This window comes from Corylus avellana, chromosome ca2, assembly GCF_901000735.1.
Source record: "Corylus avellana chromosome ca2, CavTom2PMs-1.0".
In the NCBI taxonomy this organism is placed as follows: domain Eukaryota; kingdom Viridiplantae; phylum Streptophyta; class Magnoliopsida; order Fagales; family Betulaceae; genus Corylus; species Corylus avellana.
In genome coordinates, this window is record NC_081542.1 from 1,723,823 (window position 1) to 1,835,879 (window position 112,057).

At 36.6% G+C, this 112,057-nt stretch overlaps 8 protein-coding genes and 1 pseudogene across 14 annotated transcripts; 1 reads left to right on the top strand and 8 right to left on the bottom strand.

The window, feature by feature from the left end:
• Positions 1–16,590: 16,590 nt before the first annotated feature.
• LOC132170891 (chaperone protein dnaJ 11, chloroplastic) lies at positions 16,591–17,281 on the bottom strand. Its single transcript, XM_059582035.1, has one exon. The coding sequence runs from the start codon at positions 17,236–17,238 to the stop codon at positions 16,756–16,758; it is 483 nt and encodes a 160-aa protein (XP_059438018.1). The 5' UTR covers positions 17,239–17,281; the 3' UTR covers positions 16,591–16,755.
• Positions 17,282–22,727: 5,446 nt separating this feature from the next.
• Positions 22,728–23,562, bottom strand: LOC132170890 (RING-H2 finger protein ATL74-like). Its single transcript, XM_059582034.1, has one exon. It carries the CDS (start codon positions 23,549–23,551, stop codon positions 22,928–22,930), a length of 624 nt encoding a protein of 207 aa, XP_059438017.1. The 5' UTR covers positions 23,552–23,562; the 3' UTR covers positions 22,728–22,927.
• Positions 23,563–24,384: 822 nt separating this feature from the next.
• Positions 24,385–29,007, bottom strand: LOC132170889 (DNA-(apurinic or apyrimidinic site) endonuclease 2). Of its 5 annotated transcripts, none has more exons than XM_059582031.1 (11): positions 28,798–29,007; positions 28,602–28,713; positions 28,288–28,509; positions 28,061–28,146; positions 27,368–27,483; positions 27,127–27,207; positions 26,664–26,864; positions 26,211–26,362; positions 25,553–25,690; positions 24,972–25,429; positions 24,385–24,689 (listed from the first exon to the last, which is right to left on the bottom strand). In XM_059582031.1, the coding sequence occupies exons 1-11, from the start codon at positions 28,921–28,923 to the stop codon at positions 24,615–24,617; spliced, it is 1,767 nt and encodes a 588-aa protein (XP_059438014.1). In that variant the 5' UTR covers positions 28,924–29,007; the 3' UTR covers positions 24,385–24,614. The 5 variants fall into 5 exon arrangements, with proteins under 5 accessions (XP_059438014.1, XP_059438013.1, XP_059438012.1 ...); XM_059582030.1 differs by having other exon boundaries at positions 24,972–25,486; positions 28,798–29,006; XM_059582029.1 differs by having other exon boundaries at positions 24,972–25,690; positions 28,798–29,006.
• A 1,486-nt stretch (positions 29,008–30,493) lies between these two features.
• LOC132170733 (transcription factor bHLH121) lies at positions 30,494–34,600 on the bottom strand. Of its 3 annotated transcripts, none has more exons than XM_059581820.1 (6): positions 34,304–34,600; positions 33,696–33,817; positions 31,924–32,051; positions 31,376–31,843; positions 31,212–31,291; positions 30,494–31,107 (listed from the first exon to the last, which is right to left on the bottom strand). In XM_059581820.1, the coding sequence occupies exons 1-6, from the start codon at positions 34,417–34,419 to the stop codon at positions 31,086–31,088; spliced, it is 936 nt and encodes a 311-aa protein (XP_059437803.1). In that variant the 5' UTR covers positions 34,420–34,600; the 3' UTR covers positions 30,494–31,085. The 3 variants fall into 3 exon arrangements, with proteins under 3 accessions (XP_059437803.1, XP_059437802.1, XP_059437801.1); XM_059581819.1 differs by adding an exon at positions 34,087–34,181 and having other exon boundaries at positions 30,494–31,291; XM_059581818.1 differs by having other exon boundaries at positions 30,494–31,291.
• A 5,489-nt stretch (positions 34,601–40,089) lies between these two features.
• Positions 40,090–45,460, bottom strand: LOC132170852 (calcium-dependent protein kinase 28-like). The gene is made up of 12 exons (XM_059581976.1): positions 44,799–45,460; positions 43,662–43,792; positions 43,431–43,472; positions 43,129–43,240; positions 42,890–42,968; positions 42,596–42,765; positions 42,130–42,256; positions 41,460–41,575; positions 41,255–41,362; positions 41,060–41,122; positions 40,734–40,907; positions 40,090–40,613 (listed from the first exon to the last, which is right to left on the bottom strand). Exons 1-12 carry the CDS (start codon positions 45,186–45,188, stop codon positions 40,449–40,451), a joined length of 1,677 nt encoding a protein of 558 aa, XP_059437959.1. The 5' UTR covers positions 45,189–45,460; the 3' UTR covers positions 40,090–40,448.
• A 16,748-nt stretch (positions 45,461–62,208) lies between these two features.
• Positions 62,209–63,709, bottom strand: LOC132171639 (naringenin,2-oxoglutarate 3-dioxygenase). Its single transcript, XM_059583010.1, has 3 exons — positions 63,243–63,709; positions 62,701–63,129; positions 62,209–62,600 (listed from the first exon to the last, which is right to left on the bottom strand). The coding sequence occupies exons 1-3, from the start codon at positions 63,600–63,602 to the stop codon at positions 62,307–62,309; spliced, it is 1,083 nt and encodes a 360-aa protein (XP_059438993.1). The 5' UTR covers positions 63,603–63,709; the 3' UTR covers positions 62,209–62,306.
• Positions 63,710–66,584: 2,875 nt separating this feature from the next.
• On the top strand, positions 66,585–68,699 carry LOC132171294 (uncharacterized). Its single transcript, XM_059582578.1, has 3 exons — positions 66,585–66,816; positions 67,011–67,456; positions 67,957–68,699. The coding sequence occupies exons 1-3, from the start codon at positions 66,723–66,725 to the stop codon at positions 68,485–68,487; spliced, it is 1,071 nt and encodes a 356-aa protein (XP_059438561.1). The 5' UTR covers positions 66,585–66,722; the 3' UTR covers positions 68,488–68,699.
• Positions 68,700–70,225: 1,526 nt separating this feature from the next.
• Positions 70,226–93,661, bottom strand: LOC132170362 (uncharacterized). Its single transcript, XM_059581315.1, has 35 exons — positions 93,285–93,661; positions 92,469–93,190; positions 91,955–92,080; positions 91,783–91,868; positions 90,450–90,558; positions 89,981–90,076; positions 89,770–89,832; positions 89,601–89,660; positions 88,952–89,020; positions 88,085–88,166; positions 87,806–87,858; positions 87,627–87,692; positions 86,315–87,547; positions 84,415–85,410; positions 84,005–84,340; positions 83,368–83,626; positions 83,037–83,259; positions 82,564–82,954; positions 82,212–82,361; positions 81,897–82,118; positions 81,509–81,730; positions 79,767–80,420; positions 78,898–79,158; positions 78,464–78,811; positions 77,124–77,536; positions 76,620–77,049; positions 74,882–76,177; positions 74,130–74,390; positions 73,756–74,046; positions 73,223–73,663; positions 72,482–72,913; positions 72,054–72,332; positions 71,272–71,823; positions 70,966–71,175; positions 70,226–70,556 (listed from the first exon to the last, which is right to left on the bottom strand). The coding sequence occupies exons 1-35, from the start codon at positions 93,340–93,342 to the stop codon at positions 70,437–70,439; spliced, it is 11,610 nt and encodes a 3,869-aa protein (XP_059437298.1). The 5' UTR covers positions 93,343–93,661; the 3' UTR covers positions 70,226–70,436.
• A 1,105-nt stretch (positions 93,662–94,766) lies between these two features.
• Positions 94,767–110,892, bottom strand: LOC132173085 (uncharacterized; annotated as a pseudogene).
• Positions 110,893–112,057: the final 1,165 nt, after the last annotated feature.

Here is a 112,057-nt window from a genome sequence, read left to right on the forward strand (position 1 = left end):
AAAAAAACACTCATGGTTTATTGGTGTAATCTACGTCTCATTAATGTCCTAGTAGAACTGGATGAACATCTCTTAATTTCGGTAGCTGTTTAAGCTAGATACTACTGTGACCCGCCCAAGTAAAAAAAAAGTTACTTTGGTTGCTTCATCTACCTTTTTTGAGTTAAAGTGACATCTAACACACACAGAGACAGATATATATATATATATATATAACAAATTCACTTAAATTTTTTTTTTTATTTAGGTATTTTAATCGCTAACACTGTGTTTGTGATCTCTCATCAAATGATAGAGCAACTAAACCGCTACTAAATAAAATAAAATAAAATAACCATCATGAGTGAAAAATCTTTCAAGCTTTTTGACATGTCTACACAAGAAAAGAGGAGGGGTGATTCGAATTAGTGATCTTCACTTCATGAGGTGTGGTCCACAGTCGATTGAGTTACCCCTAGGGGACCAAGGACGTTTGTTTTTAAAACGTCAAACTGCGATTTTACCAAACCATTTCACCAAAAGGGCCAATTCTCACAGGAACTATTGGCTGTAAAACTCATTTTGGATGCAAACAATATTGGATGGTTCGTGGAACGGTGGTCCTGCTGGTAGGCCTTTGTTTAAGATCCTCTGCATCACATTGATGAGAAGAAACAAATTTAACGTAACCCATGCCCTTAATAGAGTGAAGGGCCAAGCGTGTGTGTGTATATATATATATATAAAATATCTGCCTTGTGTTCATCTCAAGTAGTGATGATTCATGTGAAAGTCTCTTTTGATATTGAAGATCTAACACTAGGGAAATCCTGTTAATTACTTTTTTGGTCCTGATCATGAGATTCCTTCACGATCGAGACCATATATATATATATATAAAAGAAATAAAAGCAAGCCTTTAGGGATTAAAAAAAGGTGAGAGCAAATATACCACAAACTGTGCTTAATTGGCTGCTTGTGCAATAGTGCACGCACGCACGCATACTCCCTAGCCACAACTACAAAGCTGGTCCCATACGGATTCTCTTGCCCAAAATCCATTTGCTTTACCGTATAAGGCACCAACAAGGAAGGAAAAGAAGAAAAGAAAGAAAGAACGAGAGAGAGAGAGAGGGAGAGAGATGTTTAATGATACGGCATTAATCTTCAATATATCTGCTGTGAAACTAACTTGATGAATTGGATGGTAACTAGAAGCGTCCAGATTGGGTGTGTACTACGAACTAAGTACTTAACATTCTTTACATCACTGTTCAATAATAATCCAAGCTATAAGAGGACTTTATTGGGTACCGCCAAAGATGCTTTACATTATTATTGGTCTATGATCAAAGATATAGGCCAATTGTCTCGGCTTTTCTTACTTTTCTTAAAAGATTCTCTCACGCTTAATACATAAAATATTTAATTAAAATAGAGTGAATTGATGAAGATGGAACCGAACTCAAAATTTCTAAATTTGATACCATATGTTAAAACCACCATTTATTCTAAAAGGTTAAATTGTTATGAATGAATAAATTTAATTATTGGGTTATCAGTAATTTTTTTTATGAGCCAAACAAAGGATCAAGGGGAAGGGAAGTTATCAGTATTTAGGAAAAGAATCAAATGGCAACGATGATAAAAATAAAGATATGTATAATTAAGAAGGACATGCAATGAAGTGTGTGTTGGCAGTACTAGGCGTCTTTCAATTCTACTGAATTTTCACATTTCTTGCATATAGTACTTAATTAAGGGGGACCCATCACACATCCATCACTCCAATTAATTAACTGGTTAACTTTCTCCTTTTAACTAGAAAATATATAGCCACCCTATGGGTCCCGACTCCTGATCAAGCTTTGCCCATGCTGTCTCGTTCGTGCTGTACCTATTTGTCTGGCTCCAGAGCAGTACGACCACCTTCCTCGAAGCAACCTCCATATGGAACATGAATGCTTGATAGGAACATCATAATCTTAAAAAGACAAAAGCATGCTAGCTAGAGAGAATCTTGCTAGACAACATTGATTGATTGTGAACCTTGATGATCGATCAACTTAACTGTAAGCTAGCGGTCCAAGGGGTAATGCACCAGTGTATACCTATGGACGTGATTCATGCTTATATAGAACTTGATCACAATCTCCAAACTAAAGAGCAGGATGCTTGAAAATACGTTTTGTCCTCAATCTCCATATCATTATACTTCTACAGTGATCTAAATATTATATGATACGGAGAAAGATTAAATATGTTTGAGCATTTACCCCGGTTCTTCCTCCGTTCTTCTCTATACCTTTTTAACCATTTTAGAAATGTCGATCAAAAAGGATGAGAATAGAACCGAAATAAATGCTCCAGTATTTCTCTTTTTAAAATAAATACGAGTTGTGACAATTTATTTCAAAAACTTAAGTTAATAAGAAGTTTATAATTTAACAATATCTGCCCGAACAACAGTAACTCTGGTGTTAGGGCAAAGAGTCGATCCGCAGACAAAAGAGGGACCGATAATAATATAAACGATGACATGTACAAAACAACACGTGGTCCATAGCATACCTCCATTATTGGAATTGATGGTCCACAAACTTAATTTAGTTGATCCTTTCGTTCCCCATTAACGAGAATATCTCTTTTTCCTTTCTAGATAGGGTTTGTTTTATGCGTAGGAAAAAGAAAAGAAAAGAAACGTTAAAAGTAACCACAACTTTAGCCTGCGGAATCAATCCAGCAGTACTCTGTATCTTTGCATGCATAAACTATGATGACAAAAAATGGAGACCGAAAGGATTATATATATTTATGTTGTTTCATTCATCCACCCATCGATGTTCGATCTAGGCATACGAAGACGTACGGGGTGGTTGAAGCAGCCAAACCGAGAGTTGTTTCCGTGAAGCTACGTCCATGAATAGTCATAACTCGTGGGAACTCCATCGTCGTCGACATTGGTCTTAATGGATAAGAATACAAATACACTGCATGCGAATATTTACGCAATACGTAAGGGGCATGCATGTGATATATCCATATATATCAACAGTCACTGAAATTGGACCACATCGATCATATTAATTCCATTATTCCCCGTCGCTTTTCTTTCCCTCAAAAACATGCGGAAGCTCTTATAGCCGGTATAGGAAAGGTTTGGCTACCTCCTACTCTCAGGGAAAGAGAAGGAAACTTTCTACCGGCCGATTGCCCTTCGTCGTCGTTTGGGAAACTTTTTTTAGGAGAGAAACGACAAAGGACAAAGTAATGAATTGACGTGACAAAAAGGCCCCAAGGAGAAGTTAAAAGATTTTGTCTGAATAAAAAGTGAAAGAAGTTAATTTTACGGGGTTGGCTGAAGTAGTAAGTCACGAGCAGTACTATGGAGAAGTATTATTTTTGAAATTTCAGAAATAGTGTTGTTCCTTAGCATTATTCGGTAAGTCACTTGGCTGGCCTTAGGTCCTTAATGTCACGTGAAGCATTAGGTTTAAAGTTCAACTTTCCTTCAATGCAAACAATTTTTTGAGCCATGTTTGCAAGCGAAATCTTGAGCGTTACTCAACTCGTGTTGAGATCTCCTAATTTTTTTTTTTTTTTTTTTTTAATTTGAAATTCTCAAATTCATAAATTGCAGCCGTTCATTTCATCTAAGCTTCTAAACTAAGGAAACATGATCATCTCTAGTCCATTTTAGACTGAAAAATCTTAGCCATAAATTAGATATTTTTCTTGTTAATGAGACACATGTCCCACTAACAAAAAATAATAATAAAATATTATTTCATATTTTAAAAAATATATAAAATAAAATAATAAAAAAATAAGGGGTAGTTGGCCACCCCATTTGGCCACCCCCAAGGGCCAAATCTTAATAAATAAATAATAAATAATTAAAAAATAATTAAAAAAAAAATCATTTGGCCCTTGGGGGTACATGGCGGCCACCCCCAAGGGCCTGATGGTGGCTTCGGCCACCCTATACCAGCCATCTGGGGTTGCCGGACCACCCTCAAGGGAAGCCACCCCTTATTATTTTATTGTTAATAGGGCACGTGTCTCATTTGTAACTATAGGATTTTTTCTTAAAAATCCTAACCATGAATATTATCGAGTCCAAAATAGACTAAAGATAATCATATTCTTAAAATAAGCCATGTTTCCTATGTTTCAGTATTTAATGAGGAAACATGGCTTATTAAATTTCTTGAAGGTAGCTTCCTCATTAAATGAAGAAATATGGCTTATTTTAAACGCTTAAATGAAATAAACGGTTAAGATTTATGAATTTCAGAATCTCAAATTTTAAAAAAAAAATTAAGGGATCACAATCTCCAAAAAATATAGTTGGAGTACCCCGATTAAAATATATATATCAAATCTTTTACTGAGAAATAGTATCAAAATAAGGTGAAATTTATTTATTAAAAATGATCAAAATTAATAATTAATTAAAAAAATGTAACAGATCAATACTAATAATTAAAATCTATATCATTTTAATATCTATTTCTTGGTAAAAAAAATTTGATACTCGTTGTAATTTTTTTTTTCAAAGTGATACTCGTAGGAAAAAAAATGAAAAAGGAGAGGCTAGCGAACGGGGCCAAAAGTCTGTTTACGGCTTTGATAGCGTGTGGTGTTGGCGCAAACTACAATATTTCATATGCTGTCAATAAATAATCCTATTCTGACATAAACAATCAGTCCCACGTGTGCCTGCATGTGCACGACAAAACATGAAGCAGCACTATGATTGTTTCTGCATCTAGTCGCTTGTCGTTTCTCTGCTCACTTGGGTTTAAGAGGGGATGGGACACCCTGTGTAATCCTTAATTTCCGCCTTTGATTGAAAAAACAAAACAAAAAAAACTAGTCGCTTGTCGTTTCAAATTTAAACATAAAAAGGAAATCACGTGAAACACATTTTATTTTTAATTTTTTTATAGCATGAAACACATGATTAATCCTTGACGAGACAGCAACAACATAAAAATAAGAGAAATATTTAACTTCATTAAATTTTTTTTTTTTTTTTTATCATTTTAATATTAAGTGGTATAGTCTATTTTAAAATTAATAGATTTTAAACAATAAATTAATAAATTTCTAGAAAATAAGTCATGCCACTTAGAATTAAAATGATCAAAAAATAAATAAACTTTTTAATAAAGTCAAATATTTCTCTAAAAATAATGTCTTTAAAGTACAAATAAATGCTATTATCACAGTTGATATAATAATAATTAAATTGATGAGGAGATTGAGGTTTTCTCAAAGATAAAATGTAAAAACTATTGTAATGCCATAAACTCTCTCACGATCTTTGCAAAGAGGTGTGATTGTGTATATTTATAGAAAGGGAAATGTTGAAGGCTTAACTATTTTGTTTAACTTGTGTTCAGTTTTTATCTTCTTTTTTTTTTTAAAAAAAAAAAACAAAATAGAAAGTGAAAAAAAGTTTGAAGCAATAATATGCATTTTTTTGTCCTTTTATTTGGTATTTTCATTGTACATGTTGTAGAATGATTTAGGGCTGTTCAAACGAGTGGTCCGCTTATAACCGTTAATCGCTTTTGCAAGTGATTATTAAAAATTGCTAACCGCCTAGGATGGTTGCGGTTAACGGTTTTAGAGGGTAGGGCAAGGTGGTTATAACCACTAACCGCATTCAATTATATATAATAATATAAATATTTTATATTAATAAAATATATTAATTTTTTTCATTTGTATTTGGATTAATGGATTTGGGTTATTTAATTTATGAGTATATGTGAAATATATAATATAGTATGTGATATTCTGGGCTAAGCCTTATTCAAAAACATTGGCTCACCCAAAAAAAGCATTTTTTTTTCCATCTTTTTTCGAACATTTTGACCTTAAACCCTTAAAATTGGTCAAAGAAATAGGTCAATTGAAGGCCAAAAACACTTAAAAATCCCAAAAGCCCATATAGAAAAAATGGTTATAAAATAACAGTTAACTGCTTAAGCGATTGCAGTTATTAAAAATCGATAACCGTTCAAGGCGGTTGCGGTTATAACCGTTTGAGCACCAATACAATGATTGGTAAATTTTGTTACAAATGTAGTGTTTGGCAAACAACACCAAACACCACTATACTATTCATCTCATTTAAAAAATAAAAAATATAAAATATAAAAAAACATCAAAACATTCTCACTTTTTATATCATATTATTCACTTTTTATATCACATCATTTATTTTTTACTACTATTTAAATAAAAAAAATCACTACAAAACAAAACTTTTTTTACTTTTTAATACTACTTTTTTACTTTTGTATACTAATTATTACACTTATTTTTTTCCTCACCAAACATGAACAGTGCCTTATAAAGTTCATGTTGTTTACCAAACAAGGATAATATCACAAACAAACACAGTTTCCTTATGACTGTGTTTGGCAAAGGAGTGGGCCGGACTGGATCCAAAATTCTAAAAAATTCTATTCAAATTCAACTCTTTCATTCTTACTTTTTACATCACATAAATCACTTTTTATTACTATTCAAATAAAAAAATCACTACAAAACAAAGTTTTTCACTTTTTTATATAAAACATTCTTACTTTTTTATATCACATCAATCAAATCTGCTACAGTCTAGCCACTCTTTTAAGTCCACTCATTTGCCTAAGCCTCCTTATCTCATGGGTTAAGCTGCATCTTTAAGGGGTTAGCCTCGGAATGGGTCGACTGTCGAGCCGTCGAGGCTAGGTGCGCAAGTTAGGCCACGTCTTCAAGGATTAGCCTCGATCGGGTTGCATCAAAGGTAGGTGTGCAAGTTGGACCGCATGTTAGGAGCTAGCCTCGGGTTGGGTTAAGACTAGATACGCGAGTTAATTAGGATACAACTTTGGTGGCTAGCATCTGGTTGGGGCCGTTGGGCTGCTTCTTAGGGGTTAGTCTCTAGTTGGACCGAGGCTAGGTGTGCGATTTAGGATGCGTCTTAGGGGTTAGCCTTGAGTTTGAGACTAGGTGCGCGGGTTATATATGCTGCGTCTTTAAAGGTTAGCCTTGGGTTGTATGGATTTTTTTTTTTTTTTTTTTTCGTGTGGATTTTATATCCATATATGCATGAGCAATATAAGAAGAAGAAATCCATGAAAAGGAAATTAAATTGAATCTTTTTTGAGAACTGAGAAGAGAGGAGGGAGAAGACAATATATAAACGAGTTATTGTTAACATGTACGGGGTTCGAAGAAGAATGCTGCCAGTTACAGCGACATTGCCTTTTCACCAGTAAAATATAGATGCATCATGTTACAACTCGAGAAGGGTAGACAAAAAATATAGACATATATAGTCAAGCATGTCTTTTGTTTTAGCAGCAGGGGGAGGAAGAAGACAATAACGGTACTGCTACATGAAAGGAGAGCAAGAAATAGAACGCTGGTTATAGTGACAATGACATTTCCTTTTAAGTTTTTACTATATATATATATTATAATTATATACAAGTGAGATCATATCGATGTTACAAAAAATATAGAAAACATGTCTACTGTTTTTTTGGGTGTCTTCAAAAATATTGCTGCGTACATCTCCAATTTATTTACATCTCCTATATATACTTGGATGTAACAATTACATCGGACCAAAAAAATAGTCTAGCTAGCTAGCATCTCCTACACATGTACCCCAACCAAACCTTTAAATCCAACACGTGATCGGTGCTCCCTGTAGCATTACCCAAATGAACAATATATAACGACAAACAAGACAAGACCATATTAACAGAATTAAACACAGCAGGGGAGACAAGCAGGACAAGCACATCGATCTGTTCAAAAATATTGTCTGAATTATGCGTTTTTTTCTGAACAAATTTCTTACAATTATACAGCAAGCATGGATAGAGTGATGAGGAGGAAGAGATAACTGGGGTTTCCTGTTAGTTTTCGATAGCTTATCGAGTTGATGCACTCAGCATGGGTCCATTAATTGCCTGTGTACTCGTGAGTCGTGAGGAGGCAAATCAATATATATATATATATATATTTGGATGCACTTAAAAATTATACTTGAAAGTGACATAGGAAAGAAGGGACAAGTACGTAGTCTGAACCACTTTCTGAATTTATTGCATATTATAATATATTTTATATTCTTCCCCAATTGTCTTCTATCTCCATTTTCCTGCGGGTAAAACTACAGTACGTGCCATGCCGATCCCATATTGATTGCCTCCATATATATATATATATATATATATATATATATATCATCTTGATTCTTGGAAAATATCTTCTTCTATTCGCGTATGACCGCCTTTATTGCTTCGACGTTTTTGAAATCTATATGAAAACTCCTTGGGACAGACTACTTATTTTATGCTTTTATTTTTTCCGCTTTTCCGTGGATTTTTTGTTGCTTGACACTTGCAATGCTTTCGAGAACTTTAGAGTGGATCTGACTTGTATGCAAACTAAAGCATACATGTACGTTGTTAAAAAATTTAAGACTGAGAATTTAATTATAGTAATTAAAGGGTTTAGATTTGTCATAATAAATACTAATAAATAGATGAAGTAATGAATGAAAAAGAAAATTGATATTTATTATGATAAATTTGTACCCTTAAATTACTTTAGTTAAATCCTCATTCTTAAATTTTATAACAGCATGTATGCTGTAATTTTAACTACGGCATATAAGCCGGATTCCTTTACAATAATGTAAATATTTAATTGAAATGAGAAGTGAATTACGGTATGAAATTATATACAAAGAGTCAAATACGTCTTTGTATGACCGATGTGAAATCTAACGGTTATATCATCTTTGAGTTTATCATTTTAATCGTTAATTATGATCAAATATTGAAAAGTTTAGTGGCCTGATTTAAATTGGTCTTACTTTTTGCTGGCAGCAAGATTCACATGTCTTAATAAGAAAAAAAAAAAAAAACAAAAAAAGCAATTTTCACATGCCCTAAAAAGGCTGAAATAAAAGGTCACACCACCCTTTACAAAAAGATTTGGTCCCAGGGCATGCAGGAGAGCCAATGCCTTAGCAAAAAGTTATTTATGAGTGCCTTTATTGTACTATTGGGCCCTACTGCATGTTGTAAACTCAAGGAAGAAGAGAATGTCTAGTTCAGAGAGAACTATCAGAGAAAAAGAAAAGAAGAAATATATATCAAGATCCTCTCCATTGAATGTTTGTTTTGTTTTGTTATTGCTTCATTTAGAATTTGAGGAGCGTTATATATATTCTTAAGTACTCATTTCCTGATGCGGCAATACAAAATTATCATTACCTTAAATAATAATGGAAAGTATATATAGCATTCAATCTTGATTTTAACAGCCAGATAAAAAAGTAAGTACTTAATTGGGAGATGTGTAGCATTTCTCTTGAAATTTTTAAGAGACCTGGCAATATATTCACCATATAGCCATATATACACCGTTAGATTTGTGAGATCTAATCTAGACCGTGAAATAGATCTTCTTCATTTCACTTAATTAAAATAGAGAAGATCCTATGCATCCTAGATTTATAGAGCACAACTAAGTACATTCTTTAATTTATAAAGAATGTGCATTCTTTAATTTAAACTGGATCCTTAGCCAGCCATGGAAAATAGTATCAATTTTACGAACTTGGGCCCATGTTTGAAAGAATATAAGATGCCAGGCCCATTTTGTAAAGCTTATTCAGAAGTGAAAACAATCAGCAACAAATAAATTGGGCCTACTTTGAAACCCTTGCTTTATGTTAAAGCAACAAGAAAAAGTGAAAAGGCCCAGAGCTTTTTTGCCTTTGATAAATGATAATACTCTAGTACCCTTTGCTTAATATTAGTGAATATTTTTATATTTGTAATTTAGTTCATAAAAAATAGGAAAAATAATAAAGGAAAGCTCATGGAGTTTAAGTTGAGCTATCTTGAATGTTTTAATTTATGCGAGAAATCAAAGAATGCGAAAATTATATTTTCATTACTAATTTAAAAAATAAGGATCAGGAAAAAAAAAAAAAAAAACCCTTAAAGATAGAGTGAACAAAGGGAGAGGCTTACATACAGTCCTTTTAAACTACCGCAATCTGCGGTAGTTTAAAAGGACCGCTCAGATCTTCTTAAGGGTAACTTTAACCCTTTAACTCAAAACTGCGGTGCTTCTCTTAAAAAAAAAAAAAAAAAAATTGACGGCAAAGAAGATGCCCGTTAAGTACTCCCCAGCCAAACGTTATCTCTCTTCTCTAAAGGTAGAAAACCCAAAAAAATTTTAATCAACGCCGGCCCTACTGAAGACTCCAAAAGCCATGACGTTGGACTCTTTCTTTCCAACTACAGAGGTAGTCAATCACTCTCCTGACAGGTTAGTATTTGTTGTCATGTTGTGTATAATTTTCTTCATTTTAGAATTTTTTTATGAGATGTATTTTATTATTATTTTTTTTTTTACAAAAGAATTTTTTTTTTTTTCCTGTGTCATATATATACGTTCTACAAAAGATTCATTTACTTTTTCCTATGGAAGGGTTGTATTTGTTTTTTTTTTTTTTTTTTTTTACCAGAGATTCAGTATTTGGGTGAAAGATTTTGTCGATTTTGGGCTTTTCTACCCATAGCACACCAGAGAACAGAGAGACAGAACTCACAGAAGTTTTGGGGAAGAGGGAGATAACGTTTGGCTGAGGAGTACTTAACGGGCATCTTCCTTGCCGTCAATTTTTTTTTTTATAAAAAAAATCACTGCAGTTTTGGGTTAAAATTTCCTTTAGAAGATTTGAGCGGTCCTTTCAAACTACCGCAGATTGCGGTAGTTTAGAAGAATTGTATGTAAGCCTCTCCCGTGAAGAAATAGTTTAGTATCTTTTTATAAAATGACGAAAATGGGAAAATATACTCTTTATAATATTTTTAAGGTAAGTAATCTGTGTAAAATGTTTCACGCCATTCAACCATTTGATGAAAATGGTTAAATGTCATATCACAACCAATCATTAATTGACACATAGCATAGTTAATGATTCGTCGCTTTGCTATGATTGTAAAATCAGAGTCTTGCCATCAAACAATAAAAACAAAATAAAAATAATAATTTTTTATACTTTAAGGATCAGTTTGGTACAACTACAAACCCGAAGGCCCTACTAAAAATTAAACCAGATTTCACAACATCATGCATGTATATATTGTCGTTGAAAGTCATTCAATATGCATGGTAGTGGGTAGCTAGCAGGAATCATGCTTTGTGGGGGCAAGAAAAAAATGGAGCTTTAAGTGGCGAAAAATTAGTCACGATAATCGTATCTTCTTCAACAACTTGCAGTGGCTTCTGCATGAATTGACCGGAATGTTTTTCTCAATTACAGCCCATCTCTCCCAGCTGATGACAATTTCTTGACCCTTTAGCCAATAATGCCAAAAATGAAATTATTATTAATTATTAATTATTCTAGAAGTTTAGAGCTTTTCATCATCATGGGGCATAAATCTCTTGTTATCGGAAATCTTTCCTCTTTTAAATAAGAATCTGTGAGAAGAGTTTTTTTGTCCGAGCAGAAGAATTTTGTCCGAGTAAAGAACCACTTGTGAAGTCTTCTGTGCGGGCACGGAATCTGCCACTTGATTAAAAAAAAAAACCCTCTTACAATAATTTAATATTTTCTTTGATCCACTTATATAATTAAGACATGAAATAATAGGATATTGTGTTAATTAATCATTTTAGTCTTATCATATTTCTTCTAGAAGACTATACACTCAAGAGAAGATAATATATAAAAGCATCTAGAAAGTTACTTTCTTTTTCTTTTTTCTCCTTTTTCTAGAGAAGAAGAAAAAGTCGTCGTATTTTATGCTCCATTAAATTTGGGCGGTCCACTGATGAGCATATGGGCCGCCGGTTGGCTGGCCTACACACAGCCGATCGTCCAGTTAGAACTGAGGCATTGACTTTTGTGGACAAAGGCTAAGATATTCCCTGTAGTGCAAATTATTTTAAAATTTTAAATAAAGACACAAAACAAAAGATACGCTAGAATTTAATAAAACCTTCATATTTTGTCTATAAAAATTTATGTGGTAAAGTGTCATTTGCCATTAATTTGGGTCATGTGCCTTTTTACATTAACTTGGGCCATGTGCACTTTGTTGCCTAAAATTTTAATGAGCAAAATATGAGAGTTTTATTAGATTCTAATATTTATGTAATAGCAGTTGAAGATTTGAGTATTATTCAAAATGTCATAATTGAGGAGAGAGACCCATCGAAAGCAATTAAAGAATCAGAAAAGAAGAACCATGTTGAAATCTGTATAAACCATCGATTGACAACATAAAAAGGTACTTAAAAAGCCTTCAATTGTGGCAACTGAAATATATATATACATATATATACATATATATATATATATATATATATATATAAAGAGAGGCGAACGTGGCAGCTCATTGTCTAGCAAATGTTGCTATTAAACAAAATCTGAATAAAAAATATCTTGATTTTATATGTGATATTGTAATTGTTGAGTAAGATGTTATTTAATGATTTTAAGGATAGTTTGAATTTTTACATTAAACAAAAAAAAAAAGAAAAAAAAAAGAAGAAGAAGAAGAAGAAGAAGAGATGGCCAAACCACCCTTATGGCCAAAATGAATGATTCTGATTGAATCACACAACAAAAAGTCATCCCGAACCACTGCCACCCTTAGTTTTCCAGGGATAAGGGCCCGACCTCTGTGAAGCATGGAATTCTAGGTGTCAAATCAAAGAGCACCAAACCTTACACTTTTTCCACTTTGTGTGAAGGTCGACGCACATGCTAAACCTAATCCTACAAGAAATTCTCCAACTGCTGAGCCATTGCGTATCTAACTGACCAAGTTAGTTAATTGAATTCAATCATCCAAATATATGAAAATATTTAATAGAAAATACACTAATTCAATATTCAATGGATTGCGTTGATCAACCCTTCGGCTACTTCTCATAGTGAGCATTAGACCCAAAAAATAAATAAATTGACAGTAGAAATCACATGCTTTAAGGATATATATCATATGCTTTATTAATCTTATTAAATATGCATGTGAGGAGGGATGTAACTAAAATTTCTTATTTAAAGGGGCCAAGATATGAATAAATGGTCAGATTTAATTTTTAAGCCTAAAAGTAGGTATATTTTCTCCAAGAAATCTTTGTCCATGTATATTAATTGGCATCCCAATAAGTACTATTATAAAAATAGTCTTTTGTGGGGGGTGATAAGTCTATATATCATAATTTTGAACCAAAAAAAAAAAAGGTCTATGGTTTAATAGGACTTTGTAGTTTGTCCCAATAAGTAGTTTTATGAAAGGTGGACTAAAAATCCAGGAGATGAATACCCATGTTGGACTAAGCAATTAAGCATCACAAGTAGTCAAGGCACATGGGCCATGGCGGTGGTGAATTCTAAATACTCGATAATCATACTCCATTGGCATGAAAGAGACGCTTTGTGACAACGATAATAGGTGCCATGCACACCGTCTATCTTTTAATTTCTAGAAGATTGCCTTAGTCCTCCCCAATTTGTAACCTCTATTTCTATAGATATATATCCACCATCACAACTGGAGTTGAGGACCACCACCACCAACATTAACATTTAGGGACGGAACTAGAAATAATATTTTCACCTAAGACTAAGATTTCACCCTGCCCCCTCAGTGTTTCAGTTGTAGTATATTGTTATACGGAGCTAATTAAGGTCAAAAATCATGTTTCCATGACTACCACCCAGCCAATTCTGTTTTGCTTAATCCATATTTGGTGGTCACATATATTTCTAGCTAAGAAATATGAAATATTTCTCTTGATACATGAATCTAATTTTCATTTTATCTGGGCCCAAAACATTAATGAGGATATATATATATATATAGTACATTCATATTCCACCTCCATCCCACTATACTAATGTGACAATGTTCATCAGCCCTTTGATCAACCTTAAAAAAAATATAAGAAATGATGAACACTATACCATATCATATAGCATTACTCATATTTTAATGAAAAAAATTAAAACTCGAAGGGCATTGCCTAAGGATCTCCTTGATGAATAATTCTATGCACAATTTTTCCTCGTTTGACTCTGTCTTTGCCATTGTATATTATTGCTAATTTTAGCGTTAGAAGGAACGTAAGAAATGTATCAATTTGACCATCATAGTCTCATAGAAACAAATTCTATTCTTCCATAATAAAGTTGAAAACTTCTATATATATCTTTATAATCATTTAGCTGGTCTTTCACGCAAGCTCTACGAGTAGAAGCCAATCAAATGTAGTAGCATATGTGGGGTGTCATGATCATGGGAATGGCTGATTGGTGTTTGAGTTTGATCCCATGCTACACGTATGTAGCACCTTGCCTTCCAAGTCAGCAAGTCTCACACTTTGTCCATCTTCTTATCCTTATGAAAGATCATCTCTAATCCATTATGAATCGGAGAATATCTAATTTATAGTTGAGTTTTTTTTTAAAAAATTCTAAAGCTACAAATAAGACATATGTCTCACTACAAAAAAAAAATAAAAAAATAAAAAATAAATGAATAAAAAAATAAAGAGTGGCTGACCATTACATCTTAGCCATAGGAGGTGGCCGGACCACCACATTTTAGGTGTGGGTGGCTTGAGAGCCACCCCAATGGCCGACCACCCCTTAAACCCAAACTAAAAAAAATAAAAAAATAAAAAAATCTCGTTTGGCCCTTAGGGTGGTCTGGCTACCACCAAAGGCCAAACGATTTTTTTTTTTTGTTTTTTTCTTAAAAAAATCTGGCCCTTGGGGGTAGCCGGACCACCCCCAAGGGCCATGGGGTGGCTTCGGCCACCCCTGAAATTTTTTATAATTTTGTTTTAATATATATATATATATATATATATATATATCTTATTTATGGCCATTAACTAGATATTTTTCAGTTCAAAATAGATTGGAGAGGATCCTATTACCCCCTTCTCAACATATATGTCCATGGAATTTAAGAAATTAATGTATAATATTCAATCATAGCTTTAGGGAACGTAAAAAAAGGAAGAAGAAAAAATGCTGCCAATTTAGAGACTTTTATTTTTATTTTTTTAGTTTTTATTTTTTATTTTACTGCATTTTTTGAAAAACACCCCAATGGCCGACCCCCCCAATTTCCGATGCCAACCATTTTTTTTTTGCCGGTGTTTTTATGAGCCCGCCGCTAAAAGTTGTATAAAAAAAAAATTGTGATAATTGTTTGAAGGAATCTTCCTCCATTACTTGGAAACTAATAACACTAGCTAGTTTTGTTAGATGCAAACCCCCTCTAATGTTTCCCTTTCTACTACGCTCTTTCCCATTGTTTGGGAATCAAATTAATCAATCATCGTACGAGAGGCCATTATCATATTGGAGTGGAGGCACACACTTCATATCATACGTGGACATGAGGTGGGGATTAATATGCCAACCACACATAGTTTCCATTCTTATCTCATGGACAGTTTCATACAATTAATGACGATTTGTAATTGACGAAATGATATTTCTAGCTCCTTGGCATTCTATTCTTCTAGAAAACCACCGGACTATTTTTGCTTCACATTCTCTTTAATGGCGGTCGGTTTACCTTCTACAACCGCCAACCGCTTATCTCTCATTTTTTATTTATTTTTGTTTTCTTTTTAATTGAAAGGGAGGAAAGAATGGAGGAGTGATTAAAAATGATTTCAAGTACTAAGTTCGAAGCAGCTCATTTGGCGATATTATGAACAAGATAAACCTTGAAGAGTCGAACTCATTAACCCACAAGTAAGATCCGTATATTATAAGAGAGTAAGGTTAGAAATTATATTTACTTCAAAGAGTAATGTTACACCTACTTTCACTTCTTTACACTTATTTTCTTACCCTATAAGTGACTTTTAAAATTACATCAAAAAAACAAAAAAGTTTTTAGTGTTAAAAAACGCCTATAAGGCTACAATTACCCTCAAGATGCATTAAACTCACTTTCATTTTACCACAAGGGTGGTAGTTGAGTTGGTAGAAGAATTCCTTTCATCCTAGTGGTCGCGTGTTCGAATCCGCTTGCGTAGTAGATACGTGAACCAGATGCTACTTTGAAGGGGTTCTACTGGCTCACACCTTTGTGGGGTTGTGGTGACGGGCTCGCCTTCCCAAGCAGTAGCTATGGCTCAAACCGGACATTCCACAGCGGGTGAGAACCCCGATGGTAATGCCCAAGGGGAGAAACTACACTGGTCGCCCCTTCACTTTCATTTTATTACTATTTACGTAACCGTGCAAATCAACCATTTTTCAGTAATTACATAATATATTTAGATTTCAGATATGAGATTCTTAAATTTTAAAATTTGAACCCTCCATTACAAATGCAAATGTTTATGTGTTACCGAATCAAATGAATTTAGCATATTACATTTGTTTGAACAATTAGATATAATAAAAATATCAGGTTTTAAAATCAAAAAATCTCATATCTTAAAAAATATGAGGAATCTCAATCCCTAATTAACACCGGCCTTGTTAGAGTTCATAGAAGGGCGATCTTTACCATTACTCCAAAAATATGTACAATAAACTCCGTCCATTTATATGATATATACATACGGGTAATAGGTCTATGTATTTACATATGTATCCTCTCCTTTCCGACTAATCTATTAATTATCTTTACTCTAATCTGGATTAGTAGTGCTCGACACGGGAAAATCCGAGCCGTTGAGTCAATTCGGTTACCAGCACTGGTCCGTCTCCCAATTCCGGCGCCTGTAGCCGGGCGAGAACGCCGTCGCCGTCAAAGGCCGGTACCGGGGAAGGAGCTTGCGATCGTAGTCGGCGCGCTTCTCGGGGTCCGATAGCGTGGAGTAGGCGGCGTGGATTCTCATGAACTCTCCGGCCGACGAGTCCTTCAGGTTTGTGGCGAGCACAGCGTCAGGGTGGCACGTGCGCGCCAGTCTCCGGTACGCCGTCTTTATCTCCTGACACGAGGCTCCCGTGGAGATGCCGAGGATCTCGTAAAACGACGAGCACGCGGCGGCGGCGGCCATGTAGTGAGGGTGGTACGGCGGCAGATACGACGTCGAAGTGTAATTCTCGGTCGAAGCGGTGGCGAAGGCGTGCGGTGGTGCCAATTTGACGCGTGTCCGGGCCTGAGTGGCTGGCCTTGCCGAGAAAGCTGGAGCGGTGAGAATTAGAGGGGATGATACAGAGAGCATGGTAAAAGAGTACGGTGAGATGTGATCCGGTTGTGGCGATGAGGGGAGGAAGGGGTTTTACATATAGTGGGGGAGGAGGGGGATGGGCCCGCGGTTTAACCATGGTTAAGTAAGGGTTAAGTTTGTGAGTGGGGTTTAACTTGGGACAATGCTTATCCGTGAGAGCTGGGGTTGGGTTGGGAGCTGACTCATCAGCAAAATAGAATATATCCAATATTCCAATTTGCGTTGTCGACGGTGTTTAGGGAGTGCGGATGCACCCACGATCCGAGATTGGATTATAACTTTGGTGGGCAGAGTAGGATAATGTTTTTTTGTTTTTAGATTCTCCATAATTCTTAGGGAATTATATCTGCATTATTTTTTAAAATTAAAATATTTAAAATTTTATCACACAAGCATTTATTCCTTTTAACATGTGATCAAATATAAAAAAAATCATCAAATTTATTCATTTTAACGTGTGATCAAATATGAAAGGGTCTGTCTTAAGAGATTGCTCAATCAGCTGGAGACCACGCCTCATGAAATAGAGGTTATTAGTTTAAATCTCCCTCCTCCCTCTTGTGTGAACATGTCCAAAAAAAATATATGTGAAAGGGTCCACCTCCCCCCGCTTAGCCTTCCTAGGGCTCTTTTGTTTTTGTTTTGTTTTGTGTTTTTTTTTTTTTTGCTTATATACTCACAAAAAATAAATAAAAAATAAAAAATAAAATAATTGAGGTAATAAATATAGGTTTGGTAAAGAATTTATCACGATAAATTCTTTAGTGAGAATTTTTAATCATCTTACTTGTAATTTGAAAACATAGATTTCTCAATGTTTTCAAACTCTTGATATTATTTAAAAACACACTTTTAATTTGTAAAATCACAATATCGAGCAGACTCCAAAATAACCATATTTATCCAATAAGTAGCAAATGTAAACTTCTAATGCAATTTCCATTATGACTAGTGGAGTGTCCCTTTCCACTTTAAAAGATACTTGGCTTAAGAGACGATCTATCATTTTGTGTCAAGTAGTGACAATCAATTTTCTTTACACGGCAATTGGTTTTGGCAATCAAAACATTAGTGGACAGATGTAATACTGTCGTAGAATAACACTCTTGTCTTGTTGGTTACCCCCACAAATCACAAAGATAAGATCATAATGTCGAAGAAAAGTTCATTTAAGCTTGTAGAGATGCACCTGAAGCCTTTCTGCTGAAGGGGTGATTAGTCATGTTGAAGCAAATATTTGGACGGTTCGGACCAGGAGTGAGGTTTCTGCAAAATGAAGAAAAAGTGCGAGTTCCTAGATACTGAAATAGCCTATGGTGCCTTAGTCAGTAAGGTACTTTGAGAGCAAAAACTTTGATAGAGTGGAAGAGACTAGCTAGAGAGAATATGATCCCCTACTTGTTGTGGGTACATGCCCTTTTAAAGAGAGACTCTCGAATGGCCTTTGGATGTTTGTCATGTAGTAGATTACTAGTCCGATGATTATTTTCTATGTAGTCGATGTGTCTGAGTGGACTTAAGGTAAATTTATTGTACTAACAAAATAAGTATTGGATCACAGATTTCAATATGCCCCAATTCAATAATAACAATTGGGTGGCCTCACAAATAAAAAAAAGGTAGCGAATGAACCTCAATTATACGGACCTCATGACTATAAGACATGAACAATATGTAATTCAAACAGTCAATTGCATATTCTCATTCTCAATTATATGTTTTCCATTGCCTTTGTGCCCAATATCTTCTTTCAGCATTCCTCCACTAGATCGCAAACAATTAATTAGTTTAAGTTCATTCAATCACAGCTATATTTATTTTATAAAGTAATTTTACACACATTTTTATGGGTAATTTTTAAAATTATTACTAAATTAAAATTTAATAAAAATTTATTTATGATTTTAAAAGTAATCTATAAATATGAAGAAATGAATATAAAAAAGTGAGAATGTATAAACAATACTTTGTTTTAGCCATGATCAATTAAAATGGACTAGTTGAATCAAAGGAGCAAAAGGCTTCCATTAAATTATGGACAGCACATATGCATCAGTCACATCCATCAAGATAGCTTTCAAGCATTTCAGCTCACAAAGAAGTTCCTCATGATGCCGAAAGAATCTAGCATCCATTAACGATTAAGATGTCTTTTTAGTTGAAGTTGGATACACGGAAAGAAAACCACCATTATATCTTACTAAAATTACAATCAACAAAATTTTTCTCTAAATTGTGGTGATTTTTTTTTTTTTTAAAAAAAAAAAAACCAGTCTATTAAATTGATAAATATTTTTAGAACAAGTAATTCTCAAATATAATTTAAATAAATGTGAAAATCACATATTCTAAATATAAAGATAGATTTAAATAAAATAAATCTTCCAACTTCATTTATTGGATAAAATCCACTTAATCCCCTTAAACTACCACCTCAATGATAATCTGCTCTTCAAATTATTAATTGCGATAATTTACCTCCCAAACTACCAAAACAATGACAATGTATCCCTCAATGCTAGCAAAATGATGAAATTATCCATATAAAATTCTCAATAAGACAAAAATACCATTAAAATTTTGAAAAAAAAAATTAAATTTTAGTATTTTTGTTTTTATTTTAATAAGTGTAATTTCGTTATTTTGTTAAAATTATGGGTACATTGTCATTGTTTTGATAGTTTGGGGTATAAATTGTCGTAATTGATAGTTTGAATGGGTAAATTGTCATTGAGGTGGTAGTTTAAAAGGATTAAATAGACTTTATCCCGACAATAATTGCACGAAAGTAAACCACCTTCTCCGACTAAATTGACAATAATAATAATAATAATAATAATAATAATAATTGAAGAAATTAAGAAATGGCTAACATTTGTCTGCTTTGGAATCTCTCTTGCAAAAGGGATAAAAAGTCGTGCATCTCGCTTTTAGGAGTGGGAAGTGGACAATGCAACCTCACTTGGATATTATTATTTTCGAGATTGACATTCAACTGTTAAAAAAGATTAATAAATTAAAATTAAAAAAAACAAATTAAACAGGATGCATGTTCTGAGCTTTAGATGCAGCGAAGAGTCACTTCGGCAAATATCAAGGGCCACTAACTTGACAAAAATAATCAGTTTGACTTCTAGTTAGACACTTTTCTTTATTTTAAAAGAAAAAAAAAGAAAGATATGAGGTACCCTTTTCTTTATTTGAAGGGAAAATGATAGTTTACTCCCTTAAAGTTGGTAGCGTTTTTCAATTCGAATATTAAAGTTTTAATTTTTGCAATTCACACTCACAAAGTTTTAATTTTTTTCAATTCGACCAATATTATTCCAAAATTTCCATATTGCCCTGATTTTTTTTTTTTTGAATGAAAAAAAAATTTGGGGGTGCAAAAATGGCCAGATGGCCAGGCCAACCCGATTTTTTTTAAAAAAAAAATTAAAAAAAAATAGGGACAATATGAGAAGTTTTGGATACAATTGATCAAATTGCAAAAAATTGGAACTTTGAGAGATGGATTGTAAAAATTAAAATTTTGGTGTTCAAATTAAAAAACGCTGTCAACTTTAGGGGGTAAACTGTAATTTTTTCTTATTTTAATGTATTAACTTTTTAGAGAAGGAATAAAAAAAAAAAAAAAAAACAAATTGCAAGGGTTTTGAAAAGTAATATTTAAAATACGGGAATTTTAAGTAATTAGGGGATGTTTACTTTAATGAACTATTTTGTATTTCCCTTTATGCGTATCAATTTATTTCAAATTCAACCATGTTTATAAAATAAATAAATTACTTCTTTAGTTCATGGGGTTATGGTTGGTGCAGATATGCTGTTTGAGTCTGTTTGGCGCAGATATACTGTTTAATTTGAAAATTAGTCATAGATTAACGAATTTTGTTTGAGTCTGAAATATAATACGTCATCTTTGACACTTATAATCTCATAGCTTCGATTATGGTTGCTTCAGAGCTTTTGCTTTATGTTATTTAAGTTTTATGCTCATTTATCAAGGAATAAGACTGAACTGATTTATTTCAAAAAAAAATTTCATGGGACTTTACATATATATATATATATATATATATATGGGCCTAAAAATGAAGCGTGAATAAGGGCAACTTGTATATTTTTCTTCCTCCCTGTCTTAGGGAAAGGACAAGATAAAGTGGATTATATATCATTAAAAATTAAAATTGGCCAAGCCTTGCTTGTTTTGGCATTGCACATCGCTATCAGATAATCCTTGAAAACGTGAAGCTCACAATGAAGTTGAAAATGGCGTTTCATGTCAGCAAATGGGACAAAGACAATTTGCTTCAATTATTTGGGTAATGTGTGTGGGTCAGTCAACTCCCCTTAAGTCTTAGATTAGGTAATTCTCCATTTCACAAGAGCATACGACGACGTTAAAGTCTATCAAATAGAGAGACATTATCCTTCCAACACGACAGCCTTTAGGTTCTTAAAAGAGTTTATCTTGCCTTTAAACTTATCAATTAATCTGATAACGACCCCTCCACTATGTATCAACTTGTTATCATATTGTCACTGACTCACCGCCGCAACGCTTGTCATGTCATGAAAATAGAACAAAGTTTTATTTCGAACTAGATTATCTGTCTGTTAAAATGTTGTCGAGTAATCATTGATTTATAATCAACAAATGACATATAGTTTTATATTAATTCTTAGGAATAATCATATTTAGCCCATAAGTTTTCTTCTAATTTGGATTTAATCACTGGGTTTTTAATTTCAATAATAAAGTTTTTTAGTTTTACTTAAATTTAAAGTATATTCTGTTGTCACTTTGTCATCAAAGTTAACGGTTTATCATATGCTATCGTTGTCTCATTTAACATGTTAGCACTAATGTCAAATTTTGTTTTTTGAGTCAGCGTAGCAAGGAAGATCTATTTTGATTCCAGCGCAATCAACAAAGGCTCTCTATGCAAAGAGGGAATGATGTGGGTTTTATGTTTGGTGTTTGTTTAAGTTTTGTTCTCAATATTCTTTCATGCATCGAATCGTTGTTTCTCGCATATCGATTTCTTTTTGTTCCTCATAGTTAGTTTTTTTTTTTTTTATCAATGACTTGACATTAGCTGATGTGGCATTTGATGCTGACATGGACACTAATGTGTCAAATGAGACACATATGTCAGATGATAAACCTTTAACTTTGACGTTAGAGTGACGTGAACCTATTTTAAACTTAACTAAAACTTAACAACTCTTTATTCTTAAAATTAGAAACCCAGAAATTAAATTCAAATGAGATGAAAAGTAGTTAATGATTGGGAGCTAAATATGTTTTTTTTCCCCAATTCTAACGAAGCAATATTCATTCCCAGAAAACAGAGCACAAGGAATTCAAACAAAATCATCATAACCATGATTATATTCATTCCCAGAAAACAGAGCACAAAGAATTCAAAATCATCATAACCAAAAAAATCATATAAAAACAAAAATATCAAGCCTCAATTATACTAATTCACACTCAACAAATGACAAAAAGTTCTTCGATACATGAGATGCTCTTCGTACCTAAACGTATACCCAAGGGCCAAGAATTTCCTCTAAGGCACTAAAGCTGTGTTCGGTTGCCGAGATTATACGGAGACATCGAAACCTCTTTTGACGGTCCAAGTTTTCCCAACAACCAAACAGAGCCTAATTAAACTTACTGCAAGTGATTGGCAAAGCTAGGACCCAACAACAAGGATGGATCACCAACGTCAACAACGGCGCAACGTGTCCTCGTGGGCTCCACGTCAAGCTCGATCGTACGGTCCCTACAAATGGGGCAATGCAAGGATCTGAGCACCAGCCACTGATCAATACAGTCCTTGTGGTACATGTGCTTACACCTCGGCAAAACCCTGACTTCCTCTCCGTGCAAAAACTCCCCCAAACATATCGCACAGTTCGTCTCTGACCCCAGCGGCGACGACGACGTCGTACTGGATTTAGAAGAAGAAGAAGAAGGCGAGAACGACCCGCCGTAGATTAAGATAGGCAGGGAGGCGAGCACGTCGCCCGGAAACGACGCCGTGGTGTGGGTGTCTTGAGGCGGAGGAGACAGATTATTGGACGGCCTGCCGCGGAAGCATTTGAACATGGAGATGAGCAAGGTGCAGATGAGCGTGATCATGATGACGATTGTGATGCATACGCTTATTGTTCTCTCTGCGTTTTCAATGTGGGGTTTTTGTGGGCAGCCACTCAAAAGGAGTCTCCGGCTATGGAGCTCTGTTGGCTTCATGGATTTTGAGAGACACAGAGCTGATACAGAGGCTGGAATCATTGGGAAGATAGGTGGGGTAAATTTTTTTTTTTTTTTTAATTATTATTATTATTATTATTATTTTTTCAAATTTACAAATTTTTATAGATGTAAATGCCCTTAGGACTAGTGGAAATTCTATCTCGAGTTCCACTAATCAAGGTACTTGTTGAAGGTGGTGATGGTCTTTTGAGTCTGGTAATTTTTAGATGCTAGTATACTGTATATATATATATATGTGGGAGCTTCGTTGGCCTTGGCTAAAATTTCTCACATTCTTAACTGTAGCATCAGGACGCGGCGATTTGAATTCATTTTTGGAAGAATACCCTCCCGGATTTCTCTGTTTCTAGAAACTACTCGATCAATTTATTGTCTTGGGATTTAGCTTCATCAATTTAACTGTAACATCAGAGAAATTACTTTATTGTCTTGGGATTTAGCTTGATCAATTTATTTATTTATTTTTAGATCATGTTTATTAGCTTTGTCTTGGATAAAGTTTTCATTTAAATTGAGTTGAAAATTCACATATAAAATAATAAAAATGTCTATGAACATATATCAATTTAATAGAGTGAGCTAAAAGACTTTTCTCCAACTTAATTTGGAGTTAAACTTTATCCATTCATTAATTTGGTAAATTTTGTTGTCCAATTTCAGCAAAGAATGGAAGAGACCCATTAGAGGGTATTATGCGAGCAAATCACAAACTAAGTATCGCTCTAAGGTAAATAGGGTATGTAATTCTCATATGTATTTTTAAAAAGGTATGTAATTCTTGCATATTTTAAGAACATATCAATTTAATACACTAAATTAAAAGAATTTTTTTCCTACCAATTCGTGGAAAACTATGTTTAAATATTAATTTGCATGTTTTGCATCACAGAAGCATATGCTCGGTGCCCGATAAAAACTGCATGATCCTTCAATACAGAAAGATATGAATTAACTTGCACCAAAAAAAAAAAAAAGATATTAATTACAAAAACACATTGTCAGTGCAGGACCATTTAGGAGACGAAGATAGGAAGGATATGGACCGCTTAATCCTTCAATCAAAACTATGAAATCTTTAAAATCATCGTTTGGGCAGAGATTTTGAGCCAGCCCATTTGAAGTAACCGCAATTTGCTTCAGGATTAGATGCAGGTCCCTGTTAGAAGAAAACAAATACCAGAAATTAATTGAAAACTGAAACACAGGAACCAAGCAGGCAATAAGCTGCAGTATTACTTTTTCTTTTGTTTTTTTCCATGCACTTGAATATGATTCAGGCTCCCCTACTGATGCAATTAGAGATGTGCACTGAATCATATTCAAGTGCATGAAAAAAAAAATCTCTCAAGTCCCCTGAAAGAGTGATTAATGCCCTACAGAAGTTAATCAAGAAATAAGATATGTAAGAGCACTAACATAAATTGACCCATTTGCCTACCTCAGCACGAGCACAGACATAAAATCTGCGACCAAAATTAGGGCCTTGTTTCTTCACTACCCGTGCAACACATTGTTCATTATGGCCCTTGCAAAGAGGCATGCTATTCTGCATGACTTGCTGTATCCTTTGCCACTCCAGTAAAGCAGCATTAGTTTTCTCTTTCTCAAAAGTACAGGAATTTAATTCATATTGATCCTGAGTGGATGCACTTGAATTCAACGCACACTGCTGGGAACTGCTGCATTGAACATCCACCACAGGAGTTTCATTGGAGTGATTACCAGCCTGTGGGACATCTGCCTGACTGATTAAAAAATCAGTATTAGAGTCATCAGCCCTGTTGCTAGGGTTTGGACTTCTCTGGAAAAATGATTTGAGTGAGAGTTGGGACCATTGACTTTTTCTTGCTTTTTTCTTGGTTTCGTGGCTGGGCATTGATTTACTACACTCACTTCCTGGCGTAATCAAGGTGTTACAAGCAGCATCATCAGCGAAACCTCTGGAACACTCATCTGTATTAGAAATGAGACCTTCATATTCTTGCTTTGAAGAAGAACAAAATTCAACAGAGGATGTACCAGATATACTGCAGTTGTCCAATGATTTTTTCACTCCCTCATTGCAAATCTCTATCGTGATATTTTCATTTGAAAGTGAACTTGACATCTCACAGGATTTAATTTGTACAGCAAGTTGCCTTTTTGTTAAGACTGACACTGCACAAGACAATGGGCTTGTAAGTTGGCAGTCATAATATAGAAAACCATCAGCAGCGAAGATAAAAGAGTGGCACCCTTTTCTTTTCATTCGTTGACACTGCACAAGGCTAGGGAAATTTGCAGCAGTATACAGAAAACAACCTCCCGTAGGAAAAAAAAAGAATTCCATTAAAAGCCTGGGATAAGTTACCAAGAAAGTATTTAACACTCTAAAGTTGTTATACAGAACTACAGTCTACAGCGGATTAGATGTTCCACTAACCCTATGGCTGGAGATCCATTGTAAAAATCAAGCACAATAACTTCTTTGATCCAGTGGATTAATGATACTGTAATCTAAAACAGCAACAAAATACATTGCAACTTAACCAAGAAAGTGGCTACTTGCTCCTCAAATCCTTGTGTCCCAAACTAGTTCACAACTTGATGCTGATGAAGACATTGTCAATTGCATAAAATGAACATATATGACTATAAAAAGAGACTGTAACCCACAAAATGAGAAAGTTTCTCGTACCAAGAGTTTGCTGGACGCCATGAATCATGGGAATATATCTAGCAGATAAACTTGGAGTACTATGTTCAGAAATATCAGGAATTTCTAGCAATCTTGTAAAAACAGGAGCATGATCAGAACCTTCCAGTTTGATGCTTCGCCCTCCTTTCCACCTGTAGGTAGGGCAACATGCATAGATACCCATACATGAAGTCCATGTATATTAGCATGTATGATAATCTTGTTCTATATGATAGAGAATGACGAGAAAAGTGTTATTACTTGGAACTAAAAGAGTGAGATCACTGATATGCATATGCAAAACAACTTGTAAAGATTTTCTTTTCTTTTCTTTTTTACTAAACAAGATGGGTAGAAAACTTGCAGATACGAGTTTATGAAGTATGGCTTGCAGTATAATTAAATATAAAACGTTTTTAATGTGTTTGGTCAAAGCATTTCCAGATCCTTTACCTAAGTGTATTTCCAGGTTTCCATCGTCTGTACTGTGTCAGTATGTCGCACTCGCTAACATGGCAAGTCATAAAGTCATGACCTTGCAGGTCATGCTGTTGATGTAAGCATGATCCAGCACATAGAATATGGTCAATTCTGGTGCCATAGTTAAATATTTCAGCGCCTGTATTTTGTGGCCAGCATGTGTATGCTTCCGTTCTGTATAAAAATTCAAGATGGACAAAGGACAAATCAAGAGAGGTCAAAAAATTAAATACTAACAATGATGATAACAGTGGACGATGAACAACAAAATATGTCACAAGTGTGTCTAGATTGTGGGGGAAGGGGAAAAGGGAAAAGAAAAAATGAAAATGAGATACAGACTAGAACTTCAAACGAATTGAAGCTTCTCATTTTACTGACAACACATAATTAATCGTCAACTACCATGATTCTAAGGTCATGTTATGTTCTATACCTATCAGGATGTTTTGTTCTGAAAACATCAGAAAAAGAGCCTCCAGATTCCACTAGCATAGATCTAAACCATCTTCTGAATCTACAAAGCAGTTCACATCACACAATATTAGTACCAGCTTTGACTGCTAAAACTGTAAATTATAAAATAGAAATTTACATGAGCACAATAGCTAAGACTGCTTGAAACATAGCCACAAGCAAAGCAGACTGCCGTCTGTAAAAATAGGCAGGTAGCTTACTCATTCTTCTCGAAATCTGGTCCAGCTTCACAACGATCCATTACTGTGGGTGCAATGTTGAGATCACCAACAACAATTATCCTCTTTCCTTTACGCAAGAGAGCCTCCCATCTTTTCTACAAAAAATATTACCAACATCACTTAAGGAGTAACGAAATTCCATTTGCATGTTAACTGACCAGAAAAGGCCAATTAATTAAAAAGATGACTCCCTACATCAGACACATTTGCAATTAATTAAACTACCACAGTTCCCTATATAAGTTTCCAATGAATGGACCATATACAAATTCGCATTCTTCTTGTCCCTGCAGAATAAAAAAAAGTGGGGTAACTATACTTATTATTTTCTTTTTTTTCTTTTTTGCTTCTTTGTACCCTCAGAATAATGAGATAGACAAACTGGTTTGACTGTGATCAATGCTAAAGATTAATTTTTAGTTTGTACTGCCACCATTGGTTGATTGGTTCCATGTGAGTCAACTGATCAGCATTTTTCATAGTCAACAAATAACCTCATACACTCACCCAAAAAGAAAAATCATATAAGCATCAATATTCTCCTCTTCAGTAATGGAGCCACAAGAAGTAAAAGTCTAACGCATGTTTCGTCATGCATGAATGTAAATACAAAATCCAAATCCAGAATCCATTAACCGTGAGGCCAATGCTAAGGGATCCAATTTGGGTTACCTGTAATATCTTGAAAAATGTAAGCTTGAATTGGATCCTTTCGGTGTCATCACATTCAGCTCGGGGCCCATACAGGTTAAAAAGAACTGCCAAATTCTCAACATTCATCCAAAAGCAAAGCGATTTTGAACATCAATTCCATCACATACATAATCAATTGCAAATGGAAAAACCAAACCCATTTGGAAGCTAGAGAACATAAATAAATATCATGCTTAGAAACTCACCAAAATGGCCATGATCTGTGATAACACAACGCCCCTCGCTGTCAACCTTAAGAAGCTCATCTTTCGCAAACTCCCCCTCAAGGCCTTCCGCTGCTTCACACACTTCGCCTTTTCCATTCTGAGAATTTCCAACAAGTCCTGTGCAGCCCTCCTCCGCCGCAATGGGCAGTGCTACTTCGTTGCTCGAAAACGCCGACTTTACGCGACAGAACGTAGCAACACCTGAAGCAAATCAAAGAAAGCAATAAAGCACTTAGTGTGTGAGATATACCAATAGTCTGGGTTTGGTTGAGACATTTTAACAAACACCTTACCGGAATAGCCCGTTCGACCTTTATCAGACGTGCGGGTGCACGAGAAGAAGGATTCGTATCCCTCCGCCACAGCCATGTCCGCCGTTAGCTCCTGCCTTCTCAACTTGGTCTCCTGGTTGGGGCCGGAATCGGAAACGTGAAATTCTAAACACGAATTTGTACAAAAGCAAAGGAGAAGACAAAAATAGAGAGGCACCTGAAAGCAGATGATATCGGCGTCGAAGGAATTGAGCAATTTGTGGAGGGATCCGAACTGCGAAATGCGTGATCTCAGCCCGTTCACGTTGTACGTTACTATCTTCATTTTGTTGTTCTTTTTCATTTCCTTGCTACGATGAAGAAGAGAGTGGGATTTTGTGTGCCAGCCAGAGTCTGAACCTCTCTCAACGTCCTGCTATGAAACGACGCCGTTTTAAAATGATAATTGCAATCGCAATGTTCATTCCGAAAATGATAATTGCAATTGGAGAGAAATTTTTAAAAAATTGGTTTGTAGAATTTTTTTTATTAAATGTACTAAAGAAATGAGAATTGCATGTTATGTTAATCTTATTAAATGTATGTGAAAATAGTATATTCTAAGAATAATTAATTGAAAAAAAAAAAAAAAAAAATCCTTTCCCTCCCCCCCATTTTTCTTTTTGCTTACCTTTCTTTTGTTACATGCTCAAGTGCCATCGTGCCAAGTGTGCCGTTCACCATTTCTGTCATGTCTTTCTTCGAGGTTGATGGGGCTCTTAGATCAGATTGTTCAAACCTTGATCTACGTTTCTCTGTCAGACCCACCTCGAGACACGCCCCTCCACCACATGCATCAACCTCGTCCGCTTCCAACGACACCTGCCGCTTCTGATTCTGGCAACCACGCGACGGATTGTGACTCGCATGTCAGAATCATTCGGCAACCTTCTTTCGGTGGTGTTTTGTGTTTTTTAATTTTTTCCTATTTTTTGTTTTTCCTTTATTTTGTGGTCCTGGCCTGTTGGGTTGAGGATATGAATAATTTTTTGCCTTGCAACTCGAGGATGATGAGTTTCGACAGGAGGATGTTGTTACCTATGTATCAGATTGAGTTTGTCTGGAGCAGACCTGTTATTACAACTAAAGATTAATCATGGGTTAGCGAATTTTGATGTCATAGATAGGTCTTCAATATCAGATTGTTATATATGTATTTATGACTTGTAACCTTGTAGCTTCAACTATGATTTTCTCAGAACTTTTGCTCTGTGATATAAGTGTTTTATGTTCGTGATTCTTCATCAATTAATGAAACTGTCATGATTTCCCCTTAAAAAATAAAAAATTACAAAATTACAAAAATTTAGTTGTAATTAATGTTCCGACTAGTTTTTTTTTTTTTTTGACATATTGTATATCTATGATTAACGTGTCCCTATTGTTACATTTACTTTTAAAAACTTTTTTATATTTTTTGCATAATACATTTGGGCCAGAAATTTAAAACCCAGATGATGACAGGCTTTTGAAATAAAATAATATATATATATATATATATAAAAAATTAAAAATTAAAAAACTGAAGAGAATGTTAGAAGGAAATTGAAAATGACGTTGGAATCTTTTTATTTTTTTTTTTTATTTTTTAGAATATGACAACCTGAGAGCTGAGATGGACCACAAGGCCCATTCATGTTGGCGGATTATGCGTACGTTCTTCCGGGAAATCCACTAGACAGTTTTTAGTTTTTACTGCTTAAAATAAGAAGAAGCTTTTTGCCGATGACAAGAGGGAAGCTTCAAGAAAAAATCCAAACCAAAAACCCTGTCCTCGAAAGAGTTCCGATATGTGTTTTCCATGTCTTCTTTTGCATGAAAATCCAGGTGGTACATAATTTTATTATTGTGAAAGGCCGTAAGGACTGATAACATAACTAAAAGTGCCAATTAGCCATTTACAAGTGAATCCTGCCAACAGATCAAACAGAGAGGGACATCCTAAATATAATTACAAACACATTCATCTATGCAACAACTACAGTCACTACAAAGGTTCTCAAAACATGTTAGAAAGCATTTCCGACTCAGCCTTGGTATGTATAGAGTACAGATCGGGATTCCCTGTTATTAGGCTGCTGTCTGAATTTCTGAAATTCGAGCACCTAAGCGAGAGAGGGGTTGAACTTGAAGGGTCCACCGCATCCTAAGCTACGAAGAGAAGGTGGGCCCTGCAGCCTCCCTCTCTTAACAACCTAATAATAAGGAATCCGCGACCACAGAATAATAGAACCTTGTTTGGGATAGCTCAATTAAATGGCAGGGTCCAACCAGTGCCTCCAGGCCCTACTAGCCCAGGCTGCGGGGGAGAACCATGCAGCAAGCCCCCATTAACAAATGCTCCAAACCAGCAAAAGAAAACCCCTTGCTTTCCAACTGGAGATTCAGTTAGTGGAGATGATCAGAAGTTAAGCCATCTGAAAGTCGGGGAGGACATTAGTATCAAGGTGTCACAGAAGACACGCCTCAAAAGGTTAGCAGTTCGATGCTGTCAGCGGATAAAAACAACCAGAAAAGGCTCAGTTTTTGGACTTTGGCATGTCACCCACACTGTTGGAGGGGCTATCTTGAAGACCTTGAGATGAAGAATACCTGCTTGAAGAGCCATTTTCAGTGACACTTCTGTCTTTTCTCTGTGATTGCTTGCCCTTCCTTCCTACAGAAGATAAATCCTGCATGAACCAATTCGGGCACTCTTCAATCTTTAATTTGCTAAGCATTTCTACAAGTATTGCTTCTAAGTCTTTAAAACTGACCTGTTGTGCAGATGATCCAGGCATCTTCAGTTCAAGTTTTGTTGCCACATCGTTAGAATCATCACATCTTTCAACATTGCTGGCCTTTTGATGATCTGGTGATTTACTTTTGGGATCTTGTTTGCTTGAAATCTGGGAAGTGGACGCATATGGGGCCGGTGGCTGCTCCATTGGAGGGTTGGGAGGAGTTGGATAGGGGATGAAAGTTGAACACGGATTAGCAATGGCACCATGATTCTGATTTCCAAAGAAGGGAAAGGGCTGCAGAGATGGGTGCATAGGGATCGGACCAGCAGGGACAGGGACAGGAATTGGGTACGAATAAGGTGGACCCATAACAACAGAAGGATCAATGGCAGCCCATGGGAACATAACCCTGAGTCTTTGCTGATACTGAACATTTAGATTTTCAATATCAGATTTTAATGATGACTTCTCTTCTCTGAGCTCATTCTTCTCCTGCATTAGCTGTATGAAGTGAAAAATTATAATTCATATAAGCACACAATGGGCTTCACAACCTTGAGGTAACATAAAAAGAACATCACCTCATGTGATTCTTCAGTAAGTCCTGTACACTCGGTCTTTAGTCTGTTGACTTCAGCAGTTAAATCCTTGAGCACTTGGATCGTGTCTGCAAGGATTGTTGCCTTGTCATTCTTGGGCCTATCTGGATCTACATTTTGAATGTAACATGTAAATATCCAAATTTGAAGCAACTTATCAGCACTAGGGGAAGAAGTTCAGTGAATAACTAAGATCACAATCACAATTCCTATTCATGTTTGTTTTCAAACTAGTTAATTGAACAACAAAATAAGGCTAGAGTTGGGAGACATTGATAGCCAAGTTAACACAATATGTACACGCATCCTGCCTACAGTGAATCATTATTGCGTAAAACCAAGAGAATATCTATTTTTAAAAGTACATCTTTACCCAGGGCAAAACAAAAAAACAAAAAACAAAACAATGGAATGATTAATAAATATGCCAATCAAAGAGGTTTTGAACTTGCCACAGATTCTGTTAACCTGTATAAGATTTCTAGAAAAAGGATATGAAATCGCTTTCATTCATTTTTAGTTATTAAACATATATGTCAAACCTATGACTTACTATGTTCTCCACATTTTGTTATTATTATTATTGTTTGCATTACTTTTTTGACCAAAGCCACAGTATACTGTCTGAAACGAGAAGATATACTTTAGATCTATTTGAGTTTGTACATGCAATCTACATCTATAAGGTTGTGGCAACACTAAGCTTGTCGGTCGGGATAGACAGTTGGCTCCTACCTACACTACATATCTCAATGGAAAGGTCTTTTCCTTTGCTTGCGAAAGTGACACCAGCTTGCCATTCAACTCAACTTCTTTTCAACAATAACTAAATCAACCTTTTATATGTAAAATAAGAGAACTGTTTCTCTATCATAAGAAAGAAAATAAGCCACTTCACAACCAAGTTCCCAAGTCTAGGCAACCAACTTCAAGAAAAAGGTCCACTTGAAGTTTAGCAGGACCAAACATAGATGCTCTCTCAGGGAAAGAATAAGCCAACAATGCTATAGCTCATAAAGTGGCACAGAAGTCCAGGAAAAGCTCAAGCCTTCCAATAGCAACTTATTTTGGCAAGGCACAACCAACCCACAAAAAACATCTCTCTTCTTTTGAGGGGGAAAAAAGAAAAAAAAAAAAAAAAGGAACTCTATACATCCAATACTCATAATCTTCAGCTCAACACATTAGCAAATGTGGAAAATTCCATTCATCCAGAATTTGCAGCCTTACTAAACTGACAAAAGCAGCCAAAAAATGGGTACAAGCTTCATAAAGATTATACAAAAATACAATCCTGATAACAGATATTTGGAACTCGCCAGACTATATCTAGCAAAGTGTCAATCACAAACAAGCATGCCAGGCATATCTGAGAATATGCAAATGGACAACCCGCAGATACACTCGCATGACAACTTATTTGTAATGGTCTAGAAAATAACTGGTGGAAACAATGTAAATCCCTCAGCCAAGCACTTTATATAAATTTACACAAGTTAATATATTTTGTAGTCTGTAATTCATGAATCTGTTCGTAGAGCTCAGACTTAATTTTTGAAAGAGTTTAACATTAATATCGCACATCTTGTGGATCAATCATTTTCGATCAATTTCTTACAAATTTCTAGTTATTCATGACTTCCTCATCCACAAAATCCTAGTGGGTTTGGGCATGACCCACCACCTCCCCCCCCCCCACCCAAAAAAAAAAAAAAAAAAAAAGGAGGTACTTCTAAGGTGCTATAATAATTTACCTAATGTGTTCCCCAGCTCGAGAAATTGCTCATTCAATCGATCCCTCCTCAACTTCTCACGGTCAGCCTTCTGAACTTTCCTTGCCGTAACTGGGTCCTTTATTTCCCCATCAACCCCTTGTCTGTAATACAATCCGCAAAAATAATTCGTCAAACTCAGAACAAAAAACAAAAACAAAACGACAAGTTCAAGCATTTCTTCAGCTCATCCAGGAGGGGAAAAAAAAAAAACCCAGCTATAAATCCATGTGTTATGTCTGTGTGTATATACACATACATATACACGTATATATACATAGACATATGTATAGATACACATACACATACACATACGCACACGCACACACATTTGCATCAAATCTAGCAATATCTATTATCTAAAAGACTTAACCTTTTGAGTTTCAAATTCCATGTTCTTACTGGGTTTTTCTTTTCCTTTTCCCTTCTGTAAACTGAGTGCACTTTTTCAAGCTTTCCCATCAAAATCTTCAAAAGAAACTTACACTTCATTCATTATAACTAATAATTTACCAATTATAAACAATTCAAATTAGTACTCCTCAGAAATTAATTCTTTTTTTTTGAAGGAAAAAAAAAAAAAAAAAAACCTGGGATCTGGGTGCGTGCCGTGGGAGCGATTGGGAGGTTGAGAAGTCGACGGCGCCGAGTCCGCTGCAAAATTGTCCATCTTTCGTTGATCCATTTCTCTCTCTCTCTCTCGCATTAACCACCGAAACTCAATCTGAGTCCTAGGGTTTTTGCAGCTTCTTCTTCTTCGTTGTTTTTGCTTCAGAATTGCAGAGAAAGAGAAGCGTGATCTGAATCCGAATCAGGAAACTCGAGTCAGTGAAGAGATTGAGAAAAAGGACACCCAACAAGGACAAGAACGGGACTTGTGCTTTACACGAGCCACCCGGATATACCTCACCCATCTGGAATTTCAAGTTTTTTTATTTAATCTTAAATTTGTTAAAGTTGCTTTCTGAGAGCATTACTTTGGTCTTTGAGTCCCCAAATATTTATTATTTTAATTTTAATTTTTTTTTTTAAAAAAAAACACTATTTAAAATATTCTTAAAATCTTTTATTATATTCTATATATAGTAAATATTCAAGTGCTAAAATTTAGATTTAAATCATTATTATTATTATTATTTTACATGTCCACACAAGAGAAGGGGAGAAAAAATTCGAACTATTGACTTCCGCTACATGAGACGTAGTTCACAGCCGATTGAATAACCATTTGGAGACGATTTAAATCATTATTAGGGTTTAATAATCTCACCATTTTTTTTAAAGAAATTTAGAGAATTTGATTATAATTAAGTGTCTATTTGATTTTCCGCTTTCAAAAATAACAATTTCATTAGGCCTTTAAAATGGTGAATTTTTTAAAAAGTATTATCTTGCCTAGGCTTTGTTTGATAATACTTTTTTTTTTCTCTACTTTATTTGAGAAATGATCAAAATTATTTTTACCTTTATTTCACAACACTTTAAAAAAAAAAAAAAAAAATCCTCTTAAAAATATTAACGAAAAAAATTATTGACATTTTTATATTTTTAAATCATCAATTTTTTTTTAAAAAAAAAATGTGGGAAATAATTAAAATGAATAGCTGCTATTCCATCCACCCCTTGGGTGGTAGCGAGGGAGTTTTTGAGTGCCCAATGATTGGTCTGCAAAGGTAAAGCAACTCACTAGCACACCAAGACAAAGCAAAAATTGTATTTTGCCCTTTTGGGGTGTCCCCATCTTAACCTCACTTTCTCCGCATAATTTGCAAAGGTTAGTGCATGTACCAAACGCCTTTTTAACAATTTTGTTGTCCGTAATTTCAGCAATTTTATAAAATTTACTTGTTCGAGTAGGTTTTAGACAGTCCGCTCACTTCTTGAGTAAGGTGAATCTTATAAGAAAACATACATAAATTTTTTGTAAATTGATTTGTAAAAACTTTATTATAAATCAATTTTTTTTTAAAGTAACATGTGTCCAAGTAATGCTATAAGTTACTTATATCTTTTTTGTCATTCTATAAATGATATGACTTTTAAAATTACCATTGAGCTTGTAATTAATCATTATTGAATTTTGATCAAATGGTGATTTTAAAACTTATCTCATTCTTAGAGTGACACAAGAGGGACACGACTGTGATTTATAGAATTATTCCATATGTCAATAGCACGTGAAAAACTTTTTTTTTTTTTTTAATAAATTAAAAGACTAAGACACGTGGAACCCTCACTATACACATCCTCCTCATCGTGCATGCTCCACTTATTTGAAATATTAGTAGTTTAAAATAGCAATTTTTTTTAAAAATTATTTATTTAATGTAAGCACTACAACTATCATAGATTCTAAATTCTTTAAGAATATTATCTAAATTGCCACTTTTCGGAAACGTTTAACAACTTATAATGGAGGGCTAATGGTGAATATAACAAAGTTCTATTTTTATTTTTTAATTTTTAATTTTTTATATTTGTTCAATTTTATAACGGATTTTTAACTTCTTGTTTTAATTACTTATTTTGTAATGGAAAATGCTACTTGCTCTCTCAATGTTTTTCTTGTGCCCTAGGTAAAATATTATTTTATAAAAATCAAGTGAGAGAAATAAGAGTAATTTTTTTTTTTTTTTTTTATAAAATAATATCTTCATGTTATTGTATTTTGTTAAAGATCGAAATAAATGGATCGAGATTAGCTGTAATTCACGGCTAAATTACAGCTTGCCCTAACCCCTAATGAGAGAGGGCCTCTTGATGGGGCTTATTTGTACAAAAAGCCCAATGTTCGGAGCTCACATGCGGCAAACAGACTCCATCAAACCCTATCTCAATTAATTGAATAATTTTCAGGCAGGGCTCAAATAGGTGCTTATGCAAATTAAGCCGGGATTTGGGTTAAAAACCCAGGCCCGATCCTCTTGGTCAGGTGAGCTTAGACTTTAGATGTTATGTCTTAAAAGGTGGCTCAAGAACAACCCCCCACCCCACCCCCCGTACGATTTTTTTTAAAAAAATTTATTATTATTATTATTATTTATGTTTGGTGAGTGTACAATGCTCACCAAATTAGTAACTCGGGCAAATTTTTGGTTAAAATAGCTAACCAGATATAAGTGATTTTCACCCAAATATGCAACACGGCTAGCCAAGATTACTTTGGCAAGGGACTCGGCTTCTATGCACTACTGCATGCAAACTACCGTAGATATCACATTGAATTTCAACTTGGATAATTGAGGAATTTATCAAAAGTGTTTACCGGTATAGCATACATAGAAAGCGAAACGGTCGAAACTTCCTCCACCTTGAACTTCACAGTGAAAGGCTCTCTCTGTGGCTGTTCTTTATTTTGCTGTGTTTCTTCTTGTTGCTGTTTTTTGGGAGTAGAGGTAACAGACGGCTCTGTTTTATGGCCGGCTACATTTGCGGTTGTTTTCGATTTCTTGAGGCCGAGCATGGAGACGCGGAACTTGGTGGCGAATTTCAACAACGAGACAGGGAATAACTACGGCTGCTACTTGGAATTGGGTTCAGAGGGGTTGAAAACGAGCGAGGAAGGCTCAATCGGCACGAGCCTTTCCTTGAAGAACAGGTCAGCGGAAGGAAACAAAGACAGATTCGGATCCATTGGCCAGTGCCGCCCGTGTCTGGATATGCCACAACTCCTACAGCATTAACGGCGCCCCCGCCACTAGGTATCAGATTCTCATCGAATGGCTCCTCGTCTTCTCATTTTGACCATATTCATTCAAGATCTTTCAAGGAGTTATTCCTACCTACCAGCTATTACAATTCCGGGAAGCCATGGCCCATGCCGAATCGGGATCCCGCATTAGCTGAGGAATTGCCCATCAATTATTTTTTAAATTTTGGCTATTGAATCTAGTACAAGGGTCTAGAAGTTGTAAGTTGTAATGTGTCATGTGTCTTCACTAATTAAAAAATAATAAAATATTATTTAAATTTTTTTAAAAAATATAAAACAAAATAATAAAAATATATAGGGTGACCAACCACCCCTTTTTTGCCACAGGGGTGGCCGAACCACTCCCAAGGGCCAAACCCAAAAATTTTAAAAATTAATTTTTTTTGAGTTTGGCCTTTGGAGACGGTACGACCACCTCCTAGGGCCAAACCTAAAGGGCTCATGGGGGTGGTTCAGCCACCTAGAGCTAAACCCAAAAGTTGGAATTTTTAGATTTGGCTATTGCGGGTGGTCGAAAGCCACCCCAATGTCTCAGGTGGGGTGGCCGGACACCCCATTTTTGCCAATGGGGTGGCTGGCCACCCCATATATTTTTATTATTATTTTGTTTTATTTTATTTTTTAAAGTTTAAATAATATTTTATTATTTTTTTAATTAGTGGGACACGTGACAGCTTATAGACCCTTTAATGAGATTTAATGGCCAAAATTTTTTAAAAATTTGATGGGCAATTTTTCAACTATTGATGGGATCCCGATCCAGCCCTACAAGCAACTTGCTTGTCTACTGCTACCTATCAAAGGGATCTCTGACTTGAAATCTCCTTTTAAACCCTTTAAATATCAAAACCAAAGTAACATTCACCAATAAAATATTGAACAAGATGTGGGCATTTTTGTAATTATCGTAACTAATACAGAAGTTCCATGGGTTAGCCACAACGAGCTATGGAGAGACTTGAGAGAATTTGTAGCAAATATACATAGAGAGTGAGAGTGAGAGTGAGAGTGAGAGTGAGTGAGAGAAGTCTGTTTTGGGAATAAATTTTTTTTTTTTTTTTTTTTTAAAAAAAAAAGGCACGAGTCTTTTTTGGATGAGTTAACTGAAGAAATTGACGGAATTTTTTTTTTTTTTGGTCAAACCGTTTGGAGTATGCCGTTATTTTTTGGGTAAAAACTCTAAAAAATCTCAGCCATCCATGCAAATGCGGTAGTTTGCAGTTCCGCATAGAAGCCAAGTCCTTTTGGCAAGTACAATGCTAATGGTTATGTGTCCCATCCAAATTGGTATTTAAAAAAGTTTCCCTTTTTAATGCTTATATATCTGTTCAACTCACGTGCATTTTTGACAGATAATATTACTTCTAAATCTTTGTCCATTTGCATGACGCAATCCCAACCCGCTCATACCAATGCTGCAAGATGTCATATATAATATGTCAACCATCAAAATGAAATGGGCTGATGAGTTGGATGCCAGCCTTCACTTTTGCTTTTAAAATAGAGGTGAAGATAAATAGCACGCGCGCGTGCTATTTATTAAAATATTAAAAAAAAATTTGTTTGCTGACGTGCTTATAATGCCGCGTGCTCTGAATCACGGCTCTTAAGATAGTATGTACATGTCCCGCTAGCTATTGCCAATAAATGGGATTAGGATCTTTTTCACGTATTATAGATTAAAAAATATCTAATTTATGATTGAGATTTCTTTTTAAAAATTTTAAAGCCATAAATAGAATATTTATTCTACTACAAAATAATAATAATAAAATAATATTTTAGATTAAAAAAATAAATTAATAAAAAAATATCCACCCCATCTTGACTATAAAGGGTGGTCGGACCATCCCAAAGGGCTAAACATTTTTTTTTTTTAGATGTGACCCTTGGGGGTGGCCCAGCCACCTCCTAAGGGCTAAAAGAATTTTTTTTTTTTTTTTCTTTTAGATCTGGGTTTAGGGGGTGGCCGGACCACCCCCAAGGGCCATAGAGTGGTCCAGCCACCTTTGGCCGGCCATTGCGGTGGCTCTCACATCTAAAATCGGGTAGTTTGACCACCCCCTATGGCCAAAATGGGGTGGCCAGCAGCCACCCTTTATTCTTTTATTAATTAATTTATTATTATTTTTTTTAATCTAAAATATTATTTTTTTGTAATAAGACAAATGTCCTATTTATGGCTCTAAGATTTTTTTTTAAAAAAATCTTAGCTATGAACTTAATATTCTCCAGTCCATAATAGACTAGAGAGAATCCAATTCCCAATAAATGATATTATTAGTTTCCATCAATACACCATCAATCATTTATTAGCATTAAATGTTGTATGCAGACTTCAAATTGTATCCAGATATAAATATAAAAATAAACAATAATTCAACTCATTTATTAAACAGGTTAAATTCTTCAACCCTAATTAACTAATTTTGTTTCGACTTTACAAATCGTGTCAAAAATTTCCATCACTAGCCAAAATATTAGCACCAACTATCAAATATGGTAAGAGAGATGCATGAGTATTGAGTTTTAAATATAATGTCACAGCGAGTACAAGCAATTCAAGAGACTCAAAACATATTGGAAGAACAGATTTATTTTTTATTTTTTAGTTTTTGGGATGAATGGAGGAGAGGACTTTGAAGAACATATTATAAACACGAATGAATTCTAACCGAGGGATTTACCATTCACATAGTCACACATTACAATTTGTAGGGCATGACCAGGAGGATATCACCAATTCTCTGGAAGGATGTACACTAATATGACCATCATACCTGGAACCATCCTTCATGCAGATCCAAAACAACTCTATATCAAACACCTCTGGGTTTAATGTATTCACAATCCTATCCAGAATCAAACTTGAGTTTAAGGAGATCCACGTTATGGTGATGGAAGTAGACAAGGGCATCTCTAGGATTGAAGTATAAACTTAAGTAAATGAAATCTGAGGAAGAAACTCCACCCCTCTTGGCCTCTCTCTCACTTCTCTGAATCTTTGAAACTCCGGTTTCAATCTATATCTTCCGGGAAGCCCGATGAGCAGTCGGGCTAGTCACGTTTCGCGAACTAATGCTTGCAGTTCTTAAAAGTCGGCGGAATTCGGATAGACTTATTTTCCCATCTTTGTCGATATCAGCCTCCTCGAGAAGTGGGTCAATGGAGCCTCTCAACCCCGTGTGCTACAATGCAATGAAGTAATTTCAGTACAGGTAATGTCTTTGTGATGCTGAGAACAATTTATTTAATGAGTATATAAAGCTCAAATAGGGTGGCTTTCAGTGCAAATATATAACACTGACCATTCTCAGTTCTTCTGGAGTAATGAACCCATCTTTATCTATGTCGAATTTCTCAAAAGCAGCTTGTGACCGCTGCTGCCACTTCTCAGAGTCATGCTCCTCCATTTGATGCACATGCAGAGTGGCTGCTACAAACTCAGTGAAATCAACAAGGCCATCTGTATTGCTATCAATCTGCATCGACAAAAAGACTCCATTATAGTTTAAAAGTAACTGTATTCAGAAGCCAAAGGGAAATACAGTTATGCATAGATGTTGGATTGCTGGACGTGGGTTAGAGTAGCCTGATAGTTTCTTATCTCCCATCTAAAGGGGGAAATGCTCACCGCAGTCAGAATCTCTGAGACACGTGCGTCTTTCAACTTAAAAGGGAGATCTTTAGCAAGGGCCTGCATGAAAACCGTCCTTGTTAGGAAGAAAAAAAAGAAGCAGAAAAACGATAATAATGAAGGGAGAGAGAGAGAGAGAGAGAGAGGGCTACCAGAAAGCAAACCAAGTTGAATGTGAAGGAGAACTTTTACCTGTCTCATTTCATCAAGACTAATAGAACCATTTTTATCCACATCAATGGCATCAAATTGATCTTTAAGATCAGAAAGCTCTGCTTCGTCAAGAGTGCTAGCCAATGCCTGCAAGGCAATCAATTATTCAGAAAAGAAATGAATGAAGAAAAAGAAAACTACTTGGCCTTCTGCCATAAAAGAACCCTTTTAAAGGAAATCTCACCCTCAAAGCGAACTGTTTTAAACGACTGTATCTCACAAATTGTCGCATGTTACTCAGAACAGATATATCAATAGGGATTTCTGATGCATCTCCTCCTTCTCTAACCCAGGGATGTGCTGAAAATTTTAAAACCAATCAGAAGAGTTAACCCTCCCCACATTCCCAAAAAAAAAAAAAAAAAAATCTGTTTTCTTTAAGTTTCTATGAGAAGAAAATTCAGGAAGAACATAACAACAGTTTGACTATTGGCCTCTGTGACCAAAATGTAGAAATGAGAATAAAACCAAAGGAATATTATTCAGAGCCACAAGCTTAAAAATATGTAATTGCATTACCCAATTTCCAACATGCCAAAAATATATATTAAATCACTACTTATCCTACTAGCTTAAGACAAGGTTTGAACTCGAAAGTCAGGACCTGTGCTTTGATATTACGTTAAATCACCACCTTGTCTCTATGATTCATTTCCCATTTCAATTAAACATTCCACGTGTTATGCCTCACTTATTAAGAAAAAGTTTGATCTCACACATGAGAGGAAGTGCTATAATATAAATTAAATAATTAAATTCATCTCTTCCTATCAGCTTAGGTTTTTGAGACAAGTGGTGATTTAATAATATACAGCACTAAAAAATTACTAAAAAGGGAAGAACTGGATACATACATAGGGCCTGAGCAGCAGTTAGTCTTGCCCGAGGATCCTTCACTAGTAACTTCTTCACAAAATCTTTAGCACTGTTGCTTATGCTTGGCCACGGTTTGCGGCGAAAATCAGGCTTGTTTTTCAAGACCTACAAATGTTAGACAATTAGATAAGACTCAAGAATGCAACCAAAAAAAAGAAAAAAAACCCTGCTTAGACACTGGTGATGGCCCTTTAATATATAGACATTATGAACTGATCCCACAAAATGTAACTTTGTTTAGGAAAAAGACAGGCTGTGAGAGTTTTTCATTTCATTTCTTTTTTTTTTTTTTTTGGTGTTGTCCACTTTTCCATCTGATACACAAGCTGGAGATTGGAGCATAATAGTTAAGAAACTACTCTTAAGTAAAATACTATAAAGACTTGTCCCACTGGTAAAAAGAAAAAGAAAAAAATAACAGTTTAAATGAAGCTTGTTGTCAACCTCCTTAAATATACCATCTTCAGTCTTATCCCAGAAGGGGCGCCTCCCACAGAGCAAAATGTAGGTTATCACACCAATACTCCAGACATCCGATTCAGGTCCTGACTTGCGTCTCAATACTTCAGGAGCAACATAGTAAGCACTGCCAACAATATCACGAAACTTCTTTTCTGCAATTTTGTAATTATACGGCTTTAGAGGTATCAAATTATTGATGGCCAGGAATACTTGTGGAACACCATCTTCAAATTAACACTGAGAATAATCGAATCTCATAATAGAAGTTCTACTTGCCTGGATTAATGAAATCTGACAACCCAAAATCTGTGGCTTTGAGAGGTGAATCCTCTTTAGTCGACTTAAAAAGAAAATTCTACACGCAAAGAATACAAGGGAACCAGTGTCAAAAACCGTGACTAGTTTGATTAGGTGATTAACCTACAATTGCCATTGGATTTGAAAAATAAATGTCCAGCAGCATGAGTCCAGCTAGGAAGCTGAACAAGCCATGCCTGGTATGAAGCTTGTTATACCTCTGGTTTCATGTCTCGGTGTACCAACCCATGTAAATGACATTTAGCTGCAACTTTGAGCATTTGCCGTACAACTACTGCTGCATCTTTCTCAGAATAACGGCTGTCCTTCCTGAGTTCGGTAAACCAAGCAGAAGTGTTAAGTGTTTTTAATGATTAATCTAAATACAAAAACATAATAAAATGGCAATATTTCATCCAGCAGTAAATATTGCAACCAATCTTGGACCAGATATACATATTACAGAGTAGCCACTGCTTGTAGGACTAATGAATTATACCAATGACTTAAAAAGTCTTACTTGGCCAATATCCGATCCAGCAATTCACCACCCTCACATAACCTGATAACCACAAAAAAAGACACAAGTTCAAAATATAGACAGAATGGAGAATTAAGAAATAATATAATAGAAGGTTAAAAGAGCCAAGAAGAAGTGTGAAACTCTCTCTAACAAACGAAGGTCAAGCAAGCAAAAAAAAAAAAAAAAAAGGGGAATAGCTTGAAAGGAAGGTCATAAAGCTAAACTTACTCCATTACTATATACACATAAGAATCATCCTCAAACGCATTGTGAAACTGAACCACATTCTCATGGCCTGTAAGGGCTTCCAAAATCTTGACCTCTCGCTTCACATCCTCAACGGCAATAGGAAGAACCATCTGCCACCAGATTCAAGGTTTTTTTTTTTGTGGAAATTTTATTAAAAATATTTATCAAAAGAAAAGGTGGAAGGACAAAAGTTCTGCAGAATTAAAGATACCAAAAGCTATTTGATCTTAGATTTGTTTTATTTTGTTTCCATGACCATCAGTAGTAGTCCTAGGACCCCATTTCACAGAATCAAATAAGAATGCACAACAATTATCTCTCGCCTAAAAGGCCTTGAGAAGAAGAGAATCAACCTGAGTAAGTTTGCAAAATAATCCCATGAATTTTCTACTTGCAAAACATGTGATACTGCAAACTGTTATTATCCTTATCATTCTGAGACTAAGCCCATCAAAGCTGTCAAACCAAGAAAACTCCCTTGACCTATTATGAATAGAAACACTCATTAGAATGGGTTATCACTCATCAGGCATATGAGCAATAAATCGACATATCCTCCAGAGGTCCATGGTGATTGACAAACCTTTATAGATGGTAAAATCAATCTTCTAGGCAACAGAAAACACAGATGAATGCAAAACAACATGACTCCAAAGATTGATTTCCATGCAAAAGACAAGTCAACGTAAAACCCAACTGGGTAAGCCAGGTATCCATAGCAAAAGGAAAAGGCTCTCCAGAAATATTGGGACCAAAACCATCTTTTCCAATCCGCGATCAAGCTCTGGAATCCCCAATCACAAAAAGCCTCCAACTTCCTATCCCAAATTTCTCACAGACCCCATTGACCAAACAACACCTAAATTGAAATCCTAATACTATGTGCATTCAAAAACCAAAATTCACCTAGAAAAAAAAAATCACATCAACCCAGATTCAGATGTAGTCAAAACTAAAATTTACATAGATTTTTATTTTTATTTATTTTTTAAAAAAAGCATCCGCCCAAATTCAGATACAGTCAAATATGAGGCCACAAAGACCAGCAAATACCACAAATTGACCCAGAATCAAAATACCCAATACCCGAAAAAAAAAACACAAAGAAGCCAATACCTTATTCTTCTCGATCCTCTTCACCGCGACTCGATCCCCACTCGCCTTGTCGGTGGCAACGTAGGTGTACCCGAACTGGCCGTGTCCCAACAGCTTCCCAATCGTGTAGCGACTGGTGAAATCCTTGGCGTACCCGAAGTCCGTGCGCTTCCCACAGGGGATCACCCCGCACTGCCGCCGCGTAGCAGGCTTGTCCTTGGGCTTCAGCTGATGAGACCTCCTCTCGTTCGCGTTGCTCTGCTGCTGATCGGTGGGAGCCTCTTGTTTCTTCCCTGCGATTATTTTCGTTTGCGGTTTGGTGGTCTCTTTACGGTTGTGATTGACCGTGTTGTTGTTGTTGTTGGTGCTGTTAGAGCCCCAGACTCTGTTGGTAGAAATGCAAGCACCCATGATTGGAAAACAGATATACAGAAAGAGAAACAGAGTTTTCTAGAGGTTTTGACGGATCAAAGCCATGGCCAAGGACTTGAATATATACTGGCAAACATTTATTAGCACAGAGAGGTGTAGATAGAGAGTGAATGAGGGGATAGCAGATAGGAAACGTTGGAGCAGATAGGAGGAAGAAGGCAAGAAAGAGAGGGTGGTCAAAAAGAGAGACTTTCGAAAAATGTAAGACAGAGAGAGAGAGAGAGAGAAATGTGAAAAGAGGGCTCGAAAGCTCTTCACCAGGTCTAATTTTTTTTTTGGACGGAGAAGATTAAGAATTTGGCAAAAGAAATTATAATTTTTTTTTGTTTGCTACTCCCTTTTGGGTTTGTGTATAATCAATCCTTTTAAGCTCCTCCGAACTGGGGTAAAATGCACGTAACAATTTCTTACTTTAAGATAAATATTAATTTAATAAATTGAGTTAAAAAAAAAAAACTATTGTAGAAAACTGTAAAATTGATTCTTTGACGTTTCAACTATTAACAAAATTTTGGACAGTAAAAATTGTAAAATATTATTATGAAATAATGAGAGGAAATGTACAAAGGAGTAATTATCCATGCGTATTCTTTCCAAACTTGAGGGGGGAAAGTTGGTGAATAGAAATAGGGCCAAAAGAGGGTAATAAGGGAATACGAATAGAGCCGAAGAAGGATGTAAGTGTTGCCCAAGCCCCTTATTTATAAATATAACATTAAGGAATGTTTTTCATTTAGTTGTCTCTTAGCTTTTATGGGATTTATTACTCCATCAAGTTGTTTTCTTAATTGCATTATAAATTTATAATCATATTGAGATATAATATCCCTTTAAACCTTGTTTTCAATTTTTTTTTTTTTTTAAGGTACATTTGACTGTTTTACCAACTAATCTTTCTACTAATACTTTCACATATTTTCAAGTAATGCTAGAAGTCACTCTACAAATAATGTGGTTTTTAAAATTATCTTTGACCTTATGATTGATCATTATTGAATTTTGATCAAATTGTAATTTTCAAAATCACCCCATTTATAGAGTGTCGCAAGAGAAATATAAGTATAATAACTTCTAAAATTACTTCATATCTTCACTTAAGAGGAAGCGCTCGCCTCTAGTTGAGTTAACTCCTGTTTATGGCTTTAGCAAAAAAAAAATTTTTTAAAAAAATCTTATTAATGGTATAGAATTACCACATTTCCTAAATGAAATCCGAGGATTCAAACTAATATAGAAGATTTTGAATCCAATCACATTGAATCTCGTGCTCTCCCATCACTTACAAGTTACACCCTTCTGATCATTCTCCATGCCTAATTAACTCCTACCACAATAGTTGTAGCCTCCATTAATTAGCTCCAATGCCACCGTTGATCGCCATTGTTCCATCCACACCGAATCAATGGACTCAAGGTCAACTCAATTTTTGAGGTCAAAGAAGAGGTGCTTAAATCAGTTGAGACCACCAAAGTCTCATCGTTGTTCACTTGGCAACTAGAGTGTGTGCCAAGTGTTCTCAGCACGCCATTAAACGACACTCTATAATGTCGTTGTTTCCTACTTAAAGTTGATGATCATCGAGGCATTGATGATATCGGTAACACTACATCTAGATTGTACGATTTATTTGATGGTTTGTCTGTAGGGTCTCACCCGGATCGATCTTATTGACGGATATGAACATAAACCCAACATGGGAGTCCAAATAGAGGAGTTGGATCTTTGTTGTCGTAATAGGAGAAAACAACATGGTTGGGGTTTCAGACGGCGACGTACATTAGGATTTATAAGCAGATAAAGGTAGTTGTGGTAGTGGTTGATGGTGGCGGTAATGCTAATGTTGTCTATGACTATGATTGTCGGGGGCCGAAAATGGAGGAGAAGAATAGGAGTGTAAATGAAGAGGGAGCACAAGATTTGGTGTGGTTGGATTAAAATGTTCTATGTTAGTTTTTATTCAAAGCTTTCACTTAATCAGTGTAATAAAATCTAGACCATAAATGAGAGGGAATGAGAATTAGCTCAACTAGAAGTGAGGGATGAATTGCGATCTCTTACAATTCCTAAGAATTATACAAACTTACAATTTTATCAATCATACTTGTTCGTCTATAAGGAACGGCCAGAAGCTTGCCACATCAACAAGTAGAAAAGGTCAACAAAATGGTGGCTTTAGCATAGTCCGACCACCCAAAAAAAACCAATTAACCCTTTTTTTTTATTGATTATGTGGCTCATTATGAGCCTTTTGATCAATCTCAATCAAGTGACCTGCTCCCCAATTGATATCAACTTCCACAACACTAATCCAAATGCATGCAGAATTTCCTTAATAAGCTTAATTTAATGCTTTTTCTGTTTATTCGTTAATATCAAACTGAATTTCCTTATAGTTTTTCTTGCATTATATTAAAAAAAATGAAGAATTTCTAAGAGAAGTTACAAATTATATTACACGATGACTTATGCCTATCAATGGTGATCGATTATATGATCATATATATGCTATATATTATATGATTATATTGATGGCGATCGATTATAATAGTCAAATTCATATATTTTGTTCTTTGAAAGTTTTATTCCCACCCCACCTACGATTCTTCTAGAATTTACTGATATATGTTAGCATGTGATTGGAGTTGTGTCAATCCCTATAGGTTTTAAATTACACAGTAACAAGTGTCAAAAATAATGTTATAATATGAAAAATTATCTTCAATGTTACATATAGGTTTTTATATATGAAGCGATGATGATGAAACGCCACCGTCACGATTAGGCTAACAATGTCGTTATTGGAGAGTACTACTCCATATCCTTAGTGCGTAGTATTTTATTTCAATTATCAAGAACAAGTTTTCCAGAAGTTAAATGCGCTTCTTTTTCTTTCTGGCGGTAGACAATAGATTATATTAATTCTACATTTTTATTTAAAATATTTAACTAAAAATTACTTTTTTAAAAAAACTAATTAATGACTTTTTAAATGCACTCTATATTCAAGTATATATTCTTTCTCTATATCAAGAGAAAAACAAATAAAGAAAAGAGAAAAACATAAAATACTTATACATTGAAAAAGTATTTGAATTAAAGAATCGAATTGATACATTTTTTAAGCTTTCATTTTACGTACAACACTAAAATATATAAGCGTATGTAACACGGGCCAAGAAAGAGATTGGGGTGGAAGAAGAGTTTTCAATATATATTAATATATGCAATTGGTTTAATTACAATTTACAAACAATCTCGACGTGACAAAGGGAACAAGCAAATTTTAAAAGCCAAGGGAAAAGAAAAGAGTGGCTTGCGACAAACTCAATCACGAAACTAATCTTAATGGTCACATTTAAAATAATAAAATCATTGCTTGGTTAATTAGTAAATAATATTTATAAGCTTGGCAGGGAAATTGCGTCGATACTTGGTGCGAAATTGACAGCCTCCACATGCAGGAATTGAAAGAGCATGAAAAAGACGACGTCCCTACAATGCCCGGCTAGTTGCAAATCTTAATACGACAAAGTTTTTCATCAACTTGGATAAATGATAAATCTATTCAATTAATTTATATTTTTAAAATATGTAATTCTCTATTTATTTATTTATTATTATTATTATTTTTCTCTTATATGTGTTTGTTTTGGGTAGACAATTAAATTTCACTATTATTACTTAGAAGTTAAAGTCTTTTAATTATTTTCTGCCGACTTAAATATTAATTTGCAGCTAGCGGTGAGTGGTGTGTGTGTGTGAAACTGTGAATCAGAAAAGTTGGAAGTCTAGTGTTGACTTGGTCACTGGGAATATTCAAAAGTCAAATCTGGATGTCATGTTCAAATTAATTAGTTTCAATTTGCCATCCTGATTGTCCTGGGCCTCTCCTCAGCTGGTGGCTGGGAGTGTGGGACCTGCAAATGTATAATTGTAACTGGAAGTGGACTTCTTCCCTCCAAAATAGATTAGAGAAGATATAGTTCATGGTTAAGATCACTTTAAAGAGATTTAACGTCTACAATAATGCTATGAGTCACACTAAATAAAAAATAATAAAATATTATTTAACATTTTTTTAAAATAATAATAATAAAAATATATAATTTTTTTTATTTATTTGGCCCTTAGGGGTGGCCGAACCACCCCCGAGGGCCACCGTTTGGCCACGGGGGGTGGCTCCCCATGGCCCAATGGGGTGGCCAGTCACCCCTTAGTTTTTTACTAGTTTTTTATTTTTAAATTGTAAATAATATTTTAATGTTTTATTTTTAGTGGGACACTTGTCTCATTTATAGGATCATTCTGGCCATTAACTAGAGACCTCTCAAATCCAAAGGATCCAGTTCCATTGTAAGTATAGCTAAATGCAAATTGATTTTAAGAAAAAACCATAAATAAAAAATAATTTTTAATTAAATTAAAGGGTAACTTTATTTTAGATCCATGAATTATCACGTGAATTGAGAAGCCCTCAAACTTTAAAACCTCTTAATTTGGACCCCTGAACTTTTAATTGTAGTCAATTTAAACCCTTCCCGTTAACTTCCATGGTTTACCCCTAAAAAAACCAAAATATCATTGATTTTTTTTTTTTACTTTATTTATTCATTTGGAATTAAAGGTAAATTTAGAATTTTATAAAAAAGTTAGGGGTATAAACGCCATTATCTCACTTTTAATATTTAAAATCTGACGGATGAGTTCAAAATAATTGCAATTGAAAGTTCAGGGATTCAAATTGAAAGATTTTGAAGTTTGTGAGTTTCTCAAATCGCCTACTAATTCAATGGTTTAACGTGAAGTTACCCCTTAAATTAATTTTAATCGCATGTACAACTAATTGACAGATTTTCAGTCAAATATTTTACGTAAGAGAAAGTGTTACAATTTGAATTAAATAATTAAATTACTCATTTTCTGTTTACTGAAAATTTCAAATTGTTAATGTTGGGTCCGTGGGTCAAAAGCTCATCCCTTCCAAAGAGGCATTTTGGTCCAAGTCCTAGTGATCCTAGAACACTAAGCTAGGCAACACCACACAGAAACCCTTCCCTTGGTCAATAACTGCGAGTTCTTTTAAGACTCCGTTTACTTCGACGTAAAATTGTTTTCAGAAAATGATTTTTGTATTTTACGGTGTTTACTTCGACGTAAAATAGTGGTCAACAAAAAATATTTTCCTTTTGACCGAAAATTCTTCTTTAATTTTCGGAAAATGGTTTACGATTTTGAAAACCGTAAACTATTTTTCGACTAGGAGCATCTCATTCTTAAATTGATGGACCTTGCCAAGACCCGCCCAGAACCTTGTCGGGACTTGACTGAGACCTGCCTGGGACTTGACCAGGACCCGCTCAGGACCTGCCCGGGATCAGCCCGGGACTTGACCGGGACCCTTTCGGGACTTGACTAGTACCTGACTGGGACTTGCCTGGGACCCCGGCGGGACCTAACCGGGACTCTCTTGGGACTTGACCGGGACTTGCTTAGAACCCACATTGGACCTAACCGGGACCCGCCCAAGACCTACCGGGACCCACCCAGGACCTGCCCGGGACCAGCACGAGAGCTGACCGGGACCCTCCTGGGACTTGACCAGGACCTGCCCAGGACCTAACCGGGACCTGACCGGGACTTGCTTGGAACCCTGGGGGGACTTGCATGAGAACCCGACGGGACTTGCCTGGGACTTGCCCGGGATTTGACCGGGACCCGCTCGAGACCCTCTTGGGACCTAACCGGGACCCGGTGAGGTCCCAATCAAGTCCCGGGCAGGTCCTGAGCAAGTCCTAGGCGGGTCCTGGTCAAGTCCCGATGGGTCCCAGGCTGGTTCCGGTCAAGTCCCGGCGGGTCCAGTCAAGTCCCAGTAGGGTCCCGGTCAGGTCTTGGTCAAGTCCCGGTCAAGTCCTAGGCGAGTCCCGGGCAAGTCCCGGGCGGGTCCCGCCGGGGTCTCGGGCAGGTCCCGGGCAGATCCCGATCAGGTCTCGGGCGAGTCCCGGTCAGGTCTCGGGCAGGTCCCAGTCAGGTCCAATGCGAGTCCCGGGCAAGTCTCAGACAGGTGCCGGGCGGGACCTGGGCGGGTCCTCGGCAAGTCCCGGGTGGGTCCCGGGCAGGTCCCGAGCAGGTCCCGGGTAGGTCTCGGTCAAGTTCTGGGCAGGTCCCTGCAGAGTTTCGAACAAGTCTCGTGCAAGTCCCGACGAGGACCTTATTGGAAAAAATATATATATATATAAAAAAAAAATATTAAAAAAAATATTATTTTCCGTGTACAAGATAAATACCGTAAAATGTTTTCGACGAAAAATATTTTCAAGAAAAATAGCTTTCCTGAAAATATTTTATGAAAGAAACCATTTTACGTCGAAGTAAACGGAGCCTAAATGTGATGTAAATTTTAAAATTATCATTTAATTTGATATAATTATTATTAAATTTTGATATATTGATGATTCTAAAAATTATTTCATATTTAAGATGATTCTAAGAAAACCTAATTCTTGTTATATCACTGTTAAGATGTTGACTGCCAAAAAAATCTCTAATGAAAGAAACAAAACATGGCAGCCGGTCATGAATCAGGAATCCGTTATAAAAAGAGGACTTTGGTCTCCTCCTCTATCCTATCATTTATTATTATTTTGCCTCTTTTTCTCGAACCCCTTTAATAATTTAGGCATTAAAGTTATTTCTTTATCTTTTACAAGCCCTGCCCCATTGGTATTCTGGCACGAGAAAAAAACTGTTCTAACAATTCATTTACATAATATTTGCATTTTATTCATGCTTATTTCTTCTTGAATTGTCAGCCAGTCCCAAATTCTTTGTTAAAATCTAAATAAATGTCATGCTTCGCAAAGTTTCGTTGGGGTTATCCCACATTAGTTGTTGGAAGGGGCTGGTGGTCAGTTTATAAGTGTGAGAAAAAACTTCACCTCTTGAGCTAGCTTTTGAAGTTGAAATAAGCTCAATATCACTCAACATTGGTATTAGAACCTAAATTTACCAATAAGTTTTGGCCTAACAATTTACGGGAGAAACGAATTGTCGCTGGGGGAGATTATTAGGATTATCCTACATCCCATTTTAAGAAAAATCAATAAATAAAAAACAAAACAAAGGGTGAAATGTTATAGAAGTCTGTAAATTTTGTCAAAGCAAGCAACTTTAATTCACTTGGACACGTTTAATTTTAAATAAAAATGTAAAACCATAGTCGTCTAGTTACACCAATTTCCACTAAATTTGTTGTGATAGAAAAATTTGGACAAGTTTCTCAGTTAATGACAAGCAAAACCATTCTTTTTTCCGCTTACGTGTTTCTCAGTAACGAATATTTTATTTGTATTATTGCATCCTCGTAAGTTTTTAATTAAGTTAAAAAAATTAGTCAAAGGTTATTGTTTAGGAAAAAAAAAAAAAAAAATCTACGTATGGTTAGAAACTAGAGAGGAGTGTTTGTTCTTGGATATTCCCATCTGTCGGAAAATATGCTCCTTGTAAGAAGATTTCAAGGCAAAGAACAAAGAAAGTTAAGATGAAGACTTTGAAAAAAACAAAAAAACTTTGACTTCAAGAGAGCAACCCGTCACTACGAAATCTTAAATATGATCAAGTTGAAGATTTTCATGGCTTAACTCATCTCAAAAAGTCGACTCGATAAGAAAGAAGTGTCTATTTCTTATATACATGCTTAAGATTTTGTCTACAAATAATGTAAAATTATTTCTCAATACCTTCTCTCACGTCCATGCCAGTTTTTTATTTATTTTTTATTTATTTTTTATTTTTTTTTTATTTTTTACTGGTCCTTGTCACAGGGTAAATAGTGTGGGCTCTATTCATTCTATGGTAAGCTCTGATACCATGAAAAAATTCATAAGCCTAACTCTTCTCATAAAACCAGTTATACAACAGAGGGTTGCACATTCTTTATAAACATGTTCAAGGTTTTGTCCACAGACAATATGAAATTATTTATCAACACCCTCCCTCATGTGCAGGCCAGTATTTTTTCTGGCCCTTGTCACGGGATAAGTAGTGTGGGCTTCATTCGTCTTGTGGTAGGCTCTGATACCATGAAAATATTTGTGGGCCTAACTCATCTCAAAAAATCGATTCGATAAGAGAGGGTTGTCAATTTCTTATAAACGTGCTCAAAATCTTGTCCACAGGCAATGCGTGATTATTTCTCAACATTTCAAATCTTTATCAGTAATGTTTGTTCAATTTTTTTTTTAAATAAATAAAATTATTAAAAAGTAATTCAAAATACAAATCATTCCTAATTATTTTCACTTTGAACACTTCAAACTAAAAACAAATTAAAGAGTAACGTTGACACACTTTTACTCCAAAACTATTTAATTTCGTTGAAGTGATAATGTTAATGAAATTTTTTTATTTTTTAGCAAAGATTGATTGACATTTTCACATCAATAACGTGAGATAATAATTGGATTAAAGTGTGATTTATAGCTATACTCAAAACAAAAAATACTCTTAAAAAACACGTTAGTAAGATTTCTAAACAAAGATTAAGAAAATCAAAACAAGGACCTTGACTTGACTATGGTAATAAATTTTAAAATGAAAAAAAAAAAAAAAGAAAAAGAAAAAGAAGAAGCATCTTTATATTTTCATTTCTTTAAACAATAAAAGAAAGAAACGTGTGGCTTTGAAAGCCTCACTTTACTGCCAAATACCGTGGCATTTTATGGATTGTTAAACTAAACCAATTTTTAATCACCAGTAATCGATAATCTCATGCCCCAGCACATGTATGCCAGTTCTCGAACGATTATTCAAACTTCTTTTGGGTCTATGATTCACCCCCTGCTAGCCCAAAACATTTTCATATATAGCATGCTATGAAAAACATTTTCAATTTAATTTATTAAATTAGCATATGTTTTTAGAGTATGATGTGTTTTTTATATGTATGTGCTCTTTTAAAAATGTACATGAGAACACATGCTAATGGCAATGTCAATTTAATAGAGTGGGTTAGAAGAATTTCCTCTAGAACATAGCCCTTGGCTACGTTTGCTAACATTTTTGTTTTATGTCATTTATTTTATTATCTCAAAAATAAATACTCTGACAAAATACTCGAAACATAAAACATTCTTCAAAATATAAAAACATGTTCATATTTATATCACATCAGAATATTTATTTTTTAAATAAAAAACAAAAGATACTCCGCAAATACATTAACAAACATTCTCAAGGTGTGGCACTATGGTCTATGGCTAGTATGTATACCCTCTCTTTTGTCGAAAACGGTATGTCATTAATCTATATGAATTGTCATGAATTTATGAATATATTTTACACTGTCATGTTTTATATTGTGTTTTTGAGTGGTTTGACCACCCGAAATAGTAGTACGGGGTGACTGCCAGCACTCTCCATAGGTGGTCTCCCTTTTGAGTTTTGTCGATTTTCTTAAACTGCATGTCGTTGATTCGTAAAATGCATGTCATTATTTAATTAACAAAGATCCCCCATTTTGGACATTTTCATGAACATTTTAATAAATAATAAATAGCCAAAGTTTTGGCATGTTGTTATGCATACGGCGGCCAACTACTTTGAATGTTGGTGTGCTGGGTGATTACATAATCCCATACGCAATGTTAAATTATCATTTGAAAGAAAATAATTAATTTAATAATTTAATTATAATGCGTGAGATTATTATGAAGACATACAATATTTAATTCTTTAAGAATACGAAAGTTATGAACATAAAGTATATGATTTTCTCAAACTTTGTGGTAGACATGTTACCACACAATATAATATAAAATGTTTACCAGTGTGAACACGTATTAAATAAAGAGCTTCACCAAGAGAAAACGAAACACGTTTTAGTACACGTGGTCCATACGTGATGTGGCCCAAAAAAGAGAGTACAGGTGGACCGGTAATATTGTCCCGTCGGTGTACTTAATCATATCCATTATTCACCGCCACAGTTAGACGGATTGAGGTTTTGGTTATACATTCTTTCAAAGTTCACATTTTTAAATTCACACTTTCAAATGTGGTATGAAAATGATCATTAAATTTAAAATTTAATAGTGAGTTGTCAAAGATAAGAGGGACTCTTAAATGAGTATAAATTTGAAAGTATACTCTTATGTGACATTATTTATTCTAAGCGTCTTGGCAACTTAAGTAGATGAGACTCGAGCTATTTGGGCGTCTGCCTAAGTAGGTGGAGCCCTCTCATATTTTTTAGACCAATTATGACTATTTTATCTAAGTGTGACTATAGTAGAACTTATCTACTGGGAACCACACATAAAGGACATAGACGGTAAAAAATATCTTTTAAAAACAATTTCATTATCAAACCATTCAAAAACATATAACATGCACTCTCAAGATATAAGTTTTATAAAAATAAGAGTTAACTTTTTTTCTTTTTTTTTTTTCAAAAAATTAAAAAAAGTTTACAATGGTCATATAGCCACCCTAGTTAGAATTGGAGTAGTACTCTTACTTGTGTGGATCGGAGTGGTCGCACAACTAACTTTTATTTATTTTTAAAAAAAAATAAAACCCTGTGTACATTTATTTGGATTTTTTAAAATAAGAAAATGTATTTTATAGAAAATATTTTTTCAAAAGTCGATCTTACCATAAAATATCTTTAAAAACAATCTGGATTCTGCTTCATATTTGTACATGGCGTGACAAGGATCAATTAATTTTTTCTTGAATCTCCCAACGGGCGATTTTAGACAATGAATTCACACATGTTCTTCGAAGCAGATACGTTAGAAACACGTGCTGCCTTTTTTAGCATGACGATAATATATAGATTATATTATGAATTATGATTAATTGCACACGAAAATACTAAAGTCAAGTCGTTAGAAATAAAGAAAGTAGATAATTGATAATGTTCAAGTATTATTTATATGATTATATTTATTTATTTTTAGTTTAAATATTGTTGATAACTCATTTATTATTAAGAGAGAGTTGAGCCGCACATAAATATGAAGGATAAAGTATTAATTACGTACATCAAAACCTCACTTAATTTGAAAAAAGAAAAAAGAAAAAAACCTTTTGACGAGGTCCACGAGACGTCAAGACCTACGTCAAACTCAAACGAGTTGCATAGATATATGGTCTGGGGATAATGATAAATTAAATCGACAAAAAGATACCAAGAAATGAAATAAAAAGGAGAAAGATGAACACTTTTGACAGGGTCAACAAGACATATGTCGAGCTTAATGAGATGGTTTTGACGAATTCAGCATCTGCATGTATTGAGACAATAATTGCTGCTCCTGGGGGACCCAAAGAACGTTCATCCTAGTCACCTTTTAAAGGCTCGTTATCACATGTGGTGACCTTATTGCCCTACCATTTTATCTACTTCACTGACTTTAGTAGCAGAGAAAGGTGAGAAATTTGTTTTCCTTGGTCCTATTAGTTGATTTTGGACAATTTTATTATTATTATTATTTATTTAATTTTTTTTTTTTAATGGTCGGACGACAACAGTTTACCTATAAAACCGAAAAATTGGTCACTAAAAATCCACCGGTTTTCAGAAACCTTTGGCGAAATAACTATGATTAAATACGTTATCCCCTCTGTGGTTTAACTTCTTTATTTTTTTGTCACCTAGGGTTTACCTTTGATCACAAGAAATACCTCTAGTTTGCCTAAAAACAGAAATGATATCTCCGTCTAAATTTCGTCCAAAATTTAACGTAACGCTACGTTAGTATCAATAAATAATTGACACGTGTCATTATAATCAATTTAAAAAATAATAATTTTTTTAAAAAAAATTAAATTAAATTATTATTATTACTATTTTATTTTTTATTAAAAAAATAAAAAGTTCGGGGGTGGCTCTTGGCCATATGGGGGTGGCTTGGGTTTAGGGGTGGTTTCGGCCACCCCCCAAATGGCCAAGGGGGTGGCTATGGACACCCCCAAACCTTAAAAAAAAAAAATATATATTTTTAAATTAATTATAGGGACACGTGTCAATTTTTTAGTGGTGCTGATGTGGCGTTTTGTCAAATTTTGGATGAAATTTAGATAAATGTACCATCTTTATCTTTAGGCGAACCAAATATACCTCTTGTGATAAAAAGTAAATCCTAAAAGGCAAAAAATAAAGAAGTTAAACCATAGAGGAAATAATGTATCTAATCCTTATTTTTAAAAATAAATATCAATTTAATAAACTTTAAAGTAGGAAATTTTTTCTGAGCGGAAAAGTTTGTCCGTTGATTCTTAGACTGCGTTGTTTTTAAAACCACTAGGCTCTACTGAGCCAAGTCTTGGACTTTTCTTTCCCTTCACATCAATTTTTGAGAATGGTCGTCAAAAATCAAAATCACCTTTTTTAGTACTCCCCCATGTGTGCTAAATGAAATTCCAACCATGTGTTCAACAAAGTACCGTTAATCAAACCAAAGTTATGAGGGTAATTAATTGCACCCGATCCAAATGCCTTATCCAACAAGCCATGTGGTGTTCTAGCCATCAAAGTCGTCTATTTCTTCCAAATGATGATATATTTTTGTTTCCTAAACAATACAAAGGAAGGAGATTCTTTAATTTCAAACAAATTTAATTACAAGGTAATACAGTCAGTTAGGGAGGTTTTGTTAAACACCTTCCCACTCCCAAATACTATTCACCTCATTTTTCAAAAAATTTAACATCAAAACACTCTTACTTTTTATATTACATCATTTATTTTTTACTACTATTCAAATAAAAAAATCACTACAAAACAAAACTTTTCTACTTTTCTCTACAAAACAAAAATCATTACTTTTTTTTTTTTTTTTTACCAACTCATAAACAGTATTTGAGCATGGCATCTTGTTTACCAAACAACGCCTTAATTGCACTCGATCTATCAAAATCCGACAAACCAGGTCATGGTCTAGGTTGCTAGCCAACAAAAGTGGTCCATTTCTTCCAAAACGATTTTTTTTTCTTTATTTATTTATTATTATTATTATTATTTTCTGAAAAATACAGGGAAAGGGAATTCTTCCAAATGAATTTAATTACCAGAGTTGGTGCTTGCTTGTTTGTTTCTGGACAAGTCAAATTGTGCCGCTACATGCTTGAGATCAATGGCAAAGACGTGCACCATGATAACTTTCTTAGATGAGAAGGACCTGAGAGATCAAAAAGAAATTGATGTTTCCTTGCAAGTGAGCAACAAAACAAGAATATGTGGTGAAAAAAAAAAAACAACTCGATCGTGTGAAAACAAGCAAGACTCAAGTCGTATTCACACCGTGTGAACAATTTGCAGGAAAAAATCTTATTAGAAATGTTATACACTGTATTTTTATCTCACATGCGCAAATAAACTTGACTTAGGTCGGGTTTAGTTAGAATTAAATTTATTGGAATTAAGACATGTGTCAACAGTTTAAGGAACATGTGTTTTAATATTAACAGGTTCAATTTTAATTAAAATTAGACGTAAGTATAATCCGGCACAAACGCCCTCCAATTGTGAACACAAGGGAAGACTAATTGTGATAGAAGACCGTCGTGTATATATAGTGGAAGAGAAGTTTTGGTCTTTGGCACTGGAGTGGCGTCGACATGAATGGATTTGGTCCATTTGGACGTTGCTGGTCAATTTACGGAAGAACCCTTTCCTTCCAATAGGATCCTCCGACCAGATTAGCTATGGGCATAATATATGTAATATGTTGCTTCTTTACAACACCATCCATGCATGCATGATCATCAACAGCCACGTAAGCTTTGTTACACACATGACTGTCTTTTCTGAGTGTTGTTTGAATGATGAGTTGTGTGCAAATTTGGAATGGATGATATTTTTCGTGGAGTAATCTTTACAGTCCTTTTTTGGCCTTGATTTTTAAAATTAATATTAAATTAGAATTTAATAATAATTTATTACAAATTTAATAATAATTGTAACCGTATCCCAAACTCCGATGAACTTTTTTCTCCTTACAATTGGAGTATGGGCTTATTTATAGTGAACATAGCCCAACTCTTAATAACTCAACCCAATTGAATTACAGCTGTTCCCAGTCTAACAAAAAGGTACAACATAAAGGGCTTGGGCCCTTATTTATAGTGAACATAGCCCAACTCTTTATAACTCAACCCAATTCAATTACTGCTGTTACCAGTCTAACAAAAAGGTTCAACATAAAAGGCTTGGGCCCTTTCAGCTTTTGGCCCATTTTTCCTTTTTCTGAACTTTTTTTCCTTATGGTATTTTCGTCATTTTGGGTGCCAAAGGAGAGTTTCCAATCTCAGTAGTGGATGGGAGGGACATTACACCTATGAAAGAGGGTAAATTTAGTTTTCCCATTTAATTATTTACTAGACTTTGGGCTTTACGTTAATTTTTACTTAAGAGTATTATGTTATTTCTTTGGTGGGCTATCAGCCCAAATGTAACTAGTGTTTAGTTCCCTAGCCTATTTAAGCAGGAGGAAGACTAGTAATAAAACTAGTCTAGTTCAGTTGGTAGTGAACTAGATCATAAAGCTTAGATCCTTGTGGTCATGGATTCAAGCACCTATAGACTCTTTCTTCCTCTCCATATATATATATATATATTTTTTTTCTCCTTCTTCCATGTAGCAGACTCTTTCTTCCTCATTGTTTTTCTTTATTTTCCTTCTCTTTCCAATTCCCACGCCACATATTTTTTTTTTTTTTTCTTCTCCTCACACGCAGCTGACTCTTTCTTCCTCATTGTTTTTCTTTCTTTTCCTTCTCACCATTGCAGGAGAATGGGTTTCTTCCCAATTTTTTTTTTTTCTCTTTCTAGTTCTTGCAACATCCGCCCCGATTTGCTCTCACAGACCTCTCTTTTAGCATCAAAGATTTAATTCAGGTAAGAGTTTTTGTCTTTTGGTGCTTGGGGTTAGAGAAGTAGAGAACATTGAAGAATGTGAGATTTATAATCGGTTAACCGGTTCAACCGAACCGTTTAACCGTGTACTGTTATAACCGATAATTTCGGTTAAAATTCTTATCGGTTCGGTATCGGTCAAGAAACCATTTAACCGAAAATTATCGGTTAATAACCGATAAGAGCCAAAACCGGACCGTTTTGACGGATACCCACCCCTATTAATAAGCATATATTTTTATACTGTTGTCAAACACTTTTTTTTTTTTAAAAAAATTTTAAATAATAATTTTTTTTTTTATATATATATATATATATATATATATATATATATATAAGTGTTGTTAATGAATAAAATAATTTGACGATTGTTTAATTTCCTCCCTGTTTTCTTTCCCTTGTTTCTCTTCCATATAAGTTGATCGATCTTTTTATTGAGTCTCCTCTTGCTACCCAAAACCCCAATGGCTTGAAGGTTTTTGAGATCTGTATGGTTTAGCAGAACTTTAAGAGATGTATGAAACTAATTAAATGCATAGGGATGAACAAGGTGTCTCTTTAACTCACTAAATAATGGTCTCAAGGTATATGAAAAATCATGAACTCTTATGTTTATATAGACTATGAGAAAAGACAGTATTTTGAGGCAACTAATTAAAACATTGAAAATGCAATTTTTAATGTTGGCGTTCGGAAGAACATTTATGCTTGATTATGATATTCTTCTCGATCGTTTGGATGAGGTCTGATTGAGTTTTGAGTTGGATTTGTGGATTGTGTCAAAAATTGTCAGTCCTACGTAACATCATTAGAAAAAAAAATAATAATAAGAAGCCCTTGGAAAAAAAGAAGAAGGAATAATTCATATCAGAACAAAAAAATGCCATTAAATACGGATGAAGCTTCTCATGCATTCAATTGACTTGAAATATCTCTCAGGAAACCACAAGTCCCAACAAATATTCAAGGAGGATTGGGAGATCTCATTTTATGTGATACGTATATTATGAGCTAAACTTGGCTACTTTATGACCACAAGATGCCAATGACCTACTCTAATATTAAATATCTAGTTTTTTTTTTTTTTTTTCAAATTTAAAAATCATTTTACTGGTGCAATGATGGTGACCCCTTATCGCGAAATTTCCCTTCAAGCGGATCGAGTAATTCTATAAGTTTCTCTTGTACTACTCTAAAAATAAAATAACTTTAAAATTATAATTTAATTAAAATTCAATAATAATCAATCATAAGTCCAATAATAATTTTAAAAGTAACGGAAGATGTTCAACTTGCTAAAAGATGTAGACACTTGGGGTTCCCTTCAATGGCGACACCCACTTGCTCTATGGTCACTTGGCCAGAGTTCTTACACATGTCCTGAGTCCTGACTTAGAGAACCATGGTATGAGAAAAAGTAGGTAGCACAACAACTAATGAAAGAAAAAGAAAGTACGGCCAAACTATTAAAGGGAAAGGAGATATCTTCTTTGGTTGAATTCAATTAGAGATAAATTGATCTCGTCATTTAGAAGGGTAGAGTTGTTATTTTATAATTTTTTTTTGACAATTTTGCCCTTCATTTAGAAAGGACCGAGAATTGTGCGTGATAGATCATGATATAATCCATTTGTCCAAACAAGTGCTTTAATTAGAAATCTTTATATTTATCTACTCCTACAATTAAGCAAAATAAATAGGCTCAATGGAAAGACTAATGCTAAAAAGTACCACTTTTTTTTTGAAATTCATCCGAAAAAAGTGATGCTACATGACACATTTGTAACATTAACAATGTGTCGTGTGGCATCACTTTTTCCGTATTATCAACTCATATCGAAAACTCTTCACAATTAAAGGGGATCATGCAATCTGAGGCAAAAAACAAAAATTGTAGGGATCCGAAGCTATATGCATCATATAAGATAAAAGTAAGACGTGGGCTGAGCTCAACTTATTTTCACATGCATATTAGCAATTTGATTTGGAGAGATCAATTAAACATGATTGGTTGAGAACAGCTTGTGATCCACAAACCATTGATGATCAAATTGAAGAAAACTCCACACGAAAAGAGGGACCAACAAAATAAAGTACTGCTCAACATGTAGATATATGAAAGGGAAATTAAGAGACAAATATATAGCAGGACAAGATGAGCTGTCAGCTAGCTAGCTTGTCTAAGCAAATATCTCTTCAATAGGCTTGGTCTCCAATTTGGCCTTCTCCAAATCCTTCTCCTTGGCCAGCTTCTTCAGCCTGGCAAGCTCAAGGTCCTTGCTCATCTTCCTCCTGTACATCTCTGCAAATGTAATGGGCTCTTCTAGCACTGCCTTCTCTCCCTCTCTGATCTTCAATGGATACACTGTTGCGTCTGGTGCTGGGTTCTGGAATGTGGCTATCGACAATCGGCTGTAGTTCGAGTTCACCACTGCTTGGTGATCCGCGTTCTTGAACCTCCCATTACTCAGAAACTGCTCACCAACAACAAATACAATTAATAAATTTAAAAATTTGCAATGTCGGTATCGGTGGACCGACGGTGAAACCCGTTTATTATATTAATTAACTTACATGACCATGATCTCCGAGATTGACGACGAAAGCTCCTTCAACAGGTTGAACGGTGATCCAGGTCTTCCCGCCATCCCTGGTGGCCTGGAGCCCACCCACCTGGTCCTGGAGCAAGAGAGTGATGGTGCCAGGGTCCGTGTGACGCTTCAGTCCGAGCGTGAGGTCAGGCTGTGGACATTTTGGATAGTAATTGACCACAACCTTTTGGTCCATGTCCACGCACGCCTTGGTCAACGCTTCCTTCTCCAATCCCATGGCTTCCGATAGCACCTCCAAGAGCTTGCAGGCCAATCCCATCAGTCTGTCACTGTACTGCTCCGTCACCGCTCTCCACCCCTCCGGCTTGTCCGGCCACCTCGAATAATCTCGGGTCCTAATTGGGTACGAAAAATATGTCACTATTTCACGCCAATCTTGCACAGCTTCTCCCTGATTAAACGATTAAATTTATTAATATTTGTTAATGTTGGAAAATTAAAAATAATAAATTTAATATTATAACATAAAGATGAAATAAAAAGGGGGGTTAGTTGAAGGCTTACTTGTAGATGGCTAGAGACAATAAAGCCGCCCTTCTTGCCACCGGACATGTCAAAGCGGAGCTTTTCGTCAGGAGGCAAAGCGAAGAAGTCTCGGGCAAGGCGTGTCATGTCGGAAATGAGGGTGGCATCGACGCCATGGTCGACAACCTGGAAAACACCCCAGTCCTCGCAGGCATCCACAATTTTCTTGCATATCTCGGCTCTCCTGCCTTCGGCTTCATCGATTCCGGCAAGCGAGATGATGGGGATATCACTGCTGAATTCGTTGTAGGCAACTTTTGGACGCTCATCCTCGTCACGAACGAAGCTGGATTGAAGGGTCTTCTCCTCCGACAGAGCCGTGAGAGTTGTAGGCGCCATCGGGGGTTGTTTGCTGCGGTTTCTGGTTTAAATTGGGACGCTTTGAGAGTGAAGATGATGATGAGAGGGATAGATCGATTTAATGCGGTATTGGCGGGTTGGTTTGTGGTGAAAAAAGGGTGTGATATATAAGCCGAGGGTGTGAGGGTTTGGCAGTTCCAACTACCTCCGATGCTCGTGAGGGACTCTACTCACATGCATATACCTACCAACCTATCCATTTCTCTTCCTTCTTCTCTTCCTTCTAGAAACTTGGCTACTTGTCCTTTTGACCTTTTTCTTTTGTGCTTTTCTTTTCTTATATATATCCAATATTATTCTACATGTTTTGTTTTTGACAATGCATATGTTTTCTTGATTTTATGTGAATATTGTTATAGAAAACAAAAAATGAGGGATTGGTCTGAGAAGTTTTTGTTTTTGCTTTTTTAATAAACAATAAGCACTTAAAATCAGGATAACATAAAAAAGAATGGTAGCATTTCTCTTTAATTTTTATAGATTTAATAATCCTACCTGATTAGTTTGTACTACTAAATTGAATTGAATGCCTTTACCTACCACATCAAAAGAATGGTAGCATTTCTCTTTATTTTTGTTCTCACTACCCACCTTCCCTACTAACGTTTTCAAACTCTTATACATCATATCTTGTCCCTTTTTTTTTTTCATCTTTGATGCCCCCATTTTTGTTTATGGAGATTGTTAAATCCAGATATCATGTTCCTTGAGCATCAATCGTAGGATACTTTTCTCATCAAATATCGTATTGGAGCTCCTCTTCTATGGCTACGGTCTATATTTCCTATTGTAGCTAATATGTTTTAATCTTGCTGTTATAGTAGGCATTTCTCTCAAAATTCATAACTTTTTTTTTTTTATTAAAAAAAAAAAAAAAAAACTGTCATTTTAGGTGGTCCCTTTCTTGTCATGCATGCAAAGAAGCTATTGACAGAGCTGGGGTAGGTTGAGGTAGGGCTTTGAACGCGGTTATCACTTTTAGGTAACTACATATGCATCCTTCTTTACATATGCATCATGGTTACTAACCGCAATTAGTACGATTTTTTCAAAAAAAAAATAATTAAATATAATTTTTTAATTTTAATAAAAATTTATTTTTTTAGTTAATTAATTATATGGACACGTGTTAAATTGTGATTAGTGCTGACATGGCTTTCTGTCAAATTTTGAACAAAATTTTGACGAAAAGACTATCTCTGTCTTTAGACAAACCAGATGGATCTTCTAAGATAAAAAATAGGGGTAAAAAAAACAAAAAAATGTTAAACCACAGAAGAAGAAGAAAAAACAGAAAAAAACTACAAAGGAGACATTGTTGCGCGCAGCACGTGGTTTGCACCACCTAATTGGTCTCATCTACATAACATGCACGTGCGCCCACCGCCCACCTACCCGTGTGTTAGTCTTCGACTCTTGCGTATCTTTCTAGTCAGAAAATTACCTTTTATTTTATTTGATACTAAAAATTGAAGTGTTGACCATATTTTGGTGTTTGCTTAGTTGCAGGTGAAAACGTTTTTTTTGGACCGATCAACTATTTTATTTTGAGTGATGATAAATATCATGAACAGTCATGCACGTTCATGTGATTTTAATATTTTAATATTTTAATTATAAAAAAAAAAATTTACACGGGCGTGCATGACCATTCATGCACACCCGGAGTGATGCATATCATCACTCTTTTATTTTTAACGACTCTCACTGACAGAGTGGCTATTTTGACACGTAATGGTAGTTGAGATATTTAAATACCGCTTGTAAACATTTGGTGGTAATAATTTGGAGGCCAAAGTATAATTTGTATCATATGCAAATAAATTCATATTATTACTCACATGTAAAATTTTTCTTTAAATATTTAAATAAACACAAATATATATAGTTTCTAAGTAGTAGCTTAATCAGTTAAAGACCATGCCTCATGAAATGGAAATTACTAATTTAAAGAGCAAGCTAATCATATTAGTACTACGGCTATGAAATAAATATGTTGAAAAATAGGACATTTATTTTGGTCCTAGCCTGAAGACAAAATAAGATAAGAAGATAACGTGAACTTGGAGTCAACTGCTACTATTGTCTTGTGGTCTTCTACAACTTGCTGGACTTGGTCTTTTTCATCTCAATATTATTTCAGAAAATTACATGTAATGTTTTCTAACTGTGTGATCGATTACAATTTACAATTGATGGCTTCCAAAAGAACATGATTTTTACTGCTTTGAAGATAATATACAGTTAATTAAGGAAAACTTAAGTATCTTCTAAATGTGGTAACTATTTAAATAATAAAATTTAAACTACTTGATTTTGTGGGAAAAATCCACTTAGGTCCTCTAAAGTTACACTCTATTGGCATTTAGGTTATGAACTTTAAAATGTAACACTTGGCTCTCTTAATTTTATTATTTCGTTACAAGTTATACTTTCTGTTAGACGTTAAAATGAATGAAGATATCACATGTGCTATTTTTATTATTATTATTTTTTATTCATTTTAACACCCGAGTTTAACAAATGGTGTAACTTGCAACAAAATAGAAGTTTGAGAGGATTAACTATTAAGTATTAATGAGGTGCAAATTCTATATTTTCCCCTTATTTTGAAATTAATAATTAAAATTTTAAAAACTAAACTTTAAATTATCCTAAAAAGAGATCCAGAGGTTATAAACCTTATTATTTTTTTATTTTTATTTTATATATATAGGGTTGAACCAAAGCCATCGGGCCAGTCCCCTCACCCAAGTCAAGGCCCATATGTTGCCCTGATGGCTAAAGAACCGTAAAATCCAAAACCGGAGGCAAGAAATAATATTCAAATAAAACCCTAACGGCTAGTTTGTTTTCATAATCGTGCGGATCGATGTTGCCTTAGCAGGCTGCAACGGTCATATTAACGTTTAAACTTTGAACCACGTCACGGAAACCTCTTTATAAGCACCCGTTCCTTCGCCCTAAAAGTATCTACTTTGTATTTCCTTCTGAATTCAGTTCTCGCATCCTCTATTTCTTTTTGCCCTAATCTTTCCGGTCAAATCCCGGCGAAAAAAGTCAGTTTTCCAGTGACCCACCCTTCTTGATTCAAATCCAATGGAGACCCCATCATCAGTCGGAAGAGTCACAAGGTCACAGGCCTCGGCTGCTTTAAACAGCGACAACAACAACAGCAGCATTCCCCTCTCAAGTGAGTGGTTTTCTCCTCTTTTTTCATTTAATCTAAACAATGATAGAACCAGAGGAAATGGGTTTATTCCATTTCTTGAATCGGTGGTTTTCCAAAAAAGAACCAAGAATTTGTTTCTTTGTTTTCTAAACAATCATAGATCGGTATTTAGGGAATTGGGTTTGTAATCATTTCTTGGTTTGATGATTTTTCAGGGAAGACTGAAGATTCTGGAAAGGTTCTCTCAAAATCGAGGCAAAGAAATGCGAAACAACAGCAAGATCGGTCTGTGCTGATCGATATAACGAATGATTCTCCGATAGTTGGGCTTGCGATGGGGAGTTTGGAGACCCCATCATCGGCCATAGCCAAGCAAAGGAGCAGTCGAGCCAAGAATAAGACTCCTGGGTCCGGAGAGGCCTTGCTAAGGGGTCAAGTCAAGACCCTCCTGCAGAGAGTGGAAGAGGAGGCCGAGCTTTCGAAGCTCTCACTAGAAAGCCGTACTGTTCTTCATCTCCAAGGGTTTGTCAACTCACCGACAGGACTTCTTGCCCCAACCCCGGCGAACACACCCCAGCTCTCGAATCTTTCCGGCAACATCAATGGTGGTTTGGCTTCGGTGGTGCCTTCTCCAGTTGTTGAAGAACAATTGATTTCTCAGGTAGATTTCCCAGGTCTCGATTGGTTTTGTAGAGTTAGAATTTCGTTTTGTTTCTGATTAGATCTTTATCTTATGTTTGCATATGTGAAATAGAGAATTTTACTGCTGGTTCTTGTTATATCTTGGTGGTCTTTTATCTTTACAAATCGAGATATAGTATAAAATCTCTCAATTCAATGATTTTCATTTTGTAACCCTAAAACTTTCTAGTCAATCTTGACAAATGGTAATCATATCTAGAATTTCATTTGGGTTCTGGTCAACCTTGTCAACTTATTTCATCTGGGGGGAATCTGGGAGTTTTAGGCATCTATTGAGACTTTCTGTTTGGTTCTAATCATTAATTGATCTGTGGATCTGATTTTTTATTTTTATTTTCCCACAACAGATTGATAATGAAAGATTTTTTTTTTTTTGTTTTTTTGTTTTTTTGTTTTTTTGATGAATATAATGAAAAGTTATTACTGGGTATATGTGATTCTAATAAAACTGCTTGGCAGGTGGTCAGTAACATCTTCGATGGAAAGAAGCTGGATTTTTCTGAGAAATCCGAAAGCTCTGAATCATCAGTCTCCTCTGTGCTGACTTACCAAGTACGAGAAGGAGGGAGTTATTCCAAAGAGAAGTCGTCTGCTGAAGATGATGATGCTTCTGTTTGGTCTATCCAGGTTAATGCAAGCACCCGTGACGAAGACGAGGAAGAAGTAATTGAAGGAGGAGGAGAAGAAGAAGACTACTATGATGAAGGCGGCGATGAAATTGAAGAAGAGGAGGATGATGGAGGATTGGTTGATGAACTGTGTGAGGGCATTGGCAAGATTTTTGTGGATGAGAAGAGAGAGGCTCCCAAGTTTGCTGGAAAGCACACAAGGTTTGTTTACGACAGTGATGATGAGCTTGTTGGAGCAGAAGAGGAGGGCGCAGAGAGTGAGGGTTCTGGCGGCATTTCGCCGAGTGTCTTGCGCTTGAAGGGCTTGCCCACACCAAAAGGGAAGCATCTGCGTTTTCCTGTGCAGGAAGAAGAGAACTGAAGTTCTTCTAATTGATGATGTTTGGTTGTCTCTCTTGACACCACCATCTTTGGGAAATTTTTCTAGCTTTTGTTCTTTTCTTTTCGTTTTGGGATTTGGGTGGGTAAAAAGTTCACTACGAAAGTGACTGACAGAGAAGCTTTTCCTGGCCACTTTATGGTCGAATGTTCAAATAATTGAATGAATGACAAGAAACTTTACTGCTTCCTATATATATATTTTTTTACTGCTAACTATAATTAGGCTTTCGAATTGCGTGCTCAGTTAACAAACAAAAATGGATCATATTCCGCCCAAGGAAATATATACAGTAAAAGAGAATATTGGGGGGATTTAATGCAGTTTTTGACGAAGTTGGGGAATTTAATGAAATTTTTGTTTGTAGACCAGCGATTAGAAATATTGGGGGGGTAGGCGGGTAGCAGTAGGACTTGTGCTACATTTACGAGATCTCTCCAAAACGGGGAAAGGATAGATAGGTGGGTGGAAATGGAAATGGAAATGCTGAATTCCACCCACAGGCAAGATCATGCGACAGTCGAAATTGTGGTAATGCTACTTTTTATATTCATTTTACTGACTAATGTGATGTACTTTTCATGTTAGTTACTAAAAAAAAAAAAATTAAAAAATTTTAAATGACTTTTCATGTCAGTTACTAAAGAAAAAAAAAAGGGAAACTTCTCTAAGCCCCCCTGAACTTTCGGTCGATTTGGCAGACCCCATGAACTTTCAAATTTCTCATTTTGAACCCCTGAACTTTCATTTGCTCTCACTTTGGAACCTTCTGTCAGTTTTCAACGTTAGATTTAACGGTTTGACTTTTTTATACCCATTATACCCCCACGTTTAAACTACACCGTTTTGGACTTCAAAATTACAACACTCACCCAGCCCAAAACGACGTCGTTTTGGGCATTAATTTTTTTTTTAAAAAGTAAAATATTAAAAAAAAAAAAAAGGGGGAGAAAGATCGGGGTGGTTGGAGCCACCCCCTGGCCGATTTGGGGGTGGCCGGACCACCCCCTTACCGGCCACCCTGTATGGGGGTTCGACCACCCCGATCTCTTTCTCCAGTTTTTTTTTTTTTTTTTTTTTTAAGAAAAAAAAAAATTAATGCCCAAAACGGTGTGGTTTTGGGCTGGGGTGTTTTTTATTTTTTATTTTTATTTTATTAATATTTTTCATTTTCATTTTTTTTTAAAAGAAAAAAAAAATTTTAATGCCCAAAACGGTATCGTTTTGGGCTGGGGTGAGTGCTGTAGTTTTGAGCATTTTTTAAATTTCAAGTGGACTGGGTATTGTGTGTTAATCATAACCAGTCGAAATAGCAATAAACTTTTACGAATAGAAGAAAACGGAAAACGGGATCTTCTCCAAAAGGGCTAGAGCCTTTTAATGCTTAGGAAATCAAGAAAAGCGGTCTGAATCTTGTTTAGCATAGGAGATAGCGAGTCCCAAGCATTCAAGTGTTCTGCGTGGATGTTTCTTGGCACTTTTGACACAAAAGAATATAGAAAAACCATACTTTCCTCGATGTTTCCAACCGAAAAAACGCTTCTCTAGAATTCCTAAAACATTTTTGAAGGGGATTCCTCGCCAAATATCCCCACCAACCCGCCAACGTCTATTGAAAAAAAAATCGCGATAAATAAACGAAAATAAAGTGTGCATACAAATTTTCTTGGGTTTCAACTTTCAATGCATGTAGCACGCTAGACAGTCATAGAACAACACATTCGGGAAAAAGAAGAATTTTGCATTTGCACGTGAATTTTCTTAAAACTAATAAAATGATTTATACAGATGGCACAAAAACTACTACTCATTTTTTTGAGTGCCAAAATCAATATTTACATTATTTACGATGGAGAATTGTGATTTGTGACCCACCTTCTAACAGAGACTACCATCCAGTCACCGGCCCATGGGGTGCTCAAGTACCGAGGTCAAAACCATGGATGCCAAGTTGGATCCATCATGCACAAGTTCCTGGGGGTCAAGGCAGCTTCAACCAACTCAGTAACACCCCTCTGCACCGACTGTGGCGGCTCCATGGCATTCTCCTCCTGAGTGCAGGAAAAGAAAAATACAATAATCGATAAAGAGGCTCACGAAGTCAGTAATACCACAGAATGAGATATGAATAAAGCATCTGTTATATTCTAGCTCGAGTTTGAATGGGAAAAGGGAGGCAATGAAAAGAAAAAATGGGGAGGAAACCCCTTTTGTTCTGATGTTTGCATGTATTTAAGAAGGGAATGGGTGGAAGGAAATCACACATTCTATTCAAGCCCCACTTTTGTGTTGGGTGGAGCGCAGGACTCCCTTATAATAAAACCACAGGTTTCTTTGCTTTTCATCCCTTCCCTCACCTTAGGGAAACATACCCATTCTCCATTCCATTCCATTCCCACGTTTTCATCATTTTTTTACAAGAAATTCCCTAACATGGTGAAATCGGAGGCAGGGCCTTACCTCTTCAGAGAAAAACTGTGGGGCTATTCCATTAATCCGGCCAATTACATGCTCGACATTGGTAGTGACCTTCTGTTTAAATTCAATGGGGTTCGTACTACCCCCTCCAGAAATGGGGGCCAGGGGCATGCCAAGTGGTCTTCTCCAAGACCAAGAAAGTAGCTCATCCCGGAAAAACATAGCTAATTGATGCCATAGATGCTGACTTTGCTGCAACATGGCAAATGCGTGATCAAGTCAATAAACTTGGTTATTAATCAGTTTTTTTAACTATCATATTGACACATATTTCTCAGTAAAACTCACTTTAGGTGAAACCACAGCCTGTGCCGCAGCACACATAGCAGACACAATAAGGCCCTCTACTCCAAAATGGGAGAAGAATGCTTGCATATTCCTCGTTAGACGAAATGGCACGGGTTCATTGAATTCGATCATTCCATTTGCATCATATGCAGGATGAAAATCTGTTTGGAATATTTTCCCAGTGTTCTTAGCAAATAATATCTTGTTCGGGGACCTTCCTCCAATTTGTAGCATGAATGACATGAAACTTGAGAGTGCCAATTGGATGGCAAATTGCTTTTTAAAAGCCCACATATGGTTTCCACTCAGCAGTGTCTTGTACATGTATTGGGAGAAAATGCTGTCAGTTACAAGAGTTCTTGTTATTTCAGTATAGGCTTGAAGACGGAGATCTAGAACAGCTTCTGGTGAGATTTGGCCAGATATAGCTTGGTTCAATTGCTCCTTGAAATAAGTGATGGGCTGATCTGCCTCTCGGTCATTTCTTGCACAGTGATTCTCGTACACCTCAAGAGAGGTGCTGTACATCAAATCATCTTCTACCATGCGGACCTATTCATGCAGTGAGTAATTATTAGAATACATTGGCTTCAGCAATCGCCAACTGAATCAAGAAAAGGGACATGATTCTTGGTGGGACCACCTGTTGGCACGTCCCGCAGTTTTGAACACATGTGAAGCTTAATTCTTTTATCATCTTGTCAAAGATCATATTAATGGATCAAAAAATTAAAGGCAGAAGTAAAGGAAATCAGACTTCCACACAAGGAAAAGCTTATAACCTGAGACCAAACAGGAATAATAATTGGCGTGTGAATGCATATATGACGGCGTCTTGATTCCTTGTGCTTATCAAACATTTGGTTCATCACCCGGAAAAGCTGCAATATGCGCTCATCACTCCTAGCATTGGGGGTCAAAGATGTCTGGACAATAAAATGACGTTGAGAGCCATCAGAGCCAATTAAGGTCAGACGCCGGAAACTACTTCCGTGTCTTCGCACAATTGGAATATCAGCTCCAACCCTGTCCAACTTCACTGTATGATCGGGTGCAATTTCCTGTATGGTGCAGTGTTTTCATAAGAACAGCAAAGAAGACACCGACGAAAAATATGATACATGAGCCAACTTCAAGCATTAAAAGGCTCTTCTTTTTAAGAAAATCAATCATATAGAACCAAAATATGCAAATTACTGGTTTAACTTACCTGATCACTAAAATACTGTCCTGGAACCTCAACATCAACCACATGGAAGTCACGCAGAACCCTGCTTTCCTCCTCCAGCTTCAAGACAGCTGGAAACCTGTCCTCAACATTACTTTGGAGAACGTTTTTCCAATGTTTCAATCGTTCAGTCAGATCAGAAAGGGTGGCTGGGAAAGTAGCTGTGCTTTCTGGATCAAGATCACGTTCAAAATCCTGCTTGTACTCTCTCACAAAATCAACGTGCTTATTCACTGCATCTGCTGAGAAGCAAGCCCTACAAACACCAGAGAGCTCCTTCTTGAGAGATTGGGGAACCTCTGCAGTAGTGGCAGTAGGGTACTTGTAACAGCGGTGGAGCAGTGCGTTAACCACTGCAAGAAGTCTCTCCTCTGGCAGAGTTACAAACCTCGAACCAATTTCAGTGAGCAGAACCTGCAAAAAAAATGGAAAGTTTAGTTTATAGCAATGGTAAAGTAGTATATAGTTCAGAATATGACTCGCACACAACTCTCCACATAATTTCTTTTTTCCAATATTAATCAATAAGCATGTGACGAACTGTGGTAACCAATCAAGATATTTCCCACGCCTTTTCTCAATCTATTTCTCTAGATGAGGGTACACTAAATGAAATTCAATTTTCTGAAAACATATCTGAGCAGTTTGACTTGAAAATTATGAGCCGCAAGGCACGAGGAAATCACTTCTTCAACTTAAAAAGTCTAATGTGGAAATCATAACCTCAAGTTCACTGGCCAAATTAGTGTGCTTGCTTCTGAGACCCTCCATTATATCCTTTGCAGCATCAAAAGCACTAGCCGCAGAAGCTACCAAACCTAAAGCACCATTACGCCTTAATGCATTCTGACCGCCTTCATTGATTGTTGAAGCACTTTGGTGCAAAGCTTGGTCATTTCCTGCATGCACACTGCTCTCTGCGCCAGGCTGTTCAGGTTCTTGCCCATGAGAGCTTCCACCATCATGAGATCCGATTCCACCACCGGATTGAGCACCATGACCCTGTATTCTCGCATTTCCATCAGCCAAGCCAAGAGAACCAGCACCAGTGCTAGAGACACCTTGCTGCAATCTTTGCTGGGCCAATGCCAGTCTACTTAGTTCAGACTTATTTGCAACATCACGTCGTTCAAGCAAATATGTGCGCAGCCAGTAATACAGAGCCTGAGATTTTATTGCAAGAGAATCTCAAGATTACCATCATAATGAAGTATTGTACCGAATCAATTTGCAAAACACAAATAGAAAGAATTTACCTGTGGATATACAGTGGCAATTTTAAGCAGAACAAGTTTGCAATGAGGAGCCTCTGTCCTCTGCAGGGAAAGCAAGAGTTGCGGAATCCAAGAAAGCCAAACCCAGTGGGGTATTTGGTCCAAGTACTTGTCAAATGACCTGCCCACAGGCTCATTGGGAGTATCAAAGCTGAGAAGATACAGAACACGAGCAAGATGGCTTCTTGAGTTAGATACACCAAACTTGATACCTTGAAGAAAGCAGCTGACACCATATTCTAACCAAATCTCGTCATTGGTTTCTTTATAAACCTATAAGTATCAGACAGCAGTTCAGTATTGAAAACAACACATCAATAACATTAATGGCATCAAAAGCGGAAGAAAATGTATACCATGTCACAATAATTTCCCCAGCTTATCCATCCTTTTGGCAAATTTTTGAAAAGGCTGATTGCATTAGAATATGCAACATTAGCACCTTCAGAGTCGTTTATCTTCAACAAAAAATCGCCCTTAAGGCGAAAAATCTCTGCTTTGCTTTTCACGGGAAAATATTCCAAGTTAGTGCTATTAATCAGATTAAGGCCATTGCTAAGCTCCCCCTTCATTTCCAGAAGAGCCTTCGCTTGTTCTCTTATCTTAACAAAGGCCTCCTGCAAATACGCAATAGAAAACTGATGAGACACTTACATCTGCTATCCCTCCTCAAGACCAAAGAGATTTGATGTCCAGAAGAGGAGGTAATATAGGGAAGAAAACTATTAACCAACTGCTTTAAAGTTGACAAACAGAGATGCAAGCTCAGGAGGAAAGAAAACTCCATGCTCAATTCTCATTGAGGAGGTTCAAGATAACCACCAGACATGTCTAGACATAGTTAAAAGTTACCAGAAAATCCACCCAAATGATGAAAGCAAACAACCGCCTAAACAATTACATCTGGGTGGCAAAGCAAGATTTCATTATCCATAGAATAAAATCAATTGGACAGTCTTAACTTAAATGGCCAAAACTTCTGAAAAACGGGACCAGCAAATGACAAATACATGCACTCATGGAAAGGATCTGAAATACGGGGCAAACAGGATACAGTTCTTTCTACCTTTCCTGATGTGACAAAAATATTTGTTATAGTTTCTATTACCTGCACTTCCATGGTTGAATGGCCATACATCTTTTCAAGTATCGTCACACAAACATCAAAAAGGCCTTGCTTACGAGCAATGTGAGCAAGCCTATTGACATTCCATGCTTTGTCACGATAACCAAGGTGATGAAGCTGTGTATTTGTGATGCTCAAATCCTTGAATGCATCAATGACAGCATTATACATTTCATTTCTCCACTGGAGCAAATCACACCAAACAGACATATTATCCCATTCATTGGGAGTTCTCAGTCTCCAAGTCTCAAGGATGTCCTTGAGATCAGCATAAAGATTTCCATGCACACCAACGGAACCACCAGAAGGTTTGTTACCACTTGCAATGTCCACAAGGACTTTAGCTGATTCTTGAACTTCAACTAGCTGCTGGAATTGCTGCAAAAGAGGAATCCTGGCATGAACAGACATTTCAGGCAACTGCCACCATTGTTCTAAAGCAAGATCAACACCTTTCCCCACTATGTTTTCAGCATCCCCCACACCATTTGTGTTTCCATCATGAAGAGCAAAAAATGCTTGAATCAAACGAAGTTTTGGAGTTTCTTCTACTTGAGCCTTTGGAATTACATGATCCTTCATATATGCCCAATCGGGCAACTTCCAAAGACTGTCAAGAAGTATTTCATAATTCTCAACACTCTTTCCAAAGTCCACCAATGCATCCCACTGACTAAGTTGACTAGCACAATACAGCCATTGCTCTTCCCAAAGACACATCTCAGCCTTTGGTACTGTGTTATTATATGTTCCTTGAGTTGCCTTAACCATGGCTTGATAAAAGAGACTTTGAGCACGCTGCCAGTAACCATGTTGAACTAGAGAAAGCCCAGCCCTGGTTTCTGCAGTGATTGATCTTTTCTTCCACAACCCACACCTCATATCTTCTTCATTAAGCAAGCGATAAAGCTCAGCCAGAGACTCGGAGCACTTCGTATCATTCATGAACAACATGACGTGACTTTCCAGCAACGCCAATGCGATGTACCATGCATTGTAAGTCTTTCCAATATATTTAATCAGCTCACTAGGCATCCGAGGTTGAGGGTGGCTTAACTGAAGCCCTTCTAGGAGTGCTTGCACAACATTTGGCCTGCTGGCTTGTTGCTTTTTATGATAATCTTTTGATAGGAGAGTAATCATTGGTTTAGCAAGTGCTACCTGCTCTTCCTTGTTTAAGGTCACCCAGACAATGGGAAATACTAAAACCCACAAATGGTATGCAACATTAGCGTCTGTATGAGCCAACTCTCTCAATGGAACAACAAGATCTGCCACCTAAAAGAGGGGAGTCAAACATCAAATTCAGAGATGACGACTGATCTACATTAAGTAACTAAGAATCTAACTTCTAACATGCTTGTCAAGACAGCTTACCAACAGCAACCATCACAACAATAAAATGGACTTTGACATACTTACACCAAGAATCAAACAAATTGAGTTACAAACATTTATCTAGTATCTTTAAAAAGACCAAGAAATGAATGATTTGGCAATATATAAGAAACTTGAACCTACAACACAAAGATGGTACATTTACAGTTAAATGTTGCTATCTTATCTGAGACAGTAAGTGCACCCTGCAGACAAAAGCAATGCGACAAGTGTAGACTACAAAATAACCATAGTTCACTTCTAATAACCCAAAAGAGATATCTAATCCTTAAAGTTTGAAACAGTGTGTGGCCCTCAACTGCACAAAGGTAAATGGAGTTACCTTAAGTTTGCTCATCTCGTTAAGAAACTGCGAATGCTTATAAACAAGGGCATCAAATGTGAGAGGAGCATCCTCAGGGACTTCTGGAACATCAGCAATCTGATCCTGCATCCCAGAACAATCTGGAAGAGGACCTGAAGCCAAAAGTGGTGGCACCCTAGCTGAGTTTGGAGCTAGTGTAATAGGTTTATCCTCAACTAAGATTGCTAGAAGAAGGTCAAGGCCTTGTTTGAGCCAGAAGACATCACTCAAAGCTTCCCAGTCCTGAATTTGGATAATGTACTGAAGCCTTGTGAACAATGTTTTCCCAAGAGATTCATGATAAAGTGAAAAGAATTTCATCCTAATTTCGGGATTTCTTGCGCGTAAACCAAGCATGAATTGCCTTTCCACTTTTTGAAACACTTCTTGACGGTGGGGCAGGGAATATCTGGAAGCCAATCAAAATATTCTGTTAAAATCATGGTGAGTATAATATAAGTAGACTAAAAGTATATTGCTTACTTATTTGAATCAGCACAAATTCCATAAAGAAGCTGTAGATATTTCCTATCCCACTCTTCTAGAGCACTAGAGGAGAAGTTTTGCTTATCAACTTGCGAAAGCTTCTGAAGAAAAGAAACTATTTCCTTCGGAGCGAGAAAAGAACTTGGCATGAGTGATGAGCCTGGCTTGCTGAAGTCATCGTCAATCCACCCTTTTATAACATCAAGAATGCAGAGAAGCACACTACACTCAGTACCTTTCTCTGAGAGCAAGGCATTCAAGATCTGAGTTATGGATCGTTTGCACTCGGGAACAAGCATGACCCTCTCACTGATAAGTTTCAAAACAGAATTTAGATTAGAGATGACTACTCCAACATCAGCACCTTGACGAGAAGAAGTGACTGCAGAATCAGGATCGGTTCTCTGGCCCTGGATATGGATGGTAGCTTGCTTAATGTAATTCAACATATGAGTAAAGTAAAACATGTCAAGTAAAAATCACAGTTAATGTTATAATATCCAATAAACATAAAGATCCTAGTGTATGAGAATTACGAGAATTACAAGGCATTCAACTTTGGACTAGCAAATAAGAACTTGGAGAAACCCCAAGAGCAGAATGGACAACTATGACACAAACATCAAGTGGGATTAATAATAACCAAACTTAATAAACATAATCACCATGACAAAGCGCATCATACATGCGTCTGACACATCAAAACCAACCTAGTCTGCACATTAGGCAGACAGCCTCAGACTGGCAACAATGTTGGCCATGGATCCAAAAATCAACATCTTCAGAGTTTCCAAGAGAAAACAAGTATCTAATAATTAACAATGGTCAAAGTCTGATGTCATTTGAAGATTGAAAAACAAAATGAAGGTTCATAATTGACACCCAATTCCTAAGGAAATTTATCAGTGTAGAATCTGTTCTGAGAAAATATGATCACTGAAATCCCTTCTAACTACTCCATCTTTTGACCCTCAAAAACAAATCTGAAATACTCTGCACTACCCAAAGTGATGCGCATAAATTAAAATTGACATGATTAAGAATGCACTTAAAAAAACAGGCACAAAGAAAAAATGAACACAATGGACTATACTCAATATGGAAAAAAAAAAAAAAAAATTGCAGGGAAAGAAGCATGTAGGGGATAAATCAAAGAAAAAGTGACATATAAGAGGGACACAATACATAATAAAAAGATTCGACAACTTTCCAATCACTGCCATATAACTGAATAATCTTTGCAAAACAAGAAAACTCAAAAGTTATGTTTGGCTAAAAATACATTAAAAGGGGGAAGAGGAAGAGGGGGGGGGGTGATTAAGAAAATAAGGGCATACTTGTCTCAGATGAGAGCCAGCTGATGATCCCATATCTCGTGCCAGGCGCTGAAGAATACGAACCAAGATGTTAGGGTCAACTATGTTCTTCTGTACCTCTGCCAAGGTTTTAATGACAAGTAGCACAAAGCTAATTGAACTAGCAGTGCTATCTTCATTAGATGCTTGAGGAGCTGTGATAGCATTAATGTGCTTCTGTATCAGCTCATCAACCTTCTGGTACAATTGTTTAACATCTTGTGGCGTAGCGGCTGCTTCTAGGGGAAAAGCAACAAAGACCATCTTCAACAGGGAGCACAATGACATTCCAGCATCTAACATTTTGTGCTTGAAACAGGGTTCAAGAATCTACAAAAAAAAAAAAAAACCATAGACGAATATGAAAATTTTGGTCATTAGACCCATCAGTTAAAAGAAAGGGATCAGGGGCATACTTGAGAAATCTGATTGATGTTGTTTCTAATGAACAAATGAGGCTGCTTCTCCAAAACCTTGTTCATTACATCTAAGCCCTGTGCAAGAGCAGTGGAAGGGTCCTTTGACTGAGATGGTTGAATACTGCTCAGCAGCTTTTCTAAATAATTGAATTTGACATTGGTCGTAGGCCACACTTCTAAGGCTTGTGAAAGTAGCTCTAAAGCTTGTTTGTACATTATACTTGCTTCCTTGTCCTTAGGCTCAATCACCAACGCAACCTGTTCTCAAAAAGATAAGTAAACGCTGTAAACCAAACATCAGAATGATTAAAACATCACAACATTTAGACAGATCAATGCAGGCAGAAATGTCATAAAATTATGTTAAACTCAGATTTATTCAAGATGAAAGACATGGCACTTGGGCAACAAAAGAAAGTTGTCCAGTGCAAAGATGGTAACTCTTTCTAGTAAGTGCATTCTCAACTTAGGCATTTCTGGAAACTGTCTTTTAAGATACATCGTATACAGGTCAGACATGGGCTGCATCTCTGTCTACATGTATATCGTGGGATATGAGGGGATTGGATGGATTGTTTATCTGTTAGTGAGATGGACTTTTTAAATCAATTGGAGTTACATGTGAAGTACTAAACTGACAATATAACAAAGTCAAGAACCAAATGAAAATAGATTATAGTAAAAATTTACAAATTGGGCAACAGTGCAAAGAAAGTTGCAAACAAGCAGAGCATCAACAGGTTAGACAGCCTTAAATTCTAAATCTATGAGGTTTCAAAACCCAAAAGCAGGAACTTCAATGAAACTGTAATCTGGCATCATCAGTCAATCTAATTCATAGATGAACAAGCTAAAGAAAGCCTCACCCTGATAAGAAAATTGATAACCATTTCTTCCATAGCAGCATTTGGCTTGAATTCTGCATCAGGTTGGCTAGCAGAACCAGGGGTTTCAATGTTAGGAATTGATGATGCACCACCGGGTGACATTACACACAGGGACTGAAGACCAGGCTCAACTTTTACTCGCTTGGTTGAATCTTCAGGGAAATTAGACCCATCCACTGAACGCTTAGGATCAGCAGCAGCAGAACCAGGATTAAATGCGTCACTGCTCTGACCGGTTACATCGCTATCAGTTACTACTTTCATTTCATTTTGCCTTTGCCTTTCCCAAGCAACCACCAATCCAGCAAGTTCAATGGCAAGACGCCTGTTTTCTGCTGTGGTGTTATATGGCAATCCAAGGCGATTGACTGAATTCACCATCTGCGGTACAAATTGTGCTCTGCAGCTGTAGAAGAGATCTGAATGGCGAACAATGAGCTGGAAAATGTGAATCAAATTGGGAATTGAGTGACCCTCCTCAACCAGAATTTTTTTTGTGTACCGTATCCAAATTGGCATACGAGAATCCCCCAGAGGCAACCTTCGAGGTAGTGCTGGCATTAGTATATCAAGGGCCTGCTTGACTAGCATTTTGTTTTCTGGTTGGCAAGTTCTAAGAAGTGCTACAAAAACCTGCAGTTTCAAATCTGGGTCAGATTACCATTTCATTGCATTATTATAACATATAAAAACAAAAAAGCATGAGGCGCCCCTAAGTACACAGAAAGTATATAAGAAATCCAAAGCAAACCCACAAAAGAAACCTGATAAACTCAATAAACCCTAATCCTTCAAACTAACACCCCAAAGCGATACCCACAAACCAAAAGTCCTCAAGAGTCAAGATCCACACGAAGCGCTACTACACCAGAGTCTTGCCCTTCCTTTGCTGAGAGGACGCGCCACAAAGCTTTCTAAATTTTGAAGCTCCCTTCTACCTCTAGTCATAGGATGCGCCGGTACCGCCTCCCGAAGAAAATCCTCATCCTCATCATAACCCATCACCCATTCCAATGGCATTGGGGGGGGGGGGGGACACCCAATGGGCAAGAATACTCACCATCCTCCTCCCCATCCCAACCCTCATCTCCCTGGTCCCACACAACATTCTCCCCAGAAGGACCAAAACCAACTGGCCACTACTGAGATTGGATCAAACCAGTCAACCTGTCTTCTTCCTTGTCAACAACTGGAGATGCTGAGGAACACCCACCCAATGCCTGAAAAACTGTACCATCCAGAAACGAGGAAGGAGACCCCGAACCAGCGCACACCTGATGCGAGGGGCTCAGGCCCAGGAATCCCTGCGAAAGAAAGCCCATCGCTGGAGAGGAGACAGGAGCCCACGCTTTATATGTATTTTGTGTGCAACAAATGTCGGCACATGTTTAAGCACACATGCGTTTCATATGTGACCATAGGCAACAAAGTAGAAACCCAACTATTCCAGATTTTGCAGACGGCTAAAAAGATGACAAATCATACACATAAACTCAGAGATGGAACCCAACCAACGGTCCAACCCCCCTCCCAAAGAAAAAGGTATAATTCCAGTACTCCAATTCTCACTATTAACATACAGCATCAGACAAGATAGATTCAGACAGAAAAATAACTGATTGATGCCAACCTAGGTAAATTATAAAATCAGATAAATAAATTGCACTAACAAATTGCATTATATCATTTTGATATAACAAATGAAGTCTATACTACAATACCTGGAGGATAATTTTTTCTGGGGCCTGATAGGCCTCCAAGAAGTGGCAAACATTCACAAATGCCCACTGCTTACTGGCACTATCTTCACGTTTGAGATGATTCCAGCCAAACTTGATCAGCTCTTTCCTATGATGGACAAGGTCATTCTGGAGATACTTAAGAAGCAGTGTGGCCAGCTGCAAAAGTTCTATTCTCAAAGGCTCATCATACTCGGCAGAAACCTAGCAAAGAGGTCCATAATATTTGAGATATATTAATTAAAAAAAGAACTACCATTAAATCATTGGTTTTAAATGATTAAACATTGCAATTTTAGTTAGTTATAAACAGAATTGACAAGTAGATTCGCAAAAAACAAAAAAATTGAGGATGAAGTCAAGAAAGCACCTCTTCTGGAGGATCAAGAAGTTTGTCGACAATTATTTTTATAATAGCAGGGTCAACAACCTCCCAACTTTGGCCATTTTGGAAGGCGTGAGCGAGCATTGGGAGAATAAGCATTTGCATTACAACCACCAAATGATCATGACCAAGTTGTTTTGATTGAAAAAGGTTCAAAAAGTGCAACAGAAGCGCCTTTTTCATGTTGGGCGGATAACCTTCTGCAACCTGAAAGAATGCTGATTGGTCACACTAATAAATGATCACATGAATAATTAAAATATGACAGAGAACTCTTATCAGATCCAAGAATTAAAGTACCTCAATGATATAAAACTCCTTCAGAAAGGTATAATCAATGCGAGTATGGAACAGGAAGATGGAAAGTATATCAAAAAGAACATTGACTTCTGTTTTGTCATGTCTTAAATAATTCAGGAAGCATTTGACAAGCCATTTGCTTTCTTTCACCTGCATTTCAGCAATTGTGATGAAAACATGTCTCAGAGTCACTAGTTAACAGAAAAACAAAAAACTTTACATGGAAAATCCACATAGAAAACTGAAAAAGGTACATACTCAATAATGAGACAAGTAAAGGAGAATTGAATAATTATTATCAGTGGCAAAAGAGCAGAAATTTCATGACTTGAGCAAAACGAACTAAACTCACTTGCACTAAATTCAGCTCCTGTTCATTATGCAAACGAGATATTCTTGCAGGTGACTTCCAAACAAGTACCAAGGTATCAAAGACAGGACGGTTATTCTGTAACCAGCTAGGTATCAATTTGACCAATGTTTTGATAAGTGCAAGTCCCTGAAAATAAGAATCTGAAGTTGCACTAGAGGGGGCAGATGCTGGAATAGAAGTATCAGGTAGAGGAGTAACAAGGCCTTCGTTGCCTAATATTGCAGCAGGGGTACTTGAAGTTCCTGGAGTCATAGCTGCATCAGATTTTGGTGCAAATTCTGGGAACGCATTTCGCAGTATCTCCTGTGGTGACTTTGCGAGTTCATCTCTCAATGGCTGGCCAGCATCTGATCGGATTATATACATAAACCTAAATTTTACAGAGGAAAGAAGTTAATATCTGATCTATAATAAAATCAGAAAATCAACTTATTCATCCCTGTACAACTTACCGCCTGAAGTATTTTGGTTCACTTAATCGATTGAGAAAATATTCAACAGCAGATGTTGCATATCGATTTAAAAATTTAGTTAGTGGAAGACGATATGGACTGTTAATCTCACTGTACACTTGTCCTGGCGGTAGTGCTCCTTCCAATTCAATTGTCAAGGTTACAAGTTCATCAAGAAACTTCGATGCAGCCGCAGGAAGCAGGTGAAAAAGCTCAATAATAGCTGCAGGGAACAGAGAGATCGACATGATATCATCAGTACAAACAAGTATGAGTTTATGTAGGTGTCTACCAACTCTTTACCATAACAGATGAAATCTAGATGCATTACCTGCTGCAATTTTTGGTTCTTCACCTGCCTTCCATGACTTTTGACTTTGTGCAAGCTTTTCTGGCTCCAACCATTTCTTAAGGTGCTCTAACAACTTGCCACCCAAGGTAACATTAAACCAATTCGACAAAAGCTCAAGCAGGCGGGCCAGGCCTTGCAGAAGAGGCATGCTGAGGTTCTTGGTATGAGCCAAGTTGACTAAAATAGGCCTGAGGCTGCTCTGCAGAAGTTCTTTGGGCATCCTTTGCTGATTAATAACCTAAATGACAATGAAAAATGGCTTGAGAAAATTCTAAAACATTCCCAATGGAAGCATGCCAAGCATGCACCACGCACACTATATTAAAACAAAGAATTCAAAAAAATTAAGATAAACTTTTGTCTGTCAACTTACAGTCCAACAACAAACATCATATTGATTTTACTGCAAATGGATATACTATAGCAGATGATCAAGACCAAATGGTCAAGTACACAAATAAGTTTAAAAGGAATTTCTAATCGGAACCAAAAGATCAAGGATATACTCCACTAGAAAACGCATTTTACGCTGATCATAATTTAAAGCCACACATATATCATCAGCAAGATAACAAGGAAAAATAAATCAACCAATATGATAGATGCTCAACAAAACCTGTCGCAAGCCCTCTTTCGCAACAGCAACAATTTCGGGCGTCCGACATGTCAATGACTTGAAAAACATGGAAATAATCTTTGCACGCAATTCAGAATGATTTGGAGTTTTAAAATCTGCCCATGCCATCGTTGTACACAGTAGCTCAATGCAAGCTGTTCGGAGTTTATTTAATGATGTGGCCACTTTTGGATTCATGAACTTCACAACCCAGACAGTTTCATCAGCCTCAGCTATTGACAACGCTTCTTGCAGAAAATTAACTAATTCTGGAGTCAACTTGAGAAGAGGTGGCCTCAAGGCCAGGCAGAAATTCAAAGCTGTAACTGTCCCAACCTAAATGCCATCCAATCAAATGAGAGAAGCAAATTGATAAATTTCTAAAAATGACCATTAGAAACAAAGTTTACCTGTTGTTCAACAGTTCTTGATCGTAGAGGCCGCATTATAAGAGGCTGAAGCAAAGGTTGATATAAAGGCTCAAGTAATTCAGATACCTCACTACCAGTCCTATTAGCCAAAAGTGACAAACATGACTGCACATTCTTTCGCACAATAACAGATGCATTGGGGTTGAACAACTCTGAAGCAAGAAATTCAACCACTCCTTGAAAGCTTTGCTTGCGCGGTTCACTGTTTGCTTCATCAACGTTATTCACTACACGAAGAACCTGCGTAAGCACCTGACTTGTCTCTTCCTGCTCTTTGCTAGCATAAATAGGAAGCCTTTTAAGAACATATACCAGCCCGCGCACAATTCTTACTTGGAAAAGGCATAAAATCTCAACAGTAACCTTTCCAACCAAAGCACCAAGTCCCATAACACCTCCCATTTGTGCTTGCCATGTACTTCCGTAGCAACAATGCAAAAGGCGAGGTAAAAGCTGCTCAAAGACAGGAATTCGAACACTTGGGGGTGGTGAATATACAGGATTCATAGAGGGACTAGAGACAATCATTGGTGTCCCTGGACCTCTTGACATCACCAGATCAGCATGTTTTGAGCGAGCAAGGAACAGAAGTGTTTCAGCAAAGACATTCAAAGCATTAAGAGCAGCTTTGGCATGGAGCCTGTTTTCATCTGCTAGCACATCAACTAAAGCATCTAAAAATATAAGAGGGTCCAACTCTTTCAAGTTCAAACAAGTACCAGTCTTTGACCTGGAACTAACATTAACATTTGATGAAAGCACAGAACCCCCAAGTGCAGTAGTTGCAATCGAAGCATTTGATGAGGAATCGATATGAAATATCATTGCAAAATGGCGGCAAACATTGGAAACAAAATCATCTTTAGGATCATGAAGATCCGGTTCTGCATCAGCAGCAATAATGGTCATTAATAGAATCTTGAAAACAGATTTCTCAGCCAAAAGTTGGGTCTTCGTCTTTACACCCAAGTCCGCCTGCATTAGTGCATCATTTAACATCACAATGCCAGTAGATTTTAAAATAACATAATGATACCCAATCTTTTGAGTATAAAATAAATAGATATGAGAGAAGAAAGGACAACTCGGAGAACATACATCCAAAGATAGTAAATCCAAATAAACATGACAGTAACGCACCTTGAGAGAGACTGTAAAGTATTAGTAACTTCAACCACAAAAAGGACAAAACTATAAGAATGCATCCAATACTAGAGCAAAACAAGGGCACTATGGGTCAATTGCATTTACCACAATGAGTAACCACCACCAAATAGCAAACAAATCATGTAGGGATCATAACTCAAACGTGTAGTACACTGCTTTTTGAATAATGAAAGACTAGTCAGAAAAGTAACTATTCAGTTCCCAAATGTACCCAAATTTAGATTTTTTAAAACCAGATCAGTACCTTTTTTGGTCCAAACACAATTTTTTTTTTAATGAAAAATAATTTATTAGAAGAAGAAGCAAAGCACTCGGACACAAAAAGTATATAAGAGATGCAGCCAGCGGTGTTGGAAATCTAAAAAAGTCCACAATCAGATTATTACAATTGAACTTCCTGAAATTTAAAGATCTAATTGAAGCACAACCTTATGCAGATGGCAACCATAATGACACCCAATAACAGGATGGCAACTATTAGAAAAATTAATTGATCAATTGGATGTTTCACTCTAACACCAGTATTCTCCAAAGAAAACTCCTACAATTCAAAATACACTCAATGTGATATGAATAAATAAAACACAACACAATATGAATAAATAAAACACAATTATTACAGAACAAAAAAAATAGGATGCAAAAAGGTTTTACAGAACTAAAAGACTAGATTTCAGCAACTTATGAAGCATCATAATAACAAAAAATTAACCTTTATATCGGATGCTTCAGACCTCCGCCAAGATGAATCAACTGCAGAGACTAACAAAGTCGACAATTGCTTGGCTGTATATTCTTCAGAAGTAATGTTTCCTGGCAAATTAAGCTGAGATGATAAGCAAACACGAAGGAATTTTAGAGCCTGCTTTCGGTAGAAAGAATCCATGGCACCATTTTTATGCACTGCAGCAGCTACACCAAGATTTATGCATCGATCCAATGGCACCAAAAAAGGTGTAGAAGGCTCAAATGTAAGAATCAAGCGCAGCCCATGCTCTGGATTATCCTTGCACTCAAGTGCAAGGGGCTCTTTGAGAAAGCGTCTGTTACGACCACCTAACTTGCCGAGGAGTTGCAATGCTTTTGCACCCCAAGGATAGGATGCAGGCCTCAAGTGAGACCATAAGGCTAAAATCACCTCAGACATAACATTCGCCATACTAGGTTCTAGAAAGTCAGGATTTAAACTATCTACCCAAAATTCAAGCGTTCTTAAACCTAAACTGACAAGTTCATCGCTTCCTTTAAGACACAAAACAAGAGGCTTCATAAGACGAGGAAGGTATGGTAACAACGAGCTTAAGCGTGCAGGCAAGGTCAAGCACAACTCTAACAGAAGGTCCCTCATATCTTCTCCAGTTGGGCCCTCAAGCATGGTTAATAGCATATTTAGGCACGGTTGTAACGTAGGAATCAAGTCTCGCAATAGAAGTTCAAATTTGCATCCTGCAAGCGCCCGGAACATTATGCGAAGAAGTTGCATATAACCAAGAGGCCTTTCAACTTCAGTAGCATTTTTCATGCAAACTTCCATTATAACAGGCACATGAGGTTGCAAAATACGTTCGAAATCTGAAGGTGCTTTAGTAACAGAACCAAATATAAATTGAAATAGACGCAAAACCAATTTTGCTGCAGGGGAGTCTGGATGCTTCAAAACATCGAGTTTACTGCTTACAAGGAAATTAACCAAAACATCAGCAAATGGCCGGTATACTTTAGGGGCTTGTAGAAGGGTTGAAAATATATGGACCAGTTGAGTGTTGCAAATCATGCACTCAAAAAGCTCTGGCATACACAACGAGAACATGTCCATAAGATCTCGAGGTTCCATGATAGCCAAAATCTGTGAGAAGAGATGAAGCATTTCCCTTTCCTCCTCCTTTTCCTTGAAGAGCGCTAAGCAATGCACACCACTCTTTAAAACACCGGAAGCTTTCCATACCTAACAAAAATAATTAAGTCAGAACAAGTTAATCATGCCAAGAGATCTACTATGGATTTTGGCATCTGATGAGTAGTACCTCATCTTCTCTCAACCCTTTAAATGCTTGAGGTACAGGTGAATTTGATGGTGGCGAAACAAGCACCTGTGGATGATTTCAATGTTGGAAGGCGAAACTTTAACCATTAGAAACATTATATGAGATAACAAATGTCAACCTTACACAGCAGGAACTACTAAATTTGATAATAAAAAAACCTGTGATCGGGGCAAATGTGCATGAGTGATGCTCCATATGATGGTCTTCATTCCTGATAATGTATACAGCCATTAACAATATTTTTACGAAAATAATAAAAATAAAAAAAAAGTCCAAGGGCATTTTTGCCGTAATGTAAGCAAATCAAAATTTGCAAGCAGGAAGTTAAGAATCAACTGAGAGAAAATGAAGAATCAAGATTCCTGATTCTCTAAGACCATTCATCAATATGTATTACATAAAAGAACGAAGGAAATTAATAGAAGAGGATCAATTACCCATGACCAACGTCTTTATCAGATTCTTACAATCATTGACTTCCTTGGAATGTTCCACAGGGGCCTGCACACTCAAAACTGCCTGCAAGCAAATTATATGTCAAAATTAAAGGGAGGAATGATGGATATTTAATTGATTAATTTCCCAATCATTTGCATAAGACAATAAATAAAACCCCATGTTGCTTCAATATCTCCAAACAAAAATAAGTTGCTTCCAGCTAGAGTTGGTAATTTTTTACACGATCCATGAACCTAACATGAACTTAGATAGAGGGTTAGGGTTGAGAGGTCTTACCCGTTTAAATAAATGGGTCAAGTTAGGATTAACCTATATAGTCTTATACCTATGCCTTGACACGATTCAAAACCGACACTCGACATTTAGAACTATCAATTTTTTACAGGACTCATGAACCTTATACGAATTTAATACGAAATTAGCGAGTTAGATTTGAGGAATCTGATCCATTTAATTAGATGGGTCGGGTAAGGGTTGACCTATATAGTCTTATATGGATTCTCAACACGATTCGAATACAATACGCGAACACGAGTTGTTAGTTATACTTCCAGCTTGACGTCCTTACTTCAGCACACACACCACTATGAATCACAACAAGAATAATCTTGAGAACAAAGATCTTAGAAAACTATTACCCAGTGTTGGACCCACCAAAGCAAGGTAAACATCGGGCATCGAGCTACTCATACGGTAACTTGGAAGCGCATACATACAAACTATAAGGTGTATCAAAGAAAGCTAAAGCAAGAAAATTAGACAGGTGTCCCAAGCAACTCCAAATGATAAAACAATTACAAAGTGTTAAGACAACTAAATTCTCAAAGAAAAGTTATCAAAACAACCTGTACAGGGAGTTCAAGTTTTGATCTCAAGGTCGCACGATCTTTTCCCTCCTCACCTTCCTCCAACAGCTATCAAGAAACACGGAAGCACGTAAATATTAACAAGCAAGCAACACAAATCTAATAATAAATGAAGAGAATAAACAGTTGAACAGGCTAGTATCCTAGAACATGTTTTAAGGTACAAAATTAAAGTATCCTACCAACACCAAAACATAATAGTGATTGAGGAAAATGAGAGAGAGCTAGCACAAATATTTCAGATTCACAAACAAGCCCACAACAAGAAAAAAAAAATAAAGAAAGGAAATTCTAATTATGAATATGCATCCTTTCTTTAGCATTGCTTTAAGACTAAAATCTACAAGGGGAATGCCAGAGAATGAAACAGGAGAACAAGTCAAATTCCAACCTCTAAAAATTAAATTTTAATCTGAAAGTCCTAAAAGTTATGACGTAACACAAGACGGGAATCCATCAAAGCTTTTTCCAGTAGAACATTGCCGCAAATGTTTCACTCCCAAGAAAAATATTTCCAGAAAAGTACCCTCAACTCTGTAGTCACCCTAATGAATCCGAAGTAATACAGCAATAAATCAAGGTAATTTTCATACATCAAATGGAAAATGGTTCAGCAAACAGGGATTACCTGTGGAATGGTACGCTTAAAAGTACTAAATTTTCCAACAAAAGCATCTAAAATACGCCCCTACAGGGAAAAAAAACGTGGTTAAGGCATTCCTCAAAAGAAAGATACACAACCACAAAATACAGTAGTTCAGGACAATTTAGCATATAGGTCATATCGTAACTCATACCAACAGAATCCGTGCTTCATCCATAGATGGTTGGTCGATACCTTTCTCAAATATTGGCTCCACCTAAAATTCCCACAAAAATCATTACAAAAAATGAGTCACTCATATCATACCACATATAAAGATCTGTATTTATATAAGCTAGATCAAAAAGAAAATAGAATACAAAACTGTTAAAACTCTCTAGAAAGAACAGAGTTAGCATATGCACCAGATTCAACATCAACCTAGCACAAGTAGTATGAATGCTGAGCGACAATGACGCATCATGCATGTTACTTGAGAACAAATAAATGATCCGTGATAGCTGCAGAATCATAAAAATTTGTCAGCAAATAGAATGAGAGTTTGGAATGACAGTATACGATAGCAATTCTGTCAAAAAAACATTACAGAAACAAATACAAATAAACTAAGGGCAATAGATCACCATATATTTTTGACAAAATATCTATGGGGACTACATAGGAAAACATGTATAGAGGTAAAATGGAGTTTAGGAAGATAAAATTGGAAACTACCTAAAATAGTTGAAACAAAAAATGCGCCCAAACACTGCCACTATGCAAATTTGAACATTGCATTAACCATTACAGAGTACTAATTGAACAAAAACACACCTGATTGGAAATGAGGATAGAAGCAGTGCAATTAACTCAAACATCTCAAAAAAGCAGTACCTGAGACAGGGAAAGGTCCCCTCGAACATGATGAACAATCTCTGCCAGTAGACTATAAGCCAATGGTCGCAACGTCTCAAAGCATGCCCGACCAGTTCCAACCAGAACCCTAAAAGTCCCGAATAAAAGGGTCAATAAAACCAATTGTTCAACTTCAACAAAGTAGTCAAAAATAAAACTACTCCATCTCTCTCAGATTGTTGGTCCCATTTAAGAGAACCAACTTTTTAGGGGATATCAGTTAATATACTATCTTTCAAATGAAAATGGGCTATTAATTTTTTTTTTCATTATCAAACAAAGTAAATAATAAGTTAGAAAAGTTACTTAAATTTTGTCCATTCACTTTTCAAAGTAGACAATATTTTTAGACATTCAAAAATGGAATAGAGGATCAATGACACGGAAGAAATGAAGACTATTTAGCTATAGCAGTGCATAAAAATCATGGTCAGTCAAAAGAAATGTATTGATCAGCAACTCAAGTGTTTACAGGTATAAAAATATCAGATGAGTAGAATAGGAAGTTAAAATTTGACAGAATCACTGAAACTTTAACCATTAATGGAAGATTATACAAGCAAAGTTTGCTTGTATCAAAAATAGCCACAAACATTTACACGCCAGTGGGTGTCATTGTGCACAAACAAATGAGCCAAGAAAATAAAAACTGAAAAACAATCAATCCATGCACAGACACAAAATCAGTAGTCCCAAAGAGTACATATTTTGAAGTTTCTTCTTGTAAGATTTAAGACTAATAATAAATTGCATAGCCTAATGGTTTACTTATCAAAAAAAATAGATTTAAGACTAGAATAATGGGTGGGAGTTTATGATCCTAACTAACATATGTGCTATCCCTAAGGAATTACAAACCCAAAACAGCATCTATATTTAAGGTTTCCACTCGTGTAATTTTAGGTTTGTGGTCATGACCAAAATATGTGGAGTCCCTAAGGCAAACCAAAAGAGTGTCAGTCAGCATTTAAGGTTTCTATTTGAACAATTTTACCTCGCTAAAGAAAAAAAAAAAAGAAAAAAAAAAAAGAAAAAAAGAACCATACTCTTCTCAAATCCCTTTTATTATTGGTCATTTACTGGTTTGGTTTCTTGTAAAATGAAGAAAAAATAATCTGTAGGTCATTAGGTTATTAAGATTTTAAGCAGTTACATACTAATCTTTTTAAGATAATACTTTGTCCATGTCGAAATTATTGTGGTGTCTCCCCAAGATCTGCCCCAATCAACAAGACAATACAACTTTCTATATCAAGATTTATGACAGTTTAGAGTCCTTGGGAGAGAAGGGAAAAAAAGGTCACCATATTACCTCTCTTCCAATAGCGTGTCAATCAAAGGAAATAAACCCCTCTTGAAATCCGTTCCAAGAACATGTTTTAAGGCTACCAACAACTCCTGCATCCAACATATATAACTTTTTATGACTAATGAAATAAAAAGATCCAAAAAGAGAAGACAACTAGAATGGAATGAATGTTCACCTTTCTAATGGTCACAGAATCTGAACAAGTAACGAGTAAATTGACAATGCTTTTGCATATGCTTTCTTCATGTGGCCTGATATAATCAGCGAAGCTCTTCAACAGGTAAGTTAAAAAAGAAACTGTCTGCAGCAGCAGAGATTTAAGATTAGTAAACAGTCAATGTAGGACTTGGGGAAAAACAAATGAATAAAAATACAGCTACAGTCATGCTTTTCGCGATTTTATGTTAAACCTTTTGATAGCATTCCACAAACAACCACTTCTAAATCATGAAAGTTCCTTCCCAAAAGGGCATAAAAGAGATCCTCACTCTCAAGTCAAAAACAGTATATTTCTACCATGTCAAATTCAGAAGCAGAGAATCACATCCTAAAAGTAATACAAATCTTATGGCAGGAAAAAAATTTACATATCGAGACCACAATCAGTATCGATGTTTAAACAACTATTGCTAAAATTTCACTCAGTGAACTGTTTTAACGTATAAATACCATTAACAACAAGCGCATACCTTAACCTGCGCTCCCTTCAGCTCAATGAAATGTGTCTTCAGATGGGGAGGAACCTTTTCTGGGCCCGGGACCGATATAGCAGCAACCATCAATGGCAACAAGTGAGGAATATTCGTCTGAACAAGCCGACTATACAACTGAAACAGAAACATCACCACCAACGGACTCTCTGTAACTATCTTGAACGAGCGCGTACTCGGGTTGAGCTGCCCCGTCCCGGCCGACCCCAAATTCGTCAAACCTTGATCCGAAGCCGAAGACGTATCCATAGGCTTCACATCTTCCCCACCTGCCGTCCCATTTTCGAAAAAATGGCTAACAGTGAGCTTAAAGTTCTGGTAAATCTTGCAAACGAAGTCCAAAAAGGGTTGAACCTCGGTCTCTACAGTTGGCCTGAAGTTCCTGAGGAGGTCGAAGATTATGCGGATACAAATCAAGCCGTTCTCTTCGTTGTCGGTGGTGAGCACCTGCATAGCGACTTTCAGGAGTTCCTGCACGAAGGGGCGGAGGACCTCGCTGTGAGGCAGGCGGTTGAGGATCTCCACCACGATGTTGCGGAGCTTGTGCTCGGGCGTATCCGCGTACTGAGGCTTCGTAATCTGCAAGAGAATCACCGAGAACGCCCTGAAGTAGCATTTCAGAAAGTTCAAGTACTCTGGCGTGTGCGCGATTTCGAGGCTGTCACGTATCTCCATCGCCATCTGAAGCCTCTGCTGAATCGCTGTTGCAGAAAAAATAAACAATAAAATCATAAACAAAAATACTCACAAACACTGAGAACTCGCAACGGCGAGAGCGAATGATAGAGGGAGTACAGATATCGGGCTCGACGAGATTCCGAGAGTGCAGCTCAAAATTCTGAATAGGACTCATGTTGACGGAGTAGAAAAACCCTAACTCCGTTCAAAATCAACGACTCGGACTGAATTTCGAATTCCCGGAGCTTCTAGGGTTTCAGTGCAAGTGCTTCTTCACGCTGAGCTCTCGGAAACCGGTGATTCGTTGAGTCTGAGATTTGAGGAAGGGGATTAGAGAGACTGTAACAGTGAGAGTGAATTGGTTAGGGGTTAGATATGATCGTCAGGAAATGCTCTATGAGCTAACTATACAATCGCACCTCCTCTCCTTTTCCCTCGCTTTTTTTTTCCTCTCCCCTCATGTGTCTCAGACTCTCAGGCCCTCGACGAGCAGCAAATTGGGGTGGTGAATTGATTCGTAGTGGCACGGAAGGTGCTCTTTATAGTCATGGTTTTGCCTCCTCGCTGGGTCCAGGCTGTCGGCCCATGGGCCGGTATCTACTGGGCCGACGCAACGCTAACACTACAATGGGTAAATGAGTGGACATATATAAGGATAGCTTTTATATGGGTTTAAGTTTGAAGTTTGATCGATATATATATATATCTATGGTGATATAGATTCCCAAATATATAATTGGCAAACAAGTGGGCATCTAAATGGCCTGTAGAACGGCATTAGTTCCGTTCGTTTATGCTTTTTGAATTGAGTTTTTATTTATTTATTTATTTTTTATTTTTATTTTTATATCAACTAATGTGATGTATTTTAAATGAATTTTCATATTAATTACTAAAAGAAAAAAAAAAAAACTTAAATTACATCACGATATGTTAAATGATAAAATGAGTGTGAAGAGTAGTATTACCTCTTTTTTTTTTTCTTAAAAAAAAAGTGTTGTAATATGATATGAAGGTGAGCAGAGTTTTGACTGCTCTTTGATATAATGGATTTTACTTAACTCCGCAACACGAGATCTTCTCCAAAAATGGCAGGAGTCTCTTTAATGAAAGAGTAAAGCCACATGAGTAAGGACAGATTTAAGAGAGGCTTACGGAAAAATAAATGAATATTGCGTATTAACCATAACCAGTCGAAATAACAGTAAACTTTTACGAATAGAAGAAAACGAGATCTTCTCCAAAAGCGCGAGAGCCTTTTAATGCTTAGGAAATCAAGAAAAGCGGTCTGAGTCTTGTTTAGCATAGGAGATAGCGAGTCCCAAGCATTCAAGTGTTCTCCGTGGATGTTTCTTAGCACTTTTGACATGAAAGAAATATAGAAAAACCATACTTTCATAGATGTTTCCAACCGGAAAAACAAACGCTTCTCTTGAATTCCTAAGACATTTTTGAAGGGGATTCCTCGCCAAATATCCCCTGCAACCCGCCAATGTCTATTGAAAACAAAATTGTGATAAATAAACGAAAAGAATTTGTGCATACGAATTTTCTTGGGTTTCAAAGCATGTAGACGCTAGATAGTCATAGAACAACACATTCAGGAAAAAGAAGAATTTTGCATTTGCACGTGAATTTTCTTAAACTAATAAATGATTTATACACATGGCACCAAAACTACTACTCATTTTTCAGAGTGCCAACATCAATATTTACATTATTTACGATAGAGAATTGTGATTTGTGACCCACCTTCTAACAGAGACTACCATCCGGTCACCGGCCCATGGGTGCTCAAGTACCGAGGTCAAAACCATGGATGCCAAGTTGGATCCATCATGCACAAGTTCCTGGGGGTCAAGGCAGCTTCAACCAACTCAGTAACACCCCTCAGCACCGACAGTGGCGGCTCCATGGCATTCTCCTCCTGAGTGCAGGAAAAAACAATACAATAATTGATAAGAGGCTCACGAAGAAGTCAGTAATACCACAGAATGAGATATGAATAAAGCATCTGTTATATTCTAGCTCGTGTTTGAATGGGAAAAGGGAGGCAATGAAAGCAAAAAATGGGGAGGAAATCCCTTTTGTTCTGATGTTTGGATGTATTTGAGAAGGGAATGGGTGGAAGGAAATCACACATTGTATTCAAGCCCCACTTTTGTGTTGGGTGGAGCGCAGGATTCCCTTGATAATTAAACCACAGGTTTCATTGCTTTTCATCCCTAATCTCACCTTAGGGAAACATCCCCATTCTCCATTTCATTCCATTCCCACGTTTTCATCATTTTTTTACAAAAAATTCCCTAACATGGTGAAATCGGAGGCAGGGGCTTATCTCTTTAGAGAAAAACTGTGGGGCTATTCCATTAATCCGGCCAATTACATGCTCGACATTGGTAGTGGCCTTCTGTTTAAATTCAATGGGGTTCGTACTACCCCCTCCAGAAATGGGGGCCAGGGGCATGCCAAGTGGTCTTCTCCAAGACCAAGAAAGAAGCTCATCCCGGAAAAACATAGCTAATTGATGCCATAGACGCCGACTTTGCTGCAACATGGCAAATGCGTGGTTATTAATCAGTTTCTTAACTATCATATTGACACATATTTCTCAGTAAAACTCACTTTAGGTGAAACCACAGCCTGTGTCGCAGCACACATAGCAGACACAATAAGGCCCTCTACTCCAAAATGGGAGAAGAATGCTTGCATATTCCTCGTCAGACGAAATGGCACGGGTTCATTGAACTCGATCATTCCATTTGCATCATATGCAGGATGAAAATCTGTTTGGAATATTTTCCCAGTGTTCTTAGCAAATAATATCTTGTTCGGGGAACTTCCTCCAATTTGTAGCATGAATGACATGAAACTTGAGAGTGCCAATTGGATGGCAAATTGCTTTTTAAAAGCCCACATATGGTTTCCACTCAGCAGCGTCTTGTACATGTATTGGGAGAAAATGCTGTCAGTTACAAGAGTTCTTGTTATTTCAGTATAGGCTTGGAGACGGAGATCTAGAACAGCTTCTGGTGAGATTTGGCCAGATATAGCTTGGTTCAATTGCTCCTTGAAATAAGTGATGGGCTGATCTGCCTCTCGGTCATTTCTTGCACAGTGATTCTCGTACACCTCAAGAGAGGTGCTGTACATCAAATCATCTTCTACCATGCGGACCTATTCATGCAGTGAGTAATTATTAGAATACATTGGCTTCAGCAATCGCCAACTGAATCAAGAAAAGGGACATGATTCTTGGTGGGACCACCTGTTGGCACGTCCCGCAGTTTTGAACACATGTGAAGCTTAATTCTTTTATCATCTTGTCAAAGATCATATTAATGGATCAAAAAATTAAAGGCAGAAGTAAAGGAAATCAGACTTCCACACAAGGAAAAGCTTATAACCTGAGACCAAACAGGAATAATAATTGGCGTGCGAATGCATATATGACGGTGTCTTGATTCCTTGTGCTTATCAAACATTTGGTTCATCACCTGGAAAAGCTGCAATATGCGCTCATCACTTCTAGCATTGGGGGTCAAAGATGTCCGGACAATAAAATGACGTTGAGAGCCATCAGAGCCAATTAAAGCCAGACGCCGGAAACTACATCCGTGTCTTCGCACAATTGGAATATCAGCTCCAACCCTGTCCAACTTCACTGTATGATCGGGTGCAATTTCCTGTATGGTGCAGTGTTTTCATAAGAACAGCAAAGAAGACACTGACGAAAAATATGAAACATGAGCCAATTTCAAGCATTAAAAGGCTCTTCTTTTTAAGAAAATCAATCATATAGAACCAAAATATGCAAATTACTGGTTTAACCTACCTGATCACTAAAATACTGTCCTGGAACCTCAACATCAACCACATGGAAGTCACGCAGCACCCTGCTTTCCTCCTTCAGCTTCAAGACAGCTGGAAACCTGTCCTCAACATTACTTTGGAGAACGTTTTTCCAATGTTTCAATCGTTCAGTCAGATCAGAAAGGGTGGCTGGGAAAGTAGCTGTGCTTTCTGGATCAAGATCACGTTCAAAATCCTGCTTGTACTCTCTCACAAAATCAACGTGCTTATTCGAAGCAAGCCCTACAAACACCAGAGAGCTCCTTCTTGAGAGATTGGGGAACCTCTGCAGTAGTAGCAGTAGGGTACTTGTAACAGCGGTGGAGCAGCGCGGTAACCACTGCAAGAAGTCTCTCCTCTGGCAGAGTTACAAACCTTGAACCAATTTCAGTGAGCAGAACCTGCCAAAAAAATGGAAAGTTTAGTTTATAGCATTTAGCAGGATAGAGTTCAGAATATGACTCGCGCACACAACTTTCCTCATAATTTCTTTTTCCAAAATTAATCGAAATGCATGACGAACTGTGGTAACCAATCAAGATATTTCCTACCCCGTTTCTCAAAATCTATTTCTATAGATGAGGGTACATTAAATGAAATTCAATTTTCTGGAAAAACATATCTGAGCAGTTTGACTTGAAAATTATGAGCAACAAGACACGAGGAAATCACTTCTTCAACTTAAAAAATCAAATGTGGAAATCATAACCTCAAGTTCACTGGCCAAATTAGTGTGCTTGCTTCTGAGACCCTCCATTATATCCTTTGCAGCATCAAAAGCACTTGCCACAGAAGCTACCAAACCTAAAGCACCACTACGCCTTAATGCATTCTGACTGCCTTCATTGATGGTTGAAGTACTTTGGTGCAAAGCTTGGTCATTTCCTGCATGCACACTGCCCTCTGCACCAGGGTGTTCAGGTTCTTGCCCATGAGAGCTTCCACCATCATGAGATCCGATTCCACCACTGGATTGAGCCGAGGATACACCATGACCCTGTATTCTCGCATTGCCATCAGCCAAACCAAGAGAACCAGCACCAGTGCTAGAGACATCTTGCTGCATTCTTTGCTGGGCCATTGCCAGTCTACTTAGTTCAGACTTATTTGCAACATCACGTCGTTCAAGCAAATATGTGCGCAGCCAGTAATACAGAGCCTGAGATTTTGCTGCAAGAGAATCTCAAGATTACTATCATAATGAAGTATTGTACTGAATCAATTTGCAATACACAAATGAAAAGAATTTACCTGTGGATATACAGTGGCAATTTTAAGCAGAACAATTAAGTTTGCAATGAGGAGCCTCTGTCCTCTGCAGGGAAAGCAAGAGTTGCGGAATCCAAGAAAGCCAAACCCAGTGGGGTATTTGGTCCAAGCACTTGTCAAATGCCCTGCCCACAGGCTCATTGGGAGTATCAAAGCTGAGAAGATACGGAACACGAGCAAGATGGCTTCTTGAGTTAGATACACCGAACTTGATACCTTGAAGAAAGCAGCTGACACCATATTCTAACCAAATCTCGTCATTGGTTTCTTTATAAACCTATAAGTATCAGACAGCAGTTCAGTATTGAAAACAAGACATCAGTAACACTAATGGCATCAAAAGCAGAAGAAAATGTATACCATGTCACAATAATTTTCCCAGCTTATCCATCCTTTAGGCAAATTTTTGAAAAGGCCGATTGCATTAGAATATGCAACATTAGCACCTTCACAGTCATTTATCTTTAACAAAAAATCCCCCTTAAGGCGAACAATCTCTGCTTTGCTTTTCACGGGAAAATATTCCAAGTTAGTGCTATTAATCAGATTAAGACCATTGGTAAGCTCCCCCTTCATTTCCAGAAGAGCCTTCGCTTGTTCTCTTAACAAAGGCCTCCTGCAAACACGCAACTGAAAACTGATGAGACACTTGCATCTGCTATCCCTCCTCAAGACCAAAGAGATTTGATGTCCAGAAGAGGAGGCCAGGTAATGTAGGGAAGAAAACTACTAACTAACTGCTTTAGAGTTGACAAACAGAGATCCAAGCTCAGGAGGAAAGAAAACTCCATGCTCTATGCCCATCGAGGAGATTCAAGATAACCACCAGACAAGTCTAGACATAGTTAAAAGTTACCAGAAAATCCACCCAAATGATGAAAGCAAACAACCGTCTAAACAATTACATCTGGGTGACAAAGTAAGATTTCATTATCCGTAGAATAAAATCAATTGGACAGTTTTAACTTAAATGGCCAAAAATTCTGCAAAGCGGGACCAGCAAATGACGAATAAATGCACTCATGCAAAGAGGATACAGTTCCTTCTACCTTACCTGATATGACAAAAATATTTGTTATAATTTCTATTACCTGCACTTCCATGGTTGAATGGCCATACATCTTTTCAAATATTGTCACACAAACATCAAAAAGGTCTTGCTTACGAGCAATGTGAGCAAGCCTATTGACATTCTATGCTTTGTCACGATAACCAAGGTGATGAAGTTGTGTATTTGTGTTGCTAAAATCTTGAATGCATCAATGACATCATTATACATTTCATTTCTCCATTGGAGCAAATCACACCAAACAGACATATTGTCCCATTTATTGGGAGTTCTCAGTCTCCAAGTCTCAAGGATGTCCCTGAGATCAGCATAAAGATTTCCATGCACACCAACAGAACCACCAGAAGGTTTGTTACCACTTGCAATGTCCACAAGGACTTTAGCTGATTCTTGAACTTCAACTAGCTGCTGGAATTGCTGCAAAAGAGGAATCCTGGCATGAACAGACATTTCTGGGAACTGCCACCATTGTTCTAAAGCAATATCAACACCTTTCCCCACTATGTTTTCAGCATCCCCCACACCATTTGTGTTTCTATCATGAAGAGCAAAAAATGCTTGAATCAAACAAAGTTTTGGAGTTTCTTCTACTTGAGCCTTTGGAATTACATGATCCTTCATATATGCCCAATCGGGCAACTTCCAAAGACTGTCAAGAAGTATTTCATAACTCTCAACACTCTTTCCAAAGTCCACCAATGCATGCCACTGACTAAGTTGACTAGCACAATACAGCCATTGTTCTTCCCAAAGACACATCTCAGCCTTTGGTACTGTGTTATTATATGTTCCTTGAGTTGCCTTAAACATGGCTTGGTAAAAGATATTTTGAGCACGCTGCCACTAACCATGTTGAACTAGAGAAAGCCCAGCCCTGGTTTCTGCAGTGATTGATCTTTTCTTCCACAACCCACACCTCATATCTTCTTCATTAAGCAAGCGATAAAGCTCAGCCAGAGACTTCGAGCACTTCGTATCATTCATGAACAACATGATGTGACTTTCCAGCAAAGCCAACGCGATGTGCCATGCATTGTAAGTCTTTCCAATATATTTAATCAGCTCACTAGGCATCCGAGGTTGAGGGTGGCTCAACTGAAGCCCATCTAGGAGTTCTTGCACAACATTTGGCCTGCTGGCTTGTTGCTTTTTATGATAATCTATTGATAGAAGAGTAATCATTAGTTTAGCTAGTGCTACCTGCTCTTCCTTGTTTAAGGTCACCCAGTCAATCGGAAATACTAACACCCACAAATGGTATGCAACATTAGCGTCTGTATGAGCCAACTCACTCAATGGAACAACAAGATCAGCCACCTAAAAGAAGGGAGTCAAACATCAACTTCAGAGATGATGACTGATCTACGTTAAGCAACTAAGAATCTAAATTCTGACATGCTTGTCAAGACAGCTTACCAACAGCAACCACCACAACAAAACAATGGACTTTGACATACTTAAACCAAGAATCAAGCGAATTAAGTTACAACCATTTATCTAGTATCTTTAAAAAGACCAAGAAAAGAATGATTTGCAAATATATAAGAAACTTGAACCTACAAAACAAAGATGGTACCTTTACATTCAAATGTTGCTGTCTTAACTGAGACAGCAAATGCACCATGCAGACAAAAACAATGCGACATGTGTAGACTATACAAAACAACAATAGTTCACTTCTAATAACCCAAAAGAGATATCTAATCCTTAAAGCTTGACACAGTGTGTGGCCCTCAACTGCAAAAAGGTAAATGGAGTTACCTTAAGTTTGCTCATCTCGTTTAGAAACTGTGCATGCTTATAAACAAGGGCATCAAATGTGAGAGGAGCATCCTCAGGGACTTCTGGAACATCAGCAATCTGATCCTGCATCCCAGAACAATCTGGAAGAGGACCTGAAGCCACAAGTGGTGGCACCCTAGCTGAGTTTGGAGCAAGTGTAATAGGTTTATCTTCAACTAAGATTGCTAGAAGAAGGTCAAGGCCTTGTTTGAGCCAGAAGACATCACTCAAAGCTTCCCAGTCCTGAATTTGGATAATGTACTGCAGCCTTGTGAACAATGTTTTCCCAAGAGATTCATGATAAAGTGAAAAGAATTTCATCCTAATTTCGGGATTTCTTGCGTGTAAACCAAGCATGAATTGCCTTTCCACTTTCTGAAACACCTCTTGACGGTGGGGCAAGGGATATCTGGAAGCCAATCAAAATATTCTGTTAAAATCATGGTGAGTATAATACAAGTTGACTAAAACTATATTGCTTACTTATTTGAATCAGCACAAATTCCATAAAGAAGCTGTAGATATTTCCTATCCCACTCTTCTAGAGCACTAGGGGAGAAGTTTTGCTCATCAACTTGTGAAAGCTTCTGAAGAAAAGAAACAATTTCCTTCGGAGCAAGAAAAGAACTTGACATGACTGATGTGCCTGGCTTGCTGAAGTCATCTTCAATCTACCCTTTTATCACATCAAGAATGCAGAGAAGCACACTGCAATCAGTACCTTTCTCTGAGAGCAAGGCATTCAAGATCTGAGTTATGGATCGTTTGCACTCTGGAACAAGCATGACCCTCTGACTTATAAGTTTCAAAACAGAATTTAGATTAGAGATGACTAATCCAACATCAGCACCTTGACGAGAAGAAGTGACTGCAGAATCAGGATCGGTTCTCTGGCCCTGGATATGGATGGTAGCTTGCTTAATGTAATTCAACATATGAGTAAAGTAAAGCATGTCAAGTAAAAATCACTGTTAATGTGATAATATCCAATAAACATAAAGATCCTCGTGTATGAGAATTACAAGGCAGTCAACTTTGAACATGCAAATAAGAACTTGGAGAAGACCCCAAGAGCAGAATAGACAACTACGACACAAACATCAAGTGGGATTAATAATAACCAAACTTAATAAACATAATCACCATGACAAATCGCATCATACATGGGTCTGACACATCAAAACCAACCTAGTCGGCACACTGGGCAGACAGCCTCAGACTGGCAACAATGTTGGCCATGGATCCAAAAATCAACATCTTCAGAGTTTACAAGATGAAACAAATATCTAATAATTAACAATGGTCAGAGTCTGATGTCATTTGAAGATTGAAAAACAAAATGAAAGTTCATAATTGACACCCAATTCCTAAGGAAATTTATCAGTGTAGAATCTGTTCTGAGAAAAAATGATCACTGAAATCCCTTCTATCTACTCCATCTTTAGACCCTCAAGAACAAATCTGAAATACTCTGCACTACCCAAAGTAATCCTTGCAAAACAAGAAAACTCAAAAGTTATGTTTGACTAAAAACACATTAAAAGGGGGAGGAGGAGGGAGGGTTATCAATTTGACCTCTGTCTTGAAAACAAACAAGAAAATAAGGGCATACTTGTCTCAGATGAGAGCCAGTTGATGATCCCATATCCCGTGCCAGGCGCTGAAGAATACGAACCAAGATTTTAGGGTCAACGATGTTCTTCTGTACCGCTGCCAAGGTTTTAATGACAAGCAGCACAAAGCTAATTGAACTAGCAGTGCTATCTTCATTAGATGCTTGAGGAGCTGTGATAGCATTAATGTGCTTCTGTATCAGCTCGGCTACCTTCTGGTACAATTGTTTAACATCTTGTGGCGTAGTGGCTGCTTCTAGGGGAAAAGCAACAAAGACCATCTTCAACAGGGAGCACAATGACATTCCAGCATCTAACATTTTGTGCTTGAAACAGGGTTCAAGAATCTACAAAAGAAAAAAAAAATACAGAAATAAACCAATGACGAATATGAAAATTTTGGTCATTAGACCCATCAGTTACAAGAAAGGGATCAGGGGCATACTTGAGAAATCTAGTTGATGTTGTTTCTAATGAAAAAATGAGGCTGCTTCTCCAAAACCTTGTTCACTACATCTAAGCCCTGCACAAGAGCAGTGGAAGGGTCCTTTGACTGAGATGGTTGAATACTGCTCAGCAGATTTTCTAAATAATTGAATTTGACATTGGTCGTAGGCCACACTTCTAAGGCTCGTGAAAGTAGCTCTAAAGCTTGTTTGTACATTATACTTGCTTCCTTGTCCTTAGGCTCAATCACCAACGCAACCTGTTCTCAAAAAGATAAGTAAACACTGTAAACCAAACATCAGAATGATTAAAATATCACAAATTTAGATAGATCAATGTAGGCAGAAATGTCATAAAATTATGTTAAACTCAGATTTATTCAAGATGAAAGACATGGCACTGGGGCACCAAAAGAAAGTTGTCCAGTGCAAAGATGGTAACTCTTTCTAGTAAGTGCATTCTCAACTTAGGCATTTCTGGAAACTGCCTTTTAAGATACATCGTATACAAGTCAGACATGGACTGCATCACTGTCTACATGTATATCGTGGGATATGAGGGGATTGGATGGATTGTTTATCTGTTAGTGAGAGATGGACTTTTTAAATCAATTGGAGTTACATGTGAAGTACTAAACTGACAATATAACAAAGTCAAGAACCAAATGAAAATAGATTATAGTAAAAATTTACAAATTGGACAATAGTGCAAAGAAAGTTGCAAACAAGCAGGGCATCAACGGGTTAGACAGCCTTAAATTCTAAATCTATGAGGCTTCGACACCCAAAAGCAGGAACTTCAATGAAACTGTAATCTGGCATCATCAGTCAATCTAATTCATAGATGAAAGCACAAGCTAAAGAAAGCCTCACCCTGATAAGAAAACAGATAACCATTTCTTCCATAGCAGCATTTGGCTTGAATTCTGCATCAGGTTGGCTAGCAGAACCAAGGGTTTCAATGTTAGGGATTGATGATGCACCACCGGGTGACATTACACAGAGGGATTGAAGACCAGGCTCAACTTTTACTTGCTTGGTTGAATCTTCAGGGAAATTAGACCCATCCACCGAACGCTTAGGATCAGCAGCAGCAGAACCAGGATTAAATGCGTCACTGCTCTGACCGGTTACATCGCTATCAGTTACTACTTTCATTTCATTTAGCCTTTGCCTTTCCCAAGCAAACACCAATCCAACAAGTTCAATGGCAAGACGCCTGTTTTCTGCTGTGGAGTTATATGGCAATCCAAGGCGATTGACTGAATTCACCATCTGCGGTACAAACTGTGCTCTGCAGCTGTAGAAGAGATCTGAATGGCGAACAATGAGCTGGAAAATGTGAATCAAATTGGGAATTGAGTGACCCTCCTCAACCAGATTTTTTTTTGTGTACCATATCCAAATTGGGATACGAGAATCCCCCAGAGGCAACCTTCGAGGTAGTGCTGGCATTAGTATATCAAGGGCCTGCTTGACTAGCAGTTTGCTTTCTGGTTGGCAAGTTCTAAGAAGTGCTGCAAAAACCTGCAGTTTCAAATCTGAGTCAGATTACCATTTCATTGCATTATTATAACATATAGAAACATTTGCTTTATATATATTTTGCGTGCAAAAATGTCAGCGCATGTTTAAGCACATGTGCATTTCATATGACCATAGACAACAGGGTAGAAAATCCAACTATTCCAGATTTTGCAGAAAGCTAAAAAGATGACAAATCATACACAAACCAACGGTCCCCCCCAAAAGAAAAAAATACAGCATCAGATGAGATAGATTCAGAAAGATAAATAACTTGATTGATCCCAACCTGGGTAAATTATAAAATCAGATAAATAACTTGCACTAACAAACTGCATTATATCATTATGATACAATAATCACTAGAGACATATGAAGTCTATACTACCATACCAGGAGAATAATTTTTTCTGGGGCCTGATAGGCCTCCAAGAAGTGGCAAACATTCACAAATGTCCACTGCTTACTGGCACTATCTTCACGTTTGAGATGATTCCAGCCAAACTTGATCAGCTCTTTCCTATGATGGAGAAGGTCATTCTGGAGATACTTAAGAAGCAGTGTGGCCAGCTGCAAAAGTTCTATTCTCAAAAGGCAAATCAAACTCGGAAGAAACCTAACAAAGAAATCCAGAATATTTGAGATATATTAATTAAAAAAGGAACCACCATTAAATTATTGGTTTTAAAGGATTAGACATCACAATTTTAGTTAGTTATAACAAGAATTGACAAGTAGATTCGCAAAACACATAAAACTTGAGGAGGAAGTCAAGAAAGCACCTCTTCTGGAGGATCAAGAAGTTTGTCGACAATTGTTTTTATAATAGCAGGCTCAACAACCACCCAACTTTGGCCATTTTGGAAGGCGTGAGCAAGCATTGGGAGAGTAAGCATTTGCATTACAACCACCAAACGATCATGACCAAGTTGTTTTGATTGGAAAATGTTAAAAAAGTGCAAGAGAAGCGCCTTTTTCATGTTGGGCGGATAACCTTCTGCAACCTGAAATGATCATGACCGATTGGTCACACTAGTAAATGATCACATGAATAATTAAAATATGATAGAGAACTCTTATCGGATCCAAGAATTAAAGTACCTCAATGATATAAAACTCCTTCAGAAAGGTATAATCAATGCGAGTATGAAACAGGAAGATGGACAGTATATCAAAAAGAACATTGACTTCTGTCTTGTCATGTCTTAAATAATTCAGGAAGCATTTGACAAGCGATTTGCTTTCTTTCACCTGCATTTCAGAAATTGTGATTAAAAAACGTCTCAGAGTCGCTAGTTAACAGAAAAGCAAAAAACTTTACATGGAAAATCCACATAGAAAACTGAAAAAGGTACATACTCAATAATCAGACAAGTAAAGGAGAATTGGATAATTATATCAGTGGAAAAAGAACAGGGTTTCATTAGACACAATGAAACAGGCATCTAGCATAATCTTAAAGCAGGGAGAAGGAAAGATTTTATATGAAAATCTCCCACTAACAAAACAACAAAAGAGCAGAAATTTAATGACTTGTGCAAAACGAACTAAACTCACTTGCACTAAATTCAGCTCCTGTTCATTATGCAAACGAGATATTCTTGCAGGTGACTTCCAAACAAGTACCAACGTATCAAAGACAGGACAGTTATTCTGTAACCAGCTAGGTATCAATTTGACCAATGTTTTGATAAGTGCAAGTCCCTGAAAATAAGAATCTGAAGTTGCACTAGAGGGGGCAGATGCTGGAATAGAAGTATCAGGTAGAGGAGTAACAAGGCCTTCGTTGCCTAATATTGCAGCAGGGGTACTTGAAGTTCCTGGAGTCATAGCTACATCAGATTTTGGTGCAAATTTTGGGAACGCATTTCACAGTATCTCCTGTGGTGACTTTGCGAGTTCATCTCTCAATGGGTGGCCAGCATCTGATCGGATTATATACATAAACCTAAATTTTACAAACAGAAAGAAGTTAATATCTGATCTATAATGAATTCAGAAAATCAACTTATTCATCCCTGTACAACTTACCACCTGAAGTCTTTTGGTTCACTTAATCGACTGAGAAAATATTCAACAGCAGATGTTGCATATCGATTTAAAATTTTGGTTAGCGGAAGACGATATGGACTGTTAACCTCACTGTACACCTGTCCTGGCGGTAGTGCTCCTTCCAATTCAATTGTCAAGGTTACAAGTTCATCAAGAAACTTCGATGCAGCCACGGGAAGCAGGTGAAAAAGCTCAATAATAGCTGCATGGAACAGAGAGATCGACATGCTATCTTCAGTACAAACAAGTATGAGTTTATGTAGGTGTATACCAACTCTTTACCATAACAGATGAAATCTAGAAATATTACCTGCTGCAATTTGGACCAGTTTACCAAATGAAACTTGAATTCGTCACTGACAACTCCCCACAAGAAATCTCTTTGTATTTTTTTATACGCTTCGCCACTCCCACTGGAATCTGGAACAGAGATAAATAATACGTGGGTAGGTTAGAAAGAGTGCTTTTAATCATCGTTAGCCTACCACCTGGGACATTAAGTACAAGAAGTTGAATCAGTAGCCACCTGGGACACGATACTCAAAACAAGGGCAACATGTCAACATATGGAACATGTTAACTTTGCAGACTATGGACACGTAATACAATAACTATCCATCAAACCTTAACTACTGACTGACTTGTGTAATACAATAACTATCCATCAAACCTAAATTCACACAATGCCTACTGTTTTGACTACACATTGGCTACTGACTTTGCTTGACTACACAGCAAGCTCCCACACGCACTTCTTAGGTCACTTGTCTCCAGTCTCTCCAGCTAATTTACCGAGCCTTCTTCTTTTTTCAAATCTGTTGCAAAAGTTACAAGCACCACCTCCATCAAGATGCATCTCAAGCTCTCCATTGAGACCAACAGGGAACATATCCTCCATGTCCAGGCATGCCGATATGCTCAGCCAAAGGCGTGGCAGGGCGGCAGCGTGAGAGATTAAAAAGGGGTGAGGGGAAAAAAAGCCTTTTTTTTTACTGATCAAGTTATGGTATTATATATAATATTAATTTAGTTGGTAGGCAAGTATATAATATTAAAGATACGACAATGTTAAAAGTAAAAATAATGGCATAAACTAGGAAATAAGTCACCATTAATTTTTGACAAAATATATATGGGGACTACATAGGAAAACATGTATAAAGGTAAAATGGAGGTTAGGAAGATAAAATTGGAAACTACCTAAAATAGTTGAAACAAAAAATGCGCCCAAACACTGCCACCATGCAAATTTGAACATTGCATTAACCATTACAGAGTACTAATTGAACAAAACCTCGCCTGCTTGGAGATGAGGATAGAAGCAGTGCAATTTGCCCAAACATCTTAAAACAGCAGTACCTGAGACAGGGCAAGGTCGCCCCAAACATGATGAACAATCTCTGCCAGTAGACTATAAGCCAATGGTCACAACATCTCAAAGCATGCCCGACCAGTTCCAACTAGAACCCTAAAAGTCCTGAATAGAAGGGTCAATTAAACCAATTGTTCAACTTCAACAAAGGAGTCAAAAATAATACTCCGTCTGTCTCAGATTGTTGGTCCCATTTAAGAGAACCAACTATTTAGGGGATATCAGTTAATATACTATCTTTCAAATGAAAATGGGCTACTAAATTATCAAACAAAGTAAATGATAAGTTAGAAAAGTTACTAAAATTTTGTCCATTCACTTTTCAAAGTAGACAATATTTTTAGACATCCAAAAATGGAATAGAGGACCAATGATATGGAAGAAATGAAGACTACTTACCTAGAGCAGTATGTAAAAATCATGGTCAGTCAAAAGAAATGTATTGATCAGCAACTTACGTGTTTACAGGTATAAAAATATCAGATGAGTAGAATAGGAAGTTAAAATTTGACAGAATCACCAACTTATCAAAAAAAAATTTGACAGAATCACCAAACATTAATGGAAGATTATACAAGCAAAGTTTGCTTGCATCAGAAATAGCCACAAACATTTACACGCCAGTGGGTGTCATTGTGCACAAACAAATGGGCCAAGATAAGAAAAACTGGAAAACAATCAATCCATGCACAGACACAAAATCAGTAGTCCCAAGCAAATGCCTATTCGATGTAACCAATGAAGGAAAGGCATCAAAGCATACTAAAGAGTACATATTTTGAAGTTTCTTCTTGTAAGATTTAAGACTAGAATAATGGGTGGGAGTTTATGATCCTAACTAACATATGTGCTATCCCTAAGGAATTAGAAACCAAAAACAGCATCTATATTTAAGCTTTCCACTCGTGTAATTTTAGGTTTGTGGTCAGGACTAAAATATGTGGAGTCCCTAAGGCCAACCAAAAGGGTATCAGTATTTAAGGTTTCTGCTTGAACAATTTTACCTCGCTAAAGAACAAAAAAAATAAAAAAAAATAAAAAAAAATAAAAAAAAAATGAACCATACTCTTCTCAAATCCCTTTTATTATTGGTCATTTACTGGTTTAGGTTTTTAAGATTTTAAGCAGTTATATACTAATCTTTTTAAGATAATACTTTGTCCATGTCGAAATTATTGTGGTGTCTCCCAAGATCTGCCCCAATCAACAAGACAATACAACTTTCTATATCAAGATTTATGACAGTTTGGAGTCATTGGGAGAGAGGGGAAAAAAAGATCACAATATTACCTCTCTTCCAATAGCGCGTCAATCAAAGGAAATAAACCCCTCTTGAAATCTGTTCCAAGAACATGTTTTAAGGCTACCAACAACTCCTGCATCCAACATTTATAACTTTTTATGACTAATGAAATAAAAAGATCCAAAAAGAGAAGACAACTAGAATGGAATGAATGTTCACCTTTCTAATGGTCACAGAATCTGAACAAGTAACAAGTAAATTGACAACGCTTTTGCATATGCTTTCTCCATGTGGCCTGATATAATCAGCGAAGCTCTTCAACAGGTAAGTTAAAAAAGAAACTGTCTGCAACAGCAGAGATTTAAGATTAGCAAACAGTTAATGTAGGACTTGGGGAAAAACAAATGAATAAAAATGCAGCTACAGTCATGCTTTTTTTTGCGATTTTATGTTGAACCTTTTGATAGCATTCCACAAACAACCACTTCTAAATCATTAAGGCTCCTTCCCAAAAGGGCATAAAAGAGATCCTCACTCTCAAGTCAAAAACAGTATATTTCTATCTTGTCAAATTCAGAAGCAGAGAATCACATCCTAAAAGTAATACAAATCTTATGGCAGGAAAAGTTACATATCGAGACCACAATCAGTATCGATGTTTAAACAACTATAGCTAAAATTTCACTCAGTGAACTGTTTTAACGTATAAATACAATTAACAACAAGCACATACCTTAACCTGCGCTCCCTTCAGCTCAATGAAATGTGTCTTCAGATGGGGAGGAACCTTTTCTGGGCCCGGGACCGATATAGCAGCAACCATCAATGGCAACAAGTGAGGAATATTCGTCTGAACAAGCCGACTATACAACTGAAACAGAAACATCACCACCAACGGACTCTCTGTAACTATCTTGAACGAGCGCGTACTCGGGTTGAGCTACCCCGTCCCGGCCGACCCCAAATTCGCCAAACCTTGATCCGAAGCCGAAGACGTATCCATAAGCTTCACATCTTCCCCACCTGCCGTCCCGTTTTCGAAGAAATGGCTAACAGTGAGCTTAAAGTTCTGGTAAAGCTTGCAAACGAAGTCCAAAAAGGGTTGAACCTCGGTCTCTACAGTTGAACTGAAGTTCCTGAGGAGGTCGAAGATTATGCGGATACAAATCAAGCCGTTCTCTTCGTTGTCGGTAGAAAGTACCTGCATAGCGACCTTCAGGAGTTCCTGCACGAAAGGGCGGAGTACCTCGCTGTGAGGCAGGCGGTTGAGGATCACCACCACGATGTTGCGGAGCTTGTGCTCGGGCGTATCCGCGTACTGAGGCTTTGTAGAGAATCACCGAGAACGCCCGGAAGTAGCATTTCAGAAAGTTCAAGTACTCTGGCGTGTGCGCGATTTCGAGGCTGTCGCGAACCTCCATTGCCATCTGAAGCCTCTGCTGAATCGCTGTTGCAGAAAAAATAAACAATAAAATCATAAACAAAAATCATGGTGAGTTTGAAATTGCGATTTGCAGAAAATAAATCGTTTAGAATTGTATTTTTTTACAAAAAAAAATTGCATAAAACGTATAGTTTTAAAGATTAAATCATAATTTTATTAAACACTATATATTTTAAAACTGAACTTTTTAAAATTGCAAAGCCAAACCACCTCATCAGAAACACTTGAGAACTGGCAACAGCGAGAGCGAAAGATAGAGAGAGTACAAATATCGGGCTCGACGAAATTCCTAGACGGCTAGACTGCAGCTCGAAATTCTGAATAGGACTCATGTTGACTGAGCAGAAAAACCTTAGCTCCGTTCAAAATCAACGACTAAGGTTTCAGTGCAAGTGCTTCTTCACGCTGAGCTCTCGGACCAGTGCTTCGTTGAGTCTGAGATTGGAGGGACGGGATTAGAGAGACTGTAACAGTGGGAGTGAATTGGTTAGATCATTCACAATGCGTTTCTAAAATAAAAATTAAATTTGAAAAGAAAATTTTACTTTATTAAATTTTGAAAGTTATTTTTAAAATAAATCAAATATTAGATTTTTTATATTTTACTCTTGCTAAATGAGCGTTTAGATTTTTAAGAAAAACGTAATATAGAGAAAACTTAGGGGGTTAAGTATTATCGCCGGGAAAATGCTCTATCGAGAGTCGAGCTAACTATACAATCGCATCTCCTTTCCTTTTCCCTCGCTTTTTTTTTTCCTTTCACATCGTGTGTCTCAGGCCCTCGAGGAGCATAAAATTGGGGAGGGGAATTGGTTCTCGCCGGGTCCAGGATGTCGGCCCATGGGCCGGTATCTACTGGGCCGACGCAACACTAGTAATGGGCAATGAAGTGGACATATATAAGGATAGCTTTTGTATGGGTTTGGGTTTCATCTATATATATATATATATATATATATATGGATTCCCAAATATAAAATAGGCAATCCAGTGGACATCTAGCGGGCTTGCTAGAAAAGCTTTTTTTTTTTTTTTTTGACATGTCCATATAAAAGAGGGAAGGGAGATTGGAATTAGTGACCTCCACTTCATGAGGCATGGTCCCTAACCAATTGAACTACCTCTTAAAAACATTTATTTTTATTTTATTTTGAGCTTGCTAGAAAGACATAGTTCTATTCGTTAATGCTTTTTGAATTAAGTTTTTTGTTTGAATAATTTTAC

Excerpts from the sequence above, each read along its gene's own strand:
- LOC132170891 (XM_059582035.1), bottom strand. The coding sequence starts at position 17,238 with ATGCTCTCTGTATCATCCCCTCTAATTCTCACCGCTCCAGCTTTCTCG.
- LOC132170890 (XM_059582034.1), bottom strand. The coding sequence starts at position 23,551 with ATGATTCCAGCCTCTGTATCAGCTCTGTGTCTCTCAAAATCCATGAAG.
- LOC132170889 (XM_059582029.1), bottom strand. The coding sequence starts at position 28,923 with ATGAAAAAGAACAACAAAATGAAGATAGTAACGTACAACGTGAACGGG. Across the intron at positions 27,484-28,060 it reads CATTTTTCAAGATATTACAG|AAAAGATGGGAGGCTCTCTT; the intron begins GTAACCCAAATT and ends TATTTTTTGTAG. Across the intron at positions 24,690-24,971 it reads ATGTCTGTGCTCGTGCTGAG|GGACCTGCATCTAATCCTGA; the intron begins GTAGGCAAATGG and ends TTCTTCTAACAG.
- LOC132170733 (XM_059581818.1), bottom strand. The coding sequence starts at position 34,419 with ATGCGAGAGAGAGAGAGAGAAATGGATCAACGAAAGATGGACAATTTT. Across the intron at positions 31,844-31,923 it reads TTACTGAAGAATCACATGAG|CTAATGCAGGAGAAGAATGA; the intron begins GTGATGTTCTTT and ends CACTTCATACAG. Across the intron at positions 31,292-31,375 it reads CTGGATCATCTGCACAACAG|GATTTATCTTCTGTAGGAAG; the intron begins GTCAGTTTTAAA and ends TGGTTCATGCAG.
- LOC132170852 (XM_059581976.1), bottom strand. The coding sequence starts at position 45,188 with ATGGGTGCTTGCATTTCTACCAACAGAGTCTGGGGCTCTAACAGCACC. Across the intron at positions 42,969-43,128 it reads ACCGAGACATGAAACCAGAG|AATTTTCTTTTTAAGTCGAC; the intron begins GTATAACAAGCT and ends CTTTGCGTGTAG. Across the intron at positions 41,363-41,459 it reads TAAAACAGTTCGCTTTGAGG|GCATTGGCTAGCACTCTTGA; the intron begins GTGAGATTTCCT and ends ATTGCCTTGCAG.
- LOC132171639 (XM_059583010.1), bottom strand. The coding sequence starts at position 63,602 with ATGGCGCCTACAACTCTCACGGCTCTGTCGGAGGAGAAGACCCTTCAA. Across the intron at positions 63,130-63,242 it reads TTGTCTCTAGCCATCTACAA|GGAGAAGCTGTGCAAGATTG; the intron begins GTAAGCCTTCAA and ends TCGTTTAATCAG. Across the intron at positions 62,601-62,700 it reads ATCTCGGAGATCATGGTCAT|TTTCTGAGTAATGGGAGGTT; the intron begins GTAAGTTAATTA and ends GTTGGTGAGCAG.
- LOC132171294 (XM_059582578.1), top strand. The coding sequence starts at position 66,723 with ATGGAGACCCCATCATCAGTCGGAAGAGTCACAAGGTCACAGGCCTCG. Across the intron at positions 66,817-67,010 it reads CAGCAGCATTCCCCTCTCAA|GGAAGACTGAAGATTCTGGA; the intron begins GTGAGTGGTTTT and ends ATGATTTTTCAG. Across the intron at positions 67,457-67,956 it reads AAGAACAATTGATTTCTCAG|GTGGTCAGTAACATCTTCGA; the intron begins GTAGATTTCCCA and ends ACTGCTTGGCAG.
- LOC132170362 (XM_059581315.1), bottom strand. The coding sequence starts at position 93,342 with ATGAGTCCTATTCAGAATTTTGAGCTGCACTCTCGGAATCTCGTCGAG. Across the intron at positions 93,191-93,284 it reads TCTCGTCGAGCCCGATATCT|CGATTCAGCAGAGGCTTCAG; the intron begins GTACTCCCTCTA and ends TTTCTGCAACAG. Across the intron at positions 89,661-89,769 it reads ATGAAGCACGGATTCTGTTG|GGGCGTATTTTAGATGCTTT; the intron begins GTATGAGTTACG and ends TTTTCCCTGTAG.